Source organism: Polypterus senegalus, chromosome 4 (assembly GCF_016835505.1).
Source record: "Polypterus senegalus isolate Bchr_013 chromosome 4, ASM1683550v1, whole genome shotgun sequence".
Classification (NCBI taxonomy): Eukaryota; Metazoa; Chordata; class Cladistia; order Polypteriformes; family Polypteridae; genus Polypterus; species Polypterus senegalus.
In genome coordinates this window covers 86,236,573-86,380,751 of record NC_053157.1, presented here as the reverse complement: position 1 = coordinate 86,380,751, position 144,179 = coordinate 86,236,573, and the positions used below count along the sequence as shown (strand labels likewise).

The following is a 144,179-nucleotide window of genomic DNA, read 5'->3' as shown; positions in this document are numbered from 1 at the left end:
ATAGCTTGTTAACTAGCAAATAGGAGTGGCATCATGTACCAACACAAAGTATAATTCTTTCAAGCAATATAAAATCTTCTGTACAAACATTGTTTTAGCTGTAGTCTCTAAGCCATGTACTATAAAGTGCAAATAATTAAATAACTGCATCTTGTCTGTGACACTGCAGAAATACAGTTTAGAGCAGAAATTTGTTTTGTATAGCGTGTAGTATGTATCTTCAATGAGAACCTACTAAGAACACTGTAACAAGATTTTGGCTAAAAATCAACCCCAAATTTAACAAATTACATAATAAAATGAAGAGCTCGAACATATTTAGAAATAAACTCTTGCATGCCTTCCACATGTCAGTACCAGTGGAAAACATATTGCTTAAAATCCTTAAAGACTCTGAAACTAGCCTGGAAAAGGGTCCAAAATAAAATCTAATTTGTAGAACTCACAAGGTCTTCCTTAATTCACCTCATCTTATTGGTTTAAGCATGAACATTGCCCTAAACCAGATAGCTCTCAACAAGCACATAACAAAATAAACCACACCAGATTAAAGCAAATATACAGGAGGTATGAAAAATATATTGCAAACATCCTAAATTGTTTCCATTGGATGAAAAGCAGCAGGTAAATTCAACTCTGCATCAATCACCATTTTATCCACCAATACAGTAATCCCTCGCTACTTCACGGTTCACTTTTCGCGAATTCACGACTTTGCGGGTTTTTAAATATAGTAGTAGTACTTCCTAGTCTAAGAACAACAAAGCAAGTTCGGTGACTAAGTGCGTTGTAACACGGGCTGTGATTGGTACATGGGAGGGAGACGACAAATCACAGCTTCCCGCTTTCTAATCGGGCTCGTGATTGGTGCTTTGACTGATGTCCAGATCCCACAGCACCTCCCCTTGTCTCTCTGTCACGACCATTTCGCTTCAAGCTTTCTCGCCGAGCGGTTTACTTTACACTGTACTGTGTGATTTTTTTGTGGTTTCTTTGTGTTGAACTTCACTTCAGTTTTCACCCCCTGCAATGGCTCCAAAACGTGCTCCTTCTTCCAAGGCTGGTGCTGAGCCTATACGCCAACGAAGAATGATGACGATTGCTGAGAAGGTGAAACTTCTGGATATGTTGAAGGAAGGGAGAACGTTCAAGGATCTGCAAGAGCGGTCACAGGAATGGGACGACGATATGGTTTGATCGGTCCAATTTTGCAACAAGGTCGACGATGTCATGACCGCCTACAAGCTGCTCTTTGACCGGAAAAAGAAGCAGCGGCAGCAGCTGCCGATTACAATGTTTTTGCAGCCTGGCAAAAAAGAGCCAGTTCCGGAGTTTGGTCTCGTCCGATGCGAGAGATGGACGTCTGAAGTGGAGCTCCGCTAGCAGTGGTGCTATTTTTCATATTATTTGCTTATTATTCTGAGATATCCTGTATTTATTCAACCCGAGAGGGACTGCTACAGTATATGTAAGCACATATAAACATGGCCAACAAGAAAGGGGGTCCGAAAGAATCGAAGACTAAAGCTACATCCAAGCTGCGATCAGCAAGCCCTAGTTCGAGATACGGCCTCTCAGAGACAGACCTGGATCAGATGGGCGAAAGTACAGACTCCTCGGGACCACGGTCCGCTACATCGCCGGCTGAGAGTGAAAAGGGGAGCGAAGGTGCGATCGTGAGTGCAGATGTGGATAGCTCGCCGATTGGAGAGGATTACCTGAAACTGGAAAAGGCCGGGAGGTCCGCGGCTTCAGTTACGCAATTACGCTGGACTGGAGCAGCGGGGACACCGGCTTCAGTAGAATCTGCTGCTTCATCTACGGTACAAGAAGGCACATTTGAGCTATCTGAACTGAAAGTGTTGCTCGCTGAGCTCACGCAAGATATAAAGAAAAGCGAGAAGGCTAATGAGAAAGCAACGGCAAAGGCACATGAGAGACTGAAACAGGAGATGAAACAGGCCAATGAATGGCTGCGACAGGAAATCCAACAGGCAAATGAAAGGCTGCGACAGGAATTCCAACAGGCAAATGAAAGGCTGCGTCAAGAGGTACAACTTGAACTTCGACAGGTGCTGGGTAAAATTGATGATCAATTGGAGCATCTTAATGAGACATTCACGAATCCGAACCAAATGGAGCATCTTAATGAGACATTCACGAATCGGATCGAAATGGCGAACATTCAGCTGCCAGTGCCGAGGAAAGAGCAGTAAATGTCAGTTCGGAATGTAAAAAACTCGGAGAAAAACTTGGAGACAGACTGGCTGCTTTAGAAGATGGGAGTAGAAGGTATAATGTCAGAATTGAAGGCCTGCCGGAGAATCGAGAAAGTTCAAACCCTGTGAAATTCGCAACTGAACTTTTTTCTAAAATAATCGGGGGCGACTTTAAAGCAGAATCTGAGATAGCAGCGGCTTACCGCGACGCTGATCAAACACCGTCACACCCCGACCAAGATCTTTTATAATTCGTTTTGAACGATTATCATTTAAGTTAGAGGTGATGGCACTCCTCAGAAAAAAGGAAGATATTATATATGAAAATAGCCACATTCGTGTCTTCCTGACTTCTCTCCAGCAACAGCTATTAAACGCGCAGCCTTCTATAATATTAAACAGCGGCTACGGCAAGCCAGTGTCAAATACGGCCTCCTGTATCCGGCAAAACTGAAAGTGGAATGGCAGGGTCATTTCTATGTTTTCGCTAGCAAGGAGGAAGCAGAAAATGAATTAAGAAAGCTGATCCCGGGACTATTCTGATACATAATTGTGAGTCATGGCGGTAAATGATAAAGCTAGGATTAATAATCTACTGTCTGATCTATTTGTTTTAAAATACGGGTTTTTTGTCAGCATATATTTTCATATTTTTATTATTACTTACTTATTACTTATTATTACTTAGTATTACTAGGGCGCTAAATGTTTATGTTTTATTGTGCTTAATGACGTTTTCCTCCTATTTTTTTCTTTTTCTTTTCTAATTATTTCATGTGTACCCTAAATGAGACTGTTCAATATCATACCCTTGGTTTACTGTTATTGCTATTACTGCATTAAGACTTGTTATGCTTATTTTGGACACATCTTTAACACCATCACCTGGGTTTATTATCTGGGGGTATCATCTTAATGCACTAAAATTGCTGAAGATATATATATATATGCAAAATTCTTTTTTTTTTTTCTTTTTCCTCTTTTAAAGACTATATTGGTAACAGATATCTCTATCTTTTAACCTTAAAGCGCCACTGCATGGGGGCTTGATGTGCTTTGGACGTGCTCTGTCTCTGGGTATGTCAGAGGACTGGGACTGCGTGAAGTGGGTTTTAGCCTCACCTGGGGAGGCAAAAAGGGAGGGTGGGGGTTAAGGGGGGAAGAGAAAGAGAGCAGGCTTGATCTATACCTAATCTATCATCTCAATCTTTATAATTATAACTATCAACGTAATAATAAGCTGCATGGCAACAACTCTTGGGGAATAGGAAATTAAGACCTAAACTATTTCACTTCCAGTTAAGACTATAAAATGACATCAAAAACTCAGAATCAGTGTCTCCATGATGGGACAGTTAACCGTAAGCTGGAATGTTAAAGGCCTGAATCACGAATTAAAGAGAAAGAAAGTACTTTCTCACCTAACAGGTCTAAATGCTAAAATAGTATTTTTACAGGAAACCCACTTACTAAGTAAGGATCAGTTCCGCTGCAAAAGACTGGACTGGCCAAATGTTCCATTCTAGTTTTACAAAGAAAACTAGAGGGTGGGAATTCTCATACATAGAACAGTACCATTTGTAGCATCAGATGTAGTATTGGATCCTGAAGGGAGATATGTGATGGTCATGGGAGACTTATCTAACTGTAAAATGATTTTGATAAATGTTTATGCACCTAATGTTGATGATAAGGAATTTATACAAAATTTATTTGCATCCATTCCCAATCTGAACACTCATAAACTTATAATGGCTGGGGACTTTAATTGTGTTTAAATCCACTTTTAGATAAGACTTCCTCCACAGGGGGAACGGCAACTAACACCGCAAAGATAATTACAAAGTTTATAACTGATCACAACTTATCAGATCCCTGGAGGTTTTTAAACCCAAATTCAAGAACATATTCTTTCTACTCACCAGTACATCATTGCTACTCAAGGATTGATTACTTCTTTATAGATAATAACTTCTTGCCTAAGATTAAATCTTGTAAATACGATGCTATTGTTATTTCAGACCATGCTCCATGATCTTGGAGCTGAAATTACTAAGCCCCATACACTCACCCGCAGATGGGCTCAACCGCTTCTATTAGCTGACGAGAATTGTACTGAATTTATATCCAAACAAATCAATTCTTTCTAGAGACAAATACATCCCCTGAGATCTCTGCAGGAATACTCTGGGAAACTCTTAAGGCCTTCTTAAGAGGACAGATTATCTCATATCTTTCCCACAGAAATAAATCCGAAGCGAAGAAAGTAGCAGAGATAAAAGCGAAATTACTAAAATAGATGAAGAACATGCCAGACTACCAAGCGAGACTCTACATAAGAGGAGGCAGGCTCTACATTCAGAATTAAACCTCTTGACAACTAAAGAAACTGAACAACTAATTTACAAATCCAGACATCATTATTATGAACATGGAGAGAAAGCTAATAAGCTTTTAGCGCAACAAATTCACAAGCAAGATGTACGCAACGCAATCTCGTAATTACTAACACGAACGGAGATAAAATCATCGAACACAAAAATATAATGTACACTTTTAGAGACTACTATAAATCCCTATATACTACTGAGTTTAAAGAAGACAATATACAATCTAATGCATTTCTGGATACATTACAGATACCACAAATTGACGCTTTTAGTGTGGAGGAACTCGATAAACCTCTGTCATTATCAGAATTACTGGATGCTATAAAGTCACTCCAAGGTGGAAAAGCAGCAGGCCCTGACGGCTACCCTGCAGAGTTTTACAAGAAATTCTCCGCTCAGCTAGCTCCCTCCTATTAGCAACATTTACAGAAGCCAGAGATAACCAATCTCTTCCACAAACCTTTACCAAGCACTAATCACTGTCTTTCCAAAACAAAATAAGGACTTATTACAATGTGCATCATACAGACCAATTTCACTTCTGAATAACAACGTTAAAATACTCTCTAAAATCATAGCTAGAAGGATGGAGAAAGTGCTCCCTCAGTAATATCACAAGACCAAACTGGATTTATTAGGGGCCGACACTTATCTTCAAATCTTCGACGCCTGTTTAATGTAATATACTCACCAACTAAATCAAACACCCCAGAAATATTATTATCATTGGATGCAGAAAAAGCATTCGACATGATTGAATGGAAATACCTTTTTACTATTTTGGAGAAGTTTGGGTTTGGCCCAACATTTGTGCATGGATTAAATTACTGTATACTAACCCAGAAGCTTCAGTTTGCATCAATAACATTTGCTCAGACTACTTTAAACTAGAACGTGGCACAAGACAAGGATGCCCTTTGTCACCACTGCTGTTTGCAATTGCCATTGAACCACTGGCAATACATTGTCGAAATACTGATCAGATAAAGGGGATTAGCAGAGAAGGACTGGAACAGAAAATCTCATTATATGCAGATGACATGGTACTGTATATATCGGACCCAGAAAATTCTGTGCCTGCAGTCTTAGCAGCACTCACAGAATTTCAAAAGCTCTCTGGTCTCAGAATTAATCTGAATAAAAGTGTACTCTTTCCGTGAATTCTCAAGCATATAATATTAGATTAGACACCCTACCTTTTATCATTGCAGAACAGTTTAAATACCTCGGGGTAAACATCACAAGTAAACATAAAGCTCTATATCAACAAAATTTCGTCGTCTGCATGGAAAAAATTAAACAAGACTTGCATAGATGGTCAACCCTTCATCTCACACTAGCTGGAAGAATTAACACTGTTAAGATGAATATTCTTCCTAAGCTCCTTTTTTTATTTCAAAACATACCAATATACATTAATAAATCGTTCTTTAAGCAATTAGATTCAACAATAACCTCATTTATTTGGAATTCTAAACATCCACGCATCAAAAGAGCGACCCTACAAAGACAAAAGGCAGAAGGCGGCATGGCTCTACCTAACTTCCAGTTTTATTACTGGGCGCAAATATACAGTCGATAAGAACCTGGACACAAATAGAAGAACATACACAGGCATGGACCGCAATAGAAGTAAAATCCTGCAGTACTTCTTTGTATTCCTTGCTCTGTGCTCCAATAAACACACGTTATCGGCAATACACTAATAACCCAATTGTGCTCCACTCACTTAGAATCTGGAACCAATGTAGAAAGCATTTTAAGACGGAGAAGCTTCTTTCTGTGGCACCCTGCAAGAGAACCACCTCTTTCAACCTTCACAAACATATGCAGTTTTAATATCTGGAAAAATTTGGAATTAACTTGCTTAGAGATCTTTATATAGACAACGTCTTTGCATCCTATGAACAATTACATTCCAAATTTAACATTCCAGCTACAAATTTCTTTCACTATCTTCAAATCAGGAACTTTGTTAAACAGAACCTTCCAGATTTTCCTCATCTTGCACCCTCATCCACGCTGGAAAAATATTGCTCAATTTCAAGGAATTAGACTCCATCTCTACAATATATAAAATCATTTTACAATCCCTTCCTTTCAAAGATCCAAGAGGACACTGGGAAAATGACCTCTCAATTAATATATCAGAAAAGGAGTGGAAAGTAGCAATGCAGAGAATTCACTCAAGCTCCATATGCAAAGCATACAATTATACAACTCAAAATTATATATCGAGCACATCTGTCTCGACTAAAACTCTCAAAATGTTTCCAGGGCATGATCCAACCTGTGAACGCTGCAACCAAGCCCCAGCCTCACTGGGTCACATGTTCTGGGCCTGCACCAAATTAACATTATTCTGGACAAAAATTTTTAATTACCTCTCAGACAGCCTTGGACTCACAATCCCTCCTAACCCATTAACAGCTGTGTTTGGGGTTCTTCCAGAGGGCTTAAAGTGGAGAAAGACAAACAAATTGTGATTGCATTCACTACACTCTTGGCACGCAGACTTATTCTGATAAACTGGAAGAACCCAAACTCTCCTCTTTAAGTCAGTGGGAAACTGATGTGTTATATTATTTAAAATTGGAAAAATCAAATACTCAGTTAGAGGATCTGTACAGACTTTTTCAAAACATGGCAGGATCTAATCAGTAATATTTTAAAATAAGTTTATAAAGCACAGAGAATTTATTAATTTAGGTATTTTAATTTTACACCGTTTGGCTTGCTCTCTCTCTCAGGGGTGGGGATCGATCTGTTCTTAACATAATTCTTTTTTTGTAAAAACTTGATTGCTATGTATTGATTGTAATAAAATCAATAAATAAATAATTAAAAAAAAAAAGAGCCAGTTCCTACTACTACTACGGATACACCTTCGGAAACCGTGGAAGAGGTGCCCCAGGAAATGGCACCGCTCTCTGAAAAGACGTAAAATACAGTCATCGGCTGCGCTTTAAAAGTCATCATCACCTTCATCATCATCATTTTTACTGCACGGCATATTCATCACCATCATCACGTCATATATAGGTACGTGTACTTCGCTATACAGTAACTGTAAACTTATCTACCGATTTCATATTGCTTAACAGTTGTCCCTGTTATTAATAGAGTAAAGGGTGGGTTGTAAACGTCCAAATACACGTTAAATTATTAAATAAATATGGTGTCCCTACTTCACGGAAATTCAGTTATTGCGGCCGGCCTTGGAACCTATTTCCCGCGATAAACGAGGGATTACTGTACTTATTACTATATACATTCAGAAAAAACACAAGAGCAGTGCAATAATTACAAGTAACCTAATGAAGCAGATGGCACAGACAAGTGAATAATCACTATCTAAATCCAGAAGACCAGTGAAGAAAAGCCTGCGTTCGCCATCCCTTGTGGTGGAATTTTAGATGTAGCCATCATTGTAACTGCCCTAAAAACACAATGACGGGAATCAAATCACACTATTCAGTCTAGACTGATTTAAATATTGAATTAAAGGCATTAAGGAATGAACAGATGAACATTGCCAATGAAGTACTGTATCTACCATCAAAAACTGAAATATCCCAGTATGACAGTGAAATTGCTGAATTTTGGACATAGACTAGATCATTAAAGGACTGTGTTACACCACAAAACATGATAATCATCTTTATTATTGACAATTGAGAAGACTTTTTGATATGATTAATATTCTATGGAAAATTGTTCTCAATTAACTACTGGTTCAAGATAGAAAAAGCACAGAATATGGAATGTCAAATCCTGGTTTAGTCCTGAGGGACAAATGAGTGTTCTGGATTTCATATTTTGTCATTTCCCTCATGTTGCATTCCTTCGAGAAATTTATTTACTAAAATAGGGTGTACATTGTGTTGCCTGCAGAAACTATAATGCCATGACTTTATATTCTGCTCAAGATAAAAACTACGGTGTTGCCTTTTTCATTTGGTATTCTCTCCAGCTTAGAATCCTTGACTTGGATTATGACTCTGAAGGCAGGTGGTTGTCTTTATCTTTTGTTCAAGGTTGAATACTTTTATATCTACCTGAGCCCCAAGACACTCTAGCGAATCATTTTGTTGAAACCTTACTAATGAAATTCTTAAACATCAAGCATACAAAATCAAAACTGATATGCATTCACTGACCCATTGTTGGATAAAACCCCTCTGCTTAATCGCTGATGCGTTCCCACCTTTAGTCACTGGTTATGTAATTTTGTGAATGATTTGGGATTAATTGATTCATTTCACCTTATCAACCCCTCAGCTGAGCAATATTCCTTTTTCCCCTCTGGTTTCAAGACTCCGTCACTTATTTGTTATATCTTTATTTCCCATCCTGTGGCTCCAACTGCAATAAATGCTTACCCTCTCTTCCTCATTCTCTGATCACAAATGTGGTTCATTACATCTGTTTCTTCTCTTTCAGCTAGGTCTTCACACTGGTGGTTCAATATTTTCCTCTTTCAGTGTCCCAATTTTAAAAAAATATTTGTATCAGATACACTACAGGTGAGATAATTTTTAATTTTTTAATTTCAAAGAAATATCTTTTTATTCTTTGAATGTTGCTATAGTACAAACTGAAATACTACTGAGATTTCTTGTTTTTCCTCTTTGAACCCAGGTGAGCTTTTTGTTCTTTTTATACTTCCAGCTCCAAACACACCAAATAAGAAGGAAACACGTCTTTTAAAAGATAGACCGGGAGTACTTCAAGTACATCAGAAGTGTAGTCCAGAAGAACTTCCCGGTCAAATGGATGAAAGTAGAGAAACAGCTCTACAAGTGCACTCTGCAAGTGTATCCTCCAACAGCCCAGATAGGGCTGTCTGCTCCAATGCCCTGTGGGAATCCAAACCAGAACATAATATGCATAATATGGGTGCATTACAAAAACAAGAAAATGAAATGATAACAAAAAAAAAAAAACAAAACAATATCAAAACAATAAACAAACCCTAAAATTAAGTTCACCAAAGTAAAAATCTATAATATTCATATATATGTATATGAACTAAAGTACCTTTCCACTTCCAGTATGGTCTTTCTCTGCTGAAGGAGCTGAGAAATCTCTACATGAACAGTGCTGTAAGGCCAGATGGGATCAGCCTCAGGGTACATAAAACATGTCCCAGCCAGCTTTGTGGGGTCCTTTAGCATCTGTTCTCCCTTTCCCTGAGTTTGTATAGGGTTCCCCAGCTATGGAAAACATCATATGTCATCCCAATGCCAAAAAAATGGCATTCCAGAGATCCCAATGACTTCAAACCAGTTGCTTTTTACTTCATACACCATGAAGACCTTTGAGAGGCTGGTCATGAAACAGCTTTACCATTTGGTTTCAGAACATTTTGATCCTCTGCAATGTGTCTATCTGGCACATGTGAAGGATTCTCTGATCTCCATGCTCCACAGAGCCTACTCCAATTTGGACAAAGCTGGCACCACAGCCAGGATAATGTTCTTTGATTTTTCCAGTGTTGTTAACAACATTCTGCCTCATTGACTGGCTATACATCTTGATTCCCTAACAATCATGGACTACCTGGCTGACAGACTGCAGTTTGTGAGGGTGATGGACTGTGTGTCAGAAATGGTGGTGTGTAATACTGGAGCACTTCAGGAAACTGTCCTGCCACCTTTCCTGTTTATCCTCTGCATAATGGGTCTCCAGTACAATACCAGTACTTTCCATTTAACTCTCCAAAGACTCCTCCATCATAGGCTGCACTAAAAATGGAGACAAGCTGGAGTACAGGAGGCTTGTCGAAGATTTTATTTTGTGGTGCAGGTAGAACCACTTGCAGCTCAAAATCAGCAAGATAAGAGTTGGAGGTGGACATATGGTATGCTTGCAAGCCTCTGAGACCAGTCACTATACAGGAAGTGGAAACAGTGCAGAGCTACAAGTACCCGAGGGTGAATATAAACAGCAAACTGGACTGGAGTGGTCTGACAACACAGTGGTGCTGTACAAGAAGGACAAGAGCAACAAGCTGCTGAAAATGTTGTACCAGTCCATAGTAGCCAGTGTTTTGTGCTATGCTGCGGTCTCCTGGGGAAGCCACTTGAGTTCAAAACATGCACAATGTCTGACAAACTTATCAGGAACGCCCGCTCCAACACAGGGCTAACCCTGGACAGAAAACTGGAAGGTACCATGAAAAAGAGGATTGTGGCAAAACTGGATGCCATCATTAAAGAAAATCTCCATTGATCCCTTCCAGAAGGCACTCTGTTGGAGCACTTTTAGCCACAGGGTCATTCTGCCATGGTGTGCTAAGAAGCACCTTTGGGCATCTTTTCTGCCAGTTTCTATCATGCAATTCAATGCTTCCTCCGGATATCCCAAACTTAATACTATTACTCTTTAACTTAATTTTGCTATTTCTGCACAATATGCATTTATTTATGTATGTATGTATGTGTGTATTTGTGTATTGATTGGCTGCATTATTTGTCCTTTGAGTCTGTATCTTAGTTTTTTTATGTTTCTGTTGCGATATGCATGCACGTTTCCCCTTGAGATAAATAAAGTTTCTCTAATCTAGTTCAGTCTAATCTAATAAAACAAAGTAATTAATACACATGTCAGGTTATAATTTCTTATTGAAAATATACATAATTTGAATTTACTGTAAATGGAATCAAATATATCTCCTTTAAGAGAAGATCTGCATTTGTATCTAATGGATTAATTTTAGGTTCAATATGCAATGTAGGATTACAATTTTTCCAGATTTAAAAAATCTCTTCTTCCACAGCAACAGTGCATGTTGGGTATATGTGGTTGTTTCTTGTTTATTTATTTGGGATGGATTGCTTTGTTAATGCTTTGATGAGAAAAGTGGAGCTCAGTATCTGTAATGAGAAGAATTTGGAGAAGGCACAGACTTTCAAATACCTGGGGGTTTACCTGAACAGTAACCTGGATTGGATGGTCAAGATACATCTGACATAAATAATTGGCTAGAGTATGCTGTTCTGGACTCTCAGGTCCTAAAATGCATGAGACAGGTTGGTGTAATATTCTATGAGTCCCTAGCTGCCACTGTGCTGCACGTCATTGTGATTTGCTCAGGGAATAACACCAGCACAGAGGATTGCAAGGGTGGCTAAATAAGCTGATCAGGAATGCAAGGTGCCTGACAGAACTGACCTAGACCCTCTGGAGACAGTGGCAGAAAAGAAGCTGATGGAAAAATTAAAGTCAATCATGTCAATAAAAAGTAATTCTGTAACATCTTTAGTCACTAGGTTAATCCATCAAGATGTGCTAAGAGACATTATTCTGGCATTTTTGCCCCAAAGCCTTTAAAATGTATAATTCCTTCTCCCATTGTGCCAGTAATCACAGATGTGAGGAAAGCCAATGTACTTTGCATATACAGTTCCTACTCTTGCTTTTATGCTGCAGTTTCCTCTTTTGTTTTTTCTGTTTTTTACACTGATTTTATATTCACCAGTGAAGTTTTTCAACTGTAAAAATAAAAAATAAAAAAAAAGTTCAGAGGAAAATTCTTTTTTAGAAAAGTCTGGAGATGGAAGAGAAAGCCAAAGTCGAGAAATAGCATGATTAAGTCAAACTCCCTCACTCCCCAAAAACTGACAAAACAAAATCGCTAAACCCAAAACGTTAAACAATCACAAAGCTGAAATACTCTGAAGTTCTTAAAGACACTCCGACACAGCGAAAGATTTAAGTTTCTTTGAGAAATCAAAATTTTGGACATGGGAAGATTGTGTTGTCACCTTAAATAATTTCCACACAGTGAGGTCCTGACACAAAATGTCCTAATGTCTGGTGAGAGCAATCAGGATGTGTTGCTAAACACAAGACACCAAAACAAGTTACTAAATGGTGATAAACAAAATGGTGACCAAAATTGTAAACAAAATAAAATGAAAAAAATCAGAGAGTATTTAAATAAGAACAAAAATAATAATGAAACAACAGAACACCCCCAAAACCATTACAACATTATGTTCCTATCAGTCTGTAAATAAATGAAATACCATAAGACAATGATGTAGTTGTTTCATTTGGCATAATCTTACTAAATCTTTCTCTCACCTTTCTCACATACTTTATATACCATATATTCTCGCATATGAGTCGTGTCTTGAAACCTGAAAAATTGATCATAAAATCAGACCCCAACTTATACGGCCATTCAAAAATACGACACTTAATTTTTTTTGTTTTTACATCTTCTTGCTTCCTCCAATCGTGCACTATTATCTCAGACACATCGAATTTTGTTGCAGCAGTGTAGTTACCAATTTCTTTCGCCACAACTTTTAATTTAAAACCAGCTTCATATTATCTTTTGAACGAACACTCCATTGTAAATAAGGGATACTCTTATGATAAAGGTGTATGAGGGTGTGGGATACAAAAAACACAAATCAGCGCAAACATCTCTTTGGAATAGTTTTGGTATTACCGTGTGGTCATGTAGGTACAATACATAGAAAAGAAAGGCAGTGTGCTCCATTGTTACTCTCTCAGGTGGGCGTTAGCATATCATAATCTCGGACCAATAGCGTGAGTTTTCTGCATTCGACTTATATGACCGACATTATAAAATGACGGAAATTATACGGTAAAATCAAGTCCCGACTTATCCGCAGGAGAAATTAAATGTGAGTATATATGGTAAATAAGTTTTTAAATACTATTAAGATACAATTTATTGAATATAGTTGATCTTCTTCGAAACAAAAATGAAATAACTGGATGGGGTAAACATTTATAACACAATCTTATTTAAATCCTTAATATGAAAGTTCTAAGTGAACAATCTTTTTTAAAATAGGAAAGAAACTACTTCTAACTGGGAAATGTGGTGGGTGAATTAAGAGATTTTTTTCTCCATTTACTGTGACACCATATCACTGTTAACTCACAGCTCCCAAATCCTGAGTTTTTATTCAGGGCTAAGCACTGCCTGTGCGGAGTTTTCATATTTTCTCCTATGTCTTTGTTGGTCTTTCCTTGGGTACTCCATCTTTTCAAACATTAGCAGTGAGCAGTTTATTATAATTGGTAATCTCAAGCTGGTCTGCATTGTTCTGGTATCCCATTCAGTGCTGGCTCCTGCCTTGTGCAAAATCCCAGGATAGACAACCCTGAAACCCTGAGTTAGAAAATGGATCTATTAATAATTCAATATTCACAATCATACATCTTACGAAGTAACAGAGCCACATTTAGCTTGCTAAAAACAAAATAAAATCAAAGTAATAAAATCAAACATCAGTTTAAATGACTATGTCAGAAATTGACAAATAAACATTTCTTATGGCTATCGTGTTATTAAACAGTGTCTCTTATGAAATTAATCTGGGCCCTTATTGATCAACACAGGGCACCACCATCAAAAGAGGAGGTCATAATATAAGTTTGAGTTTTCCCTGGCCGCTAGAGGACGATGTAATGTAGCCTTACAAGTGTGCTGTAGAGGACAACCATTCTGGCTGTCTCCAATACACCTCTGTAGTGGGGTTAATGTGCTGGAATCACTGGTGCTGCCAGGGAGAGTCCTTATCCATATGACAGCAGACATTGATAATATCATCTGGGACCCCAGAAGAGCACTGGGGGCACAAAATGCAACTGACTTACTTTTTTTACTTAGAGAGCTTTGTGTTTTGAAGCAGCGGATGACAAGAGCTCAAATGGTCAGAGGGAGGAAAGAGAGCCAAAGTTATGGAAGGTGAGCAATGGAAATATGCAACTGATTAGTCAGGTTTTTTTTTTACTGTTGTTAGGATTAGGGGCAGAGGCCTTTACCATTTTCTCTTTTATTTGTTGCACTTTGCTGTTCCACTGTATCAGCTATATGGGTGTTGTTATTAATGCTTTTATTTTTTTGTCATTTTGTACTTTTGTATTGGTGTTCAAGGTTGTGAGATGCCCCTGATAAGCCACAATCTATTAGAGTTGTCTTTTATTTGGTTTTGCTGTTTTCATCACTGAAATCACTAAATTCATGTACCAAGAATTTCAACACCTTAAAATATATAAAAAACAGCAACAGTAAACTTAGACGGGTATACTTAATGTATGCTTAATAACTAATTCATTCCCATTGAGAACCCCAAACAATTGCTTCTATTGTATTTTCTTCCTATTTCTAACCAATCCAATGTTATATTTTCATTTCTACTCAACTCCACTTTTATTGTTATTTATCCACATACATAGTGTATGGTTGAGCAAAATTTCGTTCCTCTGGTGCATAGGCAAAACAACATACATTTAATATACACCATAACATACCAAAGCCAGTGCAACAGTACAATGTAACAAAACAAAAGAAACAGAACCATACAGCTCTAGCAATGCTCAATATCTGTAGTAAAGGGTAGAGTATATAGTGACAGTACATAATTGGGGGAATGTAATAGGGATTTGGTACTGGGTGGTACTGGGTGACAATTAGGAGTTCAGAAGTCAGACCGCTTGGGAAAAGAAGTTGTTATAGGATCTGGCTGTGCTGGTCCTAATGCTGCAGTATATTCTACCTGATGGCAGGAGGTCAAACACTATGTTTGACGGGTGAGAAATGTCTTCCATAGTGGTGGAGGCTCTATGCAGACAGTATGTCTGAAAAATGTCTTGGGTTAAGGAGAGGGAGACCCCTATCATCCTCTTATATGGGGTTTGCAGTTCCAAAACCAAACTGTGATTGGTCAGGATGCTCTCCACAGTTCCTGTGTAAAAGGTGGTAAGAATGGGTTCTAGCAAGCTGATTCACTTCAGTCTCCACAGACAAAAAGGTGTTGTTATGCCTTCTTGACAACAGAGTTGGTGTTGGTTGTCCAGGAAAGGTCATCAGAAATATCTATGCCAAGAAACTTGTTGCTACTGACTCTCTCCACAACAGAGCCATTGATGAGCAGTTGGGAATAGTCAGCCAGTGTTCTCTTGAAATTAACAAGCATTTCTTTTGTCTTATCAACATAGATTATTTTTTACTACACCACCTCATCAGATGTTCAACCACCTCTCTGTAGGATGTGTCATCATTGTTGCTGATGAGGCTCACTATGGTTGTATCATCAGCAAACTTGACGTGACTTTGGAGTTGGACCAATAGTGGGCTCAGCACACAGCCTCGAGGGACTGCCATGCTCAGTCTGATGGTGTTTGATGTTCTGCTGTCAATGCCCACTGACTGTGTCTCTCTATCAAAAAGTCTAGAATCCAATCATACAGTGGAGTGTCAAGGCCCAGGAGAGTTTTCTCACCAACTGCTAGGAAATGATTGTGTTGAACGTTGAGCTGAAATCAACAAACAGAATTCTGACATACTTATCCCTGGTGTTCAGGTGAAATACTATAAAGTGCATCTTTCTCTGTCTGATAATCAATTTATATCTCCAAAACACTTGAAATCAGCATATATTCTAGTAGTTCAGTATGCATAATACTGAAATAAGTCAACAAATCCAATAGTAATTCAGTCAAGGGAAGGATGTAACTGTTCATTCATATTTCTGCATGTGTTTTCAGTTGTCCTACATTTACATGCAGCAGTACATGGCAGCTTCTTCGCTTTGCAATTGCAGTTGCTTCTTTTGCACTGTGTGGTACAATTGCATGTGATTATCTTGATGCATGACTCAGTCACTGCAGGCAGAGAGGTCAGGATAGGAACAAGAGCAACACTCTCGAATCTTCATCCCATAGTCTCTGGTGGAAGTACACATTGCTTGTGTGTCTGTAGTCATACTGATGTTTGGTAGTGTGCCCTCTTGGTATAGAATGACAGGGCATTGTGTGTTGGGGACAAAGTTTTCAACAGGTAAGCTTGAGCAAAGAGGGTTGACCTAATGTATATTGCAAAGTTTCTAAACTCTTTTGGGGCTCCCCCCAATGGGACAACATGCCAAAGAGTGTCCCGAAGTCTGTGGAAGACAGCATCTTGGTCGCCGGGGCAACCGTAGGCTCACATCGCTGTAGCAGTTCACCGCAAAAACAAATCTTAAAAGATTGCGGTCACGCTATGAGCACCTGTCATTGATGGGTGATGCAAGGAATGTTGTAAATACAGTGAACGGTATTACTTGGCCATTAATCTCGTCACAACCCTACCTGATTGCTGTGTCAGTGTATAGGAGAGTGATAGATCCCGCTACAATAAATAACTGTGCTGTTCCTGTTTCAAGTTGAATAAAGCTGGTTATGCTAAAGTACTGAGACTCAGCCTCGTGTTTTGGGGTGCAAGACAGGGACTCATATGTCACATGTTACAGGAGTGGGGTCCTTACACCAATGGATCCCCAAAAAATACAGCAAAACCCAGAGCAAGATGAGGCTCCGGTGGCCGCTGCTGCCTTGGTGTGGCCATGAGATGTGCTGCCGAACATAGCTCCTTAAGACAACTCTGAATGTTTCCTATTCTGCTTTGAACGTATGGCAACATTAATGCGATGGGACAGAGGAGCCTGGACAGCTTTTTTAGCCCCGTTTTTAACTGGAGCTTCCAAGCCATACAGAAAGGCTCAATGATTATGACTACCTGAAGCAACAGATCCTCCTCTGCACATTTGTGAGTCCGGTGGTCAAGGGGTGCCAGTTTTGGCCTTGGCACATTATTCCAGATTGCCCTGTACGAGGACAGATCCAAAATGTAGTTGACCTGATTCAAAGCTGGATATGTGTAGACCATGAAGAAGCTTGCTGTTGATGCAGTTCTGTCAGGGATAGAAGAGAGTCTTTGTGATAAAATGCTACAGGACGATGTGTAGTGGAGCTACAGTAATAGGTACAGTGATCCATCGCTATATCGCGCTTCGACTTTCGTGGCTTCACTCCATCGCGAATTTTAAATGTAAGCATATCTAAATATATATCACAGATTTTTCGCTGGATTGCGGATTTCTGCGGACAATGGTTTTTTTAAATTATGGTACATGTTTCCTCAGTCCCATTTCATACAAGGGATGCTATTGGCGGATGGCTGAGAAGTTACTTAATCAGAGCACGTATTACGTATTAAATAAAACTCCTCAATGATATACAATATGCTTCGCATACTTAAAAGCTCTAACAGCACGTATTGATTTTTGATTGTTTGCTTTTCTGTGTCTCTCTCACTCTCTCTGTCATTCTCTGCTCCTGCCGGAGGGGGTGTGAGCAGAAGGGCTGTTTGCACAGAGGTTGTTTGCCTAGAGGATACGGACGCTCCTCTCAAAAATGCTGAAAGACTACCTTCACATTGCTCCCTTCCTTGTGGCCGCTTTATCGCTGTGCTTTGCATACTTAAAAGCCCAACAGCACATATTGATTTTTGATTGTTTGCTTTTCTCTCTCTCTCTGACATTCTCTGCTCCTGATGTGCACTCCTATGAAAAGGAAGATATGTTTGCATTCTTTTAATTATGAGAAAGAACTGTCATCTCTGTCTTGTCATTGAGCAGAGTTTAAACTTTTGACTAAAGGGTGTTATTTCATGTCTAGAGGGCTCTAATAATGTTAAAAAACATATTTAGAAGGTTGTAAATAGGTTTTCTGTGCTCTAACTGCGAAAATATTAGATTTATAAATAAAGAATCGTACTTCACGGAAATTCATTTATCGCTGTAGAGTCTGGAACGGATTAACCGCGATAAACGAGGGTTTACTGTCTTCTGTATTTGTGCTGAATGCGTTTCGTTTCATCCCAGCCATTGCCAGGACTTTCACGGTGAGGTCATTTTGTTTTCGGGAAGGAGCACAATAACATTGCAGCTAGTATCAATACTGCCGGACTTTATTAACATTGGACTCATTTATCACCACATTTCAATTACTGTGTTTGTATTTGTGTTCCGTGTTTCTATTTATTGTTTTGGGGCAAGGGAGGGTTTGTGTAAACACTTGTATATTTGTGTTTTTATATAGTAATTAGTCACTGGTGTCATTGGGATAGTGGTGTTTTGCATGCACTTATCTACGTTATTGAATATTTGTCCTTGTCATTTACAATATATCTGTGGTTGATTTTACATTCCTGTCTACTGTTTGCTGGTTATTTCATCGTGTGGGAAGTGCAACTTGTAAAGAGTACGGCTTGTTACTAGATCAAGAAGCCTCAGGTTATCCAAGGAATAGTCTTGGTAGTGTAGTGGCTGGTCTGGGTAAGTGGTCGGCTGTTACATAAGTCCACTCACTGCTGGATCTGGCCCGCAGACTAGATGGTGCACAAGCCAGCTGGAAACAACTGGGCTACTCAGGCTTGACCACAATGTTGATCCAGCAAGCACAGACCTTCAGGGTCACCAGTAAAGCCAGAATGTGAACACCATAGTGCAGACTAAGCACAGCTGTTTTTGCTGTGATCAACTGGGACACCTGGCTAAAGAGTGTCACCACCTACCTGCACAAACAATGGCTATCATTCTGGGCCCAGGTATGTGGCTTGCAAGTTCCCCCAAGGATGTTAAAGGAGAACAATTTTAAGGTCTCTATTATGTTGGTCATATGGGAATTCTCTGCACTATTGGACTCTGGTAGCTACCTCTGCGTAGTCCACCGTGACTTGCTCCAGCAGACTTCTTATAAGGCCACAGACAAAGTGAACATCCGCTGCGTTCATGGGGACATTAAAACATATGAGACTATATTACTCCCTATTAAATTTAAAGAAAAGAACTTTAAGGTTTGGACTGCCATATCAGACTCCTCATCATGGCCATTCCTAATAGGAAAAATGAATACCCTCTACCCACGGGTCTTGGCCACCTTCCGAACACCTATCCCCATAGTGGATAGAGAGGGGCTCGATGCAGACAATGCCAGTCAAGGAAACAGATTTGAAATTGAACTGGAGTTGCTCAGCAAGTGGGGGGACAAATCCTCAAGTGAAGTCCTGGGCCAGCTGGCAAACTTAAATTATAAATGCCTTCCTCATTTTATTCAAAGAAAAGAAGGAAAGCCACACTACAAAACATTAAATAACATTGATTGAAAAAATACTACTAGTATATAGATAAAAATGTAATATTTCATGTAGGAAAGGTATGATTCTTTATTCCTTCCAGGCAGTAGCCACTTTGTTAGCCTACTTGATTATTTTCTTGTGATATTTTACTTGCGGTTACGTACGTTGTTACTGGATTCCTAAGACATTTATTCTATAATTTTTTTGTTTCATGCTGCATTGAGAAGACACCTTTGTTCAATGTACATTACAAAATCAAGAAATGTATTTACTGATACTCTGTATTTTACAGTTAGAAAAAAAAAAAACAGATGAATCAACTTGCTCTTGCATTATACAGGGAGGAACAAATGGAACTTTAGAATTTAAAGTCTCACAGCTTCATAACCTCTCATTTGAGCTCCTGTAGTGTTTGGGAAAGTCCTTCATTTACTAATTTATCAAGCCTTGTAAAGAGAGCTTGGTTCCTTCTCCTGATGGCACTGGGCATTAGACAAGAAGCAGCCCTGGACAATGTGCCAGTCCATCACTCGGCCACTTGTACATACAGTATTGACAAATTGATTCTAAGGGTTTCCTCAGGGCTTTCAGTAACATAACATACAGTATGTGCAGTACATAGCTATAGTATGATTTACAAAATGGCCCTCATTATGTAATTTTTAAACCATGCCCATGCAAGGTAATCTTGTTTAGAAAAACAAAATCTAATAAGACAACACTATAAATAATATGCATATTTTTATGAAGATTGATTATTTGTTGTAAAGTTTAATTTGAAAATTTGGACACTTTATCATGTGCCCTAAATGAGACCTCTTCAAATTCTTTATATTATGTGTCTGCAACAAACATGACACAACATGAAATAGAAACAAGCATTACATTTAATACTTAAAATAACAAGCCCATTTCTGACATGTCTATAAATGAGCCCCTAACTGCACCAAACCTTGACAGTGATATTATGAAGATCAAATACCCCTATTATTGGATTTTCTTGCATTAGTGGTGCATGGAGTTTCAAGTTCTAAGTATGTGATGCACATAGTACAATGAAATTCTTACTCCTCAGAACAGTAACAGAATAGTCTCCTCAGGACAATGCAGCCACAGCTTGAAGTATGTCTGTTTTACATTTCTAACATTATGTTATAATATTAATGATTACTGCATGTCAGAGAGGAGCAGCTACCCAAAGTTGGATATTTTAAATTTGTTGTAAAAAGGCAGTGGTTTGATGAAGACTCCAAATGAAACTCATTCTTAATTTATCAATGTGCACTCTCAAGTTTAGCTGTGTTCTATTAAGTTTGAGGAATGGCTGAAAGAATGGAGACTGCAGAAATAAATGACCAAGTTGACGCTTCTTCACAAGGCTGCTGGACATGCTTTCTGGGACAGATTGATGAAATTGACTCTCTTGGTGGCTCTTAGAACTAAGCTGATTCTGCTCTGTACAACAGACCGTCGGAGGGGGGCTCTAGAGTTTGAAATGGGTGAATTTAGAATTTTCAGTTTGCATAACCAGGAGTTCCTGATGATTCTGGAGGCTGCTGTTTAAGAAATTAATTTTTTGTCTGCCCTTTGTAGCTTATTCAGACCAAAATACTCACCACCAATATTCGTAATTTGATTCTAGCAGTAAATATGTAGAACACAGTACACAGGAATCTCATATTACAAAGGCTCCTTTCTGTTATCTCCTGTTCAGCTATTTTCCGCTGGGCGATTTCATTTTAGATTATTCAAGCAAGCCATTTCAAATACACAAATCTGAATGCTTTGGTGACCTATGCCTGTATGTAGAATTTCCCAGAGTAGCCTGAAGGTGACTTTAATTCTCCTTTGGCTACTGTAAATAAAGTTTCCATGGCAATTAAATACTTTGTAAATTCAAGCTCTTTAGTGAAGAAATTATTTGCCTTTAAAAGAAGCACAGACTTTAAACAATTCCTTTTCCATGCCCCTTCTTTTAAAAACCTATTTTGGGTCCTGCATGTCTTACATGGAAGCAATGCGTTTTGTGAAACACATCAATATATGCCAATATATATATTGGCATTTGCTGTTTACTGTTTACGGTGTCTGCTTCTCAAACCACAGACTGTGATGTATTTACAGCATTCCTTTGTGCCATCATGTATCTGGAGGCTTTTCAGTCATAAATTATAAATCAGTCATGTCAAGCAGTAATAGCCAATTGACACATTAGTAATGTCTTAGATTTTTTTAATGCAATATATTAGCACCTTAATAAAAAAATAATAAACTTCTACCCATATATATCCGTATATATATATATATCTCTGTATCTGTATATATATATATATATATATATATATATACTAGCAGAATACCAAGCGCTTCGCAGAGGAGAAGTAGTGCGTTAAAGAAGGTACGAAAAAGAAAAGGAAAATTTTAAAAATAACGTAACATGGTTGTTAATGTAATTGTTTTGTCATTGATATGAGTGTTGTTCTCATATCTATCTATATATATATATATATATCTATGTATCTATATATATATATGTTGTTCTCATATCTATCTATATATATATATCTCTATCTATCTATATATATATATATACCCGAGCTTGGCAGCGGAGAAGTAGTGTGTTAAAGAAGAAAAGAGAAAGAAAAGGAAACATTTTGAAAATAATGTAACATGATTGTCAATGTAATTGTTTTGTCACTGTTATGAGTGTCACTGTGATATATATATATATATAGCAAAATACCCGTGCTTCACAGCGATGTCATGTGTTAAAGAAGTTATGAAAAAGAAAAGGAAACATTCAAAAAATAATGTAACATGATTGTCAAAGTAATTGTTTTGTGTATTTGGCGGCAGCGTCACGAAGTTGTTTTCGGCAGCTGCATCAGAAAATGTACCACGACGTCTGACACGCCTCCTTTTTACTGTTTTCTCACAGCTTGGATTGCTGCTGTCATATATATACACACACACACACACACACACACACACACACACACACACACACACATACATACATACACATACATATCTTCATATCTACATATCTATATACATATCTACATATACACATATATATATATACATACATACATACCTATCTACATCATATATACACACACATACATACATACACACACACAAATTATATATATATGTATGTATGTATGTATGTATGTATGTATGTATGTATGTGTGTGTGTATATATATACACATACATATACTTGTGTGTATGTTTGTATGTGTCTATATGTGTGTGTATAGGTTTGGTCACTGAGTACAAGGGAAAAATAATAAATTATAGTCTATAAGTTATTAAACAGTGTCAACGGCACCCGAGCACAGACAGGCAGACATCTTGTTTTTCACAACCACTCCACGTTTATTTACACTATTTACAGTTCTTTGGTCACAAAGACCCCCAAATAATGGTCACAAAGACCCAGTTCAGTGCACAAACCCCAAATCACACAAAGTCCTGGCCACAATGCCTTCTTCGGCCGCCTCCACTCTCCACTGCTTCGCCCTCCTTCCACCCACTCCAGCCCTGAATGAAGGGAGACGCACCCTTTATAGCTGACCCGACGAGCACCTGGTGTTCCCGGCAGTCCTTCGGCCACGCCCAGCGTGGCGGAAGTGCCGCTGTCCTCCCGCTGCTCTCCGGCGGCGTTATAAATCTTCCCCCAGCACTTCCTGGTGTGGCAGGAGTGCTGGGGAAACAAGTCCCCAAGGCATTGGGGCGCCTCCTGGCGGTGACCACGGGCTCCTACAGGGAAAGGCTTCCATGCCCTTGACCCGTGGTCCCCAAAGCAACCCGGAAGGCGAACCCCACGTGATCCAGGCAGGGCTCTGACCCTCTTCCGGTCCCTCCTGGCGGCCCGGCTGGGTCATGGCCCCTGACACCCCTGACAGTGCCCCACAGCCAGCGAAGACCACTCGTGGGAAAGAGCGACCCGTCCCGCGAGGGCAGCAGAGTCCCGAAACGGGTCCTACCTGAGGATAGCCGGGTCCGCCCCCCGACTCTCGCAGGGACAGGGGCGGAGACACAATCTGAGCACCAACCCATGGTGCATCCCTGTGCCTTGCACAGGTTGTGCTCCCCCCTTTTACCGGCACCTCGGGCCTCCTCGATCGGCACCCCTCCGAGACCTCCGCCTTTGTTCCGAGCCACTCGCTCCCCGTAGGCTCCTCCAGCTGTGAGCGCAGCTGCGACCGCAAAGAGATCATTCCGCTGACGGCCCGACATCAGAGGGCTGTTCCGCCACGGGTTCCTTCAGCCTCCCGGGTCCGCCCCTACAAAGAGAACACAGGGGCAGAACCGCTGCCAGCACCCAGCTCGTGCCATGCACGGGCAGCGTTCCCCTCCAATCACCCCGCACTTGCCTGATCGGCACCCTCTCCGCGCTTCCGTGTCCCTCTCGATGATGGAGTCGACGGCACCGCCTGCTCTCTCTCTGCCTGCCTCAGAGATTCCCTCTGCTCCCCAGAGGGCAGCCAGCCATACGCTGCACCCAGCAACGCTGCCTCACCATATTGGAGGAAGCAGCACCCAGCCGCTTAATCCTCCTTCACTTTGGACGCCTTTGACGGTACGCGACTTTGTATTAACAAACACAAGCCCCTTTCCCGTCTGCGTCCCTACAGTACAGCGCGAGGCCGCAGCCAACTCGGGGCGGAGGGCGCTAGGACCCGGGGCACTAAGCAGCCCGTGTCCATTCTGCGTCCTTCCTCGACTCGGCCCTGGCCGCGCGATACAGCCATTAGCGCCAAGACTATTTGTCGGAGGGCTGCTTACTCAAACTGCTCATCGTTATCACAGCCATTTTCGCAGACCCTCCCAGTTGCTGTAACGGAGTCGGCTGTACTCACCAAATCCGCCCACCTCTCCGCTGGAGATTCCAGCGCCCGCCGCCCCGCTGTCAGTCGAACTTCCGTAAGGTCGCGAGCGCCTTCTTCTCCAGATCCCGCACTGCAGCCCGGAGGGCACGTAGCAACTGTAACACACTCTGCTCTGCAGGCTGAAGGCACGCCCCCAGCTCCGTCAGAGCAGCCGGCAAGGACAGAAAGTCAACCGATGCGGAGCCTACCTGTACGTCAGCCTCCGGACGCCGGCCACTTCCTGTGGGCCCTCTCCTCTGGCCCAATCGGTCTCCCCGCCCGTGATCTAACGCTCCTTGGTCCCGCTCTCTTCGTCATTGGCGGGCACCCAAGACACACCGCCCAACCGCGTGCCTGTCAGGGGAGGGACATCCGGTCCGCGCCATCTTGCCTCCCTTTTCTCGGCGTCGATATGCCTGCCGGCAGCTCTGTTGTTGCCAGCACTCTTCGAGACGCAGCGTCTCCTTCTCCGCAGCCTTCGCTGCCGCCCGCTGCCAGCGCCTGCAGACCGGCATGCGCCGCCACCGACGCGGAATCCGGAAGTCCCTGCCTGAGAAAGAAAGAACACGCCCGCCCTCCCGGCCGCTGCCACTAGGCAGGGGACTCACCTTCCCGGACCCGTCCAACCGAGGACACCTCCTCGGCGAGGCTTCTTCCGACGCCATGCCGTCTCGGCCTGCAGCAATGGCACGATCCCTGGAGACCGCTGCTCTCCAGCTAGGCATACCGCCCGCCCGTGTCAGGGAAGTATGGCCATCAAACGGACCCCTGGCGGTCCGTGGGGTTTCTTCTCTCCGCGGGGCTGTGTGCACGCAGCACCCGCGGAACGTGGGTGGTGTCCCCTGCTGCGCCCGGCCGTCCACAACAAATTTATTTGTTGCAGGTCCCCGCCTTGCAACAGGCGGAGCATCCTGCCGACTACGCCAGATGTCAACGGCACCCGAGCACAGACAGGCAGACATCTTGTTTTTCACAACCACTCCACGTTTATTTACACTATTTACAGTTCTTTGGTCACAAAGACCCCCAAATAATTGCCACAAAGACCCAGTTCAGTGCACAAACCCCAAATCACACAAAGTCCTGGCCACAATGCCTTTCTTCGGGCCGCCTCCACTCTCCACTGCTTCGTCCTCCTTCCACCCGACTCCAGCCCTGAATGAAGGGAGACGGCCCCTTTTATAGCTGACCCGGACGAGCACCTGGTGTTCCCGGCAGTCCTTCGTTGGCCACGCCCCAGCGTGGCGGAAGTGCCGGCTGTCCTCCCGGCTGCTCTCCGGGCGGCGTTATAAATCTTCCCCCCAGCACTTCCTGGTGTGGCAGGAGTGCTGGGGAAACAAGTCCCCAAGGCATTGGGGCGCCTCCTGGCGGTGACCACGGGCTCCTACAGGGAAAGGCTTCCATGGTCCCCAAAGCAACCCGGAAGGCGAACCCCACGTGATCCAGGCAGGGCTCTGACCCTCTTCCGGTCCCTCCTGGCGTCCCGGCCGGGTCATGGCCCCTGGCATCCCTGACAACAGTAAAACATTAACATTTTAAGAAGTACAGGTACATTGAAATTACATTTTCTATGTGAACGTTCAAATTTGTGCCTCTGGTAATGTGCCTTACCGGCATTTAAAGAAAATTAGTTTTGTGTCCTCTGCAGTGTTAAGAGAGAAAGGCTTTGGTTTGGGATAAAAGGAAAAAAGGTGTACAGAAAGGAAAGTTACCTTTTCTTTTATATAGTATAGAGAGATGTGTTCGCTGACGTTATGATCGCCTTTTGGGGACAGTCGCGGTGGGTCTTGTGTAGACTGGTGAGACGTCCCCGCGATTAATCGGCTGTGATGGCACTGTCAGTCCTCCACTCGTGTGCGTGTCTTCATAATTCGAGGTGAGGACCTGATAATCATATACGTGCAAAAGAAAGTGTGAATCGCCTTAATATTATTTTGCCGTGGTGTAGAAAAGGGGTCCCGTGTTTGCACTTGTCTGGGCTATAGCGCAGGGGAGGATGAAAAAATTAAAAGTGCTCACTTTGACTTAAGGCAGAAACGCAGTCAGCGCCTCAAAGGCCGGCACAGCTATGCGCTGGCTGCTCGACTTTTGCTGGGCAGGAGACCCCAGTTTGCAGACACGTTCATGATATCAAAAGTCTCAGCGCTCTTTGGAGGTCATTCATATATATATATACTGTATATATAGCAAAATACCCACACCTCGCACCGGAGTAGTGTGTTAAAGAAGTAATGAAAAAGAAAAGGAAACATTTTAATAATAACGTAACATGATTGACATTGTCATGAGTGTTGCTGTCATATATATGCCTGCCTAAATAAGTCACCCTCGCTTTGCTCTTACTTTTTACCGCTCATTTAATCATGGCTAGTGGCGGAAAAATTATAAAATGGAAGGAGGATGGCTTTACCAAAACAATTATTGATGGCGAATCGATTATTCATAAAGCTTGAATTGGTGATCTGTTTTTCTGTGTTAACCTCATATTTTTCATACTTCTTCTCAAACTAAGGTGGTGCGAGGGTAAAATGAATCGTGATGCGCTGATCAATGTAATCGGTGTACCAGGAAATCATGCATTGACAAAAGCTCCCTTGCTTGTAATGCAAAGTGTGATTAAATGCATTATTTTTAACGCTGCTATGGAGCACATGCATCAAGCTTCTCAGCTGTGCTTGTGCTAAGAAAAGGAAAGATTTTAAAAATAACGTAACACGATTGTCAATGTGACCTTTTGTAAGTAGTGCCTGGAGGATTCAGTGTGTAGAAACTCTAGAGACAGCGTGTGTATTAACTTGTGGATTTTTCTGTGAGTATTTGGTGGCAGTCTGACGAAGTTGCTTCGGAAGACAGCGTTAGCTGCGGAGCTCAGCTCAGAGCAAAATGAGGTGGGAGGGAGATGATGACATGACTCCCCACCCTTTAACTGTCAATCCCCACAAACACAGTCTCTCGGAATTTGCATAAGCACACCCCTTCACCTACAATTTTAACTTAGTTACAAAGTGATCAAAACTCTCGTTTATATCCTGCGTCCTCTCATTAAACTTGTATCCCGTGATTACCTGTGGGTATGTGAAACGCCAGCGTAGCCTGTCTATGAACTTAATTTAAAGTTTAGGTTTACACCTTGCTTTCTTTCCGAGCTGGCAACACTCATGAATATGGTAGTATATGTCACTCGCTCACTTCTTATTGTTTCGCTGCCTTCCCAATTATAAAATGCATGTTTTCTTAAGCGCTTTTGGAGGTCTTCCTGGTTTTCTACGCACTGCGTTGACAGTCAGTTCACGTGATTACGTGGGAGGCGTGATGATGTCACACAAAACTCCCCCCACGTCATTCCAGCTCAACTCCATTACAGTTAATGGAGAAAAATACCTTCCAGTTATGACCATTAGGCGTAGAATTTCGAAATGAAACCTGCCCAACTTTTGTAAGTAAGCTGTAAGGAATGAGCCTGCCAAATTTCAGCCTTCTACCTACACGGGAAGTTGGAGAATTAGTGATGAGTGAGTGAGTGAGTGTTTTGCCTTTTATTAGTATATATATATATATATATATATATATATATATATATATATATATCTGTATATATATATATATATATGTATATATATAAAAAATCCAGCGTCTGTCTTTCTGTCCACTTTTCATGAGAGAACTACTTAACGGATTTAGATTGGGTTTTTTGTATAATTTGCTTCAACATTCTGGTTGATTTTGTGACTTCTCTTATCACGCTAAGAATCATAGTTTGCTTAAAGGAGCGATATATTTGCGCTAATCCAAGACAGAGGCTGTGGGCCAAGGGGAGGGGGAAGCGTAACATCAGGAGTGGAGAGCCGGGCAGGGCCCTCCTCACTGTCCGTTTTCACTAAAACACAGTTGGAGCTGCACTATATATATAGTATATATAGTGGGATTTTTTTTAGACCGCAACAACCCCCAACTACATGCGCACTCAGTTTACGCAGTTTTTATTCGCTGCTGGTGCAACTGCAAGTTTGCAGACTACCTGTGTAATCAGTCTACTGTATACCGCACCAGTGCAAGCACACACGTTTTTATTTTCTTTCTTTTTACAGCATACAGTGCACAATCCCCAGCAATCACTGCTCAGTCCTTTCTTTTTTTCTCTCTTCTTTCTCTGTTTCTTTATCTCTATTATTCTGCCTCCTCCACTCCTCCTCCAGGGGGTCGCCCTCAAGTTTTCCATGGTAGGTATTGGTATATATATATATCTTCCACACACAATATACTTTTTTTTTCTACAACACAATCATGACATTACAACAGCTACTTCTGTTACCTCCTCCACTTTTCTTTAGGTGGACTTCATCCCATTTCACACCCAATTCTAACTCACCTGTGGCACAGGGGCTTCTTTTAAGTCAGATATGGGAGTACTTCCAGTACAATAATGTTGCATCCAAGAAGCCCTACTGGGTCAGATTGAGACTCTTGAGGACAGGGAAACAGAATCCTGGCAACTCCATCTAGCAGCATCCAGGGTCCCCAAACACTGCTGTTTGTTGGAACTACGGCTCCCATCCAGACCAGCAGATGTCCAAATAGGAGTTTCATGAGAACTCAATGGAATTTATGTTCCTGGAGACAGACCCCCACTGTCCATCTATTATGATGGTTGGCTAAGGGAACCATCCATCCTGGCCAAAATTTCATATTTGATATACAGTATATACATATATCAAAAACATTTCCAAATAAAATGTAGTAACATGCTATTGTTGCATCTAAATTGTATATATATATATATATAAACTGCTCAAAAAAATTAAAGGAACACTTTGAAAACACATCAGATCTCAATGGGAAAAAGAAATCCTCCTGGATATCTATACTGATATAGACTGGGTAATGTGTTAGGAACAAAAGGATGCCACATCGTTTGATGGAAATGAAAATGATCAACCTACAGAGCCCTGAATTCAAAGACGCCCCAAAAATCAGAGTGAAAAATTATGTGGCAGGCTAGTCCATTTTGCCAAAATTTAATTGCAGCAACTCAAAATTGTACGCAGCACTTTGTATGGCCCCTGTGTTCTTGTATACATGCCTGACAACATCGGTGCATGCTTCTAATGAGATGACAGAGGGTGTTGTGGGGGATCTCCTCCCAGATCTGGACCAGGGCATCACTGAGCTCCTGGACAGTCTGAGGTGCAACCTGGTGGCATTGGATGGACCAAAACATAATGTCCCAGAAGTGTTCTATTGGATTTAGGTCAGGAAAGTGTGGTGGCCAGTCAATGGTATCAATTCCTTCAGCCTCCAGGAACTGCCTGCATACTCTCACCACATGAGGCCAGGAATTGTCGTGCACCAGGAGCCACTGTACCAGCATAGGGTCTGACAATGGGTCCAAGGATTTCATCCTGATACCTAATGGCAGCCAAGGTGCCTTTGTCAAGCCTGTAGCGGTCTGTGTGACCCTCCATGGATATGCCTCTCCAGACAATCATTAACCCACCACCAAACTGCTCATGCTGAATGATGTTACATGCAGCATAATGTTCTCCATGGCTTCTCCAGACCCTTTCACTTCTGTCACGTGCTCAGGGTGAACCTGTTCTCATCTGTAAAAAGCACAGGGCACCAGTGGTGCATCTGCCAATTCTGGTATTCTATGGTGAATGCCAATCGAGCTGCATGCTGCTGGGCAGTGAGCTCAGGGCCCATTAGAGGACATGGAGCCCTTGGGTCACCCTCATGAAGTCTTTCTGGTTGTTTGGTCAGAGACATTCACACCAGTGGCCTGCTGGAGGTCATTTTGTAAGGCTCTGGCAGTGCTCATCCTGTTCCTCCTTGCCCAAAGGAGCAGATACTGGTCCTGCTGATGGGTTATGGACCTTCTATGGCCCTCTCCAGCTCTCCTAGAGTAACTGCTTGTCTCCTAGAATCTCCTCCATGCCCTTGAGACTGTGCAGGGACACACAGCAAACCTTCTGGCAATGACACGTATTGATGTGCCATCCTGGAGAAGTTGGGCTACCTGTGCAACCTCTGTAGGGTCCAGGTATCGCCTCATGCTACCAGTAGTGACACTGACTGTAGCCAAATGCAAAACTAGTGAAGAAACAGTCAGAAAAGATGAGGAGGGAAAAATGTCAGTGGCCTCCACCTATTAAACCATTCCTGTTTTGGGGGTCATCTCATTGTTGCCCATCTAGTGCATCTGTTGTTAATTTCATTAACACCACAGCAGCTGAAACTGATTAACAACCCCCTCTGCTACTTAACTGACCAGATTAATATCCCATAAGTTTCATTGACATTATGCTATACTCTGATTAAAAAGTGTTCCTTTAATTCTTTTGAGCAGTATATTTTTGTTTTTTAATAAATCAAAATGCCAACATAAAAGGTAAAATAATAACATAATTTATAAAACAATTTTCATGCTTATTTATGTAAATATATTTTAGTTTCTTCACAAGCTACAGTAGTGCCAAATCTCTATATGAAAACTAATAAAAAGGCTGTAATTATTATTTTGCAGGACATAGCAAATGGATATAGCACACTGCTATATGTGTCATTCTGCAAAAACTGATGCCCACATCATGAAATGTTTACTTATCAATAGCACCTGATGACCCCGATTCTCTTGATTCACTAACACAATGTCTGACTTGTATCTCAGAATGAATGAATATTACCTTTCTCAAGTTAAATGAAGAGAAAAATTAAATATTAGTGATTGGCAATAATGGATACAATGAGGCTATTAGAAATAAACTGGATACATTAGGATTAAAAGTCAAGACGGAGGTAAAAAGCTTACGGGTAATTGTTGACTGTAATCTGAATTTTAAATCGCATATTAATCAGATCACTAGGACAGCATTTTTTCACCTAAGAAACATAGCAAAAGTTAGACCTCTTATATCTTTGAAAGATGCTGAGAAATTAGTTCACGCATTTGTTTTCAGTCGACTAGATTACTGTAACACACTCCTCTTAGGACTACCCAAAAAAGACATAAATCGTTTGCAACGAGTGCAGAATGCAGCTGCTAGAATCCTAACTAGGAAAAGAAAATCCGAACACATTTCTCCAGTTTTAATGTCACTACACTGGTTACCTGTGTCATTCAGGATTGACTTTAAAATTCTGCTTATGGTTTATAAAGCCTTAAATAATCTCGCCCCATCTTATATATCGGAATGTCTGACACCTTATATTCTAAATCGTAACCTTAGATCCTCAAATGAATGTCTCCTTAGAATTCCAAGAAGAAAGCTTAAAAGAAGTGGTGAGGTGGCCTTCTGCTGCTATGCACCTAAAATCTGGAATAGCCTGCCAATAGGAATTCGCCAAGCTGATACAGCAGAGCACTTTAAAACACTGCTGAAAACACATTACTTTAACATGGCCTTTTTATAACTTCAATTTAACTTAATCCTGATACTCTTATTAATTAATTCTTCATAATAACTATTCATGGTGGCTCTAAAATCTGTACTGACCCCTACTCTCTCTTCTGGTTTTTTTTCCGGTTACTTTGTGGTGGTGGCCTGTGCCTCCACCACCTACTCAAAGCATCATGATGCTCCAACAATGATGGATGGATTAAAAGGCAGATGTCTACGTGACCATCATCATCAAGTCCTTCCGTGAGAACTCTAAATCCAAAGAGGACTGTTTCATTTATGTTAGGTAGAATGCCCAGACTGGGGACTGGGCGGTCTCATGGTCTGGAATCCCTACAGATTAAATTTTTTTCTCCAGCCATCTGGAGTTTTTTTTTCTGTCCCCCCTGGCCATTGGACTCTTATTCTATGTTAATTAATGTTGACTTATTTTGTTTTCTTATTGTGTCTTTTATTTTTCTACTAGCAGAATACCCGCGGTTCGCAGCGGAGAAGTAGTGTGTTAAAGAAGTTATGAAAAAGAAAAGCAAACATTTTAAAAATAACGTAAGATGATTGTTAATGTAATTGTTTTGTCATTGATATTAGTGTTGTTGTCATATCTATCTATTTATATATATATATTTATATATATCTATATATATATATATATATCTATATATATATATATATATATTTATATATCAAAATACCTGCGATTGGCAGCGGAGAAGTAAAAAGAAAAGGAAACATTTTAATAATAACGTAACATGATTGACAATGTAATTGTTTTGTCATTTTCATAAGTGTTGCTGGATATACATATATATATATATATATATATATATATATATACATACACACACACAGACACATATATATAAATATATATATATATATACACATATAATATATACACAGTTATATATATACATATATACACATACTGTATATATATACACACACATATATACATACTGTATATACACATATACATATCTACATATATACTGTATATACACATATATATACAAATCTACATATATATATCCACATATATATATATTAGGGGTGGGACTTGATTAAAAAAATTAATCCAATTAATTAGAGGCTGTGTAAGAATTAATCTTGATTAATCGTATGTAATCGCACACGTAAATTTGCCCCAAATCGCAAATGTTTTTTTTTTTATTTAAAAGGGTTTTAGTGGGCGACAGAATCAAATAATAGACATGGACATGAATATTGTAAACTGAAGCTGTTTTAATTTCTGAAAAAAAGCCTTTAAACTGCATTTGAATTCAAAACAGAAACAAAAATATCATCCCTGGTTAAAATTGGGCAGACTTAAAATAAAGTGGTAGTTTAAGTACTTTAAGTACATTTTCAGAATGGTATTGTCATTAAATAATAATAACCAAAATTTCACCATAAAGTGCAGTTTTTCTTCTTAAAAAAATAAGTCAGAAACATAAAAGGTAATTTGACCAGCTTAATCTTTAAACTCTGAGTAACCTTAGCCAAAATTATTTTGTACATTAGGCTAAAACAGTGTGATCATTGAACATTTTGTAATTAGATGTAATTAGAATTACTAACGGTCACGGAAGTCCAATGATCCCCAGTAAGAGCCACAAAGTCCGCTTTCTGTAATGCATCTAATTTTGCTTGCTTTTCAGTGTGCACAAAACCATGCTTTTATCAAGGCTTCGCCGGGTAGTCGAAATGATCAGTCGAGGAACGCGCTTTATTCCGACTCTAACATTTTTGTAGCTGTGATGTGTGCATCAGTGTAATGGATGTACCAGGAAATCATGCATTGACAAAAGTTCCCGTTTGCTTGGAATTGAAAGTGTGATTAAATGCGTTATTTTTAACACGTTATGGAGTACATGCATCGAAGCTTCTCAGCTGTGCTTGTGCTAATAAAGGGAAACATTTTAAAAATAACGTAACATGATTTTGCGTTAACCGAATATTTTTCATACGCCCCAAACCAAGGAGATGCGAAGGTAAAATGAATCGGTAGCGTACATACTCAGTGCATCCCTCTCAGGAATCAACCTCAATGTCGGCATTAGAGGCGAAGACTCTACAATTAGCCACAGCGTGTGGCTTGTCTATGCTAGAGTATGTACTGTAGATCGGGTATATATATACATTTATATATATACCCGTATCGAGTGGAGAAGTAGAAGTTATGAAAAAGAAAAGGGAACATTTTAAAAATAACGTAACATGATTGTCAATATACAGTAATTGTTTTGTGAGTGTTATTGAATGATGCTGTCATCAAGGATTTGATTATCATTATTTCTTTCAATCAGGTTCGTATTTGTAGGATGTGTTGTGTTCAAGTTACATTCCGTGTTTGTCAATCGTTGTAAAGATAAGAGGTTTCATTCATCGATTAGTTTCTTACTGCATCAATAAACAGCTCGTCTTCCTCTTTATCTGAGATGTGACAAACTGCATGCACGGGTTTTTTTTTACACTGTCTTCCTTTAGCGGGACATTCACTTTTTCCACCGTGTGCTTTGTTTCGCAGTAGCTGCACTTATGAATATGATTGTATGTATCAGACGCCATATTTTTTGCTGCCTTCTCAATTGTGTAATTCGGTTTTGTTCAGCACTCTTTGGAACTGTTGCTTTTGTCTGTGCACTGCGCCAGTTCACGCGGAGCCGCTTGGTGTTCTTGCATCGAAGGTTCCCAGCTGTACTGGTGCCATCTCGTAATGTCAGCTAAGACCCGGCACTTAAAAGTTTCTCTCGCAGTTTCAATGAGTCTGTGCCAAACACCACCCTGACCATCTCATCTTCCTCTGCATAAGCACAGTCCTTCACACGTAAGTAAGCTGTAAGGAATAAGCCTGCCAAATTTCAGCCTTCTACCTACACAGGAAGTTGGAGAATTAGTGATGAGTCAGTGAGTGAGTGAGTGAGTGAGTGAGGGCTTTGCCTTTTATTAGTATAGATTCTTTATTATGTAAAGCACTTTGAGCTACTGTTTGTATGAAAATGTGCTATATAAATAAATGTTGTTGTTGTTGTTGTTATTTTGTGGATGAACACAGGTTTTGTCGTTCTGTTAATTTGTGCTATCAAAGGAGTTTGGATCATTTCTCCAGAAAATTCCTTTTTCTTCATGGGTAACCTGTGCCTATGTCTATAAGAACATGGGCAAAGTACCAGTCATGCATGGAAGACATGCTTATAATAGGATAAGGTATAATATAACAATCTCTTACAATATGTCTTACAATATACCTTCAGTTATTTGCAAAATGTATGCTTCATTAATATACTATATAAGAAGAAGCCTTAAGGATCACATATTTTCCCCACCTGAACACAGTAGTAGTAATAATAAATAGTCTAGAAAAAATTGACAATGAAGTGAGATCACAAACCACAGAGGACTTTATATTCGTAAGGGTAACATTTCTTCTTTCATAAAATCAGTTGTTATGTTGAATACAGGAACAAGGGATTTTTTAAAGGATAAGTCCAGTATTATTCAAATCAAAGTTACTTCTTCCCAGTCAGGGTATATATTGATTTGCCACAGTAAATTACATTCTAATGTGAAGCATATTTTATATATTTTAAAAAATATCTAGCCTGCTTTTGTGTTTTATAATGAAACTATGGATATTGGGATGCCCTTATAAAGAAAAGCCTAAAAACTCAATTAATGCATTAGTTTTTCAAGCTAAAAATATTATAGAGTATTAATCTGTTTCTTGTGATTACACACATACTGCAAAACAGCACATCAATATTGTTTTAAGAATTTAAAAAAGCAAAAGCAAACCATTGTTGTTACTTTCACTAATTTTAAAAGGAGGCCAGCTTTGTGCTGCACATCACTAACAAAACTGTTCCTTTCTCTGATATATTAAAAACCCATTTATCTCAAATGTCAAAGTAGGGACTAAAAATCTCATAAGCCAGTGCACTGCTCGAGACAATATCATGTACCAAGTATGGTGGCTGTCAGCATAGTCAATTTCATGCAACTGATTCAGTAAGGAAGATGTTTAATATATATTATCACATAAACCCCTTTATCTCATTTGTAACTTTGTGCAAATGTAGAAGTGGGGACTAAAATTCCTGTCATCCAAGCCACGACTGAACAGAATGAAGCACAATTTTTTCTATAGGTTAAGAAGACACTGTTTTTCAGAATAGGATAAGTACAGGACAGTGCTTTTGAGTGAGTAAAAGTAATTTTACATTTTCATGAACAGGGCTGTTGGTGACGTGAAGCACACAGCTGGTCTCCTTTTAAAATACAAAGCAAAGTTAACAATAAAAATGGATAGAAGAATTTAATTCAGTACCCTGAAAAACCACTAAGGGCAACCTGAGAAGTGTGAATAACAGTAAGAAGGATAGCAAGAAAAAAATGAAAGCAAAAACAGATAATAAAAGGCACTTTTTGTTGTCTATGCATGATAAAGCAATTGTCTTATTTATGGTTAAGCCACATGTTAAAATGCGCCCTACCTTTGTTTTTGAAAATGTCATCTGATCACATAACAAAATGTAATTAATGTGCTCAGCAGCTGATTGTTTTATGAGGTATTAAATTGCTTGCTGTGAAGTGATGTTTGTGTTTACTGTACTGTTTAATGTAACTTAATACAAATCAGCAAATCAGGACTTCTAAGAAGACATAAGATTGCAAATAACATACTTTATATCCTTTATTTTTTTTATTTATATCCTTGTTATAAAGAATTGCTATAAAGAAAACAAATTTCATACAGAAATCAGTTAAATAAACATATGTGTATTTTACAGTACAGCACAGTTATTCTATATTGACTTATTTATTACAGCCAACAGTTTTAAAGAAAAGAAAGCTTGCTAAAACAAATATTCAAAGTAAAATCACTTTTTTTTTTTGCAAATGACATTACCTCTTTGTTGTTTAAAACTTCTGTATAACAGATATCATACAAGAGCACATGCATCAAAAACAGTCAGTCGTGTAAAAGCATGTAGTGCACACACATCCTGTGCTCTCAACACATATAAAGCGTATAAGGACAATGCAGAGAATAGACACCCAAAGGCGTTGGAGAGAAAAAAGGCAGATAGATTATGAAACCAGTAAAATTCTAGAGTATTGTAGTGTCCCAACTAGGTTAAGGCCTTTTTGGTTTTAAGTGACTGTTCGGTCCGATTGAGGGAGGGCAGAGTACAGCACGGAAGACTGATAGCAGGGTATTGATTGATGTGGTAAGTGGGGGGGCGAGACGTGAGGGATGAGGAATTGGAGAGGGTGCTAAAAAGTTGTGTTTGGGGTTACGAAGTCAGTGATTGTTCAAGTAAAACTTTTGTGACACTTTATCATGTCAGTTGCTACAGTATCAAAAAAAAGATGGAAAAGATCGCATTACCGCAAAACAAAAGGTGATTAACCATCAGAACCAGGTGTAACTGAAAAAAGAGCAGGACAAATCGAGGTTAAAATAAAAGGCAAAGAGTAGAGTCTTTTTGCATTTGCATCATTCTTATGCACAAAACGTGGATTTACACAATATTAGACAATACGCTATGAGAATCTGTGGTCCTGCAACAGTTAAAGCAACGACAAGTTGAATTTCAAAGAATACACAATTTGGTCAGGTGTATATTAATGATCACGGACAAACGATGCAAATTTTAACAGGCAAAAAAAAGGTAATGTATATATTCCGTGAATAACATTACACACCAAAGGAGATCGTGATTATTTATTAGAGAAACAAACAATATTTACTCACGGGCAATTATATGTTGCATTGTCACAATGTGTCTCCAAAAAATATTGTTTTTAATGAAGTTTTAAAGTAAAAGTGCAAATAATGAAATTGAAACAATTCCAAAGAAAAAAAAAATAAAATTGTATATCCGTATATCCGATTAACCAAACACAGGGGTTGGTGAGCGAAGCGAGCAGGGGGTGAATCCCCCGAGTATATATATATATACAGTAATCCCCCCTCGATCGCGGGGGTTGCGTTCCAGACCCCCCCCACGATAGGTGAAAATCCGTGAAGTAGAAACCATATGTTTGTGTAGTTATTTTTATATATTTTAAGCCCTTATAAACTCTCCCACACTGTTAACATTATTAGAGCCCTCTAGACATGAAATAACACCCTTTAGTCAAAAGTTTAAACTGTGCTCCATGACAAGACAGTTCTTTCTCACAATTAAAAGAATGCAAATAGATCTTCTTCTCTTCAGGAGCAGAGAATTTCAGACAGAGAGAGAGAGAGAGCTGGCAAAGTAAAGTAAGCAATCAAAAAATCAATACGTGTGCTTTTAAGTTTTCAGCGGCATTTTTTAGAGGAGCGTCAGTATCTTCTAAGCAAACAGCCTCTGTGCAAACAGCCCCTCTGCTCACATCTCCTCCGTCAGGCAGAGAACGCAGAGAGAGAGAGAGAGAGCGAGATTAAAGCAAACCATCAAAAATCAATAAGTGTGCTTTTGGAAGCACCGCGATAAAGCGCATTTCTTAGAGGTGCGTCCGTATCCACTAGGCAAACAGCTTCTGTGCAAACAGCACCTCTGCTCACAGCCCCTCCGTCAGGCGCAGAGAATGTCAGAGAGGGTGAGATAGAGGCAGAGACAAGCAAATAATCAAGCTCCGCGCGGGATGTATATCATATAGCATTGAGGAGTTTTAGTTAATATGTAATACATGCTCTGATTGGGTAGCTTCTAAGCCATCCACCAATAGCGTCCCTTGTATGAAATCAACAGGGCAAACAAACTGAGGAAGCGTGTAGCATAAATTAAAAGACCCATTGTCCGCAGAAATCCGTGAACCAGCGAAAAATCCGTGATATATATTTAGATGTGCTTACATTTAAAATCCGCGATAGAGTGAAGCCGCAAAAGTTGAAGCGCGATATAGCGAGGGATTACTATACATATATATATTCTGTATAAAAACAGAACCTGGTTGGAACAAAAACCTGCAGCCACAGTGTGCCCCCAGGACCGAGGTTGGGAAACGCTGCTCTAATGCACTGCTCTGGGCGAGAGGGGGCTTAGCTGCTATGTTGAAATTGAAGACTTTATTCCCCAAATTACTTAAAAGCTTCTAAAAATTATACTTTTACTGTGCCCAGTTAATTATGAGCTTGTCACACAGTAACCTTCAAATATAAAAACAGATCCTTAGCTGTCTATTAGCTGTTTATAACTTCAAATTTATTTTAGCACAGATAAACAGTTTGTATAATACCAAGCCTTAAAGGATTATGTTTGATGTTGTGTGGTGTTGTGTGTCATTGCTCAGGGTTTGAGTGAAGAACTTTGCTCATGATAAGAGTACACTCTTTGTCTTTGCCAGATGGTTCTTTGAGCCTGTGAATGCAGTCTTGTCCGCCATAGCTTGTTGTACACATCTACCATCTCATAAGGAAAAGCATGACTTTTTCTGCCACAAAAGTGTAGGTGCTGAAATTCCTCTGTTGAAGTATGGTCTCTTCTCCTAGAGTGTAGCTTCTGTCGATAAGATCAAGGTCACTTTTAGTTACAGATCTGATTCTTACTTAAGAATTGCTGTTCTATCTATCAGAATTAGCCAGTCACGCTTGCAGTTACAATCTCTAAAGCAACAGACTTTTAGGCCTTTTTGTTTGCAGGAGCCTCTGTAGACATGTCATCTTGTTATGTGATGAAATTCAGAAAGCATGGTGTCCAAATGTCAATAGAACTGCAGTTTATCCAGTCGGTTTAGTGTTCATTCTAGAATGCAGGTAGGGGGTATTCAGCTAGCTTTCTGTATCCCTGATCCAATGGGCCATTGAAAGCCTAGAAAAACTGTGCAATGCTCACTTCTGAACTTGGCATGAGTATTTAAGAATGAATTGGGAGTATAGGCATAGTCAAAATTCCTAGGAAAAATCTGGAATGCAAGATCCATCCTATCTTTCACCAAAAGCAAAACAGGAAAATAAAAATCAGTCTAAAGTTCAAAGCAATGAGTCTGTGATTAACTAGCTAAGCAAATGTACGCTAACATCAAGGATTGGTTTGGATTTTATACAGAAACTCTTGAGGGTTGATTTGTTATTTTAGGAGTACCTGCTTTGCTTTCTCATAAAGTTAAGAATCAATCACATAAAATAGCAAAGGATAAAAAGCAATAAAATATTAATAGATGATACAAAAATAGGAGCAAGTTTGGGATATAATTCTTTGACCCATAAGACAGTGGTTAACATATGGCTATATTATGCCATCTTAAGTAATTGTTTTAGTCTTTAATTTTAACCATGCGCTTTTCCAAATTAAGTTAATATGACTTCCTAAAATATGTATATTTCCTTGTAAGCTGTATGTTTCTCAAAATAATATCTAAACAAAATCTATGCATATTTCAAACTTTAAAAAAGATTTCTTTTTTTAATTAGACGTATATAATATTAATACACTTGAACATAAGCAATTGAACATACAGTACCTTGAAATGTTTGACAGAATCAGGCGATAGGCCCCACATAACTATTCACTCAGTCTCCAATAAAAAATATCAAAATATATTGTATTCAAATTAATTTTGATATAATCAATTGACTCCATCAAGTTTTTCCTTCTAAATGTATAAAAATGATAACATTTAAAATAGACCTTTCAGAATGACATTGAAATCGTATAGTGAATAATTTATAACACTTTTTCATTGAGCCCATTTGTGCATCAACATTTCATTTTCGCAAAGGTGTACATTTTCTGTCAGGAACTAGGGTCTATAAAATCACTAAGTTCTATATGGGCACACCATAAATGTGAATAGGTATATAAAAAAAACAAATTCTATTTAAAGGTGGCAGATAACCAAATCTTCTGGATATAAGGCAGAGGTTAGCTCTGGGCAAAATTACCACATTAAAACAATTTTGAAGACAGCCCAAAAAGCTTATCAATCCTATTCATCTAGACTCTCCTTAGTGCCATCAAGTTAAGATAAGAAGGTACCCAATATCTTACTCTCTACCACACTCTTAGCATTGTGTGACATTTAATCTTGACAAGTTTCCAACTGTGTTCCATGTTCTTCTTGTCATCCTAGTAATTCTCCTCTGGAGTTTCCCAAGTGTTGCTAAATTAGTTTTGTAATATGGAATACAAAGCTGTACACAGTATTCCAAATTAAACCTTATTAGTGTGTTATATGGCTTATCTCTCATGACTTGTACTCTACAGTACACACTGTGTTACATAATCTAACATACTATTAGCATTCTTGATCGCTTTGATCGCTACATCACTGTTTAGATGTAGATATTGACAAGTTGACTATAACTCCTAGGACTTTCTCATGAGGTGTACTTTCAGGTTTCAAACATCCCATTGCAAATTCAAATTTAACATTTTTACTCCCTATATGTAACTCCTTACATCTACTTAATTCAATTTTATCTGCCACAAATCTTCCCAAACCTGTATGCTGTCAAACTCCCTCTTTTGATGATTCAGCTAATTCTATATGATCTGCCTTCCTCCTAGTTTAGTATCATCTGCAAACTTGACAATCTAGTTGTTCATATTTTTATCCAGATCAAAGTGTAAATTAAAAAGACCAACAGTTCTAGCTCTGATCCTTAAAGGACATCACTTCTAATATCACCTTACTCTGAAACGATTAATCTCACCATAAATCTCTGTTCCTGATGTTTAAGCCAATTTTGCTTTTTATACAGAGGCTGAAGAAAAAGTTCCCTTTCTGTGGCGCCATTTGACACTTCAACTTTTGACATTAGGATGATCACACATAGCTGGTTGTGAACCTAAAGCTGTCACCACCTACTACAGTTTTGGATCTTCTTTACTTCATTATCACATGCCCTTTAAATAGTTATGAATATTTTTGAGTACTATTCCAAATCTGTAGCATGGCACATAGTAAATGTAAATATGCATTTGTCAAAGTTAATTTTAATATTACTAATTAGTTCCTCTCACATGCTTTATAAAATGCGGAAATCATATACAAGAAGAAAATTGATTAAGTAAAATGAACATACATTAGAAGAGCAAAATATTTTTAAATAAACTTTATTCTTTTGAAACACAATCTTTTAAACGTGTTTATTTATAAATTAGAACACACAATAAATGAAATTTAGTGTATAAACTTTGTACATATACAACAATAATCTCATTCTATATAGAAAAATTATGTGACTATGTAATAGATAAGTAAGCATAAAAAAGACAATGGCACTAAATCAGTTTAGTATTTGTTCTTCTTTTTAGGGGTTGATGTTTTTGTTAATCTCTTTTTAATTATCATTTACAAAGAAGGGAAATGATTAATTTTGTAGAAAAAAGATTGTCAGATAATCATTTATTGCAAAGAATGTTCAAAAACCTTTTCTATTTTAATTAAAAATCTGTGCTGTATTATTATTAAACATCATATAATAAAATACTATGCAAGCCAACAAAATTAATAATTTGTACATTTGTAACTTTATAAACATAATGACCATATGTTATATATTTCATATATTATAATGATCATATACTTTTTGTATTCAATAGGTCAAAGTGCATATATTTGGTAAGAGCCTAAAATAAAGTATAAACTGATAAGTAAAAGTTCTTTGTGAGGTGTAGAACTGCTTGAAGTATGTGATTAAGAACATTGTATGATATTTCAGAGAATGGGACTTTCATTTACCAAATTTACTTGTTCTGATCTGAAGTCACTAATTCATCACGGACTTGAAATGTATACTGCAGTACAAGAAATATGACTTGATGTGAAAAGCAAGAATATATTGTACTTTTTCTTCAGCATACAAATGTTTAAAACCATACGGTTACCATCTGTTTATATGTTTTAAAGTCCTGTAATGAATCGGTGCCCCTTGTAAGGTTGGTTCCCACCTTATACCTGATGTGGCTGGATAAACACCAATTTGATGTCAAAATGATCTGCATAAGCAGCTTAGAAAATGAATGGATGAATATATGCTTTAACTGACACACTAAAAAATGACCAATAAATTAAGGTAAATTAATTTAAGCAAAATATAAGCACTGTTGGTTTGTCATAAATATGCATGTTTTATTATTAACAGAATGTATTAATAAATACCATTTTATATTTGTTGTCACCAAAAATTAGACTTTTGTCATATTCCAACAAAATGAAATATTATATCAATAAACCATATTGTGATGACTTTTGATTCTTCATTTAGGTTTAACCTGGATTCAGCGGCCATGATTCTGCTGTGTCTGAGCTGAAACATTTTTTTTCTTTTTCATTATGTGTTACATGATGAATGGTATCATTTACTTTACAAAGCCTTAGACATACCTTAATTGAATATCTAATATTTTAAAAGTCACACTATAAAAACTTTCAACTTTACAACCAAACAATACTATTAACTAGTTTATCGCTCTTATTATATTTTTATGGCATAGGCTCATTTCATTAAATATTTTTCTCCTTTTCCTTCTTTACACCTCATTGTGAAACTTTTTTTTAAGTATTATTCTAAAGAAGCTACAGTATTCATGTATTTCCCATTTCAAAGTCATACAGAAATGAAGCCTATTCCAGCAATCTGGGATGCAAGGTTGGACTCCACCTGTTTTACACAGCACTGTGTCACTCACACCTGGCCAATTTAAAGACCCTACTTAACATACATGACTTTGGGATGTGGGAGGGTATCAGAATAATATCCACACAGACAAGTGTGGAATGTGCAAACTCTATACAGACATTCCTTTGACCAGAAATAGAACCTGGAGGCTCAGAGATATGAGGTAATAATTGTAATTATTGCACCAAAATGCCACCCTTCAAGAACCTACAATGTGTTCAGCTACATAAAGAAAATCAGTTGACAAATCATTATAGAAAAGAATATTGTAAAGATCATTTCCAATATAATTATGGTGAAATTGACCTTATGTGTTAAACTTTTAATTTAGAATTTCAAATTTAAATCCATACATCCAGTATACGACTCATTATTTTGATCAGTGTTATGCTGCAACACAACTAACAATATTTGATCAGATTTTAAAATAGTACATTATTGGTTATTTTTCCAAAAAACTGAGAAAAACAGAATTATCCCTTGTCTATCTCGGATGTTGCTTGGACTTTAAAATGTGAAATTTGCAGGTTCAGATCTGACAGCTAACAACTAGTTTCTGCCATGTGATCTGATTGCATTGAAAATGGCAAATATATTTAAGTTGTAGTCTTTATGTAAAGATGTAAAGTGTGTACGTAAAATTTTACTCTATTCAATGCTTTAAATGAACCAAAAAATTTAAAGTGTATTAAAGTAATTATAGCAAATGCAGCACTGGAACTAAAAAACCAATCACTGGTGAATCCCAGAACAAATTGTAGATTTGACAAAAACCTTGGCATCCAAGTACCTACAGGTAATTATTTAAGACGTTTATGTATTTTTTCACTTTGTATATTTACATACACATATTCTAATTTTCAGTATGAAAATACACACTTCAGGAAAGAGAAAGAAATAATCTCAGATTAAAATGTACATTTTATACCAAATATAGAAAAAATAGGAAAACAACTGCATTAAATAAAAACAAATCTGCCATATATCAACATAAAAGTAGAAATAGTAAACATTAAGTAAAAGTTAAGCTTTTATTACACTAGTAACATCAGTACATTTTTTGGCATTTTTTCACAGCACTTAAATGTCTTAGTCAAACAGAATCCACTTTCACCTGATTGTTGTTAGTCATTACATTTGATGGCTTGCTTTTGATTCTTTCACCTGCTTCATTAGAACTATCAATAAAGAAAATCCGTGCTGTACAAACTGAGATGATAATCCTCTTGTACTCTCTTCTGAAGTTCTGGTTCAGTAGTCCATAAATGATGGCATTAAGGCAGCTGTTGAAATAGGCCATGAAATAGCTAGCAACAAAAAGCCATTCTGGAATTCTGGGTGCTTTCTTCCCTGAATTTACAGCAACTGCAAGGCCAATAAAATTAAGTGGTGCCCAACAGACTGCAAAAAGAACAAACACCACAAACATGGTGACAAAATTCCTGACATCGTGAGAACTAAGTTTAGGCCTCATTTCAGGCTTCACTCTTTTTCTTACCTGGATTACCAAAATCCATATTCTCATATAACAGTAGGTAACAATCATTATAGGAAGAATAAAGTGGAAGAACACAATAGCAATGGTATAAACTGAGCTGACAGATTGCATATAAGTGCAAGAATAAACTCGTGCATCATATTGTAATGATCCCACAAACAGGTTGGGCACAATGGCAATGACAGTCAGAACCCATATCAAAATAACATAGCAGAGTGAGTTTTTGTCACTGTAGAGCTTATCATATTTTAAACTGTGGCAAATATAGCAATAACGGTTTATGGCAATGCCCGTTATGTTAAAAATAGAGCCAATCACACTAATTCCCATTAGAAATCCACTAATCTGGCAGTGAGCATATCCCAGATTCCACCCATTGTGAAAGATAGACGTAAGGACCAATGGATAAGGATAAATTGCCACTACCAGGTCTGCGATGGCCAGACTAACGACAAATATGTTTCCTGTGGAGAGAAAAAGAAAAAAGCATTTAATGTGTGAACTGGATTGACAATCAATGCCCACATTCACATTTAATAACATGAAATATGTAAATACATTAAATCCATATATCAGTGAGCTCCATAAGTATTTGGACATTAGCACAATTTTTATAATTTTAGCTCTCTATGCCATCACAATGGATCTGAAATAAAGCAATCATTATGTGACTGAAGTGTAAACTTTCAATTTTAATTTAAGGGGTTTAACAAAAATATCGTATGAGCCATTTAGGAATGATGGCGATTTTTCTGCATAGCCCCCTTCTCCCATTTCCAGGGGCTCAAAAGTTTATGGACATTTGTCTGCCAAGCTGTTCCATAGCCAGGTTGGAGCAGTTCCATCATTATTTAATTAATTATTTAGCAGGTAAAGTCTGGAATTTGCATTTGGAATCACATCTTGATTTGTTTAAAATCCCCTGTGGTGGAGTAAACAGCCAAAACTATGGTGTCACTGTCCAGATACTTATGGACTTGACAGTACAGTGGAACCTCGGTTCACAACCATAATTCATTCCAAAACTCTGGTCGTAAACCGATTTGGTCGTGAACTGAAGCAATTTCCTCCCATATGACTGTATGTAAATACAATAAATCTGTTCCAGACCATACAAACTGTATGTAAATATATATATTTTTAAAGTTTTTAAGCACAAATATAGTTGATTAAACCATAGAATGTACAGCGTAATAGTAAAATAAATGTAAAAACATTGAATAACACTGAGAAAACCTTGAACAACAGTGAAAACTAACACTGCAATAGTTCACGCTATAGCGCTACCAACCGCTGGCTAAAAGCACTTTTTTAATGAGTTTTAAGCACATAAAAAAAAATGAACATTTGAAAAAACCCGTAATTTAATAAACCACCAAGAAAAATAACATTGCAACAATGCACGCTACAAACCGATCGCTGGAAACAGAAGTGAAAACAAAATCAAGCCCAGTGCATTCTTTTACTGCCTTCCTACCTTAATGTGTCCAGCTGTCGCTGCCTGTGTGTCTGCGTCTCTCTCTCTCGCGCTGCCTCTGTGTGTGTGCGTCTCTTTCGCGCTGTCTGTGTGTGTGCTCGTGCTGCCTGTGTGTGTGTGCGTCTGTCTCTCTCTTGCACTGCCTGTGTGTGTGTGTGTGTCACGCTCTCTCGCTCTTGCTCGCTGCACAGGAAATGCACAGGGAGAGACTGAACATGTACAAACCGAAAGGGAAACTGGCTTGTTCGTATACCAAGTGTGTGGTCGTGAACCGAGGCAAAAGTTTGGCGAACTTTTTAGTCGTAAACCGAGTTGTACGTGTACCGAGACATTCGTGAACCAAGGTTTCACTATATATATATATATATATATATATATATATATATGATACAGTATTTCCATAACCTTAGCCCAGCATTATCAGGTGCAAGGAGGATATCAGCCCTTGCAAAGGCTCCAGTTCATAACAAGGTCCAGTCTCATGTGGCCTACTCATCAACCTCATGAACCTAACATTCATGTTTTTGGGATGTTTGAGGAAACCCAGAAGAAACCATGGAGTACCTAATGGGAAAAATCCAATCCAAGAACATATAAACTCCACACAGACAACAAAAGAGCACAGAATTAGACCCAGAATGCTAAACAAGTGAAGAGGCTGTGCCAAGTAATGCAAACCCATTTATATGCAGTAGCCCCCCTTCTTCATTTTCTTCACCTTATCTATTTACTTAACTTATATCAGCCATTCTGCAAAATGATTTACACATTCTCTCCTTTTCTAACTTATGCTTTTTCTCCACATTCCTCTTTTAGACATACTCTTTACATCCTGCCCTACATTGCTTAATCTTTCTCATTTTCCTGCTTTTCTATCGTGGCCTCCTAGACATTGCAGGTGATCTGGATCAAAGGTTTTAAAATACAACACAGCAGGGAGTACAGAGCTACAGCAAAAAGAGACTGGCATTTACCCATTCTGGAAAGGCTTGTACAGGTCCTTTATTTCCCTGACTCCCCAGTCACCACATAGAATGGACAGAAAATCCTGTCTTAGCTTATCCAGCACCATGGGTGAATGGCAGAGGCAGCACCAACTGTCAAAGTCAAATTTATGGAGCCATTCCAGGATGAGAATATCTTTATTATTGACACATGCGTGGAGTTACCACAGTACCAACATGTAAATGGCTGAATTACAGCTGTTATTTACACTTCTTAAATACACTGTTAACTATCAAAGTGCACGATCAGTGGACTTTTTTCATGTCATTGCAAGTTAAGTTCTGTTATAATAGCTTATACTGACTCTCTTATAAATACTTAACCTTGTGCAAAAAACTGTACTGGGTCAAAATTCAAAATTCAAGAGGCTTTAGATAAAATGCTTTCTAATAGTTCAAAGTGCGAAAGCTAACAGTTAAACAAGAATATAAGTTATTCACTATAATCAATATATAATCAAAGAGTGAAAATCCTATTTAACAGTAGAAATCAACTCTGGAATAAAACTACTCAATTCCATTGAAGAAAATATTAAGTCTCTCCCTAAATAAGTGGCAGCTGAGAGTCTCAGTAGCATGTTTGCGATCCTGACACTGTCTATGATGGACACATGATCTGTGGTTAACTTCCCCCTTTAAAAGTGATCTAGGGCCTCATGTATAAACAGTGTGTAATCACAAAAATGCTGTGTATGCCTGTTTCCAGGCTTACATCGCGATGTATAAAACTAAACTTGGTGTAAAACCATGCACATTTTCACTCCAGCTCATTCCCTTGCAAACACAATTTCTCCGCTAAGTTTAGCAAACTGGCAGAGCCCAGCATTCTTTTTTAGATCCACATCCCTGACACGGCTTTATCAAATACACTGAAATTAACCATATATCGTTCGTTAGTTTAAGGCATCTGATTGTAATCAACCCGTAACCATATGGTGACCGAACTATTCCAAATACCATTGCTGCTGTAGCGTTGTCACTCTCAGTGCACAACTCAGAGTATTTAACTCACTGTATCTGAGTGTGGAATCACAGCTCTACAGCAGTTGATCGGAAAGAGGATTATCAGGATACAGCATCTAGAAAACGCTGCCTCAGCTATGTGCATAGTCAATTTAAACGTTCCCTATATGGTAAAGGCTTCAGAGCCTTTCCTGTAGTGACCTTGCGGTTCAGAAACAGTTTCATCCAAATTGCTCTAAACGCACTCAATCACTCCATCAAGAGCTCCTGGTAGAACTGTTTGTACTTATAAGTACAATCACATCCCTGTAAACTTGCACTACAATTACTGTATAATATTGCACAACCTGAGCCATTTTATAAAGCGTTTATTTACATATGATGATGACTGGCTTCTAAGTCGATTTAGATTTCCAAGTGCTATCTTCTTGGAGCTCCTGATATAATTTTTAAGATGAAATGCAGTAATATATATTTATTACATTATACAAATACATTTTTAACTTCCTTTAAATAATGTATAATGTTAACAATTAAACATGTGAGGACACGGTGGTTCAATGGTAGAGATGAGCTGATGCATCGTTTAGGAAGTGTTCCTGCCTCGCGCTGTATGCTTGCTGGGATTGGCATGACCCTGGATAGATAGATGGATGGAATCATTAAACATGTACAAGGAAGATATTTCAATGTTCCATAAAAGTTTTGGAAAATCGGAGTTCTAAGTTTACAGATGGTTTGACATTTATTAAAGAACTGATTGTGTGAAGATTGGTTGAAAGAAAAGGAGAAAGAAAAGGAAGGACAGGAATTGGGGGCTAGTATGTTTGAAAGAGACAGTACTGCTGCAATAAATGATTTTATTGAGGATCACGCACTCCGCACCAAACATCTTGCGGGAGGCAGGAACAGTCTCTGGACAGGGTGCCAGCTCTGCGCCACCATATCCCATGTTTAATATATGCTTTAATACCTATCATTATGAAAATAATATCAAGTATACATCTTAGTATTTAAATTGTTCAGAGAGCTGTAATATCACGAATGTAATGTATTCTGTGTCCTGTTGGAGGAAGAGAAAGCCTGCTTAAGAAGAACGTAGTGATTCACACACATAGAGTACATAGAAGAACATAGAATACAAAGCATTTAACGTGCTACTTTAGTTACGATGGGTTTTGAGAAACTAGTAATTTAAACGATTTTATGATGAATTTTATGACGTTCTACTTTAATGACAAAATAAACTACGTGATTAAAGTGGAAATATTTAGATTAAAGTTAACATTTGGACATTCGTTTCCACAGTGTCCCTGTTTTATTTTTATTTTCTCTGTACCCTAATATACTTACAATGTATGACACTCATATGGTGGGCTATGTCTCGCCTTTTTATTGTGACTTTGATATCTGACCACTTCTTATTTATTTTGGGCACTATGCGACTTTCTGAACTTTAACTTTCGAGTTTCTCCATCACTCTGTCTTTCGAGCAACTTCCTTTTGTTGTTTATATCACTGCTTAAACCAACAAATAGTTGGTATTTGTTGAAATTTTTATACTGATTTGCTTATTCAAAGCGGTGTAATTCTGGGAGGAGTCAGGTTGGGGCTACAGGCATGTGCACATGCTTTACTTTTCACACTGACCGGGATTTATGGAGTGGAAGAACGTGGAAGTTGGCATACACACAGATTTGTGCATCTGGATTTTTTTTCTGCGTATGCACATTTCCGCCTTTGGCTGTGAGCTATGTTTTATTGTGAATTATATGCATGGCGTTATACATGAGGCTGGAAATCAGAGCTGCACAACACCAGAGGCAACTGTGGGGAGTGTGGGCAGAACAGCCCAGCGGTACCCTGGACACCTTTGACTCTTTAAGTAGTTCTGGGACCTACCCTGTTTTGTTTTGTCTTTTTGATATTTCCCTTGGTTTCCAGCATTTCTGCACCCTTGTTTACCTTACTATTTATGGGAAAAAAACTATTTTATCAAATTTGGCCTTTTTCCAATATTTGGGTTCAGGGTCTGTTCACAAGCATGGATACTGAGGGTGGTACCCAGCCGGGATGCCCAGGAGGACTGGAGGAGGGCTTGTGCCTCCTCCAGACCACGAGGGGGCGACCGCCCTGGTTGCTTTGGGGAGCACGGGTAAAGAGAGCTTTGAAGCTCAGCCCTGTAGGGGCCCGTGGTCACCGCCAGGGGGCGCCCCATGCCTATGGAGCCCTGGACCTCAGCACTTCTGCCACTTAGAGCACATCCAAGTGATTATAAATGGGGCCGCCTCCGTTCATTCAAGGCTGGAGTCGGGTGGAAGAGAACAGAGCTTGGAGGGGAGGAGAGGAGTGGAGGTGGACCAGAGACAGAGAAAGGCATTCTGAAAAGGCCAGGACTTGAGGGGTGATTGGCGCTGCGGCACTGGGGTGTGCATGGTCACATTTGTAAATATTCTGTAAAATAAATGTTGGTGGTGCTTTTAAACATGTCTACCTGTCTGTGTTCAGAGCTTCTTCCACAGGTTAAAAATAATTTGACCTTTTTGTTTAAGATTCTGATCGTATTTCTACATAATATATTATTCTGTGAAATGCATGGCTAAATAATATTTATTGCTGCTATCTAATAGCTCTAAACTGCCTGCATGAAGTTTGCATGTTCTCTCTGTCTCTGTGTGGGATTTTCAGAGGGTCCTTCACTTTGTCTCCTACATTTCAAAGACATGCATATTAAGGTATTCTTGACCTTTTAACTGCTTTCAGATGGAGGTGTGCATGAGAGTGCTCTGTGATTGCCTAGAGCCATGGAAAGGATTTTTCCTGTCCTGCTCACAAGACTCGAAAAAAATGCCTTGATAACGGCATTCCCTTTTTACTTTTTATTTTATTATAGATTCTGTTGTTTAATCTAGATATGATTGCCATGAATATAAACTAAAAAGCAGTACTGCTGTTCTCATAGAACGTTTACATTTTGCTTTGAATCTCAAAAGTACATTCTATATTTATTTTTAAGTGTTTGCTTACTTTGACTCTTATCTCTTCAAGAAATTACATTAACATTTATCATAAAACAAAGGTCTCTTCCATTAGACTCTTTCAAAGAGCAAAGGAGTTGCAGTGGTTTCTAGGTATCCTCTGGAGAAGAGTGGTGACCAAAGATCACGGTGTGCCGTGACCTGGCATACATTATATGCCAAGCAAGGACTACAGAAGTTTTAAATGCCAGAAGCTATGGATTTTATATCAAATACATGATTATCAAAGAATATTTGAGAAGTCACATGCAAAAAGGAACAACTATTTTTTACTGCAGACCCCAAAAAAGGTCAGTCTTGACAATTAACTGATAATATAGCAGATTATAATTTTAGAGTTTCTTAATTCACCCTTTATTCATCTTTACATAAAAATAAAATTAAAATAGTATGGATAATGTCATTGCATTGTTTTATTTAATTGGTTTTCAATAAACACATTATTACAAAAAAACAATAAAATAAATACAATACAATTATCCCCTCAACTAACTAACAAGATTTTCATATCAATAGCTTTCAAACAAGTTGGATTCTTATATTCAATGTTATTTTTTAGTCAATGTTAAACCAATTTTATGTCCTTTCTACTTTAGTTTAAGGGCTCGTTTATACTGTACATCACGCTCAAAACGTGTAAGCACATGCATCATGACTATCACGTGTTCCCAGTGTTCATTTGAAGCGTCATCTGAGCAGGTCCTCAGAAATTAACGTGACGCATATGCGAGTTGCAGTACCAGCAAAAAGTGAGGGGGCACAGTGTGATAAAAGTTGGAATGTAATGTCAGAGTCTCTGTTTACTATCTACATGTGACAGAAAGTTGCTATGCTGATCCTACAGGATCGATGTGCACGCTTCGATATTTGATGAATGGTTCGATGTGGTGAAGCAAAATGCTGACATTGCAAATTTACAACAGCAACATATTGTACAGCCACAGAGAAAAAAAATTAAGGACATGGTGAAAAGGTGTATTTTGTGATTAAAGTGGAAATTTCGGCTTTAATCTCGAAATGTCCACTTTAACCTTGTAGTTTACTTTATTATTAAAGCAGACCATTGTAAACGTTATCCCAGTTTTTAATTGCTATGAGCTTCTGGGACTTCCTCCTGACCTGAAAGCAGCAGCAAGCATCAATAAATCACCACACAGAACACATTAAATGTATGATATTCCAACTCTCTGCACATTTACAATCCTTAGATTTATACTTGATACCACTTTCATGATCAAATGCATTAAAGTATGTATGTTACATTTTACAGATAAATCGTTAATTTCGTTTAAGTAATGAATACTGTTAATAATTACACACATAGGAGTGACACGGTGCAAAGTGGTAGCACTGCTGTCTCTTTCCTGCTAGGTTCCAACAGTGTGCTCCGGCTTCCTTCCAAAGATAAAATTGACGCTAGTGTGTGTGAGTGCTTGCATTCACGTTGTGATGAGCTGATGCCCTGTGTAGGGATTGTTTCTGCCTTGAAACCCAGTGCTAGCTGGAATGGGCACATCCCTGGATTGATGGATTTAATAATTAAATATCCTTTTCAGAGATATTGCGGCAATGTGTCATCGGAATTTAATAGGTGTTCCAGGCAATTCACAACACAGCGAAGCCGAACCTGTTCACACTGTGATAATATCTCGCACTGCCACTGGGTGGATTCTTCCAGAGTATGCGCGCAAGTATAAACAGTAAAATGCTTGCGTAGCAGGAGCGTCCGCTGCAGTATACGTCGCGTGAAGTTTAAACCCGGCCTAGTTTAACACTACAGCACTAACAACTCTTCTGTTATAAACCACAATTATTTAAATTATGGTGAATTAGCTCCTATTCCTTTCACAATTCCTAGCCCAACATTGAATCTCAGTTTTTTCAGTTTTTTATACTTTTCAAGTGTCTGTGCAAGACTACATCATTAATATTAAAATGTGGCAGCCCTGATGTTGTGGCAGCCCATTCTCCTAAAATAATGGGCCAATTGGAGCTTTGGGAAATTTAATTGAGTACCACCCAATTAGTACCTTAGGGAAACTGTTGTTTTAACTTATTCTGCCATTACTGTTTGCAGCATTGAATTCCTCAAGTTTGCAACTAGAGCATAACTAAATGCAGTGCAGTCCTGTGGTCTGTAAGTTATGATGCAAATGGGGGAAAGGTTTTTATCTTACTCTTTTTTTCTTTTATACATTTTACTCCCCCCACTACAACATTCTTTCTCAACCAAAGCAACCAAACCAAATCAGTCTGGCTTGGCTAATAGTACTTACTGTAATGTGTTCATCTTTAATGGACTTTGTTTTGCTATTGCTACTAATGGTGCACTTTAATTTTTGCATCGACTATTTTGATGGACTATACATTATTCTTTGGAGCACAGTTTCAACATTTATTTAGTCATTTGTGCACACTTATATTTTCTTTCATTTATCAACTTTGTATTTTTTTCATCATTTCTGTTTTTTTCTTACCTATTTTCATATTAAATTGTTCAGACTTTTTTCCTCATTTGCTTTCTCTTTTTTTTCTATAATTTTTCTGTCACATATATATTTTAAGATTTTTTTTATTATTAATTGTTGTTGCTCACTTATTTTCACAAATGGAATGTCATAGGGGCAAAATCATTTATCTCCTATATTTGGGGGAAATAGGCTCTATTCATTATAAGGTTTGTATTCCAGATGACATTGTGTTTATTGATTCAGTAAACATAGATGGATTAATGTAGCATTCAAGCACTGATGGTAATAGTGTACGTATACCAGTTTGGGAACAGAAAAAAAGAAGAGAAGAATTATATACTATGCATCGCAAGAGTGCAAAACATCACAGTACAATGTGTAAAATCAGGAAAGATTCCAATACTCTGAATCCTAAAGAGGCCAATGTTACCACTGAGGTTTCTACTGCTGGTACTGAGTTTGAGTTCAAGAGTAGACAATGCAATCCCTTTAATGTTTATAAAGTGCAGAGACAATACATACAGTAGGTATGCTTTCATTTAAATGTCCTCATTGTTCAGCTCTTTATTTTTATTTAGAACACATAAGAGGTGGGAATTTTTCGTCTTGCTCTCGGGATGGTAAAGATTCTCTGCCTGAAATGATAATGCCAAAAAATGCCAAGATAACGATAATAATAAAGACATTGCCATTTTGAAAATTATGAAAAAAATTCAAGCATTAGGCTCTACAATAATGTGTTGTGTTTTTTCACATTTGGAACCAAGTGACCTCTAAGTCACGGCACATGTATACATAAATAAATACATACAAACTTCCAGTTAGGACATTTTTCCAACAGATACCACTGGTGTGCACCAAACAAATTGACCATTTTTCACTCACTATCTATTATCCACAAGGAGTTTTGAATAAAGATTTTGTTGTTCAGTACATTTAAAATTTAGACTTGTACATCACTCCTTGATATACAAGAAAGTTAGCACCTCATCATAATTGACATCAGATGACATGTGCAAGACTTTTAGGTTAATTCACAATTACTTCTTACATGCTGTTTTTCAAGAACACATTGGAATTCTGTAAGGGAACCTTGTTCATTTATTGTTATTATTATTTATTCATTTATTGTTCATTTATGTGTCTTGCATCCTGGAGATCAGTGAAAGGCATTTTTGAAGTTGCCCAGCACTCCTGTTATATGACACACTTTAAGAAGTAGCATTAATGTTTATTCAGAATCACCACTATTACTATAACTAGATTCTATCAAGCTGTCACGGTTATTACTGTAACACAACAAATTGCTTTCTTCTTCACCCACTTCATGTTCTGACAGCCTGTGTTTGGCCCTCCAGTTTAGGCAAACTCTTAGTCACTGACTGTATTTCACTGGAGATGAGAAAATTTGGGGATGACAAGATATACGCGATTAATGGTGGAGAAATTACATCAAGATTAACTATTGAGCGGACTCGATTGGCCAATCTACTGTCAAGAATATTTCTTTGCAAACAAAACAACACTTTTTTTTTGGGATTTTGTGACGCTTGAGTCTTTACTATAGTGAGACGAGTCAACTTCTGTTCACTTTTTGTTTGGTCATTACGAGCAGCCCTTACCTATTTTAATTACAAATTAGTACTATAGTTGCTGTATATATGAAATAAACATTAAAGGGGATCTTTTGAGAAAACTAATAGTCATTGCATGCCATATGCAACATCTTGTACAGATCCAGCACTTGGTTTGGAAATAATGCACAACAAACCAAGGAAGTGGTTTGGTTCCACTGCATAGTAAACAATGATCATGCTACTCTTTTCCCTGTAGACTGCACACAATTTTAATATGGTTATAAAAAAATGCTGTAATTGCCTCACATTTTTATGCAATCTTTTTGTTCAACCCACTGAATTAAAGTCTGCACTTCAACTGCATCTGAGTTGTTTCATTTAAAATTCATTGTGGTAATGTACAGAACCAAAATTAGAAAAAAGTTGTCTCTGTCCAAATATTTATGGACCTAACTGTAAGTGCCCAATAGCCACTACACTGTACACTGGCTGAGATGCTACAGTATTATGAATATAGATTAAATGGTGCTCTTTAAAAAGAATGATACTCCTGCTGTAGCTTGAGTTTTATTGATTTCAGTATTTTAGATTAGACTGCCAATGTTTTATATTTTTTTTCATTTATCTTGTAGCCCCCTGAGGAAGACAAATTGTTTGCTTTAATTGTACTGATTATCTTTTGCAGACTGTTGGAACCATAGTAGAACTGCTGGGATTCTGTATACATTTGTAAATGCTTAATTTTTGTAGTTTTCGTTTTCATTTTGATTTTTGAGTATCCTTGTCATGCATTGCTTGTTCAGAGAGTGCAAGGCATTGATTTTGATGTGATAATTTGATTAAGTTTAATTCAGTTTATTTTTGTTTACTTATGTTTGGGAACTGTTTTGCTTCAATAAAAGACAGCATGTGTTTTAACATCTTTTTGGATGTATGTCTCACTATTACTGGTCCTGTTGGGTCACGAACTACTAGATACCCAGGGCAACGCCTGAGTAAGGTGCACTGCCTAGTACATGCAATATCACAGGGGTGCTTAATAATTTACAACTAATGAGGATTTTTCAGCTAGCTTAACTGAAACCCTCTATAATGATTTAATAACTGGTGATACATTGTCATATTTCATGGTTCAAGTTTTGATAATTGTGAAATATTTTTGTAATTCCAGAGTAGTAATCAAATGATTATAATAGCTTGATGTTATGCACCTATGTCTTAAGAAGCCTCCTTCAATGTGCAATATTTCCAAGTATGAGAAAATAACTTTTAGATACTGCAGAAATTTGATAACCAGATGTTTGATCACTTTAAAAAAAATGATATTTGGTTTAAAATGAGCCAAAATAAAGTTCAACCACTTCGAATGCAGAATTATCAATATTGTTTTGCAAAATTAAATCCACAGCTTCACTTTGTGAAAGCCGCAAATTAATAAAATATCTAAAAGAGCATTACTCAGTTTTATTAATGTTCTAATGTTAGTAAATGTAAAGTATTACAAATAGGAAGTAAAAATGTTAGGTTTGAATATACAATGGAAGGTCTGAATATCAAAAGTACACCTCATGAGACGGATTTAGATTTTGTGGTTGACTCTACACTATTAACTTCAAGACAATGTTTAGAAGCCATTAAGAATGCTAACTGAATGTTAGGTTATATAGCACAATGTGTACAGTATAAGTCCTAGGAGGTTATGCTCAGGCTTTACAACGCACTGGTTAGGCTTACTCTGGAGTACTGTGTGCGGATATTGTCCTCAGGCTACAAAAAGGATATAGCAGTGCCATAAAAGTCCAGAGAAGAGGCGACTAGGCTAATTCTTGGGCTACAGGGGATGAAATATGAAGAAAGATTATAAGAGCCGAGTCTTTTTAGTTTAAATAAAAAAAGACTAAGAGGTGACATGACGGAAGTGTTTATAATTATGAAGAGAATTAGTATAGTACATTGAGATTGTTATTTTAAAATGAGTTAATCGAGAACATGGTGACACAGTTGGAAACTTAAGGGGAAATTTTTTTACAAATATTAGTTGGTTTTTCTTTACACAAAGAACCATAGACACTTGGAATACGCTACAAAGTAGTGTTGTAGACACTAGGACTTTAGGGACTTTCAAAAAGAGGCTTGATGTTTTTTTAGAAGAATTAGGTGGATATGACTGGTGAGCTTTATTGGACTGAATGGCCTATTGTCATCTAGATTGTTCTAATTAATAAATGGAGTTAAGTGTGATCAGGAAATGAATAAATGATAATATGACTCTACATAACATCTTTGAAATGTAGGGTAAGGAGGAAATAAAGGGTCCAATGGATATGTGGATGGAAGGGGTTTGGAGATGGATGGATGGGTATTTAAAACCATATTAACACTCTAAAGCATCACTTTTAAATTGCAAGCTTAATAGCCAGGTAAAAATATTGCGTTTCCTCACATCTTAAGGTGACTAGGTTTGTAACTGTGTGGATTTTTCTTGGGATATTCACGTTCTCTCAAAACGTTTTAAACATGTTAGGTGTAATAGACAACTTCTAAAGGAGGTTGGCATGACTGAGTAATAATGTTTATGAATAATGAGTGAGCAATCCATGCACTCGATTCATCCACGATTAGGGAATCCTGATTATGTTACAATAGACTAAATGCAGCCCTCACATTTAACCAAAACTCTACACAAAATCTGAGATGCTGTCTTACTAGCCCGATATATAATATGAGCATAATATCTCTTAACTTCAATAGATTTTACAATATACAGTAACATTAGCCTATTAAGTAGTTTCTGTGCATTATATGGTGGGTGAGAATGTTGGGTCAGTGTAATTGCGCACATCCTTTTTGTAACTTGAATCCTCAAATGTCGGTGTCATCCATCTTGTTTTCATAATTAATGTTTAATGCATAATTAATATTCTGCTCATTAGAGTTCTAAATTAATGTCTTCTGACAAAGAAATTTGACAAACTAATACTGTCTAACATGTACAGAACTACCCTTTTCCAGTTACATGTAATAAAGGTGTTTTAAAGTAATATAAAAAATGATGATTTTATGTGACAAAAAATTAAATTGATATAAATATTAATGCCAGGTGACATGCTATGGGCTGCTCAAGCTGTTTCTAAGATTTTAACTTCATGAGCTAAATCCCTTTTCCAAGCAATTATGCTCCAGAATATTTTGCAAAAGATTTTCCTGCCAAATAAATTTTAGAAATATTATTCTTTAACAGACATCCATTCTTTATAAACTTATGACAACAGTTATTACTGCAGGCAGTTGCTCAAAATGTACTACACACAATTTAGTGACTCTGTAGTGACTCATTATCTGCTTGACTTTCTCTTTTTACTGTTAAAACCATCTACTAATAATTTTTCTTTTAAATTATCTGCAGAACGGATCTATATTTACAAAATTACATGCTGAAAATTATAGAAAATTTGCATATTCATCTTATTTGCTCTTCAGCAAGCAACATATCTTAATTTACATTTTTCGGGGATTTAATTAACATTAACTCTGTATTTAAAATATATCTAGCACATAATTTAAAACAAAGTAATAAAATGTCAGATTTATTATAACATTTTTAATAGTGTTGATAAAACTGAAAGAAATTAGAACATGAAATAAAAGATACAAAAGCAGTTATATGTTACGATTACAGTGGTTAACTCAATTTTATCTAATATAATAAGAGAAAATAGCTTGAAAAAATATGAATGTAAAAAATATATAAAGCAAATCATAGCCTAAGGGAATGCATTCAGACAGAATGAATACAAATACTTATTTTAGGCAAAAATTAACAATTGAGAACGTCAGTAAATGCTAAAGATGGGAGAAACAGCATATCATTTTCCTATTTTTAATTTCCTAAAGGCACTTTTCCCAAAAGCTATTTCTTCCCCAAAAATGACTCTTGCATGTAATGATCAATTTTGTTTATTTCACTTTTAAAAATAACAACAGAAAATTATTTCATGGTAAATTTTATATCAACTTAGAAACAAACAAATAGATATGACTTTGGCACACAGTATATAATCTCATTAGTCAGTAATGAGTGACAAACGCTTGCCCAAAATTTTTACACACCAATTAGTTTAGTGGATTATTTTAAGCAGCTATAGAATGATCAGTAGACGGATTTATAAACTTTTCCTTTAAACACTTAAAACACTTTACCACACTATTCAAATGATGCTGTAAATGTATAATTTTAATGAATATTAGAAGCTTGAAAATGGCATTGTATCCGAAGTATAATGCAATGTTTCTTTAAAATGTATTATCTCTTCCTTATCTCTACAGCTTTTAGGCATAATCTATTCATTTACAATTTTGTTTTTCAAGCCTAGAAACCTGAAATTTGGCACACATTAGTCAGGGATAGTCCAGGTTAAACTATACACTATACGATGACTGAACTAACTTTCATGATGACTGGCTGATGGTAAATGTCAATATACTGTACAGTAACTGGGGTGACTCAGGGACAGTACAAGTCAACAAAATCTTAATGGTATTTGATTAAGAAGAAGTGGTGATCCTCTCATCCCCTCAAATTACTCCTTACATTCCAAACAGCTGTAGTCTCCAGAGAAAAATTTGCAGCAATGTTTTGTAATAAAACACAAGCAATACCGGGAAACGCAGCCAGTGCAACGGAATGTCAGGAGCCAAAATGTTGCAAATGTTACAATAGTACTTTTGCCTGAGACAAAACCTAACAATGAAATGGAGATATATTTACAACTCAGCCCTTCATTTTGAAGATAAATATGAATAAAAGGCAAACAGATGTCTTTGGATATATGAAATACAAGTGTTTAAATGAAATTAATCGAACACATGTTGTACATACAGTACAAGAATGTCTCCAACTCTAACACATACATTAATATTTTAAAACATAGTTACAATGATTAATCTCACATTTGCAGAATTTAATGTAAAAACTAGGCTTAATTATAAAAAGATTAATATTATTACTTAATTCTTGACAACTACTTTGTGACAGCTGACAATCACAATGTAAAATTTACTTGATTAACTACAATGGTCTATGGCTGGCCAGTCATCCCGGCCAATACCCCAGGCCGCTAGGTGGAGCCCTCCCTGCAGCATGGAGGTGCCCCGAATACCAGCAGGGAATTATGGACAATGGAGTTTTCATCCACAGCCCTGCTGGATACCACAGGGGCCACTAGAAGGAGATGCACAGAGGAGCAACGAGTATTTTTCCTACAACCCAGAAGTGTGTCCTAGTCACATGGACAAAGGGAATGACATGCTTCCGGGTTAAAGAAGAGGAGTTTTCATCTGACCCGGAAGTACTAGGAAGTCACATGGACTGCGGGTTCAGAAGCACTTCCGGGTCACAGACTATTAAAGGACTGTGGGAGATCCCAGACATGGAACTGAGCTGGGTGGCAGGGTGGCAACGCGTCCGGGAGTGGAGGATTTATTGATTATTGTATTGTGGAGTATTTAATGAGTATTGTGGAGAGGAGGGTGCTTTGTGCACATTATAGTATTAATAAAGTCAATTATTATAGCAAGACTTGAATAGATGGTCAACCCTTCATCTCACTCTAGCTGGAAAAATTAACACTGTTAAGATGAATATTCTTCCTAAGCTCCTTTTTTATTTCAAAACATTCCAATATACATCAATAAATAATTTTCTATGCAATTAGATTCAACAATAACCTCATTTATTTGGAACTCAAAACATCCACGTATCCAAAGAGCGACCCTACAAAGACAAAAGGCAGAAGGTGGCATGGCTCTACCTAACTTCCAGTTTTATTACTGGGCAGCAAACATACAAGCTATAAAAACCTGGACACAAATAGATGAACATACACAGGCTTGATCCGCAACAGAAGTAAAATCCTGCAGTACTTCTTTTTATTTCCTTTCAACCTTCGCAAACATATGCAGTTTTTAATATCTGGAAAAAATTTGGGATTAACTTGCTTAGAGATCTTAATATAGACAACGTCTTTGCATTCTATGAACAATTACATTCCAAATGTAACATTCCAGCTACACATTTCTTTCACTATCTTCAAATTAGGAACTTTGTTAAACAGAACCTTGCACCCTCATCCATGCTGGAAAAAATATTGCTCAATTTCAAGGACTCAGACACCATCTCTGCAATATATAAAATTATTTTACAGTCCCTCCCTTTCAAGGATCCAAGAGGACACTGGGAAAAAGATCTCTCAATTAATACAGTATATCAGAAAAGGAGTGGAAAATAGCAATGTAGAGAATTCACTTGAGCTCCATATGCGCAAAGCATACAATTATTCAACTCAAAATTATATATTGAGCACATCTGTCTTGCCTAAAACTCTCCAAAATGTTTCCAGGGCAAGATCCAACCTGCGAACGCTGCAATCAAGTCCCAGCCTCACTGGGTCACATGTTTTAGGCCTGCACCAAATTAACATCATTCTGGACCAAAATTTTTAATTACCTTTCAGACAGCCTTGGTCTCACAATCTCTCCTAACCCATTAACAGCTGTGTTTAGGGTTCTTCAAGATGGGTTTAAAGTGGAGAAGGACAAACAAACTGTGATTGCATTCACTACACTTTTGGCACGCAGACTTATTTTGCTAAACAGGAAGAATCCTAACTCTCCTCTTTTAAGTCAGTGGGAAACCGATGTTTTAATACTATTTTAAATTGGAAAAAATCAAATACTCAGTTAGAGGATCTGTACAGATTGTTTTCAAAACATGGCAAGATCTAATCAGTAATATTTTAGAATAAGCTCTTAAAGCACAGAGGAAGCAATTATTTCTGTATTTCTTTTTCTTCTCCATTTATCTTTATTGGCTTATCAAACTTATCAATTTAGGTATGTTTACAAGCCTTAAGTTTTACTCCGTTGGCCTTGCTCTCTCTCTCTGGGTGGGGGTCGACTTGTTCTCAATCCTAGATCCAATTGATTGATTTGTATGGAATGATTGCAATAAAATTAATAAAATTAAAAAAAATAAATAAAAAATAAAAAAATAAAGTCAATTATTGGACTTTTACCTGGTGTCTGGCGTCTAGTCTGAGGTTTCAAGGGGACGACAGCACCCCCTATCTGTCACACTACATAACTGCCTTTGTATGCATCTACTGTGAGATTTTTGAGACCCTGACAATCCCCCATATGTGCTGTGTGCCAACACAGTCAACAGAGGCAGGGACTGAATGTCCACTGCTGGTGCAACTGCAAGTTTGCAGGCTTCCCACGTAATGCTTCTATTGCCTGCTGGTTAATGCAGGGAACATTTAAACTAGCCACTGACCTGACCGTGTGCCCACTTTCAGTTTTCTCTCCTAGAAGGCTCTCTGTTGTTTTAATCAGAAGAAAGGAACTTGTGCAGGGTGACATTAACGCCACTGCGCGCTTGCAGTGTTTGTGTGTGCTGAAGTAATAGCTCCTGTTTGGAAAGTGCTTTGACTGTATTCCTGTCTTGACAACAATAAAGCTGCTTTTTTTGGAAACTTAGACTCGCCTACTCCTTTTTTCTTACTATGCTAAGAGGTCCATTTATATATGACAATTGCTATCCAACAGCATTAGAGGACTATTATTTTTATAGCAATAGACGCAGATAAAAAAAATTTAAATTCCAAGGCAAAGCTCAGTTAAATCTTAAAAACAAAACACTTTGACGCTAAAGGGAATAAGGCAGGGAAAAATAAATTAGTAGCAAAATTTGCATAATTCATGAAGATTTAGCTCATCTTAGATAATTTTTCTATGATCACAATGTGCATTTTACAGAATTAGTTCATCAGTGTACCAATGAGACACAATGAGACAAAAGCTTATTCCATTTATGTGTGAAGAGAGAACTAAACCTCAAATTCAACCCCATCCCCAGCACCAGGGTCTATCCAGCCTGACAGATTCAATGCTGTTTTACATAGCCAACAGATAAGCAGCTCATATCACAAACCAAGGGACTGAGGACTACCAGGGCTTAGGAGCACTTTGGCTTATTATATTCAGTGTTGTTATGTTTTACATAACCAACGCTTCAAGAGTCACTGTGTCAGAGAATGGTGTGTATAGAGTATTGGTCAGGTATGGAAGGAATTTCAATATACTCAATATGTAACATTAAATCTGAACTAAACAGATTATACTACATGACAGTTTTAGCTAAGAACTAAGGAGACAGATTAAAATGCCACATGCCAGTTACCTATTGAGGAAGGTGTGCTTCTGTGAGGAAAAGTAACTAGTAAATTTACTGTTTCTTGTCAAGTGACATTTATTAATTTATTTTGCTTTTTATTCATTCTGATTTTAGATTTTGATGCCAATATAGAGTTATGTAGCAATTTTAAATCAGTTTTGGTTTATCTTTTATTTATTTTTATAACATTACCAAATACTGATCATAAGCTCCTGGTGCTGCCTTCTGAAGTATGCTTTCTGAAGTAAATGGCTCAAATATTATGTAACATTCTCAGAGCAAGACACCAGCAAGTAATATTTCACGGTAACTATTCCAAGGTTTTATAGCTTTAGTAGCTGTTAGACTAATGAGGGTAAGGTTAAAAACTGTTTTTTCTTTTTTATTTTTGCAAAGCAGAAAATTGCAGCTTATTACAATGAGTCATCTACACATACCAAACTTTTAAATGCAGTTAATCTGAACAGCTATTTAATATGACACCTGTGAATCATGGCATCTCAGTTGATTCTTTTAATTAAAGACAGTCTTGCATGCCCCTCTTGTCACTGTGATTTCTGAATTAACCACCAATCAATTAGTTTTCTCTATATGCTTTATCCAGCACAGGGCAAGTGTGAAGCCCATTTCAGGTCAAGCTAAATCACATATTTGTACTTGTATTTTTCAGACAAGTTAAGAGTTGTCTCCTACCCTGGTTTTATGTTGTCACACTATTGACAAAACATGTTGAAAAACATGTAATTTTTTGCTCTTTTGTGTGAATTCTTTTGATTGAAAGCATACTGTCATGTTGAATGTCCCCTTTTTGCAACTCTCTTCTAGTAGGCTAATACAGTACAGCAAAATATCACAAAGAACAAAAGGAATTTTATAGGACTATAATTTAAAGTATTTTATTTGAACACAGTTTATTGCAATAAGGTTACAAATGCAGTGTTGTTTCCCAAATCATTGGGAAGCAGGTAGTGATATGGAGTAAAGGAATTAAGCTTGAAATCCATTCACAGCATTTTACTAAGCAATACACATTTAAGAGTTTCAACTTGATACCTATATGAATGCCTCAAAACTACCGTTTGCGCTTTGCCAAAGCTAGATTTGAGGATACCAACTTAGATACTCCTCATATGCAAAAGTATCCTTTTACAATGTACATTGCTTTCTGTGCATCAGTTGTAAAGGAGGACAAAACTAAAAAGCTGTATGTAACAGCATGCTCTCCAGGACAATGAGGCAGAGAAAATGCAGTAGTTCAAGGTCAACAAAAAGATCAACCATACATTAAACAGAATTAAATGAACTATGGGGAGAAAATAAAGAAGTGATTTGATGATAGTAATCCAAACCAGGCATGGAAAGATTTGAAAACAATCACAGGAATGTGTGTTAAATCATAATTAGCAGTAATTCTACCAGGTATCAACCAAGTTAAGAATTACTGGATTATATTCAAAATTTAAAACCAGTTGCTTCAGTATCTAAAATGAATATGAATTGAGCTGCAAGAAATTTTTCATGTTATAACTCTTGTAAGGGACGGCCGGCAGTTTATCCCGGCCGGGACATCCCAGTAATGGAAGTATGAGGGAAGGCAGCTTATCAAGGACACTGCCTCACCCAAGATGATCGATGGCAGCTTCCCTGGACTGCAGTGGTGCCCCGGATGCCCGCAAGGCACTAAGGGACTTTGAGTTCAGCAGCACAACCCTGCTGGGTACCGTGGGTGCCACCAGGGGATGCTGTGGGAAGTTGGTGGGAGAAAAAATTCTCACCTAGCCCGGAAGTACTAATGGACTATGACAATGGAAGCCCCAAAGTACTTCTGGGCTGATTAAAACCTGAATTCTCCAGCTGACCCAGAAGTGCTGGCAAGCCATGTGGGATGAAGAATTGAAGTACTTCTAGTTCAAGGACTATTTAAAGGACTGGTGGAAACCCAGCAAGCAAGGCGGAGTCGGGAGGAGTGTGACAGAGGTTGCCGGGAGGTGTGGAAGAGAGATTATTGTGGTTTATTGGTGTGTTTATTGTGGCTGTGGTGATTTGGAGGCACTGTTTTGGAAAAAGAAAAGATATTACAAGTCTTTTAACCTTTGTCCAGTGTGTCTGTCTGTTGGGGAAAAGGTGGGCAATAGTGCCACCAAGAGATCACTCTCTTACACTCTGCATACATAAAGTCAAGGAATTTCTGTCAAGTTCAAAACTAACAGTGCACTAGAGCCAGACAGTACTGTATATCTGGCAGCTCCTGAAGTCTGGTTCTATGCTTCTAGTTATAGCTCTCTCCAGTTTGTCACTTACTATGTAATGTATCCCACCTTCTAATGTGCATTGTACCTGAGTTCTTGGAACAGTTAATAACAACCCTAGTTCCTTTGATTTTGGTATCTGAGGCTTTCCAAAGATAAACAGTCACTATGACTATTGCACTTGCTTCAGTTCCAATGAGACACTTTGACTGTTTGGTGAAAACAGCACACCAGACTAAGAAGCCCTTTCAAGATAACCAAATAGAGATGCAAACACAAGTGTAGAAGACAAATGACTGGATATGTTAAGCAATATCCACTCTTTCCTTAATAAACTTACCACTTAAACACAGCTCCCATTCTTCATATTTTACTGCTATACAGACACACATATTGATTTGTCAGTCAAAACTCATTCAGTCTCCAGGCATTGCTTAATAACGGAAGAGTCTAAGCTTTTCAGGAAAGATTACAGAAATCTAAGCACTTTAAAACAGTGTTAAAACAAACAAATCAATAAACACATTAATAGAAGGTTGCAAACAACTTGTCAAGTGACCATTCAGTTTAATTAAATACAGATGGATGAGTAATTTCCAGAAATGGATGGAATAAATTCTATAGATGTAAATAATAATATTTATCAGTTTATCTTACAGAGAATGAATCCATATTAAAAATAAAATTCTCCTTTCTTGAGCTCCTGCTTTAATATATTGTATTTTTAAGAGGACTGACTATTCAGAATTGTAATTGCCATTTCTTGCACTTCACGTGTCTAAACATTCATGTGCAGCCACAAAATATTTGTGTTTATTCTTATTATCTGAATCATTTTTAAATATTTTGATTGAATTACTGTAGCTTCATGGTAAAATAATACTATATTTCTATTTGCCATCCACTGACTGTGTTGTATTACAAAAAAGATTTTGTTCACTGGCTTGTATTTATTTTCAATTTATTATTGTTTGTTGGTTTTATTTATTACTTTTCATATTTTATGTTCTTATGTTATTTATGTGAAAACTGTTTAATATTTATCATGCTGTTTCTTTAAAGCGACGTCCATTCTGTGCATCCTGTAAGTGGAAACTCAAGAGGTGGGGCCACTATGACTATACTGCTGTTTGATCCTCCCTCTGATTAGTTAGGTCAGTCAGAATTAGAGATCTATCAGTGGGCCATCAAGTGTTGTGTTGGGGTAAGCCTCTTTTGGGGAGATCAGTGAAATTCCTGGCCTGCTTAATGGGTCTTTTAGATGCCTCAAACATCCTTTTTGTCATGATTCTCAGTTCTCCATTAAGAATGGTTACCCCATTGGTCGAGGCTTCAGGAAGGACTGCAAATACTCAGTTAGAATGTGTTCCAGTTGATGAAAGGATCAACTCAAACAGACAAAATGTTTGACTGTATTATGTTTAAGAGTCCCAAAAATAGCAAAATGGAAGTTGGACCCCCTAAAAGGACCATAGACGTTAGTCTGAATTATAACAGAGGGTTATTTATCAATTCTTTTCTGTTGCAATAAAATTTTTCTAATACTAGACTTAAATATCCATGCAATCCTTGTACAGTGATGACTATTATAAATTTGTTTTACTAATTAATTATGTATCAAACCTATACTATTTAATTGTTTGTTATTTATCATCCTGCTGCGATACCAGTCTTTGTTTTGGTATGAATTATGTCACTGAAAGTTGTGGTCACCATAATGCAACTACTCGTTGCTAAGGAGCAGATTCAGGAAGTTGTGCTAATTGAGCTTATCAGACTGGATGGTATAAAAAAAAGCAAGCCTGCTTTACTGTCATCCTTACTTCAATTTCCAAATGAAAGTACAGCAAAAATGTTGTCTTTAAACAAGAAAGCAATATCTTTGTGATTTTTGGCTTGCGTTTAGATTTGGGTGCCTGTTTTTTTTTTGATCTCCTAATTTTGACTGAATCTGTCTTTGACTTTGTTTCTGTTAACATTAATTTCTCAGTCCTTTTTTTCTTTTTTGTGTTGCCTGTCCTTTAATGTAGTACATATAAAAGCAGGACCAACCTAAGCAGCCTATTCGAGAGGACTCACCCCACATCCACCTGGCCTTAAATCTGCTAATGGCAGACTTCAGTAGTAGCAGGCACCAAACAAGGCAAGCTGGCAAAATAATAACAACTGTTCCAAAATATAGCAAAAGCCCCAAAAAACAGAAAGAGAGACCATAAAACCTTAGCTTATATACATAAAGGGAAACCAAAGAATCTTTATAAATAAAGGATTTACAGTATTAGAAACAATAGAAAAATACAAGCAAAATGCTCAAAAGAGCAAAAATAGGTAAAAAGAAGTTACATAAAAAGCAATCCTAAAAAAATAAGCAAGTCCAAATTCATAATCCAGAAGTGAAAAAGTATACATGTAAAATAAATCAGGAACATTCTTCAGAAACAATGATCTCCAGCTCCTGAGCCTTTTTTGCTCTGGTTAAACAACCAGTGGGTGGTCCCAGGTGTGGTGACATCAGGGAGGCCCTGCCTCCTGGGTCTCCACACACAAAGCACAAGAAATATCAGGACATTTGAATGAATGGCAGATAACAAGATAACAAAATAACAGAAAATACATAATAATATGAAAAGTAATAATTCAAAATAAAAACACACATGCATAACAGACTTTTTCCATGTATGCATATGTATACTTTTATGTATTCAGCCTTTTTAGACAGGGCTTGGACATTAAAACTTTGAGCTGCCATTTGGTTTAGTAGAAGGACTATTAACATTGCAGTCCTACAGGGAGACTTCATTGCTCAAATGAAAAATTAAGAAAATACTTGGAGGGATATGACTGAAAGAAGCAGCTTGATGCTACAGTAATAATCACTTTTGTACTCATTTAACAATACATACAGTGGATTTAGAAAGTATTCAGATCCCTTTCATTTTTTCACATTTAGGTTTCGTTCAAACTTGTGGTAAAATCATTTGTTGTCTTTTTCCCACATCAAGCAATACTTTGGTTCTAATTGAACAGAAATTTATATGAACTTGTAAGAGCTGTGTAGAACATGAATCAGTCTGTGTCAGATTCTGAATTTGAAATTTCCACTGAAGTCACGGATGAGAAAATGCCACTCGACGTTGAGGGCATAGCATCTCCTTCATCAGCTTTCTCTTCCTGTGCATCGGTCTCCATTTCACTGCTCTTTGTTCTTGTCGGGGTCTTGAACCTTTTCCAGGAAACATCCAGAAACGAATTGACTCTTCAGGGCAAAAAGATTCAACTGTTTCCCCATTAATGGAGAGTTGCATGCAGTCATTCAGTGTTTCAGGGTGTAGAGAGGTACGATGTGTTGTCTTCACTTGGTTCATGCAAGAAAATCCTCTCTCACAGATGGCTGTTGATGGACTAAGTGTCAGCATTAATTTCACCAGCAACAAGATATGAGAGAGATGTTCTGGATTCTCTGAGAGGAGATCTCCCTACAAGCAATCATCTACCTTGCTACCCTGGTGTTCTGCAAGCCAAATTTTTAGATCCATTCATTCTTGTGGAATTTTCTCTTTCTCTTCCTCATCTAGCAAACTGGCAAAATGTGTGACAAGATAATCCACCTCTTCATCCCCATAATTTGCCAGCTCTTCTCTGGGGTAGGGAAGAGTGGAAGGGTCAAAAACCTTGAAACAAGAGAGAGGCTTTTCACGCAGATTTTTAAATCTGTTCTCCATGTACTTGACTGTGTTGTCAATAATCTTCTGAATCTCTGCACCAAAGGTGTCTTTGTCTGTGCCCTCACCTCTTCTAGCAGGTCGCTGACTTCTTGTGAGCTGAGTTCCACAGTAGCAAATGCTACCATCCTCGTTCGCTGTGAACTTTGTGACCAAGGTTTTCTGGTATTCTCCTAGTTTTGTTGTAAGTGAGTAAGCATGATGTGGTGCTCTCAACTAACAGATTTGTTTGTGTGATGTTTAGGTTGTCATGCTGAAAATCAGTACAGCACTTGGATAAGATGGTACTGTAGTCCAACATGAAATGCAGGAAGCGAACAGATTTCTCAGTCTTCATCTCCTGCACCACCCCCTTAGCCTTGGCTGCATCCTTGGACTTGACATCACTTCCTCCTGCCATGTTCTCCATATGAACAACAGTGGGAGTGTAATTTTTTTCCACAGCCTTCAGACATCTCAGCTGGCTTGGAAGCCACCGTGTGCTCTTCAGGCCACTGAAATGTGCCAGTTTCTCATTTAGCAGTTCACTTATTTCTGTCAGTTCTCTTCGCTTCTTTGGGGAATAGTAGTACATCTTAAAGATGGTTTAAATTTCACAAGTTACTCACAGCCTTTCACGCTGTCCAGCACGGCTAGCTCTAATTTGTGTGCCACACAGTGGATTGTTATGATTTGGGGTATCCTCTGTTTCAGTCTCCCAGCTACTCCTGTTTTCTCACCCATCATCACTGTAGCACCATCAAAATTTGCACACACTACTTTCTTTTTCCATGTGTCTTCTCTGATACCCATGGTGTTCACTGCTTCATCAATAGCCTCTTAAATGCCTGCAGCATTTGCACTCTTGACTTGCTGACATTTGATCATGTATGTGGATATGTCACTATTATCTCTCACATACCTGACATGAACCAACTCCTGTACTATTATACCAGTGTCTGTACTGCCATCTGCAAGAATGGATAAGAACCTGCTTTCTTGAATTTCCTCTCTTGAAGTTTGTGCTATTGCTCCAATAAACTCTCTGCAAGCATGGTCATTGAAGTAAGTGGAACCAAGATCTAGGCCATTTGCTTTTTGAAGTTTGCAAAGACTGCTAAATTTTGCCAATGGTAGTTCACTCTTTGCAACATAGTACTCTGTTCTAAACAGCTTTTTCAGGACTTCTTGTTGTGCTTGGTTTATTTTTAGTATGTTTTTTGCAATTTGTGTTTGTTCTGGGAAAGATGCTGCAGACTGAGCACCAATGCATTTCTTGTGATGCAGAGATTTCTCATGGGTTCTTTCCTAAAATTACTGGTCCCAGTAACAAAGGCGCTTGTCGAGTCAGAAATCGAGGGAAACTAATGAAACACCCGGCAGAACATTATGTTATTTAGCTTGTCATATTCCAGCCACAGAAATTCTTTTGTCCATGAAACCAAAAATTTGCGCTTTCTTTTTGCCTCATAGTCTGATTTGTCATAACTTTTCCGCTTTGTGGTAGGCTTTTCTTTGGCTGTCCCTTCTTCACCCTGACCTGTCTTATTTGGCTCAGCAGAACTAAAATGCCTGTGTAAATCCATCTATTTTTACACATGCACACGCAATCAGCGATTTTTTAAATTCTCTGCGCAATCAACCTCTATCACATGTTTAAGCTTGCTGCGGGAGATTTCACTTGTCACGTTTGAATAGTAAGCTAATGAGTTATAAGACGATGTCAGAGAAATTGGTGCGCAATTAATCCGTCACTGACCAATCAGTACTGCCGCTCTTTATACACAGTTCATGCGATCGCAAAGTGAAAGTGAAAGTAAAAAACAAGCGCAAATTCAAACGCGATTTCAAAATTTCACATATTGACATGTGGCTTATCGATGCCCGAAAATGACATAATTACCCAGCTACATTTGTGAAAGAATGCAAAAGCATTGACATATATTTTTCCTTCCTATGATAGCCCGATGGGCAGGGCTGAGATAGATTTTGGTAGCCCGGCTGGAAGACACAATAGCCCCAGGACGTCGGGCTAGCAATTTTGCGAGCCATGAAAAGAGAGAGAATGTTTGGGTTTGTGCATATTTATTTGCCTGTTTATCTGTGGCTGTGGTGTTTGGAAGGCACTGTAGTAGAAAGAAAAAAAAATATAAATACAGTACTTCTTGGTGCTTTTACCTTGTGTCTTGCATGTCTGTTTGTTGGGTTTAAGGGGCAACAATGACCCTTAGCATCCACACCAGGTAATGTTCCTCTTTCGGGACTCCATGAGCAACCACTCGTTCGACACAAATTCAAACCAACAATACCCAGTCCAGTCTTCATATCAACTCACTGGATAGCATCCATGTCTTGTAACCACATAGTAAAACAGGAAGCACCAGGACTCGAAAGACTTGGACCTTTGTTCTTTTGCAAAGATATTGATAGCACCACACACCTCTTTCCAGTGACCTTATGACTCCCCCATGCTCTCCCAATCCATCTACTGACTACATAGGATGAGTCACCAAAGACATGAATGTTGCTGCCAAAGTAAATAAACCTCTTTATGGGGTTGACATTCTCTCCTTAGACAGACATGCTGCTGATGGCTATGCCGAAGAGGTCATTAAAGGTTCTGAACCTTGTTTTTCATCCAGGATACTGTCAAGTCCTGACATTGAGACTCCTCTCAGTCTCTCAAGAAACCTGATCAGAAATTCCATTGATTCCACAAAGATCACAGCATTGTCAGCAAAGTCAAGACATATCAAGACACATCAAACTTTGCAATATTTCTTCTTTTATCTGATTAAAAGAAACATGTTACCTAGTATGCACAAACTAGTTCAGTTTTATAGAGACCTTAAGATGTCAATTAATTTTCTCACATGAATTTTAATAATTATGGAAGCAAATTATGTTCACTTGAAAAAGGCCAGAAATAAAGTTCATTTAAGCTTAATTTTCTCATATAAATTGCCTAAATTAAAATGCATTTCATAAAGCATCTTACATCCATTTCTAATATTCTCCCGAAGTACCACATAATATTGTCTACATTCAGAAGCATAAACATATAGTACATTACATAAGACACGAAAAAAACACAGTGGACATACTGTAGTGTAGATACAGCCTGCTTAATGCTTCCTCTGAAATGCACTAAGCAAGTGTGAGCTCCAGGGGGAACAGAGCTCCCCACACACCCGGCACAACAGACACCAGGGGCCTCATGTATAAACGGTGCATAAGCACAAAAATGTTATGTAAGCCTGTTTCCACGTTTAAATCACAATGTATAAGACCTAAACTTAGCGTAAAGCCACACACATCTCCACAGTAGCTCATACCCTGTCGTACGCAAGTTCTGCGCTCGGTTTTGCAGACTGGCGGCACCCAACGTCAAAGCAGTGCTACTGTTCCAATGTGGTTACTCTTTCTTTTTTAGATCCACATCCCTGGCGCGGCTTTATAAATACACTGAAATTAACTGCATATTGTTTATTAGTTTAATGCATCTGATTGTAATTAACCTGTAACAATATAATGGTCCACAGAATGGCCAAACTACTCCAAATACCATAGCTGCTTTAGCGTTGTTACTCTCACTGCACCTTATTTTTCTTCTTCCAGCTGCTCCTGTTAGGGGTTGCCACAGCGGATCATCTTTTTCCATATTACTCTCACTGCACCACTCGGAGAGAGAATTATCGGTATACAGCATCAAGCACACGGCATGCTGTCTATTGAACCGCTCTCACACGGCAAACGCTTCAAAACCTTTCCTGTATGGACCTCGGGGTTCAGAAACAGTTTCATCCCAAGAACTATAAACGCACTCAATCAGTCCATCAATTGCTCCTTGTAGAACTGTTTGTACTTATTAGTACAATGACCTCACTGTAAACTTACACTACAGTTATAATATTGCACAACCTGAGCCACTTTATAAAGCGTGTATTTACATACTGTATGATGACAATATCATTTTTAAGATGAAATGCAGCAAAATATTTTTATTATATTATACAGATCAAACTTTAACTTCATTTAAATAATCTATATTGTTAATAATTAAACATGTGAGGACACGGTGCCACTGCGCTAGCAAGGATCTGACGCTCCATTCACGGATTGTTCCTGCCTCGCGCTGTATGCTTGCTGGGACTGGTGTGACACTGGAAGGATAGAATAATTAAACATGTAGTACGAAGATATTTCAATGTTCCTTAAACGTTTTGAAGAATTGGCGTTCTAAGGTTACAGATGGCTTAACGTCTATTACAGAGCTGATTGTGTGGCAATTGGGTATTTAGAGAAAGAAAAACAAGGACAGGAATTGGGGGTTAGTACGTTTGAAAGAGACAGTACTGCTGCAATAAATAATTTCATCAAAGGTCGCACACAATCACTGCGCTACCGTGTTCCCATGTTTAATACATGCTTTAACTCCTATCATCATGAAAATGATATCACGTATACATCTCAGTATTTTAATTATTCAGAGAGCTGTAATATTACAAATGTAATGGATTCTGTGTCCCGTCGGAGGAAGAGAAAGCCTGGAAGCATGTAGTGATTCACACAAATAGAGCACATAGAAGATCAAATACAAAACAAAGCATTTAATGTGCTACTTTAGTTTTGATGGGATTTGAGATACTAGTAAATTAAACAATTTTAGGATGAAGTTTATGATGTTCTACTTTAATGACAAAATTAACTACGTGATTAAAGTGGAAATTTCAAGATTAAAGTTGACATTTCTTGCTTTTTTTTCCCCACTGTGTGCCTATTTTTTTTTTTTCTCTGTACCCTAATAAGCTTTCATATGAAACTCAGACGGTGTGTTACGACTCGCCTTTTCACGGCGACTTTGATATCTGACAACTTCTTTTTTATATCGGGCACTGTGCGAGTTTGTGAACTTGAGCTGCTGAGTTTCTCTGACACTCTATGTCACTTGATCAACTTCCTTTTCTTGTTTATACCACTGTTTAAACCAACAAATAGTACGTTTTTCTTTGTCTCCACTCGGTATTCGCTGAACTTCTTCTATTTCCCCCGTGCTTTTGACATTGCCTTTTCACAGAATGCTGAGCTTAAGGGCTAATTATATTGATTTGCATATTCAAAGAGGAGTAATTCTGGGAGGAGACGGGGCAGGACAGCAGACGCATGCACGTGCGTTTCTTTTCACGCTGACTGGGATTTATTTAGTGGAAGAACGTGGAATTGGGTGAACGCTCAGATTTGTGCATCTGGAGTTTTTTGTGCGTAAGCGCATTTCCGCCTTTGTGCTTACACCATGTAATAGTGTGAATTCTATGCACAGCGTTATGCATGAGGCCCCAGGACACAAGTTCAATGCAACACACTTTTACTTAGCTTTGGGAAACACTTTGTCTTGCTTCCCACATATGCAGCACAGTACAACAAGCACAATAACCACAAGCAGTCTCTTCCTCTCTCTCTCTTGTCCGCCTCCACTCCTCTCGCAAGCTTTGTCCTCCACCTCCTGACAGGCTCCCCAATGGAGTGAAGTGGCCCCCTTTTATAGAGCACCCGGTGTTCCATAATCTCCTTCCGGCCGCATTTCTGGGTGTGGCGGCAGCCCAGCCTGCAGAGGAAGGCTCAGCTGTTCTTCATGTGCCCCCTGGTAGTGGCCACAGCACTGTAGCAAGCCTCGGGGCTGCTCTCTATTGGCTCGGGGGTGGTACTGCCCTGTGCAAGTTCCTTCCCCCTGGTCCTAGCCAGGTAGGAGTCAGGCTGAAATTAATCATGCAAACCAATCTGAAGATTCAGAAAAAAGGTGAAAAATGTTCTTATCTGGTTTTCATTCTTCTAGGTAATTAAACCTTACAAACAGACTGTTTTACAAGAATCATCAGGAGGTAGGATGCTATTCTAAATTCAAAAAGATTACTTGAGTTAAAAAATAAATAGATTTACTACTCCTCTAATTAATTTTGTTCATAAATAAGTAAAAGCAATTGCAGAAACATATAATGATTGCATGTTATTCACAGCTTTTGAGTCAAATCCCTTGGTGCTGTGTGACATCCCTCAGCTTGATTTAGAGGTTAAGTTGTTCATTAACCCCACAAATGTTTATGGTTTACTTATCTGCATATTAAATAAAAAGAAAATGGAAATTCAGCTGAACTAATTGCTGTTCATCTTAAAAAGGTGCCTGAGAAATTAACTTGACCAAGGGGCTTTTATTCCTAGAAAACTTAATTTAATTAAAAAATATTATTTGACATTTGGCACTACAAAGATTATAGTAAACTTTAAAACATTTAGCCTTCTCTTAGATTAGTATACAGTATACAGTATATCCATCCATGATTCAACCCGCTATATCCCAACTACAGGGTCATGGGGGTCTTCTGGAGCCAATCCCAGTCAAAATACAGCGCAAAGCAGGAAACAAACTCCGGGCAGGGCGCTAGCCCACCGCAGGGCGCGCACACACACACACACACACACACACACACTTGGGACAATTTAGAATTGCCAATGCACCTCACTTGCCTGTCTTTGGGAGGAAACAGTAGTACCCCGAGGAAACCCATGCAGACACGGGGAGGACAAACTCCATGCAGGAAGGACCTGGGAAGCGAACCCGGGTCTCCTAACTGCGAGACAGCAGCACTACCCACTGCGCCACCGTGCCACCCATACAGTATATAATTAACAAAAATTATCACATTTATTTTTCAGAGACAACAGCAAAGATTAAATTTCTTGTATTTTAAAGAGCTGTACAAGAGACAAAAACAAATGAGTGCATTTATGCTATTGTAATAATTATAGTGATTATATTTATAAATATTTAACAGGTTGAGATTCATGACAGAATTATTATATATAATGATATCAGACTCTATTATTGACTTTTTCACCTAATAATCTCTCAAAAAAAAATTAAGTATCACTGTATATTCCTGCCAACAATTCTACAATCTCTAGTGTCTTTGAAATCCTTTTGATAAATGAACAGTGTTATCTAGAAATAATTATTTGCATTGTATTTTACATTTTATTTACAATTAGTTGTCTCCCGTGAAACAGGACAAATTTTAAAAATCAATAAGCAAACAGGTATCTCTAGCTAAGTGAAGGCAAAGTACGCTCCAAAACGTGGCCAGAGGTAGACTGACTGACTGGTGCATGAATGAGGAGGACCCTGCCTGGTTCTCCACTCCTGACATCACACTTCCCCTTGGCCCGCAGCCTCTGTCTCAGATTAGAGCAATAATATGCTGCTCAGTTAGCGCGAATAAATCACTCCTGCAAGTTAACTGTAGCCTCTGTCAGAACGTCTCAAATTTCACAGATTTACCACTGTTTATAAGGTACTAGCAAAATACCCGAGCTTCACAGCGGAGAAGTAGTGTGTTAAAGAAATTATGAAAAAGAAAAGGAAACATTTTAAAAATAACGTAACATGATTGTCACTGTAATTGTTTTGTGACTGTTATGAGTGTTGCTGTCATCAAAGATTTGATTATCATTATTTCTTTCAATCAGGTTCGTATTTGAAGGATGTGTTGTGTTCAAGTTACATTCCGTGTTTGTCAACCGTTGTAAAGATAACAGGTTTCATTCATCGAAGTGTCCACTACCCAAATTGGTACTTGTGAATCTAAGATGTTTAACAGGCATTCCCTGTATTAAGTTGTGGATTTGCCTGCTAAAATTTAGCAGCAGCGTGTATATGAACTTCATTTAAACTTGAGCTTTACACCTTGCATTCCTATTAATATGTCTACAAAGGCTTGTTCAGCTTCAGAGAGTTCCTTTCTTACTGCATTAATAAACAGCTCGTCTTCCTCTTTATCTGAGACATCACACACTGCATGCACGGGTTAACCTTTCCCAGTCCTGCAAACTTTAACGAAGTGGTTCAATTTACCACATTTTTTACACGGTCTTCCTTTAGCTGGACATTGACTTTTTCCACCGTGTGCTTTGTTTCCGCAGTAGCAGCACTTATGAATATGCTTGTATGTGTCACTCACTTCATATTCTTTTGCTGCCTTCTCAATTGTGTAATGCGTTTTTTGTTCAGTGCTCTTTGGAGCTCTTGCTTGTTGTCTGCATACTGCGTTCACAGTCAGTCCATGTGAGCCACTCGGAGTACATGCATCGAAGGTTCTCAGCTGTGCTTGTGCTATCTCGTGCGATTTTGCGATGTCCATGGCTTTATTTAATGTTAGCTCAGACCCGGCACTTAAAAGTTTCTCTCGCACTTTTGCTGAGTTTGTGCCAAACACTATTCTATCCCTGACCATCTCATCTTCGTTTGCATAAGCACAGTGCTTCACCAGCTATTTTAACTCCGTTACAAAGTGATCAAAAGTCTCATTTATACCCTGCGTCTTTTCATTAAACTTGTATCTCGCGAATATCATATTCGTCTTAGGCATGACAAATGCCTCAAAACGGTTATAATAAGTTTTCAGTACCTTGGCTTCCTCCTGGGTGAGAGTCCATGTGTTAAAAATGTCTCTTCCTTTTTCCCCAGTCCACAGGAGGAGGTAGCTGCTTTTCTCACTCTCATCTTTACCTTTTAGCGGGCCAGAAAACACAAGCTCCACGTGCTGTCGGAACTTTTTCCATTCTCCCGGCAGGTTAAGAGAATCCCAGTCAATTCGTGGCGTGGGAACTCCAACATAATCCATGACTGTCCTCTATTCTGACACCATGTCTTGTTTTCACAAATTGTGAAAAATGAAATGATGGCGAGACTTTCTTTTAAAGTATGCAGGGGAACTTTATTTATTACAGCTCTTACATTCACGGCATCCGTGCTCTAAATTAACTTCCATAATAGTAACCTTGAGGTCCCTTTTTCTGGTGCCTTCCTGATGACATAGGTGCCTAAACCATGCCTGATAATAATACATTTCAATGACATATAAATATTACAGTGATCACCTCAATAGACATCTCACCACCCAAATCGCTACTCGTGAATCTAAGATGTTTAACAGGCATTCCCGGTATTAACTTTTTGATTTTTCTGTGAATATTTAGCGGCAGCGTGTCTATTGGACTGCTGCTGACGGACGGCCTTATATGGGCAGGCAGTCAATTACGCGGGAGGTGTGGGTATGGGGGACGCAATATAGGCAGGCAGCCAACTACGTGAGAGGCGTGGTGATTGGGGACGCAACTCCACCTCACACGGTGACCGAGCTGCAGGCTATGGCCGTATATATGTACATAAATAGGATTCAGTTATGACTGTTACGCGTAGAATTTCTAAATGCCTTTAATTAGTATAGATTATAGTAAATAACCTCTCCCCACCCTACCTTCTACATCCATAACCTTAGGCAATCAGGTGGAGTAAAAGACAAGCAGGAGTTAAATTACAATTTAAACAATGTGTTATTGATAATATTCATAAACAATAACAATATGCAAAGTTTTCTCTTTTGTTAAAATTAATCTACTACTGTCATGGCCAATAAACGTGTGGTGTTGGAATTCTCACAAAAATTGAAACTATTAAACATTTACGAAATGGTGAGTGTTTCAAGTATTGCTTTAATTTAATAGGAAGATCAGTGAACGTGAAGTGTAAAGCCAACAAAATTCAAAACTATGTTGAAAATGTAAACCACTGACTGTAATGTTATTTTGTATTAATTTTAATGCTCTTCAGTATTGTATTGTAATTTTCTCTTTAAAATTTTGTTATATTATGTTTTGTTAATATATTGTGACATGCAGACAGCTTGTGATGCGCTGTATATGAGCAGAAAGGGTGGAATGAATACTGTAAGTGATGGGACTGGGTGAAAAGCTTCTGTTCTGTAAGGGCTGGACACATCTGTTAGGAGATGAGTGACAGGAGAAAGAAGTTTTGAGTAAGGAGTCAAGAGACAATAAGCAGGAGTGTTTGTGATATAAAGAAACAAAGAATGTAAGTGGCAGGAGATAAACTGATTGGTAGGGAAAGCTTTTTTTTTTTATTGTTTTGGAAGTGTGCTCCATAACCCAGATAACAGAGTATAAGGCAGGGAACTATTTGTTATGGAATGAAGACTCTAAGTAAAACATAGAAAACTCCTGTACCACTGAGTTGTGTTTGCTTATTACACTGATTGTTACAATACTATATGAACTAATTAATTTTGTTAAAACTATATTAGATTTTGTTAATACAGTTTTGCTTTGTCAATATATACGACTATTCGCTAAAGTTTTTTTTTCCATTTCCGCGCGCATCCGAAAGTGGCAGCCTTTCCAGCAGCTCCATATGACTTTATCTTTTTACCTTTTTATCTCTATTTTTCTCTATCTCACTGATCACTTCTACCACTTTCTTTTATGTGGAATTGCTCCCTGGACACTTTTACACATTTTACTATTTTACTATTTGACATGGATTTTACACTCCGAGAATGCCTATTCAAGAAGTCAGCTTAAAGCACTGAGAAGAAATGCTTATGCCGGTGTGGTTCCTTATTTACCTGACGAGGTAAGAAGACGATATCGGGCAGCCGCGGCAAAGATAAAAAATAAGATTAAATCGAGAAAATGGCGTTATAAACCGTCAGTGCCTTCTGTGATCCTGGGAAATGTAAACTCACTACAAAATAAGATCGACGAACTGGCTGTGCTGGTGAAAAATGTCAGAACCTACAGAGAATGCAGCTTGCTGTGTTTTAGTGAAACATGGCTAACGTCTATCATCCCAGATGCTAACGTGGAGCTACCCGGGTTTAGCACAGTTAGAGCGGACAGAGAAGCAAGTACCTGTGGAAAGAAAAAAGGAGGACTCTCTCTCTATGTCAATACAAAGTGGTGCAACTCAGGACATGTAAACGTTAAAATCTCCACTTGCTGCAGGGACATTGAACTGTTGGCCGTAAGTCTGCGCCCCTATTACTTGCCCAGAGAGTTTGGACACGTGATTGCTGTTATTGTTTACATCCCCTCAAGCGACAGAGATGGCGTGTGACATCATCCATTCCGCAGTTGCTAAGTTACAAACGCAGCACCCTGAGGCACTTGTGCTAATCGCTGGAGACTTTAACCATGTAACGCTGGATAAAACATTACCTGCCTTCTCCCAGTATGTGGATTGTAACACTCGGGGAAACAGGACTATTGACCTACTATATGCAAGCGTTAAAGGCATACAGCGCCACCCCACTGCGCCACCCCACTGCGCTTGGGAAAGCAGATCATAACCTGGTTCTGCTTCAGCCTCAATACAAACCAAGAGTGAGGGCTACCTACAACCACACGCTCATTCAGGAAGTGGTCCCTGAGGCAGAGCAGGCTCTGAGAGACTGCTTTGGAACTACAGACTGGGATATATTGCTGGGTCACATAGTGAGAACATTGAAGAGGCTGTTGAATGCACAACTGATTACATCAACTTCTGTATGGACATTGTAGTTCCAGTAAGAACAGTATGCTGCTATGCTAACAACAAGCCATGGATTACAAGTGACATCAAGGGCCTTTTGAACCAGAAGAAAAGGGCTTTTAAAGGTGGTGATAAGCATGAGCTGAAGTGCGTGCAGAAGGAACTCGAGTCCAGCTCAGGGCGAAAGAGCAGTACAGGAGAAAGCTGGAGCAGAAGTTGCAGAACAACAGTATGAAGGAAGTGTGGGATGGGATGAAGATTATCACTGGCTGCAGCTCAAGCGGGTGCCATCGAGACAGGCGTGGAGAGAGCAAACCAAATGAACAACTTCTTTAATAGGTTTGATCACAGTAACCCACTCTCACCTCGAGTACTGCATCCTCCAACCATCCTTCTGCTGATACCAGCATAGGTGAGACACCCCCACCCACAATTACAGCAGCCCAGGTGAGCAGAGAGCTGAAAGGACTTTGTGCCAGCAAAGCAGCGGGTCCAGATGGTGTATCGCCACGATTGCTGAAGGCCTGTGCGTTGGAACTGGGGAGTACTCTACAGCGCATCTTCAACCTGAGCCTGGAACAGGGAGAGTCCCAGGCTTTGGAAAACATCTTGTATCACCCTGTCCCAAAGGTATCACGTCCTAGTGAGCTGAATGACTTCCGGCCTGTTGCTCTGACGTCACATCTGATGAAGACCATGGAGCGGCTGCTGCTTCACCACCTGAGGCCACAGGTCCGTCACGCCCTCGACCCTCTGCAGTTCGCATACCAGGAGAAGGTGGGGCGGAGGATGCCATCATCTATATGCTTCATCGATCCCTCTCCCACCTGGACAGAGGCAGTGGTGCTGTAAGAATTATGTTTTGGACTTCTCTAGCGCCTTCAACACCATCCAACCTCTGCTCCTTAGGGATAAGCTGACTGAGATGGGAGTAGATTCACACCTGTGGCATGGATTGTGGACTATCTTACAGACAGACCTCAATATGTGCGTCTTGGGAACTGCAGGTCTGACATTGTGTGCAGCAATACAGGGCGCCAGAGGGACTGTACTTTCTCCGGTCCTGTTCAATCTATATACATCAGACTTCCAATATGACTCGAGTCCTGCCATGTGCAAAAGTTCGCTGATGACACTGCTATTGTGGGCTGCATCAGGAGTGGGCAGGAGGAGGAGTACAGAAAGTTAATCAAAGACTTTGTTAAATGGTGCGACTCAAACCACTTACACCTTAACACCAGCAAGACCAAGGAGCTGGTGGTGGATTTTAGGAGGCCCAGGCCCCTCATAGACCCTGTGATCATCAGAGGTGACTGTGTGCAGAGGGTGCAGACCTATAAATATCTAGGAGTGCAGCTGGATGACAAATTGGACTGGACTGCCAATACTGATGCTCTATGTAAGAAAGCTCAGAGCAGAATATACTTTCTGAGAAGGTTGGCATCCTTCAACATCTGCAGTAAGATGCTGCAGATGTTCTACCAGGCGGTTGTGGCGAGTGCCCTCTTTTACGCGGTGGTGTGCTGGGGTGGCAGCATAAAGATGAAAGACGCCTCACGCCTGGACAAACTTGTTAAGAAGGCAGGCTCCATTGTAGGATTAAAGTTGGACAGTTTAACATCTGTGGCAGAGCGACGGGCACTAAGCAAACTCCTGTCAATCATGAAGAATCCACTGCATCCACTTAACAGTGTCATCTCCAGACAGAGGAGTAGCTTCAGTGACAGACTTTTGTCACTGTCCTGCTCCACTGACAGACTGAGAGATCGTTCCTCCCCACACTATGCGACTCTTCAATTCTACCCGGGGGAGTAAATGCGAACATTAATTTTATTTTAATTCTTTTCATTTTAATTACTATTTAATTTAATATTGTTTCTTTGTATCAGTATATTGCTGCTGGATTATGTGAATTTCCCCTTGGGATTAATAAAGTATCTATCTATCTATCTATCTAAAGTAATCTACTGTATATAGTTTTTAAAGTAGGTGTTCTGTTATCTGTCTTTTCTCTTATCCATCACAGCCTCGGTCCCAACCACTGACAGATAATTGACAATCAATTATGTTCTTAACAATTGGGCTTGCTACAAATAAATTCTTAAATATACAGAGGTAATAGATGAGTTTAGGGTTCAACAATTAAAAGACTGTCTATAAGACAGTACAAAAACTGATCAAATTCAAAGAGAATCACACTGTTAAACAGTGGGTGGTACATTACAACACTGTTTGCATATCACTGAGTACATACTGACTTATGAGGACTTTTTTTCCATATAATCCACAAGGTTTTTGGCGTATTGCTCATAGAACCAGTAAAATGGCATTTTTTAGCCAATTGCCAAATTGTTTATTTAACACAAACCCTGTCAATGAGCTATTGCTCCATAAATTCCTAATGTGTCTACCTGAACAAACATTTTGCTCCAAAATCAAAATACACTATTTCAGTTAACATGTTATGTCTTCTCTCCACCACACACACACAGATAATGGAATTAACAAAACAAAACATAATGTACATAAGGACCATTTGCTCACTTCACCTGACTACATTCTTCTTCTAAAATTTTGGACACCAAAATAACAAACCTAAAATATACAACTATATGTAAGTCAGATGTTCTAAATCAGAAGAATGCCAAACAGATGTTCATAAAATTCCACATTAATGTAGTGCCTGAGTGGGGCTAAGTTGTTTTTGATATCATCATGCTTGTATGCAATAATTTTTTAATTAATGCATGTTCAATTGCAAATGCAGTGGTGCCCATCAGTAACAGGCACACAAGTTCTTTGCTTGGTGTGTATTTACTTGCACCCATGAACAACTTAGTCAGCCTATCCTTACCCATGGTCTTTTGTTCTAATTCTAATTTAATATTCTAGCTTGATGTAAATAGATTTATGCAAAGCTAAGAAATGCTTTTTGTAAAGTCATTTACTCAGTGTAACATTAATATGCACTGTCATTCCTGTACTTTCAAAATTGGGTATTGTTTTATTGTCTTTATAATCTTAAAATGATTCAGTTCAAAAATGAAAATTTAAAACTGTCACTTTAAGCTCTCTCTTTTCTCCAAACAATTTTTACAGCAATGTTTTTAAAGTTTTTTGTTATCTCAACCCAGCTTGGTATTCCAAATACTGTACTGTAAAAACAGTGTTAATTAATTTAACTCATTGTAACTTCAGCAAGCTAAAATGGAGAGAGCCCACGGCAAATAAAAGAAACCTTTGTAGTCAGGTGCCTGAACTGAAGTAAGAAGGCTGTAATCTGAATACAGTGGCCTGAGTTGAAGTCCAGCAACTATGAGTGAGGAGTGCCACATAAGCAAATTTCTTGCCATTAACAGTGATATAGCAATGTAACATACTCAAACCCACTTAATCAAACTCAGGGTTCCTGAGCCTATATCAAAGTATCAGGCATAAGGTAAGGCTCTGGATAGGGTAACATTTGACTGCAGACAACAAAATGAGAAATTTAAAAACAATAGAGTAATTTTGAGGTGTGGTGACCATCCTGCCGCCTCAGACCTTTAGAATCCAGATCCACATACATTTTGTGTACTTTGTATGTTTCCAATGTGTCTGCATGGGTTTTCCTCCTAGCAGTTTGACTTCCCAACAAAAGAAATGAATGTTAGGTTGACTATTGACTTTAAATTAGTCCAGTGTGGTTAATTGGGGCATCTATGCTTTGTAATTGACTGGCTCTTTATCTGTCTACTCTGTGTTCAGTGCTACCAACACAGGCTTCCATGGAAAAGAACTGGATTAGGTGTTAAATAAATGGTTATAGAGACATACTTATATAAAAGAACTTTTCTTGATGCTGATATCTATACATTTTCATTCTTTTTGTAGTCCCCTATATTTGATCCTGAGGGGAGAACTAATTTCCTTTGCAGGATCATATCTTTAAACAGTATTCATGAATGTCAAATGTTTCTTTTACATCAAATATATCATTATTGGCATTATTACCATTTTTGATATTCTGTTTGCATTGAGCACCAATTTATGTAAATAACTGAATTTCCTTTCCACATTAGACTTTCTTAGTGCCATGTATACATTTCCAAATTTGCTTTAAGTATGAAATATCTCTTTAAAAAAATTAGACAAGCAATGAAAGGGAAATTAAAAAAGAACAGACTGATAATGGTAGCGTAAAACTTAAATAAATGAAGAGCTAGCAAAAACGCACTATAGAGCACAAAGGCATTTGAGCATGTTTCATCCAAAAAACATGCATGTTCCATCCAAAAAACATGCATGTTCTGTATGAACAGAATTATACTGTGGATAAGAAAGCAAGAAATGTTTAATACTTCAGGATAGCTAGCATTTCAAATCACGATAACATGAAGACAAAACAGAGTTATTAATAATAAATGATGCATAGGCAAATGTTCATTATCAACTAGCCATAACCTAAATTTGAGACATGTTAAGAACTTAATTAGGCACAAGAACAGAAGAAGTAGTGTTTTATTATTTAAAACCTAATTCTCTAAAGTGGTATGCACAAGGAACACTATGCTGTCATCCACTATTAGATTAGATTATTTATTTAAAAAAGCGCATTTAAAACAACAGAGGTTGCGCCAAAGTGCTGTACAAAAAATCATTAAAATAAACACAATACAAACAATCATGCAAAAGCAGATTAATAAAACAACCAATTGTAACATCCACCACAAACTCATCATACACAATGAAAGACAGAAGAAAACAACTAGGTCTTAAGCCGACTTTTAAAAATCTTGATCAAGGATGAAGACCTGATGTGCAAAGGCAAGTCATATCGAAGCTTAGGAGCAACAACCGAAAAAGCTCTGTCTCTTCTAGACTTCAGCTGAGATCTTGGCACTACAAGGAGCAGTCATCCAGATGACCTCAGTGCTCTTGATGGCACATAGGGGTGAAGGAGGTCAAAGATATATTTTGGAGCGAGACCATGCAAGGCTTTAAAAACAAACAGCAAGATTTCAAAATCAATGCGACACCTCACCGGTAGCCAATGGAGTGAGGCTAAAATGGACTTTACTACCATGGAGATTTGTTTTTCAAAACTTAGTGATGACTCAAAGATGATACCTACGTTTCTGACATCATTATGAATCATTGCTGCCAAAGTTCCTAACTGCATGTAGTACTACATCTTTGAAACTGGCAGACCTTTACAAAGGTTATACACACTTGATTGACAGTGCTAAACTTTTTCTAACTATAGCAGTCACAGTACCTCAGAATGATTACTATATATTAACTTGTTTCCATCTACCCTCTCTTTGAGGAGTACAGGAAGGGGTATTTATCTCTAGTCATTAAATAGAACCTTATAGTTGACTTGACTTGCTTTACTTATTATGTGCATTGTAGTTCAATTTTTGAAATTAGCACCAATGCATTACGGATGCAGTATTTGGTGTTCAAATAAAGCTTTTCGGTAATGAAAACTGTAACTATAATAACTAAAAAAACACTATTGTAATTAAATGCTCTGTGCAAAACTAAAACTAAACTGAAATTAAACTGCATAATCAATAAATAACTGAAACAAAATCAACATGGTTTGTAACAAAAATGTTTTGTTTCTATTTTTATTAAATAAAATAATAGATAGTAGCCTACTGTTCATTGCCCCTCCTTTCTCACTAACTGGATGTGCACTACATGACTACATATAATTATAAGCATAACGATTGTCTGCTAACTAAAAATAATATTGTTTTGAACATGGGCATACAGCATAGAATTAGTGTAATATAGGACTGTTTGGAAGAACCTATGCATCTGGTTAACAAGACCAAGTAGGCAATTAGATTTGTGGAGTTTAGCTAAAGGGAAAAAATTAAATTGATAAATTTAAAAACATGCTTTCACAAAAATATTTGTAAAGTGTGCACGAACTATGACAGGGTGAAAAAACATAAACTTAAGAAAGAAAGAAAAACCCTTAAACCGCCGAAACCGGCTATAGTCGGTTACCAATGCAATTTGCCAGCACACCGGAGCTGAGTATATTCAGCAACGTACATTCGTTGAACGCTGCCACCAGCTAAACTTGCTTCCCAGTGCAATTTGCCAGCACGCCGGAGCCAAGTATATTCAGCGATGTACATTCATTGAACACCGCAACCGGTTATAGTCACTTCCCAGTGCAATATGCCAGCACGCAGGGCTCAAGTATATTTGGCAACATTCATTCATTGAACGCCGTACCGGCTATAGTTGCTTCCCAGTACAATTTGCCAGCATACCGGAGCTGATCATTTAGTGCTGTTTATTCGTTGAGCAGCCTGCTCATGACCACTGCAGCATCACTGTCCATGGGATTCAGCCTCTGCACTAGACTAGCCCGCAAGCATCAGCGTTTACCTCTGTGTGCTTGGGTGTAGCCAGTTCAAACGCAGTTGGCTCAGAGATTTACTGAATTTCATCAATGGCGTCAGTTGCCCCTTGTACATCCCTATATCATAATAGATTATTAAAGTAGTTTTTTAAATAGTTTTTACAGTTCATTGGCAGTGTGTAAAATGACTAGTGTTGCAGTAATTGTGATGCTCTTTGCATGAAAAAAAATATGTTCCATTAAAATTTCACATTTTCTTTGTGAACTGTGACATTTACTTTATAAGTGCAGCAAAAAAGTATTTGGCATCCAGGATTGCATTAACTCCCAAGTATGTGGCAGTTTAAGGTTTAATGATGATGAAACTTTAACCTTAAACTCAGTCAGAAAGTGTGCTTGTATATCTATTTAATGAATCAGGAATGTTTATCCATTTGTATGAATCACCTTCCTTTATAAGATATTGTGAACTACTTGACCCAAAATTTAAAATACCTAGTGCTTCCAGAGTAAACACTCTGCTTATTGAACAGATGTACATTGCAATGCAACTGACACACATTTTAGAAAAGAAAGAATAGTTGGCTGGAGTAAACTGGGCATATCTGATTGTATCTATAATCCCTGTGTGACTGAGGTGCAACATGCATCAAATGGTCCTTTTTTAAGCTAAAACAAAAACTATATAGAAATTATTCTCAGCATAAAAACTAATCAAGTTAAAGTAACAAATAATAAAAACTAAAACTGAAATGATCAAACATTCATTGAACTAAACTGAAAAGTAACCAATAGGTGAAAACAGTTTAGAGATAAAAAGTTCTTAAAAACTGAACCAAAATAACCTGGATTTAAATCTTATACCCGGTAAATGTCATTTATGGAGCTTACATGTTCTCCCTATATGTGCATCATTCTCCGGGAACTGTAATTCTACCTTCCACCATCTCAGACATGTGTATGTTAATATGCTAATTGCCATTTCCTAAATTAGCCCTCCTGTAGGTGTGTGTATTAGTGGGCCCTGTGATGTTCTTACAAGGTAAGTTCCTGCTTTCTATCAAGTGGTGTTGGGTTTGACTCCCATGAAATGTATTTAAATGTTTTTTTTCTTTTGTTAATTAATTTATTAAAAGCAAGTAACAGTTCCATAAAATCAAGTCAAACTTAACAAAAATAAATTCAATGCAATCCCCACCCATGAGAAAGATGGGAAGACCAACAGCCAGAGTAAAACTTTTAGAGTAGAAGAGTACATGTTAAAAAAGTTTTGAACAGATGCTCTAAATAAGAATTTGATTTTTTTCCAATTTCAAATTGTATATAACATCAATTACCTAGGGGTGGCGCAGTGGGTAGCGCTGCTGCCTCGCAGTTAGGAGATCCGGGTTCACTTCCTGGGTCCTCCCTGTGTGGAGTTTGCATGTTCTCCCCGTGTCTGCGTGGGTTTCCTCCGGGTACTCCTCCCACAGTCCAAAGACATGCAGGTTAGGTGCATTGGCAATTCTAAATTGTCCCTAGTGTGTGCTTGGTGTGTGTGTGTGTGTGCTCTGCGGTGGGCTGGCGCCCTGCCCGGGGTTTGTTTCCTGCCTTGCGCCCTGTGTTGGCTGGGATTGGCTCCAGTGACCCTGTAGTTAGGATATAGTGGGTTGGATAATGGATGGATCAGTTACCTACTGACTTAAAAGAGATGGGATGGATTCTTCCAGTTGAGCAAGATAAGACTACATGCTAATAGTGAAGTAAAGGTGTCCTTCTTCACTTTAAGCCCATCTGGGAGTACACCAAACACAGTTTTCAATGGATTAGGGGTGACTGTGACACCAAGGCTATCTGACATATTTAAAGATTTTTGTCTAGAATACTGTAACTTTAATTTGATGCATGCCCAAAACATGTTTTGGGCGTATATGTTATTATTAAAAAGAGATCTGATCATTCCCACATGTTCTGCTTTCGAGTTCATCATTTAAGTAATTCATAAGTAACTTGTCACCTAGGACACTCAGGTAACTAAGTATGCAGGCATGGAAAGGGAGGCTTTATAAGTGAAGCAGTCAGGGTTATTATCTGGGAAAGACGTTCACACTGATGCCATCCCAGAAGTGTAACCAGAAGTTCCAATGAACCATCTCAATCCAGAAAGGTATTAGGCAAAGATTGCTGCTTCTAGTCACAAGACCTACAAGGTGTTTTATAAAAATAAAAAATAACAGAGAGAAGGAAGGGAAGTTCACCTATCATTCTCACCATGAGCAGACATTCATTTGAGACTTACACTTTTTTAATCACGTACCGAACCTACATGTTTTTTTCTACCTACTAGGCACTTCCTTGTTTCACAACCCCAAAAACAGGATTCTTTCTATCAACTTTTGACCAAGAGGAAACATAAAATGCAACCTAAAATACTGACTTGAAGAAAATCTGTTCAGAAATGTTGCATCTTGGCTTCGCAAGCATCACCTAGTAGTCATGCAATTAAAGTGCAAATTCAATGAAAATTTTGAAGCTGAAGGTTTGGAAGCTGAGTGAGGAGAGAGTAGGAATTAAATTGTTTAATATATTTATAGAAAAGCATGGTGAGTTTGCAAATAGCATCAGGGATCGCTGATAAGTAAAAAGAATGCATGATAGAAATTTATTTAAGTTTGTGCTTGGAAAAAAGTAGCTTAGACATAATAAAAAGATGAAAGAAAATATCAAAAGAGGTGATCTGTGAGCAAGTAAAGTGAAATGTAGATTACTATTAGCAAAATTACAAGAAACCTTAAGACATGAGTTTTCCAGTGACTTGGAAAAACAGGGAAGCAATATAGAATATGTTGAAATTTTTTATGGAAATTCAAAAGAAAAACATGACATAGTGAATGTGATTGACAAGAACAAAGTAGACAATGATGTTGAAGAAAACAAGAGGTACTAAGTATATGTTCTAAAAAAAAAAGTGTTGAAAAAATGCTACTTCTTCTGGCTCTGATTCTGTGCACTGAGTCAGCATGGTACCTTATATAGTAGCATATACATCAGCAGTTCAAGAATTACCTTGCAACGCAAAAAGAGACTGAGGTGCAATGCAAGTTCTGTTTGTTTTGGTATTGTTGTTTCATTTTCAAGAGCACTTTCCAGGGGCATAAATGTATGAGTAATACAGGCACTTAAATTAAGGAGGTGCTTTCTGATAAACAGCCCTTTTCAGACTAACTTACCATTGGATTTTGTGTGCCAATTCTTCTCCTTTGCAAATAATTTTCACATAAGGACATGTACAAAAATGTGATAACTGTTACACACAGAATTCATGGTAATGAATGAATGATGTCCATAGGTGGTCCTCCATATCTTTGAATTTGACAAAGTGGTCCTTGGTCCAAAACACTTTGAGAACTATTGCTCTAGAAGACTGGGAAAAAGGGGAACAATTCTAGTGAATTGTAAAGAATGTGGAAGAGATAGGGCCAAGAGAGACACCAAGAAAATATGGGTGGAATTTGCAATAGATGACAGAATGGATGAAAATATAGTGTTCACCACAGTTTAATTGTTTTAATGAAGTTATATCTTGAATGCTCAAGAGTATGAGAGGAACAGTATTATACGGAAACAATTGGGGACGGGGTCGCTTATGATTAATTGGTTTCATTGAGTGTCATTTATTTAGTTAGTTATTAAAGTATTAGAGATCCTGAAATAGATTACCACTATTTGTGACTCCATGTGGAATATGAGATACACACTTGTAGTACATTTCACATGATTAACTTGAAAGAAAACAATGCATTGTGAAATATAAAATGTAAGCAAAAAAATTTACCAAAGCACAACTAAAAATTTCTTTAGTTGTGCTGTGCCTATCATAGCTCCTTCGATAAAAACCATGAGAAAAGCCACAAAATTCTAGGTAAAGGCCTGACCTAGTATAAATACTTTGTGAGAATGTACAAAACAGAAAAATTATGAAAATAGATATGTAATGATACATAGACACAAATATGATTTTCCTATTTTTAAAATTATATTAAGATTTATAATCTTTAAATATCAGTTCTGCTTACTAGTTCTACTGTTACTGTATTTCTAATCTCATATTTGATGCTGCTGTATGTTTCGTTCTTGGTTAACATTAAGTAAATGGTAAATGTTAACAAGTACTCTTTATCTTTTGATACCAAAAATAACTTTTTTGATATGTACTAAGTGGCTGCCTTTATTAACTTGACTCTTGATAATAAATTAGATTCTTTTTGATTTACATTTTCTATTTGTGTTGAGATCTTTATGACTTTTAGACAAACTACATTCTTCTAAATTTAGATACAATTATTTAAGTGGATACACTATAAAGATGCTTAAGTTACCCAGCCTTCATAAAGAGAGTCAGGCTTGCTTTGAAAATGACACAATTCAGTATAAGTAGGGCAATACTCTTCTAGTGCAAATGCATATTGTACCTTTTTAATGTGAAGTACATGTTCTTATTTTGATATGGTTCAGTTTCACTAATATATAGTATACCTCCACTTACAAGCACAAATTTATGTTTACACTTACAAAGCTAGTTTAAGATAATTAAAATAAAATTTAAAATAAAGGCAAAAGCTTTCAGGAGCAGCATATTTTTTGGAATGTTACTATCAAACAAACCATTAAGACATTCTTAAACTGTAATAGATAATTAAAAAATTAATGAATTTATTCAGAAATTATTAAATACTCTATCAGACTCAATGTTTGATGATAATTCTTGCAGATTAGATTGCAATGAATAAGAAATTACTGGCACAACCATAGCATACAAATACAATATGTACTGCAAATCTCATTATGAAATGAATGCCAGACTATATAATATACCAGAATATTGTTTTTCAGATTTGCAGATGACTACATAAAATGAAAACTATTAAAAAATAAGTATACTTATATACTTATCGTATCAGAAAAATACAAATTAAAACAGAAAAAAGAGACAAAAAGAAAAAAGACAAAAGTAAAATACACATTATAAAATGTAAACTTGAAGTAATTTAGGATCAGTGATTTAGTTACCTGTTTTGAAAGCTGAAACATTCAACTGAAGCATACACATATAAAATACATATAAAAGGCTTATTACATAAATGGTGAAAGGGAAACATGAGAACAGGGAGTAAAAACATAAAATACACCAAAAGAAAACAATAACAATGTTTCTCTGGGCCTACCTCAAAGGGTCTTCAATCAAACACTCCCAATATCTTTTCAACTCAGCAAAAGTGCGACAGAAACTTTTAAGTGCTGGGTCTGACCTAACATTAAATAATTGCTGGTGAAGGACTGTGCTTATGCAAACGAATAGAAAGCAAATGTTACATTATTTTTAAAATGTTTCCTTTTCTTTTTCATAACTTCTTTAACACAGGTATTTTGCTATCTATACTAATAAAAGGCAAAGCCCTCACTGACTCACTCACTCACTGACTCACTCATCACTAATTCTCCAACTTCCTGTGTAGGTAGAAGGCTGAAATTTGGCAGGCTCATTCCTTACAGCTTACTTACAAAAGTTGGGCAGGTTTCATTTCGAAATTTCCCCCCCGCGAGGGGGCGTCCGCCCTGGTTGTGTTGGGGGCCTCGGGTAAAGGGCCTGGAAGCCCAGCCCTGTAGGTACACGTGGCCACCGCCAGGCGGCGCCCTGGTGCCTGAATATTCCTGGAGCCCAGCACTTCCGCCACACCAGGAAGTGCTGGGGGGAAGACAACAGGGGACACCCGGACGGCTTCCAGGTGCGCAGCCGGCACTTCCGCCACACTGGGGCGTGTCTACAGAGGAGTGCCGGGAAGCAGCTGGAGCCCATCCGGGTTCCTATTTAAGAGGCCACCTCCCTTCAGTCGAAAGCGGAAGTCTGGTGGAAGTGGACAGAGCTGGAGAGAGGATTGGAGGTGGCCAGGAGTAAGGAACAAGGACGTTGAGGCCTGGACATTTGGGGGAACGGTGCTGGAGGCACTGGGAAGTGCACTGAAGTAAATATTTGTAACTATTGTATAATAAACGTGTGTTGGGTGAACATAAGATGTCTGTCTGTGTGTGTCCAGGTTCGAGTCCACAACATATATATATATATGTGGATATGTATATATATATATATATATGTGTGTATATATGTAGATATGTATATATATGTAGATCTGTATATATATTGTCAGGGATGCCAGGGGCAACGACCCAGCCAGGGCACCGTGAGGGACCGGATGTGGGTCTGCGCCCACACTGGATCACGTGTGGGCCGCCGCCCTGGTTGCTTTGGGGGCCGTGGGTTGAGGGCATGTAAACCCCACCCTGCAGGGGCCCGTAGTCACCACCAGGAGGCGCCCCAATGCCTTGGGGACCTGTTACCTCAGCACTTCCGCCACACCCGGAAGTGCTGGGGGGAAGATTAAAAGGGACACCCGGTGAGCTGCCGGGAGAACAGCCGCCACTTCCACAACGCTGGGGCGTGGCCAACGGGGTTGTGTCGGGAACACCTGGAGCTCATCTGGGACATGGATAAAAGCGGCCGTCTGCCGTCAGTCAGGACTGGAGTCGGGTGGAAGAAGGACGAGGCACGAGAGGAGTGTGGAGGCGGCCGAAGAAAGGCATTTAGTGTTGGCCAGGACTGTGTATTGGGGTTTGTGGTGCACGTGACTGTGTGTGAGTGACACTTATAATTGTAAATATTGTTGAAAATAAACGTGTGGTGGTGAAAATCAACATGTCTGCCTGTCTGTGTGCGGGCCGGGTCCACAATATGTATATATGTGTCTGTGTATATATATATATATATATATATATATATATATATATATATATATATATGTGTGTGAGTGTGTATGTATGTATGTATGTATGTATGAATGTGTATATATATATATATATATATATGTATGTGTGTATATATATGTATATTTATATGTATCTATACTAATAAAAGGCAAAGCCCTCACTCACTCACTCACTGACTCACTCACTGACTCATCACTAATTCTCCAACTTCCCGTGTAGGTAGAAGGCTGAAATTTGGCAGGCTTATTCCTTACAGCTTACTTACAAAAGTTGGGCAGGTTTCATTTCGAAATTCTACGCGTAAGGGTCATAACTGGAACCTATTTTTCCATATAATGTAATGGAGTTGAGTTAGAGATGGCGTGGGGGAGTTTCGTGTGACATCATCACGCCTCCTGCGTAAGTACGTAGAGAACAAGGAAGAACTCCAAACAGCGATGAGCACAAAACGCCATTTCACAATTGAGAAGGCAGAAAAACATTATGAAGCAAATGATGCATACAAGCATATTCATAAGTACAGCTACTGCGGAAACAAAGCACGGCGTGAACCGTAAGTTTATATTAAATTAAGTTCATAGACAGGCTGCCACTAGCGTTTGTAATTTAGTGCCTGCCCATATAAGGCCGTCCATCAGCGGCAATCCAATACAAACACTGCCGGTAAATATTCACGTGTGAAGGACTGTGCTTATGCAGAGGAAGATGAGATGGTCAGGGTGGTGTTTGGCACAGACTCATTGAAACTGCGAGAGAAACTTTTAAGTGCGGGTCTTAGCTGACATTACGAGATGGCACCAGCACAGCTGGGAACCTTCGATGCAAGAACACCAAGCGGCTCACGTGAACTGGCGCAGTGCACAGACAAAAGCAACAGTTCCAAAGAGTGCTGAACAAAACCGAATTACACAATTGAGAAGGCAGCAAAAAATATGGCGTCTGATACATACAATCATATTCATAAGTGCAGCTACTGCGAAACAAAGCACACGGTGGAAAAAGTGAATGTCCCGCTAAAGGAAGACAGTGTAAAAAAAAACCCGTGCATGCAGTGTGTCACAGCTCAGATAAAGAAGAAGACGAGCTGTTTATTGGTGCAGTAAGAAACTAATCGATGAATGAAACCTCTTATCTTTACAACGATTGACAAACACGGAATGTAACTTGAACACAACACATCGTACAAATCGACCTGATTGAAACAAATAATGATAATCAAATCCTTGATGACAGCAACATTCAATAACACTCACAAAACAATTACTGTATATTGACAATCATGTTACGTTATTTTTAAAATGTTCCCTTTTCTTTTCATAACTTCTACTTCTCCACTGCGATACGGGTATATATATATATAAATGTATATATATACCCGATCTACAATACATACTCTGCATAGACAAGCCACACGCTGTGGCTAATTGTAGAGTCTTAAGCCTCTAATGCCGAATTCGAGGTTCGATTCCGAGAGGGATGCACTGAGTATGTACGAGCGCTACCCGATTCATTTTACCTTAGCATCTCCTTGGTTTTGGGACGTATGAAAAAATATTAGGTTAACTCAGAATCATGTTACGTTATTTTTAAAATGTTTCCCTTTATTAGCACAAGCACAGCTGAGAAGCTTCATGCATGTACTCCATAGCGCGTTAAAAAGCATTTAATCACACTTTCAATTCCAAGCAAACGGGAACTTTTGTCAATGCATGATTTCCTGGTACATCCATTACACTGATGCACACATCACAGCTACAAAAATGTTAGAGTCGGAATAAAGCGCGTTCCTACGACTGATCATTTCGACTACCGGCGAAGCCTTGATAAAAGCATGGTTTTGTGCACACTGAAAAGCAAGCAAAATTAGATGCATTACAGAAAGCGGACTTTGTGGCTCTTACTGGGGATCATTGGACTTCCGTGACCGTTAGTAATTCTAATTACATCTAATTACAAAATGTTCAATGATCACACTGTTTTAGCCTAATGTACAAAATAATTTTGGCTAATGTTACTCAGAGTTTAAAGATTAAGTTGGTCAAATTACCTTTTATGTTTCTGACTTATTTTTTTAAGAAGAAAAACTGCACTTTATGTTGAAATTTTGGTTATTATTATTTAAAGACAATACCATTCTGAAAATGTACTTAAAGTACTTAAACTACCACTTTATTTTAAGTCTGCCCAATTTTAACCAGGGATGATATTTTTGTTTCTGTTTTGAATTCAAATGCAGTTTAAAGGCTTTTTTTCAGAAATTAAAACAGCTTCAGTTTACAATATTCATGTCCATGTCTATTATTTGATTCTGTCGCCCACTAAAACCCTTTTAAATAAAAAAAAAACATTTGCGATTTGGGGCAAATTTACGTGTGCGATTACATACGATTAATCAAGATTAATTCTTACACAGCCTCTAATTAATTGGATTAATTTTTTAATAGAGTCCCACCTAATATATATATATATGTGGATATATATATGTAGATTTGTATATATATGTGTATATACAGTATATATGTAGATATGTACTGTATATGTGTATATGTGTGTGTGTATATATACAGTATGTGTATATATGTATATATATAACTGTGTGTATATATATATATATATATATATACATATACAGTAATCCCTCCTCGATCGCGGGGGTTGCGTTCCAGAACCCCCGATAGGTGAAAACCCGCGAAGTAGAAACCATATGTTTGTATGATTATTTTTATATATTTTAAGCCCATAGAAACTCTCCCACACTGTTTATAAATGTTCTCCGCACAGTTATACAGTAAACCCTTGTTTATCGCGGTTAATCCGCTCCAGACAGATAAATGAATTTCCACGAAGTAGGATTCTTTATTTATAAATCTAATATTTTCGCAGTTAGAGCATAGAAAACCTGTTTACGACCTTCTAAATACGTTTTTTAACATTATTAGAGCCCTCTAGACATGAAATAACACCCTTTAGTCAAAAGTTTAAACTGTGCTCCATGACAAGACAGAGATGACAGTTCTTTCTCACAATTAAAAGAATGCAAACATATCTTCCTCTTCAAAGTGCGCGTAAGGAGCGGAGAATGTCAGAGAGAGAGTAAAGTAAACAATGAAAAATCAATAGGGCTGTTGCGCTTTTAAGTATGCAAGCACCGCGATAAATCAGCGGCAATGAAGGGATCAATGCGAAGGTAGCCTTTCAGAATTTTTTACAGGAGCGTCCGTATCTTCTAACAAACAGCCTCTGTGCAAAAAGCCCCTCTGCTCACATCTCCTCCGTCAAGCGCAGAGAACGTCAGAGAGAGAGAGAGAGAGCGCGAGATTAAAGCAAACAATCAAAAAATCAATAAGTGTGCTTTTGGACGCACCTCGATAAAGCGGCATTTCTTAGAGGAGCGTCTGTATCCACTAGGCAAACAGCTTCTGTGCAAACAGCACCTCTGCTCACACCCCCTCCGTCAGGCGCAGAGAATTTCAACACTTAAATATATACAACAATGATCATCCACTGTTTACTTGTCATAAAATTCTGTATTGTTTACTCCTCTATCTAAATTTTTACTTTTTGGGCATTCTAACTGTAGTCTTCTTTTTGATGAAGGGTAGTAAATAAGTTGTATTTTTCTCTTTCTCTGTATTGTAGCTATCATATAATTTGTACACTGGAAATAATGCATGCATTTAATATCCAACAATTAGCATGGGTTTGTTTGAATGCAGCATTATCATCTAAATTGTTCATACACTTCTTTAATTTTGCCTGTTACTGGATAAGAAATACATTATAAACTATATAATTGTATATGTATGGCAAGGTGGCACAGTGCTAAGTGTTGTTGTCTTACTAAATTCTGTATCCTGACTTTGAATCCCATATCCATTCTATGTCTATGTCTGTCTAGAGCAGGCCTATTCAAATGGTTGCCCGTAGGCCACATGTGGCCCATAAGCAACCTTCTAGTGGCCCAGCCCGTTGTCCCGCCATGTCTCCAGACTGCAACTAAAATGATCGCAAATGCCACCAAAAAGAGGTTTAGTGATTATCATTTCTACTTAGTTCACAAGTGGCAAAAGAAATCATTGAAACTTTAAACTATTATATTGTAACAAATGCAAAAGGCCACTTTTTTATTTTTGAGCATATGCGGCATTAACATATGTGTCGGTACATACTCCCCCTTGCATATCCCTGAGCCGCATAAAGACTAGTTTATATCCCATGCTGGGTGCGAGTGACTCGCAATTAAAAGGACATTGGAGGTGGAGACGCACATGGGAGAATATTTCTAAGTACAAGCCTCGGCTGAGGGGATGGCCGTGAATTTCAATGAGAGGCTGGTTACGCTTATGCCGAAATAATGACTGAATGACTAAATATAATGCAACTGGTCATCAAAACAAATGGTAGACATGCAAAACATTTGAAATTCCTCTGCCTATCATATACCGTAGGATATGAAGGTATCTTTGCCCTGTGGAATTCAGTTGTCCCTTCTGATTTCACACAGCCATACTAAGGTGTGATTGTCACCAATCTACTTATGTTCTCGCATCTTTGCATACCATTTCTCTTTTGATCTAATGCATACCTCATGCAAAATGCCGGCCCGTCTGTCAGTAAACATGTACGAGTTGTCACCTGCCTACTGTTTTGTCATACACAGAGATGTGATACAACAACAACAACATTTATTTATATAGCACATTTTCATACAAAAAATGCAGCTCAAAGTGCTTTACATAATGAAGAATAGAAATATAAAAGACACAGTAAGAAAATAAAATAAGTCAACATTAATTAAAATAGAATAAGAGTAAGGTCAGATGGCCAGGGAGGACAGAAAAAACAAAAAAAAACTCCAGACGGCTGGAGAAAAAAATACAATCTGCAGGGATTCCAGACCATGAGACCACCCAGTCTCATCTGAAGTCTGAGCTTTAAGGCTGCAGGTCTATTACTGTGGCTTTACTGGCCTACTCTGTGATTGAAGGCGCACAGTAAACTTTGTTAAAATGGTATCAAAGATTGTACTTAATTAGTTGTTATTTCAGTCATTTTGGGGTACGCACAATATGTTCTGTTACCAATAAATTCTTCAATAGGAGCTCATCAGCAAAGAAACATGGAAAATGACTTAGTAAAAATAATAACTGTAATAATTATAATTAACTAGCTGTCCCCCGTGGCTCTGCCCACGTAGTAGTGAAATGGGACAAAGTTTAAAAATCAATAAAAAATGTAAAAGAAATGTAATTCTGGCAAAGCAGAAGGTAGGTAAGCTCCAATGTCAAACGTCGGCACTGATCATGTTCAGCTCTGATGGGAGAGCATCCCCCATGTGGTGAGTAAAGCACGTGACTGTGGTATCTCTGGCAATCAGCAGCTACCCTCTAAAACACACATGTCAAATGTTAATTCTTAACAATCTGTAGATGATAATGTCTGTTGAACAAACAGGTATCCCTAGCTAAGTGCGGGCAAGGTATGCTCCAAGACATGGCGACAAGTAGGCCAACTCGAACGGAGGCTGGTACGTGAGTGAGGAAGGCATAGCCCCCACACCTCAGCCCGCAACCTCTCTCTCAGATTCGCATAAATCAATCGGTACTGCATGCAAAGTATGATACTTAGTGCGATGAGAGCAGTTGCAAAATCTAGCGGAATGTTCAAGAAAATTATAGAAAAAACCCTGATCTAAATCCGTTAAGTAGTTCTCTTGTGAGAAGTGGGCAGACATACATAAATACAGACAGACAAACGCTGGATTTTATATATATATATTGTGAACCCGGCCCGGACACAGACAGGCGGACATGTTGATTTCCACCACCACACGTTTATTTTCCACAAATATTTACAGGACACAGTCCGTGCACAAACACAAACCCTACACATAGTCCTGGCCACTCAATGCCTTCTTCTCCGGGCCGCCTCCCAATCTCCTCTCGTGCCTCATCCTTCTTCCACCCGACTCTAGCCTCAACTGATGGGAGACGGCCCCTTTTATTCATGTCCCGGATGAGCTCCAGGTGTTCCCGACACTCCCCCGTTGGCCATGCCCCAGTGTGCTGGAAGTGCCGGCTGTTCTCCCGGCAGCTCACCTGGTGTCCTTTTTAATCTTCCCCCCAGCACTTCCGGGTGTGGCGGAAGTGCTGAGATAACAGGTCCCCAAGGCATTGGGGCTCCTCCTGGCGGTGACTACGGGCCCCTGCAGGGTGGGGTTTACAAGCCCTCAACCCGTGGCTCCCAAAGCAACCAGGGTGGCAGCCCCACGTGATCCAGGGTGAGCACAGACCCACATCTGGTCCCTCAGGCCGACATACAAATGATCATGTTGCTTTGATATTCAAGCGTCACATATTCCACAAAGTAATGACATGATACATTTTACATTACAAGTCTCACATACTTTCTTCTGTGCTGTCTTTTTTTTTGCACCTTCACAATTGTAATGGAAAGATTTTCTTTGTAAAGAGAGGAAGGGAATCAGGAGAGCAGATGGGCGTTGGTCGCTTCAGTGCAAAACCAGCTGCAAGGATTTGTTTTTCGAAAACAGTCAGGAATGTTCTAAAGATACAGCCAAGGCTATGTAAGTTGTTTTTCACTTCGAGGGGCTTCATTGCACGCAACGCTTATTATTGTGTGTCTTCTGGTACTAGGCACCGTCTCAGTCAAGGCCAAGTAGAGGAAAAACAACACCGTGTCCCGTGGAAGGGTGTGTACTGAAACTGATCACTTCTGTATACACTGCTTGCACGTAAGCCGCTTTTGGGCAAGGACACTCAATTAGTATATGAGGGAAGGTTCCACCCTCAGTTTCTTTGGAAGCTTAACCGTGGGGAACGTGCAAACCACCCGGTATTGGACCAGGCTCACGAGTTGATCCTCTGACGAGACTGACAAGTAGGCTCCCTCAGTCTACTGGTCTAGGATGATGGCTCTGGGTCTTTTGATATTACTGTAAGCATAATCTTGTTTCTGTATGTCTATTGTCACTGCATTATATGTATTTGAATGCTGCTATAATTGAATAAGTATTTGAATGTTGCTATAACTGAATAAGTAAATTTTACTAAAATATCGGACCTTCCCTCTCTGATTCTTGCCTACTTACTCTTTAACCCCTTGAACCATTTTCCCAATTAAAACAACAATACCATCAGAATGTACGGCAGCGTATTTCTGCCACAGAGAAAAAAAATAAGGACATAATGAAAATGTCTGTTTTGTGATTAAAGTGGAAATTTAACCTCATAGTTTACTTTATCATTAAAGTAGACCGTCGTAAACATCATCTTAAAACCAACTGAGCTGTTAAATTGCTACGTGCTCCTGGAGCTTCCTCCTGACCTAACAGCAGCGGCAAGCAGCATCGCCACACAGAACACATTAAATTTATAATATTCCAGCTCACTGTACATTTAGAATTCTTAGATTTATACTTGATATCACTTTCATGATGAAATGCATTAAAATATGTATGTTACATTTTAGAGACAAATCGTTAACTTTGTTTAAATAATGAATACTGTTAATAGTTATGCATATGGGGTGGCATGGTGGCAGAGCAGTAGCGCTGCTGTCTCGCAGGGAGTCACGTCCCTTGTGATCCCTGCCTGGAATTTGTATGATTTCCTGGTGAGTATCCACAGTGTGCTCAGTTTTCCATCCAACGACATGAAGGTTTGGGGATTTAGTGAAGCTACAATGACGTTAGTGTATGTGTTTGCTTCTGTTCACCTTGCGATGAGCAGATGCCATGTCCAGGGATTTTGTTTCTGTATTGAGCCGATGCTTGTTGGAATGGACCATCCCCAAAGTGATGGATGTAATCATTAAACATCCTTTTCAGAGATAGTGTGGCAAGTTGTCCTCTGAATTTAATGAATGTTTCGGGCACATACGCCTCACTTTTTAGCCCTACGATCTTGACTAGGGCTTATTTTTGGGGTAGGGCTTATATTACAGATATACAGTGCATCCGGAAAGCATTCACACATTCTCACATTGAGATTTTTGCAAATGTATTAAAAATAAAAAAATTGAGAAAGCACATGTACATAAACATTCACAGCCTTTGCCATGAAGCTCCAAATCAAGCTCAGGTGCATCCTGTTTCCCCTGATCATCCTTGAGATGTTTCTGCAGCTTAATTGGAGTCCACCTGTGGTAAATTCAGTTGATTGGACATGATTTGGAAAGGCACACACCTGTCTATATAAGGCCCCACAGTTGACAGTTCATGTCAGAGCACAAACTAAGCATGAAGTCAAAGGAATTGTCTGTAGACCTCAGAGACAGGATTGTCTCAAGGCACAAATCTGGGGAAGGTTACAGAAAATTTTTTGCTGCTTTGGAGGTTCCAATGAGCACAGTGGCCTCCATCATCCGTAAGTGGAAGAAGTTTGAAACCACCAGGACTCTTCCTAGAGCTGGCCAGCCATCTAAACTGAGCAATCGGGGGCGAAGGGCCTTAGTCAGGGAGGTGACCAAGAACCCGATGGTCACTCTGTCAGAGCTCCAGAGGTCCTCTGTGTAGAGAGGAGAACCTTCCAGAAGGACAACCATCTCTGCAGCAATCCACCAATTAGGCCTGTATGGTAGAGTGTCCAGACAGAAGCCACTCCTTAGTAAAAGGCACCTGGAGTTTGCCAAAAGGCACCTGAAGGACTCTCAGACCATGAGAAACAAAATTCTCTGGTCTGATGAGACAAAGATTGAACTCATTGGTGTGAATGCCAGGCGTCACGTTTGGAAGAAACCAGGCACTGCTCATCACCAGGCCAATACCATCCCTACAGTGAAGCATGGTGGTGGCAGCATCATGCTGTGGGGATGTTTTTCAGCAGCAGGAACTGAAAGACTAGTCAGGATAAAGGGAAAGATGACTGCAGCAATGTACAGAGACATCCTGGATGAAAACCTGCTCCAGAGCGCTCTTGACCTCAGACTGGGGCGACGGTTCATCTTTCAGCAGGACAACAACCCTAAGCACACAGCCAAGATATCAAAGGAGTGGCTTCAGGACAACTCTGTGAATGTCCTTGAGTGGCCCAGCCAGAGCCCAGGCTTGAACATCTCTGAAGAGATCTTAAAATGGCTGTGCACCGACGCTTCTCATCCAACCTGATGGAGCTTGAGAGGTGCTGCAAAGAGGAAGGGGCGAAACTGGCCAAGGATAGGTGTGCCAAGCTTGTGGCATCATATTCAAAAAGACTCGAGGCTGTAATTGCAGCCAAAGGTGCATCAACAAAGTATTGAGCAAAGTCTGTGAATACTTATGTACATGTGATTTTATTTTTAATAAATTTGCAAAAACCTCAAGTAAACTTTTTTCACATTGTCATTATGGGGTGTTGTGTGTAGAATTCTGAGGAAAAAAATGAATTTAATACATTTTGGAATAAGGCTGTAACATAACAAAATGTGGAAAAAGTGATGCGCTGTGAATACTTTCTGGATGCACTGTATATACTGTGGCCAGGAGGACGTGAGGAGGGCTTGTGCCTCCTCCAGACCGAGGCGTCCGTCCTGGTTCTGTTGGGGCCACGGGTTGAGGGCATGGAAGCCCTTCCCTGTAGGGGCCCGTGGTCACCGCCAGGCGGCGCCCCGATGCCGGTTTATCCCGTGCGGTTACCGGTCGGGGCAGGAGCCCGGCCGGGACGCCTTGGAGGACCGGAGGAGGGGAGTGCCTCCTCCAGACAGAGTGGGGGCGTCCGTCCTGGTTAGGCAAGGGGCCTCGGGTACAGGGCTTTGAAGCCCAGCCCTGTAGGGACCCGTGGCCACCGCCAGGCGGCGCCCCGGTGCCTAACTATCCCGGGAGCCCGGCACTTCCCCCACACCAGGAAGTGCCGGGGAAGACTTTGTGTGGCGCCCGGAGAGCTGCCAGGAAGGCAGCCGACACTTCCGCCACGCTGGGGCGTGGCCAAGGAGCAGATGGCGGAAGCACCTGGGGCTCATCCGGGAGCCTTATTTAAGGGGCCGCCTCCCTCCAGTCATTGGTGGAAGTCGGGAGGCAGAAGGACTGAGCTGGAGAGCGGACAGGAGGCGGCCAGGACAAAGGCACAGAGACTGTGGGCCCTGGACTTGGGGGAATCAGTGCAGAAGGCACTGGGGTTTTGTGAGTGTGCACTGGACTTTTATAGTGTAAATAAAGTGTGTTGGGCAAAAATATGCTGTCCGTCTGTCTGTGCCGGGGCCAGGTGCCACAATACATATATACAGTATATATATATATATATATATATATATATTGTGGAAGCTGGCCCAGATACAGACAGGCAGACACGTTCATGTCACACACAAACACGTTTATTTACACTATTTACAAAGTCCAATTGCACCACAAACCCCTGTGTGGCGGAAGTTCCGGCTGCATCCTCGGAAGAACTCCGGGTGTCCCTGCTCTTCTTCCCCCCAGCACTTCCTGGTGTGGTGGAAGTGCTGAGGTCCAGGGCTCCAAAGGCATGGGGGTGCCCCCTGGCGGTGACCACGGGCCCCTACAGGGTGGAGCTTCAAAGCTCTGTACCCGTGGCCCCCAAAAGAACCAGGGCGGTTGCCCCCAGATGGTCTGGGGAAGACGTAAGCCCTCTCTGGTCCTCCTGGGCGTCACGGCTGGGTTGCCACCCCAGCCACCTCTGACAATATATATATATATATATATAGAGAGAGATGATTCATTACTTAACACCAAAGAACTCTATACAAAGACATTTTAAAATAAATGTACTGATCCACTTTCATGTGATATGTGCAACCTTGCTCTTAAACATTTACTCAGGCAGTTTTTTATTTGGTAATAACTGAAAGTAACTGGTCCAGCTAAATTTCCTGTTATGAAAATCTGGCCAAATCAATCTGTCATTGAATAGCCCTGGTCTAGAGTTTATCTCTGAATGTTTTTCTCACACTTCCAAAGCACAGTCAGGTTGACAGCAATTCCAGACTAATTTTACATGAGTGTGACTGTTTCCTTCCTTGTGCTAAATGTAGGATAGGCTCTAGCCCTCAGTGGATTAAGTAAATTCGGTGATGTTATTTTATGCTACTTCTGTATAGTGTGAATATGTCATTGACCTTGTAGCATGGCGCCAATGTTAATGGCTTGCCTTCTGTTTGGTCTGTGTTTTGGTTTTAGCCAGCTGTTTTTATTATTATGTTCTTTTAAATTTTATTTTATTTTTTCCATGTTAACCTATGATCAGCAGACACTTCTAGACATTCGAACTGCTGTCCTGGAATTTAATTTGGCAAGAGCCTGTTGTTTTTATTTACCATCTCCGGTGGCTTCCAGCAATGTAGCAAGAGGTTTGGTTGACCCTCTTGCTCTGGTTGAGACGACAATGTTTCTCTGCTGTCGCAAGAGGAGGTGTAGAAGGGGTTGCCGGGCTAGAGTTTTGGTCAAGCTTCGAAGGCTGGTGACTGTTCGATCGTTGACCTGATTATCGGGGATAGATTATGATTGACAGCTTCAACCTCGAAGCCTGAAACTGGTTTTTGATCCGGATTATTTCCCCGTCTGGCTGGGACTTGACAGGTCAACATCCGTGGCTCCTGTTAGATCTTCTGGGTTAATTCGGCATTCTCACCAGTTGTAAACATTTCTAATCTTCGGCAACTGGATCGGCATACTTTATTGTTGGAAGAATTACCCCCCTGTAAGATGGTATCTATCAGGTCTGTGATAAATAAAACTTTTGTATTAAATGACATTTTCACAAACAATAACCTGGGCTTTTTATTCATTACAACCTTAGTGCATTTTCAGAGATGGTATCTCCGTGTTGTAAGTTCTTAAATTCACCCAGGACTACTGGTCGAGGAGGAGGTATTGCTAGTATTTTTAAAAATGGTTTTATTTGTAAAATTCTAGATGTTGAGCTATATTCAAATTTTGAAGCTCAACTATATAAAATTAATGATGAATTACTTATTTGTGCGGTTGTGTACAGACCTCTGAAGGTAAATACGGTTTTATTTCAGAATTTTCTGAATTTTTAGTTGCCTTTATTTCAAATTATGATAAATGTTTGATTGTTGGGGATTTTAATAGTCATGTTTGCTGCCCTGGCAAGCCTCTTGTAAATGATTTTCTGGTTCTTATTGATTCATTTGATTTTAAACAGGCTGTTAATGCGCCCACACATGAAAAGGGGCATACCTTGGACCTTGTATAAATCCATGATATTGATTTAAGGAATATAGAGATTCGGGATGTCTCTTTTTCTAACCACTATCCTACTTGATGTGTCTCTAGCTCTGCATGCCTCACCCACTCGTACCATCTTACAGAAACGTTGCACTCGAATTATAAATGATGAGGCTGTGAATAATTTTGCATCACTTTTCAGTGTTGCATCAACTCACCTTTTTGGGGTAGACGTTGACGGTGGTGTTGATGTCATTGTGTCCATTTTTAATTATATCTGTTTAACTACCCTGGAAACTGTTGCTCCTTTAAGAGATTGTTATGCTAAATCCAAGTGTGCACCCTGTCTTAACAATAATGTTAAATCATTGAGACACTCGTGTAGGCAGGCTGAGCATAAAAGGAAGAAGGAGAAATTGCAGGTACCGTATATATTTGAGGATAAGTTCCCCCGCGGATAAGTCGGGAGTTGATTTTACAGTAAAATTTCTGGTGTTTTATAATGTCGGTTGTATAAGTCGAATGCAGAAAACTATTGGTACAAGGGATTATGTTATGCTAATGCCCACCTGAGAGAGTAACCACAGAGCACACTGCCTTTTTTTCTATGTGGATGCTCCTAACCTCTCTCTCTCTCTCACTCTCTATTGTGCCTATTTAAACATTAAGTGGTTAAGCCCTTACTGAAAAAACTTAACCTTAATAAGGATGACTTAAATAATTTTATACCGATTTCACAACTACCTTTTTTATCTAAAATACTTGAGAAAGTTGTTTTGCAGCAGCTTTAGATCTTTTTGGATTGTAATGGTGGTCAAGTAATTTTTCAGTCCGGTTTTAAAACTTATCACAGCACTGAAACAGCTTTACTCAGGGTTAATGATATTATACTGTACTTTCAGCTGACTCTGGGGTTTCGACAGTTTTAGTACTTTTGGATTTAGCTGTGGCCTTTGATACCATTGAGCACAACATATTGTTGTCAAGGCTGGATAAGTGCCTAGGAATCCGAGGGAGTGCACTAGATTTGTTCAAATCTTATTTCACTAATAGGACTTTTTCAGTTGGTAACAAGTCTGTATTTTCCTCTAATGTTCATTTGAAATATGGTGTTCCATGAGCTCTGTAAGCCATGCTGCTTCATTGAAGGACAGGTGTGGGGCAGTCTGACTGGCACGATGATGCCGGACCTCTTCCTGCATCCAAATGGTGCCATTTTTTGCCTTTATGCCTGTTGCAGCTGCATTGTTCTAATATGTGAGTGGACGTTTCTTGTGGGAAGGGCTTCTGTTCTCTTTACCCTCATCCTCATCAGAGTTCACCTCTCTTATAGCACGTCTTTATTTGAAAACTAACACTGTCAAATCGGGGCGAGCATGAATGCGACTGAGAGAACAAAACTGAATAAAAAAAAAAAGTACCATACATTTACACCATCTGTTACAGACTCAAATCAAATGTATGTTTTTATTGTATAATAGTAACAATAAGAGCAGCTCACTACTCAAAGTATTTATTTTGAGACACAGGAAGGCTCGATCCCGTGACTTTTGAATAGATCGGTTATAGTCTTGAAAAGAACCGCACTTGTTCTGTTATATTTGTACCTTTTGTGAAAGTGCTTATTTGATATTTGGTCAAATTTTGTTTTTAGTACTAAAACATGAAAAAGGTTTGTCTTTTAGGTATGTGTTCAACATTTCTTGCATTTCCTGTCATCCTACACTTACATAGATCTTTGTAGACACAGAACACACATGAAATGCATGTGTTCCAAATTTTTAATAAATTTTAACTTGATAAACGAGCGAGGTCTTACAATACGAGTAGTACGTATACACTTTGTCCGCCGAGCGACATGTGGGGATTGTGGGTAATCGTCTCCCATGCTCGTTCTCAGTTGGCATGCCTCACTCATATAGTCAACATCCGTACAAGAGTATATTGTTTACTATAGCATGGTGACCACATGTGTGTGCTGTAATGAGGCTGAGTCTCAGTACTTCAGGAAAACCCGTTTTATTCAGCGTGAAACAGGAACAGCATGGTTATTTATTGTAGCAGGATCTACCGCTCTTCTATACAGAGACACAGTAATCAGGCCGGGTTGTAACCAGGTTAGTGGCTAAGTAATACTGTGCTTTTGCATTTATAATGTCCCTTGCATCACCCATCGACGGCAGGTGCTTATAGCTTGACCGCGATCTTTTCTGATTCACTTTTAAGGCGGACTGCTACAGCGCTGGGAGCCTACAACTGGGTTGCTTGCTTGTTATCCCGTTAGGGGGTAATCCCAAAAGAGCTAAAGCATTTTTTTTATTTTGTGTCCAAGTGTAGTGCCTCTTCAGGCAAAAGCAACTGTCATTGGATAGGTTTCCTTGTTAAAGTCGCAAATAAAGAAAACGATTACAGTCAGCCAACAGATAGCACTGATTCTGTTAGTTAGAGTGAAGATTTTGTATTAATCATTTTTATATGAATATTTTTGGGTTGTAGAATGAATCATCTGAGTTTCCATTATTTCTTATGGGGAAATTCACTTTGATATATGAGTGCTTTGGATTACAAACACGTTTCTGGAACAAATTATGCTCGAAAACCGAGATTTCACTGTATTTTTTAGCCTATACAGCTCTAGGTACCTGACTCTCTAATAAACAAGGCTTGAGCTGGGAGAGGTTTTTGCCGTTTCTGCGGCAGTGGAAGGATGGGATAGCAGGCTGCTTACTGCTTTGGCTTATTGATACATTTACAAGACAAAAAACGCTGATAAAGAGCGGATTTAAGGTGGGCTGGGATTATGAGTTTTTTTGTGAGGTTTGGTAATTCTAGTTTTAAGAGAGATATTGTGCACCCCTAAGGTGGCATGGGAGGAGATTCAAGACCAGGCAGTTAGAGATAGGTGGGTCACGGTCACAAGGTTCAAGGTAAAGGGTGCACACTGACTGGGGGCATCAACCCCAGAATTGGAAGTGTGAAACAATTTTCAGGTCCTTGTGGAGGTGGACAGCGTCTCTGATGATTCTGTGCTAGTAAGCAGGGATGAGGAGCCCCAAAGAGAGAGTTAGTGATATTTCAGGACTTATTCATTAGAGGAACTGAAGCACAGGTTTGCCTTCTGTGTGCACAGGTGGGAGACTTCCCCGGAAGGGTGGATAGGCTCTTGGCCAGAGTTGGGGTGGATGCAATTGTCATTGTTCATGTTGGAACAAATGAAATACATAGTCTGGTTAGTCTGTCAGTTCTGTGATCCAAATTCAGAGTTAGGTGCCAGGCTGAAGAACAGAACTAACAAGGTAGTTTTCTCTGAAGTTATGTCTGTGCCAGTCCAGATAAGATTGAGGAGATCAGAAGGCTTAACACATGGCTCAAATCCTGGTGCAGAGAAGTAGGATATAGATTTATGGGGCATTGGGACAAGCTTTGGAACAGATGGGACCTGTTCTGCTGCAACAGGTTACATCTGAACCAGAGGGGCACCAATGTATTGGGGAGGCATGTGCGTTGGTTAGTCAAGGATTATTTAAACTAGGGAATGGGGAGATAGGGAGTTTAGGACAGGCCAGGTTTACAGCTATACATGGAGAAACAGACAATTATTTAAAAATAAAGCTGCATAGTAATGTAAATTCTAACCCAGTGCTTAAATGTAAAAGGAGTAACATGTTAAAATTAGCTTGCCTTAATGCTAGAAGTATCAAAATAAGGCAATTGAGTTGGAGTTGAATGTAGCAGAGCATAATTATGATATTATAGCAATAACGGAAACCTGACTAAATAAAAAGATGGAAATGAGTAAAATATAGAAGGATGCACATTTTTTGGAAGGATAGACAGACCAGGAGGTGGGGTTGTTGTTTATGTCAAACAGAATTTAAATGCAAGGTGTCGTCAGTTGGATGATTAGCCCCATCTTAGTGTGGCTTTGCCTGGAAAGCATTATGAAACAGGCCTTATTTTAGGAATGTGTTATAGACCACCCAATGCAGACAGTAATTTCAACATACATGTTTTTAGTAATATTAAAAAGGCAAGTTTACAAAAGGATATTACAGTCATGGGGGACTTTTAACTATCTGAATATTAACTCGGGTAAACCTGGCAAATGGCAGAACACAATTGGAATTTTTAGAAGTAATCTGTGACTGTAATAATCAGAAAAAAATTGAGGGTGTAGAGCTGATTGAACCACTTGGATCAACTGACCATATTATACAATTCTCAGTGTTTTGTAAAAGTGCTGATACAAAAACCAAAGTTGTTATGTTTAACTTTGGTAGTCCAAATTTTGAGCAGATGTGACAAAGTCTAAGGTGGATAGACTGGGAAAAAGAAGCTTCAAAAGAAAAAAACAGATGTATAAGGCGTACAACCCCAAAGTCTTAGGGCATTTGAGAACATGCCGGCAACCATTAAGAAGGATATTAGGCTAGTGAGTACACATATAAACGCTTGATACATATTTTTAGGTAGTAACTGTGGACTGGTATGATTCCGAAGGACTGGAAAATGGGAATTGTTATCCCGTTATATAAAAAAGGTGACTTGGCAGATCCAAGCAACTATAGGACAGTAAGCTAAACGTGCATCACGGGAAAATCAATGGAAGGAATTATTAAGTATAAGATTGAACAGCACATGGCAAGTACAGGAGTTTTTTCTGAACAGTCAGCATGGGTTCAGAAGAGGGAGGTCATGTTTTGCTAGCATACTGGAATTCTATGAGGAAGCAACAAAAGCATATGATCAAAGAGGAGCATATGATATTATTTATCTTGACTTTCAGAAAGCATTTGATAAGGTGCCACACGAAAGGTTGGACATCAAACTAAAAGAAGTGGGAGTTCAGGATGATGTTTGTAGATATGTCGAGAACTGGCTCAGACACAGGAAGCAGAGGGTTATGGTGCAAGGAACTTTATCAGAATTGGCTGATGTTAAGAGTGGTGCTCTACAGGGGTCAGTGCCAGGGTCGCTGCTGTTTTTAATATATATATATAAATGATTTGCATAGTAATATTAGTAACAAGCTGGTTAAGCTTCCAGATGATACCAAGATAGGTGTATTAGCAGGCAATTTGGAATCCGTTAAATCATTACAGAAGGACTTGGGCAGCATGCAGGCTTGGGCAGATTTATGGAAGATGAAATTTAATAAAAGTATTTAATTTAAAGTGTTACACAAAGGAAGTAAAATGTTAGGTTTGAATACACAATATGAGGTCTGAAATCGAGGGTACACCTTATGAGAAGGATTTAGGAGTTATAGTGGACTCTGCACTATCAAGGTCCAGACAGTGTTCAGAAGCCATTAAGAAGGCAAACATAATGTTAGGTTATACAGCATGATGTGTGGTGTACAAGTCCAAGGAGGTTATGCTCATGTTACGCACTGGTGAGGCATCATCTGGAGTACTGTGTTCAGTTTTGGTCTCCAGGCTACAAAAAGGACATTGCAACACTAGAAAAGGTCCAAAGAAGCGCTACTAGGCCCATTCCAGGGGTACAGTGGAAGAGTTATAAAAAAAGATTAAAAGAGCTGAGCCTTTTCACTTTAAGCAAAATAAGATTTTGAGGTGACATGATTGAAGTGTTTAAAATTATGAAGGGAATTATTACAGTAGATTGAGACTGTTATTTTAAAATGAGTTCATCAAGAACCCAGGACATAGTCGGAAACTTGTTAAGGGTAAATTTTGCAAAAACATTAGGAAGTTTGTCTTTACACAGAGAATCATAGACACTTAGAAAAAGCTACCAAGTAGCATGGTAGACAGTAAGGCTTTAGGGGCTTTCAAAACTAGACTTGCAGTTTTTAGAAAAATTAAGTGGATAGGACTGGCAAGCTTTGTTGGGCTGAATGTTCTGTTCCTCTCTGGATTGTTCTAATATTCTAATATTTCCATGGTCAGCTCATAAAGGTTTGAAGCACAAGGCAAATCCCTAATGATACAAAATAAACAGTATTGTGTTAAAGTAAGGCATAATCACGGAAGCAAACAGTTAGTAAGGCTACTTAAACAGAATATCAAACGGTACACTGCTTGTTGTGCTTTTGAAATCAAACTAATGTTCATTATGATAACAAATAAAATGTGCCAAACATGGTGAAAGCAGAAACAACACATATTTGAATATTTCAGGAGGAAATGAACCCCAGCCTCCAATTATAAGCTAATGCCACTGTCCAATTCAGTGGTAAATTCTAGATTAGTACACAGGTATAAGTAATAGAAATGTGTGATCAGTTATATGAGGTAGCTTGAAAACAACAGGCTGTTTGACAGAAATTTTGAAAAATTAATAATCTTAAACTGTCATCTTCAGTACACATTTTATTCACAAACACAGCCTTAAAGTAGTGACAAATCTAAAAAAAGAGGAAATGATTTGAAAAATTAAAGCATCAGGAATTTCAAAATTTAGAAATTTGATTAAATATTACTCTTCCCTAAGTGTTATCAACCAATTATTGTTTCTTCCATACACTGATGTAATGGACACACATTTTCTGACAAACCTGATTTGAAAACTGTGATATTATAAAAGCTGCTTTAAATAGTCTGTGTAAATATAATATCTTGAAGATATGGAAGAAGATGATCCGCTGTGGCTACCCCTAATAGGAGCAGCCGAAAGAAGAAGAAATATGATATCCTGAATTATTTTCAATATTCACCAATTCCTGTGACAATGCAATAATAATGTTTGAATTTTTAATATTGGTTTTAAGCATTGTTTATTTTTCACTTAACAGATGAAACTGTATGTGTATAAATTTAGTATGTGTTAAGATAATTAGGTTAGTCTACGTTAATCATATTATTATTTATATCCCTACACTGAAATCCCCCAAAGCTAATGAAATCCCTCCCCCATTTGTTGTTACCCTGGGTAGAAATCCCACATCGCTGCCAAAAACATAAAATTCGACCTCTGAAATGCATGTTTTTGTAATTTGAAGGAATGGAAATTTTGGACTTTTAATTTTCATTCCTTATCAAACCACAATATTGCATAATTCATTAAAAGAAGTGTGCAAAAACTATATATAATACTTCATTATCATGAAGGAGAGGGGGATTAAAATAAAGAAATATCACCTTGTTTTTACCTAATAAGAATTTGGTACTTAGTTTAAGCCTTAAAAAAATAATGGCACTTGGAGGTGGTATGCCAAGAAAAAAAGGCATACCAGATTATCTAAGCCATACACTGATAGCTCATACACCATAGGCAGGCACATAAATTGGAACCACATATACAAATATACAACCAAAAGTGTGCTGTAACATATAATCTACATTTTAACTTGAATTTACATTTTTGCATTTATTACTTGAAAACTGTAATATTCATTAAAAAAACTCTCTTTATGTTTAACATAGTTGAACCTATAGAACAACAAATGCATTCTCTGAATTATTGCCTAGTAACTATAGGGATGTAAACGCATTCATAGTCATTTACAGTTTGATGCTCATTTTCCATACTTTTAGTGATTGATGATATGTGTTTTATTTTTTGATTATTTATAATCACAGATGTCAAAATGTATTACAATATCTATATTACACTTGATACAGGCTATGTCAATGTCAACGTTAATTTATTCATATAGCACATTTAAAACATCATAGTAATGCTGCTGCCAAAGTGCTTTACAATAATAGAATAAAAGAAAAAAACAAAAACAACAAACAATAAAACAATACTGGGAAGCCAGAGGCTGATGCCAATTCAAGTAACACTGGTTGCAGAACTAGAACCAAAAACAAGCCATGATGCTAGTGTATGAAGAGCTCAGCCACACAAAAACTAACCATATACTAAGCTGACTTGTAAGCTTCTGTTCTGCTAACCTGCATGTCTTTGACAAGAGAAGAAAACAGATGTAATCAGAAGAAAACCCACTCAGAAAGTTAAAGTTCCAAACAGATTGAAACTAGTCGCTGGATTAGTAAAGTGGAGATTCTAGCCAATTCTTGATTGAGCTGCCCTCTTTTCTATTAGTTTGCTTACAGAAAATATTGAAATTTACTTTCCTTCTCAATCTATCAACTTCATGTGAGGGCATACTTTTCTAAAAGAAATATACCTTTGAACCTATTGGAAGGCTTTCCCTAAAACAACGGAGAAAATCCACACCAGAAGTAACAATCCTAATCTGCTTTTCAACAGTTTTGTTGACTATTCATAGCCTATTACTTGCATTGTCTGCCCTGCCAATTATGCTTTGAATATAATTTTAACATTTACAATTTACAACTTTTTTATTTATGTTTAGTAATCTGTCTGTTGTCTATATTCTTTTATGTACCTTGACAGAAAGAGATTCAATTCTATGAAAGCAGAACTCTCAAATGCAGAATTTTATCTCAGGTCATTTCCTTACTTTGTGCTCTCCTCAGCAGATTTTTTTTTACACACAGTAGTCCAGACACTGCCTAAATAAAACATAATATATTTTAAGCAAAATGTCAATTGACTCAAGTTGGATAATTTTTATAATATAACCTAAAATAGTTTTTCTACTGCTTTCTTGAATTACCTAGGGAATTTTAATGTAAATGTCAAAGCCTTTTGTAAGTTTATTTGTACAGGTACAGTAAATGTCACCTATCTTGTACTTTTTACTTTATTTTGCACTTCACTACATTAAACTCCAAGTATTTGTTGATTTCTAGTCATGCTCTGATCGACTGGCTACTGATTGAGATTTCCTGATTTTCACCTCAAATAACATGATCAGTGATCAATAAATTAGTCAATCTAAAAAGATTATTTTTTTTAAAACTACTTTCTATTCTTTAGGGTAACCTAGTTGTACTTAAGTAATCACATTTGTTATTTTGCTGCCGAACTTCCTGTAAACTGAGAGCTGACAATCAGACGTGTGGAGAGTGTGAAGGCAGGAATGTTTGACTTTTACATTAAAGAAAGTGTGATAATAAATTAAGAAAAGTAAATCTAAGGAGCTGTGCTGTGCATAAAGAGGAAAGGTAGAGTGTAAGAAAAGGGACGCATGTCTTTGGCAGAAATTAAAATAGAATGAATCAAGACCATTTCTTCTCTGAGTGTGGGTAGTAAGCAAGCTTGTGCTTGGTACAGCACCTATTTAATGAAGAGTAGAATGGATACATATTTTTTTACATCTTTTATTAATAAAAAAGTATGTTTTAGGGGGATTTTCATTATTTTAATATTTTTTACAGTTACTCAAAAATAATTGTACTAAATTTAATTTTGTTAATACAAAATAAACAGGTAACACCTGTGGTCTGCAGATTAATTATAAAAATAGCACTTACATAAAACATTAGGTTTCTGTATACTGCATGTTGGTTATACAGGGGCTTAGCGGAAAGAATTAAAAGGATAAAGAAAACAGATTGGTATCAGAATAGGCCAATTCTAGTATGTCAGTGATTAATATCTGCCCTAATAAACTTGATCAGATCATCCTTCCTAATTTCTGAATAGTTTTGCATTCTTCTCATTGCATTCCCTTCATTTTTAATGCTGTCACATCTTGCATAATCAACAGTGATCAGCACAATATGAAGAATTTAATGTTTAGCAAAGGAATTTTAAGGGCAACTGAAAAGTAGTAGTAAGGTAGGCAGGGACTATAACACTTAAGACTGTTACACTTGTGCAAACGATTGGAAAATGTAATTATTTAGGCTTTGAAGTTGCAATCCAAAAGTGAAGTCAGACAGTCTGAATCAAAAAATAAATTAACAGAGGCAAACAAAGCCAAAGGAGTAAACAGATATTGCAAAACTAGAAACAGACAAGTTTAATAAACAACATAAAACCTGAAAAAAAATTAACTGGCCAAGAAGCGGCTCTTTTTCTAAAGGGTCTTTTTTTATTAAAAGAAAATCATTGATGCCATGCAAAATGCAGCTTAGTCTCAAACAGATTGTCGCTGTAATGCCACAAACCATTATGGGATAAAAGTGTCAATAATGGAAGCCTGTGTGTGCATGTGTATACTTTTTGACTTCTTTTTTTTAATAATAATAAGTATGATTCCCACAATTGCATGCTGAAATTTTTGTGCCTCAAACACAAACAATTTCCAGACATGACTTCTTCGGGCGACATGGTGGCGCAGTGGAGTTTGCATGTTCTCCCCGTGTCTGCGTGGGTTTCCTCTGGGTGCTCCGTTTTCCTCCCATAGTCCAAAGACATGCCAGTTAGGTGCACTGGCGATTCTAAATTTTCCCGTGTGTGTGTGTGTCCTGCGTTGGGCTGGTACCCTGCCTGGAAATTGTTCCTGCCTTGCGCCATGTGTTGGCTGGGATTGACTCCAGCAGACCCCATGACCCTGTGTTAGGATATAGCGGGTTGGATAATGGATGACTTCTTCTGTTTTTTGATTGCCACACTCGGGGGACATAAATGTTAAAAAGAAATATATAAAGAAGGACAATAGGGATATAAGGAATATAAAGAAAGAAATAAAGGGCCTAAATGAGAAAAATGAGTAACAGCTTCAGGATATAAAAGACCTGGGGCCTCATGTATAACGCCGTGCGTAGAACTCGCACTATAACATGGCGTAAGCACAAAAGCCGAAATGTGCTTACGCACACAAAAATCCAGATGCAGGAATCTGTGCATACTCCAACTTCCACGTTCTTCCGCTACATAAATCCCGATCAGCGTGAAAACTAACGCTCGTGCACGCGCATTATGTAACGCCCCAAATCCTCCCAGAATTACGCCTATTTGAATATGCAAATCAATATAAATCGCCCTTAAGCGCAGCCTTCTGTGAAAAGACAATGGGAAAAGCACGGGGAAACATAAGAATTTCTGCGAATACCAAGTGGAGGCAAAGGAAAAACATACTATTTGTTCAAATAAGCCGTGGTATAATCAACAAAAGGAAGTTGATCGAGTGGCATAGCGTGTTGGAGAAACATGAAAGCTCACATCCACAAAATCACACAGTGCCGGAAATAAAAAAGAAGTCACATATCAAAGTCGCCGTGGAAAGCCGAGTTGTAAGCCCACTGTCTGAGTGTCATATGAAAGCTTATTAGGGTACAGAGAAAAAGGGCACACGGTGGGGAAAAAGCACGAAATGTCCACTTCAATCTCGACATTTCCACTTTAATCACGTAGTTTATTTTGTCATTAAAGTAGAACATAATAAAATTCATCTTAAAATTGTTTAATTAACCAGTTTCTAAAATCACATCGTAATTAAAGTAGCACGTTAAATGCTTTGTTTTGTATTTGATTTTCTATGTGCTCTATGTGTGTGAATCACTACTTGCTTCTTAAACCGGCTCTCTTCCTCCAACTGGACACAGAGTCCATTACATTTGTGATATTACAGCTCTCTGAATAACTAAAATACTGAGATGTATACATGATATCATTTTCATGATGATAGAAGTTAAAGCACGTTATTAAACATGTTTCACTTCGATGAAATAATTTATTGCAGCAGTATCAGGGGCGGCTCTAAGCTTGTGGTGGCACTGGGCAGAGGAAGAATCGGTGGCTCCTTCGCCCGCCAATGTCATGCACGGTGGATGTCCACGTATGTTGCAGACAATAGCCACCTCTTTGCTGATGACACAAGCATTTAACTTTTGCCGAAATTTGTCGCTGCGGTTTTAAGCCGTCACTGCAGTCAGTGCTTTTCTTTCCCCAAGTAACCGATTGCCATACAATCAGCTCTGTAATAGACGTTAAGCCATCTGTAAGCTTAGCGCCGATTCTTCAAAACGTTTAAAGAACATTGAAATATCTTCGTAGTACATGTTTAATTATTCTATCCTTAAAGACACTCCCAGTGAAGAATATAGATTATTTAAATGAAGTTAAAGTTTTATCTGTATAATTTAACAAACATATTTTGCTGCATTTCACCTTAAAAATTATATCGTCATCATATGTAAATCGCGCTTTATAAAGTGGCTCAGGTTGTGCGATATTATAACTATAGTGCAAGTTTACAGTGGGGTGATTGTACTTATAAGTACAAACAGTTCTACAAGGAGCACTTGATTGACTGCATTTAAAGTTCTTGGGATTAAACTGTTTTGAACCGCGAGGTCCGTACAGGAAAGGCTTTGAAATGTTTTGCCATGGCAGAGACAGCGTGTGCTTAATGCCGTATACCGATAATTCTCTTTCCGATCAGCTGCTGCTGTGATTCACACTCAGATACAGTGATATAAATACTCCGAGTGGTGCAGTGAGAGAAATATGGAAAAAGATGATCCACTGTGGCAACTCCTAACGGGAGGAGCTGAAAGAAGAAGAAGAAGAAGAAGAAGAAGAAGAAGGAGAAGTGAGAGTAACAACGCTAAAGCAGTTATGGCATTTGGAATACTATGGCTGTTCCCTGGACCATTATATTGTTACGAGTTAATTACAATCAGATGCATTACACTAATAAACAATATGCGGTTAGTTTCTGTGTATTTATAAAGCCACGTCATGAAAATAATGAGTAATCACACAAGAACAGTAGCACTGCTTTGACGCTGGGTGCCGCCAGTTTGCAAAACCGAGCGGAGAACTTGCGTACGACAAGGCATGAGGTACCGTGGAAAAGAGGCGTGGCTTTACGCCAAGTGTAGGTTTTATACATTGCGATTTGAACGTGGAAAAGTTCTTACGCAACATTTCTGTGCATACGCACCATTTATACATGAGGCCCCTGGAGATATGTTTAAGTACTAAGTTTACTATAGCCTTTACAGAAATGCTATTAAAATTGATAAAAAAATATAGGAAAATACAAGTAAGGTACAGAATAAAATTAAAGTACTTGCTGCTCAGCTTGAAGATGTTAAGCAACCATTTACAACTTGTAATGAAATAATTAAACAATTGATTTCTGCCATGGATGAACAAGTAACGGCTGCAAAACCAGAATGAAAACTGCTTGCTTACCATCTGGCTGCTCTGAAAGATAGGTATAGAAGGAACAACATCAGAATTGAAGGTCTTCCTGAAAAATGGGAAAGTCTAAACCCAGTGAAATCCATAGCTAAACTATTCTCTAAAATAATTGGAAAGGACTTTAAATCGAACATCAAGATCTCAGCGGCCTACCGTAAACGTGGATCGAATACTTCCAACCCGAAAAGCCTAATTGTCCATTTCGACAAACTAGAGGCCCAAGAAAACTTGATGTCTCTTCTCAGATTAAAGGAGAAGATTATATCTGAAAATAATCGCATTCATATTTTCCCAGATTTCTCCCCTGCAACAGCTGGTGTTCTACAGCATTAAACAGTGCCTAAGTAGATCTGAAATTAGATATAGCCACTTGTAAACTGCCAAACTAAGAGTGGTTATTGAAGATCAGTTTTACATTTTTAGTTCTCTGGACGAAGAAGTTAAAGAGCTAAGAGATCCTGACATTCTTTTGAAACACACCATCATGAGTCACACAACAAGGCAAAGAAGATTCTACTTGAAGCTTTCAACCTGGACTGTTTCTAATGTGACATTTGCCATAACTACTGTATGTATTATATTTTTCAGCCATCCCTTTCCTTTTTTATATTATACCAGTAATGGCACACTGCGTGATAACGTGCAGTGAATACACTTGACTTGAGCATTCATAGTTTTCATACTGTTTCTCTGTATGTTTAGCATTCATTTGCTAAGAGTTTGATGCACTTGCTGCTTCCTGAGCAGCTCTTCTTTTCTCCACCATAGCGGCCCACTTCTTCTCTACTTTCATGGGCATCTTTTCACATTAAAACTGATTAAGTCAATGTTTGTGTTGTAATTACTTAGTATGTTTTCCTTAATTTTTCACTTAAGCTGGCATTTAAGTCTCCAATCTGACTCAAGAATGATTTAAGATATGAAGAGTTAGGGGAACTGACGGTGAAGGTGGTAGGGATGAGAACAGCACACGTAAGCATGTGCTGCATGATTCTACAAAATAAAACAAAATAAAAATAAAAAGAGATCCTTGGAGGTCAATCATCACCCTGAAAGCAGATAGTAGACGTCATGTAGTATATGCATACCAAATTTCGGGACATGCGAGCTACAGGTGATTTAAACTCCTGGACAGACAAATGGACAGCCACGGTAGCATATTATATAAGAAGATTGATATCTGTTTCATTAATTATATGTACATTTTGGCTACTTATGGCTACATACAACAAAGTAACCAGCTATTAAGATTTTTTTTTGTTTGTTTACGCTTCAGTTATTATATTGACATTTCTTCCATTAATTACATGCACACTTTGGCTACAATAAAGTAACTAGCTATTGACTTTTTTTTTTAACATCATACCCTTAGATAATTATATTGGGACTATTAAAGATCATATCCTTGGTTTACTGCATTTGGACTGTACCTTCACAAGATCTCTTGGCATGTCAGAGAAGCAAGACTTTGCAAAGTGTGGTTTGCCTCACTTGCAGAGGCAAAATGGGGGGAGAGAAAGACAGCAATGCTATGTCTTTTTTATCCCTTCTACCCCAATAACTGTAAGTGGCAACATAACAACAGACTCACTTTTTAAGCAAGGACCAGTTTAGGTTGCAAAGAGAGTGGTCTGCTCAAATGTCTCACTCTAGCTATACAATGGAAAATAAGGGTCTGGGAATTTTTCTCATTACAATAAAGTATTACCAAACTCAGTTTTGTGATTTATGAATTGACACCAAAACAAAGCAACTGGAAAATAATAGCTCATTTAATTCCGGTAGGAGTCCAATTAATAATGGAATTTGTGCGGGAAGAAAACTTGCAGTGGGTCCCTCGTCCAAACCTGAGAAACACTGCATTAAATTATGAAATGCTGGTTCCTGTGCCATTTCTATCTCATTTTTAATAGGCACTTGGCTAATAAATTAAAGAAACAATTAAAAAAAAGTTTATGTAACTGTTTAAGACTACAAGAAGCAATTAGAGGTTTAAGAATCTTAACATGTGAGTACAAATGCACAAAAAAAATTTGCTTAAGCAGTATTTACTTCAGCAGCAATAAATATGTTTGAATTAAGAAACTGTGTTAGAACAAAATCTGCTGGCACTGCAACCCATCAGTATCACACCTTAGGACCCCTTGATGAATGTGGCATGTGGGTAAACTACCAGTAACGGTAGTGTACAACTTAATAAAAGAATTATAGTAAAGCAGAATGTTGCTGTGCATAAAAAAGCAGATGAAGCACACATCAAGTTTCCTTTTCTTATCAATAAAGTTAGCACTTGTCCTTGCTCATTAAATGTGTTGGCTAATCATGAATCTCAAAGCACCAAGCCCCCATACAACACACACACAGCAAAATTAATAAAGTAATGGTTATCATTGGCAAGCAAGTTGAATGATGTGCTCCATGGTGGCAGTTTTAGATCCACACATTGCATAGTGCAGCTGTTGGGCAGTGGCTTTATTATTATAAATACATTAACACCTAGATAATGGACTGAGCGATTTAAAAATCACCTTGCACACTTTTTGACTCTTGCTTTTGTATCAGAGGTGATCCATGGCCCACAATGTTGAAAACTACTGATTACTTTTCCAACTTGGCTTGATAACATAAATTAACTGATTCATAAATCACTATCAGAGAGATTAACCATCACTCACCATCTGTGTTGCCTGGTCAATTAGGGTAAGATAGACACATTTTATTGTTGCCCTTGCAGAATTCAGTTTTTGAAAAAAGATTAAAAAACATGGAAAGTGTCATTGTATTATTGACAGCAACACATGTTAAATCATTAGTTATATTATGTGCAATGTTGTGGGCATTTTTTAAAACTGTCGTTATGTTTTAAAGGGCAAAATTGTTCAATTTGGGGGCATTTTGTCCCAATTAATTCTGACTCTGAGGTTTCTCCCAAGATGATACATTGCACCAGAAAAACTATTCATGGTCCACAGTTTTCAGTTTCAGTGTATACTCTACATAAATAGGCAGGAAATGCAAATATAAAGACATTTTCACACCCGTGTTCAACTATTTCTTTTAATATTGCATCAAAATGAGGTGTAAATATGCTTTGGATCTCCAACATCCTACCAGAAAATGATGAATGTTTACAAGTGACGTGCGACATTATTCAGTGAAAGGCTAAAAGTGATACAAAACTGATTGCTTAGTTTGATATTACTATGTATTTTCATGAAGATGTAGTATTTTTCATAGTTTTCCAGGCTTGTATTTTTTTTTACTTATTCCACCATGTTGTGCTGTTTTTCCCAGGGACAAGGTCACGTTGTTTACTGCTGCCATACTGGTTGTCATCATATAGTTTGGTACATGCTACATGTTATGTAACTACTGCAGCAGCTATTTAAGACGGTGATATACAGTTGATGCTATCCTAGTTTTGGAATAAAATATGAAAAAGGTTAACATTCACCTTGTGATTCTTTTCATTTTTTAGGAACAATTTATTGCAAGATTATATTAGGATTTCATTCCAATGCCATTTTGATGACATGACTTGTTTTACAGATTGGTTTTGGTTGCTAGTCTATTTGAATTCCAGGTAACAAATTTTGCCCTATTATATGACTATTCATTTGAAAAATTCCATTGCCCTTTTCTTCTCTGATCATTAACTTTACTCTATAGCGAGCCAGTTTTACCATATTGGCTCTGACATTTACTGTTCCATAGTGCTACTTGATTGATAAAGATTGTTTTTATTGAGGTGGGTCTTTCATATATTTAAATTTTTAGGTAAAATTTTTTAGCAGCATTTTTATTTTTATATAGTACCCTTTAAAGTGTGCACTAGTTTAGCACTGGAAAAAGGTCATAACACATAATGTAAAAAGACACAGGTAATGAATATATATATATAGCTTTAGTGCACTTGATGTTATGCTGAAGTATTATACCTGCTGCTTAATGTACTCATTTCTCATTATTAATTTCAATATTTACAGTATGCAGTATAGTTACTGAAGACCAAAACAGCAAAGTTGAACTTAAGATACAGTTTTGCGAAGTTGCCCCAAATATTCATTTTGCTAATGATTTTGTAAGTGCCATATGCAAAACTAACTTGGGTTTTAAAGTTTTTTGGAGCAAAAAGCAAAGACTGATGTTCCCAAAGAGTTATTTCACAGCCCAGCACACCACACAGCCTGATCTTCCACATCTCCTTCCATGTGGCTCTAAATGCTGCCAGCACATTCGCTCTGCTGGTTTCACCTCAGAGATGATATCACCTGCGTACACATCATAAGAAAATTCAAACCAGGATCCTTCCTGAAGCTCGGCCACAAACACAGGCTACTACATTTTGGAAGAGAAGAGTAAGAACTCTCCTCTCCCATACTTTTCAATATGATGCAGTAAATGTCTCTAATGCTTTTGCACATGGAGAAAAAGACTGTGGATGAGATGAAAAATATATGTGGAAATTTTTAGATGCTGTAATGGTATTGTGCAAGCCACAGTCTAAAAGGAGTTCTACCAAAATATCATCATTGAAGAGGATGAGAGACCACGCTGCAACAATCTCACATGGTTCTGAGAAAAATTCAAGATTAAATTAATTATTTTTAACAATAAACACACCCAAGATTCATGACACTCTTATTTGTTTGCAGTTACATGTGTTTGTTAATATCTATGCATGTAAAAAAGTAGGAATAACAAGTAATCATAAGCAATTTCCTAAATTAATTTTTTATAATACTTCATATTTCAAAATACAGTATTAATAACCTTCTGTACAATAATTTAATTGTGGACAAAATTACACTTTGTTTAAACTGGGTATTATCATGTGTGTTTGACTTGGTTTCTACTTACAGGATACTGAGAAATAATTCATACATTTATTTTTAGTAGGATTAACTACTGCAATGGGTTATTCACTAGCTGTTCAAGCCGTTCTACACTGTATATGCAGATTTCAGGTAATTCAAAATGCTACAGCAAGAATCACTATAAGAGCTAGACAGTATGACCACATAACTCCTGTTCTTAAGTATTTACACTGCCTTCCAATTAAGCTAAGGACAGACTTAAAAAATGCTCCTTGTTGATTATAAAGTCTTAAATGGGCAAGGTAATGCTTACTCTGAACTTATCATTACTTAAAAACTGGAACATGTACTAAGATCTCAAGATACTGAGCTACTAAAGATTCTAAGGAAAAACAAAATAATAGAAGGAGGTTAAGCTTTTCATTACATGGCCACAAAGGTGTGAAGAGACTTGCCTGCTTATATAATAGATGTTCCTTCTATCTCTGTTTTAAAATCCATGATAAAAACTATTACTTTAGTCCTGCATAACCTGATTAGAGCTGCTGATTAGATGTCCATTTTTCATCTGTTTTAGTCATTTGTATAAAAATGTAAGTAATACAATAATTATGAAGATTTACTAACTCTCAGTCCCCAGCAATAACATTGTAGGTAGGTTTCAATTTATAAAGTTTCTTTCCTGCTGATGTCCAGTTTAGTCAGAACTTGCCATTAAAAATATCTGTCAATGCTTTATTGCTTATTTAACAGAAAAACACTTCAAACTTATTAATAAAAAGACAATTAAATAATAGTATTGAACTTGGAATCACAAAACAGAAAATGTAAACATATTTAAACTCTATATTTATAAAGTATTTAGAGTGGGGGCGGCACAGTGGCGCTGTTGCCTCACAGTTAGGAGACCCAGGTTCGCTTCCCTGGTCCTCCCTGCGTGGAGCTTGCATGTTCTCCCTGTGTCTGCGTGGGTATCCTCCGGGTACTCCAGTTTCCTCCCACAGTCCAAAGACGTGCAGGTTAGGTGCATTGACGATTCTAAATTCTCCCTAGTGTGTGCTTGGTGTGCGTGTGCACGCCCTGTGGTGGGCTGGTGCCCTGCCCGGGGTTTGTTTCCTGCCTTGTGCCTTGTGTTGGCTGGAATTGGCTCCAGCAGACCCCTGTGACCCTGTAGTTTTGATATAGTGGGATGGATGGAAGTATTTATAGTAGTTTGACCTTATTTTTAAACATCCTACAACTCATGGTGTTGGAAAAGGCATAACGAAGGTACAAAATTAAACCACTTATTATTGCGAAATACATGCAGTCTTTGTTAAGAAATTTTTTATATGTGTCACATTCCCTCTTAATGGATACACTCCCCAAGATTGGCATGGCTGGGGCACGTGCCTAGGACACTGGGAATTACAAGCCGCAAGCTCCATAGCTCAGCTAAATGGCCAGCTGTTAATCTAGCTGCTTACCTATGGCAGAGCTTATTGCTGCAAGTGCTGCCGGTTATATTTAGTGATACGTGCAACCTAGCCGCAAATTTTTTTACATTTATTAAAAATACTTTTCCTGCAGCAAATTAATGCTTGTCATTGTTGTAAAAACATAAATTTGACTACCAAATGCATCCTTTAAAATTCTATCTATTTACTTTAATGAAACCTTCTTACAATATCTCTACTTATTAAAATGCAAATAACTGGTTTCACATTTATGATAAATATTTAAATGATGCTCTTATTTTCAGGAACATACTCTATTGCCTCGAGAATTCTGTCAACTCACAAGGGTGAGGTACAATTATACTGGACACTCTGAAAACTATTTATAATGGGTTGGTCCCAAAGTCTCCCATATGTTCTAGTTTCTTATATGCACATTTTTACTCCCTTTATATCAGTTAAAAAAAAAGCCTCCAAAATTTTCTCTATTCCCTTTCTGCAACAATGTCATCTTACCGACAGTCCTTTGTTGATAAATGTTCTGTCTCCAACAAAATTTCCGTTATGAAGTTAATGCTTTTTAAAGTCTCTAAATTAACAAAAACTCTCCCAATTTATTGAATTAAACCTGTTTGGTCTCCTGCAGAGAAGACTGCTTGGGGACATAATTCAGGTCTTCAGATTTCTCAAAGACAATGAAAAAGTAAATTCAGCAGAATTCTTTCAACTTAACAGTGAATCAAGTTCTTAAGAACATGAGTTTAAATTAAAAGAAGGGATTTTAGGACTGAAGCCCGAAAGTACTTCTTTACGTAAAGGGTTGTGGGAATCTGGAGCAAACTAAGCAGCCATGTAGTTGAAGCAGAAACTTCGGCAGTCTTTTAAGAAGTATCTTGATGAGATATTGGCAAAGATTATCTAAACAAACAAGCCTGATTTACTGAATGGTCTCCCCTCGTTTGTTAAATTTCATCTGTTCTTAAATTTTTGAATTATAGGAAAAGGCATCCAAAGTCAAATTGTTGTTTATGTTTTCAAAGTTATTTTTTTGGGATTCAGGATTCTTTTAATGTTCACAGTGTACATATTCTACAGCTTGTTATCCACCAGTTTTCTTTACTATGTAAAGTTCTGTTTTCTTGGAATGCTGCAGTGTTCTTTTCTAATAAAATAGAAAAATATTAAATAGTTTCTACATCAAACTTGTCTGCTAAATTCTTCATCTTTGCTTCCGCTAATGGGGTATGGTTTTCCAGAGCTGGTGGCTAACTTAATATCAACAGTTTGCAAAGAATGATTCATATTTGTAACTTTTATTTTCCTGGCAATTATTCCAGTATTTATTTGTAAGTTTTCAGTATTTTTAGGTATTTTATATGCAATATATTAAAAGACATTTTACTTCATTTATCATTTTTATTTGACTATTTCCCATCATATGTAGTACATAAAAGGTATCCAGGAGTTATGCTCCCTTTATAAGCAGTAAGTGACTACCCTACACAGCACCTTTGCTGTATTTACTAATTAATCCAAAATACAGTTTAAGAGAGGTCACTATGCAAGATGTGCAGAAGGTGCATTACTTCTACACAGCTGAAAATATGGAAGACAGTCTATCATGTGGAATGTCAGAAAGAGAAATAGCAGCAAAATTAAAATAGTAAACAGACTTTATTTGGTTTCCTGTGCATACCAGTAATTGTCATTGGAATTATGCAGTATTTGTTGGACCAGTGCATTGGTGTGGTAACTGCTGCCTTAGCTTACAACAACATCTAAAGGGATTTAATATCTGTAAAGAATAGCCACATAGTGACAATAATGGTAACTCCACACTATCAATAAATCATCTCTTTATTAGACAAAGGTTAGGCTTTATTAGGTTCCTCCTTTGCTGTGCATTCAATACTTTTTTAATCATTATTCCAGTATGGTTGACTTCTGCTCAGCATGTCTCACACAAAGTTTCCCTTTAGAGGAAATTAGTTTTTTAACTGTTTCTTCAGGACGGGATTAAGAACAATAAAGTCTATCTGAATACTGCTTTTTTGATTGGTTGAGCGTTAAAGTCAAGTGTTTCTTATGCTCTAGTAGATCAAATTCAACTCACTACAGCCTAAGTTAATCTGCCCAATAGTGCTATCTTTGGTCAACAGTTCCAGCTGATTTGCATTACCAAACCAAAGATCAATATGTCAGCTTGATTTTACTGTACACACACAGTTCTCAAAGTTGCTATCAACCTTTTACAGTCATGACAGAGAATGAATAAAAAATGATAACAATTATGGTAAATGCCATAAAATCTTAATCATTTTCTGACCAGTTAGAAGTTTTATAGTGGGGACCCATCTTGAAGAATCTTTAAATATACAAACAAAATTAAAGTACAGTATATATCACAATGTAAGGCATAGTACCAGTAATTTAAATAACATTCGAAAAACCTAATAATTAAAATATAAATAAAAAAAGTGTTTGAAACCTCCATTCTAACATGCAATGGCAAGAAGGTTGATCTTCATTCTAGATTTGAACTTCATGATTGAGGAACAAAATACAAATACATGACACTTTTACTATAACAGTAACATCTTCCATCTATACACTTCTAAAATTACTACCAGCCTTAGATCTGTGTTTGCTTTGTGATCAGTACGATCATTCATCCTTATACAGTATTGCTCAGAAAGATAAGTCATTTACATTCAATGTAGTTTGATGAAACGGATATGAACATATGAATATTTTCAAATGAAATCTGCTGTATCAGTTATTTGGCAGAATTGTTGCAAGAATGCCACTTATCTCTTTGAAATCTCATCTTTATATTTGTTTTTGCACAAGGTTGACACCCCTTTTTGGCTTTTAAATAAGGATGGTTATCTTGCCCTGTTCCTGCCATGCACTGGATGCTTACTAGGATAGGTTCCAGCTAAACTAGTTAACCAGTTTAATAAGATAGATGGAAAGACTGGTTACTTTTTAATGTTGAAGAATTAGTTTAGAAAAAATATAAGTATGTATATTTCCAAACTTTTACTTTCTGCATAATATATTGATCATCCATCCATCCATCCATTATCCAACCCACTATATCCTATACTAATCATTTGTATTTAATTTGTTGTGATATTTTTAAGGGCAAAGTACTAACATCTTTAATTAAAAGCCAAAACAAAAAAAAAATTACAAATAATTATTTATGTATTTATTGAAAATAATAGATAGATAGATAGATAGATAGATAGATAGATAGATAGATAGATAGATAGATAGATAGATAGATAGATAATAGTATGAACACAAAACAATTTTTACACATGATCACGTGAAAACTTCTGCTTGGTTGTACTAATTAATCAGATATTTAAACTATACTTATTATGTTACAAAAAACATTGTTTTTAATAACACATAAAAATAATGTTAAAGTTAATAGCACTGGTCCAATCTCAGTTTCTGCCTTCCATTGGCCTCTGTTGACCCTGATTTGGATTAAGCCATTTGATGCTTTTTTTTTTCTTTTTAATCATTGAATAAGAATACATACTGTACATTTGGGTTTAAGTGAAGTATCAAAACAGATTTATCTCAATAATTCACATATAGTTTGTAAATTTTAATGCTAAATATGTTTAACTATTTGTTAAAAAAATTTAAAATATGCACATAAGTCAGTGGATATAGTGTGAAACAATTCACATGAAATGTTTTTCAAACATGTCAATGGATAAAACAAGATATCATAACTAAATGACATGCTGCACCAAATGTTTAATATTTCTTATTTTCGGTCAGTTCAGACATAGATTTCAATAATTGCACTCAAAAACAAATTTCCGAAGTATATATCCATAAGATAAATATCTCTATGTGAAAATCAGGGCTTGAATTTGCCTTGCATTTCACAAAGTGTTTCATCTCACAGACTGAACTAGGCAAAGTTGATACAGAAACAATAAATGAATGACTGTATACTTTTTTTTAATTAAAACAATTCTGAACATTTTTCATTTGGTTTTCTAAATACCAAAAAGGTACTTGCATGACACTCATGAAAGGATTAGTTTGTTTGTGCTGTTTAATCTGACAGTTAAAACTTTATTAGTCATAAAATATGATACTAAAAGCATTGTTTCTAATAACATGTAAAACTAATTTAAAAGTTACTAACACCAGTCCAGTATCAATTCCTGCCTTGCAACAGATGCTTCTGGTGTTGGCTCCAGCCCCTGTTAGCCCATTCATTTTATAAGCCTGCTTAACGATTTTGAAGTATAGGTATGCAATATCTAACACATTAATGGCTCAGAAAGAATTAAAACCTTGGTAATTATCTAAGGATATTCAATTATATACAGTATATATACATGTATACATACATATACTGTACATACACATATATAAAGAGAGTGAGAGAGAGATGTCCATAAAAATTTGACCCATCCTTCAAATGTCAGAGTTCCATTTTTAAATGTGTCACATTAATAAATCTTTTAAGTTTAAATACATTCTCTATCAGTGTATTTACCAAAACCTGAAGAAGAATGCTGGGTTTGAGTCAAACAGTGCTTATTTTGCTACCTACTACTGCACCTAGAGTTCTTTTAAAACATGTTATTGTTAGCCATTTCACTGGAGCGCTCAGTACAACAGTAACTTTATCGACTGGTATTTGACTAGCTTAAAAGTAAACCTTTATGGTCGATAAATAACACTACCTCTTTTTATGCCATATGTTTTATATACAGTGCAGAATGAGGCAGTGCATTTTAACCATTAAATTATTTGACGTTAACCCATTTGACAGTTCCATAAGTTTCGACTCGGACAACTGTTAACGTAGATCCATTGCTTCACGGGCAGGCAAGGCTGTATTATTTCTTCAGCTTTAGGAAAATACTGCTGGCTTAGCGAATACACAGATACCTGTGAAAATTTTCCTGATGTGATCGACGAGATAAAAGACAGTATATGTGCGTATGAAAGGTGGGGGTAATCCTCTGGAAGGAGGGTTCGTTCCAACAAAAAAAAATAAAATACCCTTACATGAGGAGCGTAAACAGAGCACAGAGGATGTGAGTCACTGCCAACTGAATAAGTCGCATAACGGAAAAGATGCCTAACTAATGTAAATATTTCCAGTACTCAGGTCACATAAACATCCACCTGACGTTTTCTACATGGTTCTTTATGATATCGTTACCAAAAAATCTATTTCGTGCCAATTCAGATACTGTACAATATAATGATTAAAATCAGTCCTTTTTAGCGTCAACATAAGGAAGACTCTCTTTCACCTTTTCGACTGTATTTAAGTAAAATTTCACTGGCCTTTTTTCCTATAAAAGCACCTGATGCAGATCATACAGGATTACTTAGTGGAAGGTTGTCCAGAACTATTAACTACGTACTATAAATGTGAATTAAATGTTCAGAGAGCATCCTAAAAGCTAATCCAGGGCTTTCACTATTTTAATAGTGATACTTTCAAACGATGCTTATAAAAATGGTCTCAATATTTTAATAAACTAGAAAAATAATTCCGTCAATAACACGTTTTATTATCCAAAATCAAAAGTGTGCAAAACTGTTAAATTATATAACAATAAAGCAAACTGCAAATAATAATAATAACAGAAAATGCTTTGCCGTCGTCCTTACCTGCATTTCTTAATTTCTTGTTTCTGTAAACTGACACTATCACCAAAAGGTTGCCCAAAATATCAACCACGATCGTAAAAATCAAAAAGCTTCCCAAAGTTGTGGCAACCCACGGTGGCCGATCAGAAATTGGATCTGGTTGTGTCTGCGAATTATTGTTCATAAAGCTCCCATTCGTGTTCATTTTATCTTTTTCACCCTTTGTTGTTGTTGTTTTTTTTTTATCTCAGTCGGCAGAAGACACCTTGGCGTGACGCGCGTGTTTAATATTACCGTAACATTCACGAGCAGCACTCTTAGTTGTTTCCGCGTGCCGAAGCCATAGTGCTGCTCAGAACTCCTTTTTCTGTACGCCAACTTTTTTTAATCCATAATAAACGTGTCAGCCCCTAGAGTTTTGCATCCCCAAGTGTACCCATCACTTTGTTTGTATGTGACATCCAGCACCAACTTCAGCTCTTTCCTTCGCACGTGCTGAACACGAGTACTCCGAGGGACGAGGAAACGCTGCCCCTCTGTGGAAAACGCGGAGAAGGGACCGCCGGAACGAGTCCCATCTGTCTCCTCGCTCGGACTCGTCGTGCTCATCCATCTGCGCTTCATATCTTGTGCTCATTCAGTTATTTTCTTGCACATTCACAATAATAACGTGCTCTCTTTTATAATAAAGCCCAATGTTTTTTTCTTTAATGTCCTTGCAAATCTGCTACACTGTGCATGACTGCTTTTAGCATTATACTACAGTTGTGAAAATACTTAGAACAGATATTTTGTTTCGTATCCTTTTCTGCTGAAGTTTGTTTGGCAACAACTTCGTATTACTGTACAATTAATTAAAGGTTAGAATGATTAATCTAAATTTGAAAGGGGACGTCCATATCTTTATGGAATATGCAGATATACACTACACGGTGAAAGAAAGAAAGAAAGAAAGAAAGAAAGAAAGAAAGAAAGAAAGAAAGAAAGAAAGAAAGAAAGAAAAATAACTATAATAGGAGTTTTAAGGGCTTCCTATAGTGCAAATTTTCACTTAATTGCTTCATTACACACATCAGATCTGTTAAGGACTGTGTCGAGGATGTGATAGATAGATAGACAGATAGATAGATAGATAGATAGATAGATAGATAGATAGATAGATAGACAGATAGATAGATAGATAGATAGATAGATAGATAGATACTTCATTAATCCCAAGGGGAAATTCAAAAACTTATTTTTTTTACTAATATTGAAATACTATAATTCTAAATATTTTTAGTAGGACACTGTATGCAACTGTAAAATTGGTCTTCTGAATAAACCATTGAGAATTGTATCTTTTACAATGTATCTTACCACATTTAAAGAATAACCATTTCAGTGGCTTTAAAAATGTAAAGGTATATTGCAAACCACAGTGGATTTAACATTTTAACATTTTCATTGAATGCAGTGTAAATCCGACTAGTGATATACATTAAAAGCCTAATGTCAAGATTTTTCTCAATCTGGCTGGCAATTCTCTTGGATTTCCTGTTGTGAATCTGGTGAATCCTGATAGAGCATTTCCAAATCCCTAAAGGATTTACTTTTTAACTAGGGCATGCAATATGTACAGTACAGTGCTATTGCCAATCAGAGGCAATATTTTTCATGAGAAAATATATATTTTAAAAACCGAATGAACTCAAAACTGAATGAAAACAGCTTGTGTGTATTTTTCCTCATTTCAATCCCTTATTTCTTTTTTGAATTAGTTGAGCAGACAGTATGGTATAGACTTCAACATTTGTATATGTGGCTTGAAAGTCTACTACTGGCAAGCCATGTCACTTGCTTGTTCTCTAATTAAAAAAAGAAAAAAATAAAGAAATGTAACCAGTTGTACCTGAAATTTTGTAAGATGCCTTAGATAATGATGTCAGCTAAATAACAATACCCAATTACAGTTGAATTTATCAGTTATTGTTAAAGAGTCTAGTTTTATTGGTGTTATAGGCAGTGTCCAATCTATTATTTTGCTACAACCATGAGTATACCACATGTAATTTTTATTTTATACTGAGACATTTTCAAGATATTACTGCAAATTATTAAGAAAACACTTATAATAATTCACATTTATTTAATAAGTACCTGGAGTATGTGTATTTTTTGGAAAGTTTAAAATTGTACTTGTATGGAATGGCACAGTGATCTCACAGTTCCATTAGACTGGGTTTTGTCTCATCCCTATAACTACCTCTATGTAGCCTTCACATTCTCTGTGTATGTGTTTTTCCCCAGTCATTCCTTTCTACCCAAATATATACAGGCTAGCTTAACTGTTGCCTATAAATTTACCCAATATGAGTGCATGAGTGTGTCTGTGAGAGCATGTGAGTGTGGTCTGCAATCAGGTTTGTATCTATCTTGCCCTTGATGCTGGGATACTCTTTGGATCCCATCAACCAGAATTAATGACTTTTGGGATAGAAATTGATGCACTTCAATAACTATCTTATGTCCTGTTTAAACCAAATAGTATTTTTGTGTAGGAAAATATGTACTAGTACAATTTAGTAGTACTGGGGCATTATCTGTCTGTCCCTAAAAATAATACTTTTATTTTAATATAATATTGGACAAGTGAAGCGGTTTTCCTAAAAATTCTATGAAAATACCTTTATATCTTATACAGGATAATTATTAAGTTATATGACTGGTGCATATCTGAAGTGCTACTTAATAATCATTCCTTCTTTGATCTTATGGTATTATTATTCCTCCATGCATTCTCATTTAAGAGTGTTCTAATTTATTGTTTCAGTATATTAAATAAGATAAGTAGAGGTCCATCATGGAAAGCACACAGTGTAGTTACAGTTTTCCCCTAACTGTTGAATTTGGCAGTGTACTGAAAAAAGTTCAAACTGTTTTTATTTATGCTATTTTTAGAACAAGTTTTGAAATTAGTGTCGCACAGCAGTCCCAACTTTACCTCGATGCCTAGTCGCACACATCTGTGTGGAGTTTACACATTCTCAGAGTTGTTTTCTCCCACATTCTAAATATTTTCATGTTTAAGAAACTGGTTTCTCTAAGTTTTTCCATTGCTGTGTACATTTGACTTGTGATGGACTGGCATCTCATCCATGGCTTGATCCTGCCTTGTGCCTAACCTTACTGGGATAGGCTTCGATTCCATGTAACCCCATAATGGACTAACTAGCAAGTTCAGAACATATATGGGCAACCACATTATTTTAATATAGATACATTTTAATTAAGGAATATTATATTTAAGTTGGGTGGCACAGTGGTGCAGTCGTAGCCTGCTGCCTCTCAGTAAGTAGATCAGGGTTCATGTCACGGGTCCTCCCTACATGAAGTTTACATGTTCTCCCCATGTCTGCATTTTTTCCAGATGCTCCAGTCGAAAGACATGCAGGATGGGTGAATTGGCCCTAGTGTGTGATTGGGGTATATGTGTAGGTGTGTGTGTATTTGCCCTGTGATGGTTTCGCACCCTGTCCAGGGTTTGTTCCTGCCTTGCGCCCTATTCTAGCTAGGATAGACTTCAGCAGACCCCTGCAACCCTGTTCAGGACTAAGCAGGCTAGAAAATGACTGATTGACTATATTTACATAACTTACGATTTTTAAAATATTTCACTACTCCTTATAATAGATGTCTTTTAAAGTTTCGATGAATTTATATCCTTTTTACTATTCAGACTTTTACTTTTTGATCATAAAGTTTTTCTGTTGCTCTATTTAAAGAATGCTTTCCTTTTAAATTTGTAGCTGTTCCAAAAAGCCTGCAAGCTATTTGCTGTTTGTTCTTGTTAACAAGATGCTTATTAAATATTCCTGGCAAAAATGTGATTGTAGGCTTTTTAATTATTATGAATAATATATTATAGAAGCATATGGACAAAAAATCACAGTTTTTATCTCAAAAACTTAAATATGTTTTAATTGATTAAACTTAAAACCACATATTTTTTTTATTATTTAGAGAACGCTGTATTACTTACTACCTATTTTAACCATTATTTTTTGTCAATCTCTTTAGGATGAAAAATGTTTTTAATACAGCATATACTGTAGCTCTACAGAAGAAATATGACTTTGCTCCCATGTCCTCCAAGATGTGTGCATGTGTTAAGTCATGGAACCTTTAAATTCATCATTACACTATATAGCCAAATGTTTGTGTACAACTGAAATCATACCTATATGAAATTGTTAGACATCCCATTCTAAAACCATGGGTAATAATATGGAGTGGCCCCACCCTTTGCAGCTATAATAGACTCCACTCTTCTTAGAAGGATTTCCACAAGATTCTGGAGTGCGTCTGTGGGAATTTGTGCCCATTCAGCAAAAGTAGCATTTGTATGGCCAGGTACTGATGTTGGGTGAGAAGACTTGACTTTTCAGTCAGCACTTCAGTTCATCCCAAAGGTGTTAAAGAGTGTTGAGTTCAGAGCTCAATTCAGGCCACTTGTGTCCCTCCTCTGTCAATCTCATCAGACCATTCCTTTTATAGGCCTGGCTTTGTGCACAGGGGTATAGTCATGCTGGAACAAATAAGGGCCTTCTCCAAAATGTTGCCACAAAGTTGGAAGCGTGCAGTTGACTAAAATATCTTTGTATGTTTTTGAATTAACATGACCTTGACTGAACCAAGCAGCATAGCCCAAACCTTGAAAAACAGTCCCAGACCATTGTGCATCTTCCGCCAAACAACTATAGTAGACACTATGCAGTCTGGAAGGTAGCATTTGTCAAGTATCCGTATTAGTACAGGAGACTGATAGGCAGTGAAGCATGATTCATCACTCCAAAGAACACATTTTCACTGATCCTGTGTACTTTACACCACTCCAGGCGACACCTGACATTATATATAGTGATCTTAGACTTATGTGCAGCTCCTTGGGAATGGAAACCAAATTTTTAGTGAAGATGAGATTAACAAAACAGTTGGAAGTGATGGTGATGTATCACAACCAGGAGAGGAGGAAGAGGATCAAGAGGGGGATGAAGAGGTGGAGCTTGTTGATGTGTCATCGATTCTGAATGAAGATAATAGTTTCAAGTTCCAATTACCAAAGCACAAGCACTGTGCTTGTCACCTACTCACTGTAATAGCTACAGCTGATGCTTTGGAAGCAACAACTAATAAGACATATTAGAAATTGTACTGTTCAACATTTGGGAAGTGTAATGCACTTTGTAACAAATGTGGAACTTGTTATCAGAACTGTTGAAGATGCTTGCTCCCTCCAGCTGCTCCGGCCAAATGCTTCCAGATTGAACTCCTTGTTCCTGGTGGTAGCAGGACTACTGAGGATAATCAAAAGAAAGGGAGAAGGGGCCATCAAAGTCATCTATACAGACGTAAAGGGTCCAAAGTAAGTAAGAATTGTGTAGGTTTTATGATTATGATTGAACATTTCTCTAGAACTGTTTATATGTTTCACAATGTTTTCTTGGGTGCTAATTACTGTTTCAAATTGTATCCTAACCCAGGCAACCAACACCTTACAAGCAGAAGCAAATACCCCAGTAGGGTGGCTACTTCCAGCAATTAACCTGCTGACTGTCAAACTTGACCGAGTCAAGCTGCCATTGAAGTAATGCAAACCTCTGGTAGATGCCTTGCAGGTGGGGATTAAGAATCACTTTGACCAATATTAGAAGATCCTGATGTGGTGTTGTGGGTCCATGGCTCGCTGAGCAAAGTCCAGTGTTTTTTTTTAAATAAATAATCACTGCGCACGGTGGGGGGGCGTAGTGGTTGTAGCAGACCACGGGGCGATCTGTGGTGTGAGTGTTTCTCACTGAGTGCACAGGTGAGGAACTGCCCACATCCGTGATTGTTCCTGTGGCTAATGCGCTGCAGCTGCTATGGCCCCTCGCTGTATAAAAGAAGTGCGAGTCGGTTGAGGAGAGAGAAAAAAAAAGGACGGAGGTTACAGGAAGCGGGAAGTGTTTGAACAAGTCGGTGCAGGAGAACAAGCAAGTGAGTGGGTGAGCGAGAGTTAGGCTCGCAGGCAGCTGGACAGTGAGTCCTAGTGGGGTGTTTGGCCGACACCCATGAGCTGTAGTTAGTGGTCGCTCCCGCTGAGCATGTTTTAAAGAGCGGAAGTGACGGGAAGAAGGATGGCTGGCCGCGTAAGGCTGAAAAGGCTGCGGGAGTCGGGAGGCTTGGGCGGTAAACTCCCTGGCATGAGCGTCCTGGTTGTCAGGGAAGCCAAGTCTTGGTCTGGAGGGAGCGGAACCGAAGCCAGGGATCGGGACGCCACCAGATCATTAGTGGAGAGAAGGTCAGCAGCAGGTAGAGTGGCTCCCCTGTTGCGGAGCCTGGACAGGGAGAAGCAGGGGAGTCACCCGTTAAAAGAAGGCACTGAACTTGTTGTTTGATTTTTTTAAAGACTGCTTCTGTAAGAACGTTTTAACCTCGTTTTAAAAGGATTGTTTTTTTTTGTGTGTTTTTACCTCCACTTTTTTCTTTTAATGGATTATTTTTTTATTGAACTATTTATTTAATGAAGAATTCGAAGGACTGCACTTTACATGGAACACTGTTTTGTTTTGATTGTTTCTTTTAATAAAAGCACTTTTGCACATCTTTACCATCCCCTTGCTCAAATGTTGTCTCACTGTTTAGCTCACTTGGTGACATTATCGATGGTGTTGGGTTCAAGGGCTTCCAAATATCACATGGGAGCGTGGAGCCAGAACCCACATCGTCACACCTGAGTTAATCACAGCTGCTTTTCTCAATCCAAAATTCCAAACAACTTGGAGAAAGGATGATACCACAATCAGAATGGGTATGACAACATTTGTATATATGTATATTTTGTATGGTGCATGATACTAAATTTCTAAGCCTCAAATTAAAACAAACTATAATGCAATATCTTGGGTTCTCATGCCATATTTGAAAGTTGTATTAATCCAATTGTTTATATTTTCATCCTGATTGTAGGGGTGATCCCACCAGGACCAGTTTATCTGATGAAGATGATTTCTCTTCCCTGCAGTCACCTGCAGTGCAAGACAGCACCAAACAACTGGACAGATACTTAGCCTTTTAAGCAGATCACATAGACTCACTAAATTCCTTCCTAGCCATGTGCAAGCTATCTCTGTAGCTGAATACACCTCTAACTGCCTCAGCAGACTGTTAAAGTTTATGTAGTATTGCAGGACATGTCTTCGCCCCTAGAAGAGTGATACTAAATTCTCAGACTTTTGAAAGCCAACAGCAAATCTTTAAGTTTCAAGTAATGACCATTGTTATTACAGTAGGAACAGAAGGGGAAGAAGGACCTGTTTTTGAAAATAAAGAGCAACTTTTTCAAGGATGCAGAGAAGAAAGGAAGGAGGGACAGATTAAGAGAGGGAGGGAAGAAAGGAGGGGTGGATTAATATATAGAATAAAGGAAGTTATGAACACCTAGTTTTCCCACAAGTGTAAAATTAGCTCCATTTTAAGGTGGTGTACATGCTAAAAATAATAAACTTATTTCTTCAAAATTTGTTTGCCTTTTTATTAACAAAATTTACTTTCACTTTCATTATTTAAGTACATTTCATATCAGAAAATATGAGAAGCATTTAAGACTTTTATTCAAGTAATATACTAATAGGAGACTTTATGTTTTACCAAAGTAATTTTCTGGTAAGATACTTGTACTTCTACTCAAGTGTGGATTTCAGGTAATTTACACAACACTGAAAGCCAGGGACAGACACTCATATTGCCAGCTACAAAGTCTCAGTCTGCATGTTAGGGCCCCTCACTGGAATGCAGCTTTGTGCTTTATCTGATAAGATGATTAATACCAAACCTTTTAACATTGCAGGGATGTGTCTTGGAGGTAAGTGCTGGGTGCCCAAGTTCTGACAACTTTGAGGGACAGAACTTTGCACCAATGGTCAGACAAAATGTTGGACTTATGTGCACCAAACAAGCCAATGACAACACCTATATTAATAAGTTTAAAAACATCGGTCACACCCTAACTAACTTCTCTTCTCAGAAAGCTACATCTCAACTTGGCCAACTCTGGTTGACCATAAGCCAGAGCACATATTAGATAGGGTGTGGCCACAACAAAGGTTGAAACAATGTTTTTACTCCAAGTACTCCAGTACTTGTCTGTTTTGGAGTTTGGACAATGTTGCCATTAGTGCAGCCTTGCTGAGGGACAGTAAGTGCACAGAAAGAGAGACTGAAAGTACAGTCCCCTGTGGTGCTCCTGTGTTGCTGACCACAATGTCAGACCTGCAGTTCCCACGATCCATGCCTCCAGGTATGCATCTATTTAAGTCAAGAGATAGAATTCATATGTTAAGTTATGTGCGGAAACTTTAGTATTTAAGTTACAGTGTACTGATTACCTACAGGCAGTCTTTGTGTTTGTGTCTGAGCCATTTCTAGCCTGCACAGCCTTTTTACTTGCGCACACATATTGATAAACTTACCTAAGTTTAAAGCCAGTGTCCTGGGCAGATGTCTGCAGACTCATGGACAGTCTCACTTTGACTGGCCTGAGGATAGCAACAGCTTAAGAAAGCCCAATTTCATTTTAACTTTTCAGTTAGTGATTGTTTAGTCTTCTTTGGTTGAGTGTCTTTATTTTGAATTGTATAAGTCTTTTGTGTTTTAAGAGCTGTAGTTTTGCATGAAGTGTAAAGATGGAAACTGTTTCCCATCTTGGCAAATGGTAGCACTCAGAAGACAAGGTAGGGTAGGTGAGTGAGATAGTGCTTTCTTTTTATAAAGATGTGGGAAGCCGCCTACCAAATTTCAAGAAGATGGGGCCATAAATAAGAAAGTTCAACATGACGGACGTTGTTGACCGTTATGACCATTACGCGTAGAATTTCGAAATGAAACCTGCTTAACTTTTGTAAGTAAGCTGTAAGGAATGAGCCTGCCAATTTTCAGCCTTCTACCTACACGGGAAGTTGGAGAATTAGTGATGTTGGAAAGTTCAATATGGCGGCTGACATTGGCGTCATATCACCGAAATAAGTACGTACATTGGTTTCGGTTAGCTCATGGACGCCACCTACCAAATTCGTGAAGATGGAGCCGTAAATAAGACAGTTCAACACGGCGGACGTTGTTGACCGTTATGACCGTTACGCGTAGAATTTCGAAATGAAACCTGCTTAACTTTTGTAAGTAATCTGTAAGGAATAAGCCTGCCAAATTTCAGCTTTCTACCTACATGGGAAGTTGGAGAATTAGTGATGAGTCAGTGAGTGAGTGAGTGAGTGAGTGAGTCAGTCAGTCAGTCAGTCAGTCAGTGAGGGCTTTGCCTTTTATTATTATAGATATGAGTGTATATGTTTGACTGAGCTGGTCAGCACTGGATTGGTTTTCTATTCAAAGCTGTTTCCTTAGTTTTCCTGCAATGCTGGTGGCTTAGCCCCTCCTCAAACAATTTAATGAATCTTACATTATTCATGTGATTTAATCTTAATTTTCACATGAGCTATATAATCTGTGATCATATTAATTTCGTAAAATAATATCCATCCATCCGTCCATTATCCAACCCGCTATATCCTAACTACAGGGTCACGGTGCTCCGCTGAGAGCCAATCCCAGCCAACACAGGGCGCAAGGCAGGAAACAAGCCCCAGGCAGGGTGCCAACCCACCGCAGGGCACACACACACACACACCAGGGACAATTTAGAATCACCAATGCACCTAACCTGCATGTTTTTGGACTGTGGGATGAAACCGGAGCACCCGGAGTAACCCAAGCTGACACGACAAGAACATGCAAACTCCATGCAGGGAGGACCCAGAAAGTGAACCCAGGTTTTCTTACTGCGAGGCAATGACCAAATGCCACTGCACCACCGTGCCACCCCTAAAATAATATGTTAAAGGTAAATCTGTGATTTTTATAGTAGGCTAAAGTGAGCACATGATCACAAAACCAAATAATAAAAGACTGGGGAAAAAATCCTGGGTTAATGAAACTCCATTTCTGTAGCAACATGCAGATGGTCAGCTCTGAATTTGGCATAAATGACTTGAATCCATGAATCCATTCTGCCCTTATGTCAATAGTATATGTTGTTGGTAGTATCTTAATACTGTGAAGAATGTTATCTATCTATACAGTATATATAAAATTCTTTTCGCGTTTGAAACAGAAATTACATATGACCACAGAACATATTATAATACAGGAACTAATCACTTCGTTTGTGGACGTCATTTATGAATTGTTATTTGTGTGAGAGTTATTTTACTGATATTGAAAATAAATAAATACAAACATGCCGATCTATCCCATAGAAGTGCGCCCGGCGTCGCCCTCTCCCAGCCCTCCTATCTGGACTCCAGTGCTGAGCTGTCTGCCGCCAGGCGCGTTCTGACAGAGAAGTTTTATTTATTCGCCCACGTCACTGTCGTGGAAACTGCCACATTGTAACTTTTTTTTAATTGCCAGTACTTGATAGCAGAAGAGATGAGGAAAACAGCTTTGCGTCTTTCTACTTTTTAACTGCACCAAGCTGTAAACAATGTGAAGACAAAACCGCCTTCAGCGGCGACGGGTCGTGAGAACAAAGTGGACACTGAAAGGTGTGGAATGTCGGGCTCCTCCAACGGGTCGAGAGCTTTGCAGTTTCAGGCAGCGTCCTCTCTTCTTGTACTGTTTGTGACACTTCGAGTGCCCCATCGGCTCCTGGGAGAGTGGAAATCTTTGTGAATGAGAGTAATCAGTGCCATCGAAGGAAGACTCTCTTTGTAAATTGCGTTGCGCGACTATTTACTGTCCCTTAAGGTGAGTTCAGGTCACTAAAACCCCGCAACATTCAAGGTTGCTTTTGTGATGAATTCTTTTAACAACATGTAGGGTTTACATCTAAGAAGATGTACCGACCTCTTCATGTAAAGTATTGGACTTGGGGATTGTTTGGACCTTCTGCCCGTTAAGCACGGAATGGCAGCATCCACATTTCTCAGAATAATTTCTCTCTTAAATCACAGGCACATAGTGCAACGTTGTCAGGCAGAAATTTGGAGGATCACATACAAAATGTTATTTCTATACCACACTTGTTGTATAGCACCTTTCACAAGGGATCTCCTACCAAGAGATGATCCGAATACATTTAAGCTGCGGTTAGTACTACTTACCTGCTGTGCTAAAGCGCCTTTAAAACGTACTTTACCCTAAAGCACTCCAGTAGTGCTCAATGTATCTTTACTTCTTAAATGTTAATGTTTTACTGTTTAATAATTTATATACTACATTTTATTTTTTTCCCTTGCACTCAGTGAGCGAAGCCACTGGGTAATCAGCTAGTCTTAATATAAATTACAAACTAAGTATTCTTTGAATGCCATAGTGTTCCTAAGTTTTGTTCCTGACCATATGCATCCCTTAATGACCACAGTCTGACATTTAAAGCAGTTTAGAAAGAAGATAAGCTTTGTCTAGTCAGACAATAGCCATCCACTCAATTTGTTTTGCTTATTAATACGTATAACAATTTTTGATGAGCATTCAGTAAGTTATTTCCATTGTCTCTGCCTTGCTGATATTCTATCATGCTTATTTTATTTGATTTAGAGTGAATTTGGCACTGCCAATGATGATCCATTGTCAGAACATTGTATATTCTCCTGGAATCACTAATGTTTGCCTGTGCCATGATGCATTGCAGAGTGCCAGTCACGGTGGCCAGCTATTCATAGAACATTTGGTTACTAGTAATGAAAAATCTGTGGATATACATACATATGTGTACAGTATACATAGGGTGTATGTAATATATGTTTACGTGCAAATGGTGCATAGCATTTTTCTTTTCAATATTTTACTTGCTGTTTTTGTGTAAGATGTTTACAGTTTTTATTTAAATATGCAGTGGTTGCAATAGTTTATAAAAATATGACAAGTGCTTTATAACAATAAGTTAACTTTTGAAACACTTCTATTAGTTTCCATGTTTAGATTCCTTACTGAGACTAAGACTTACTGGTTTAGGATCTAATCTATTTCCAGTACTATTACTGTAGCATTTTAAATAGTAAATCACAAAGATGGTGTGGGCAGGGTTTGTACTTTGATTAACTTTAAATAATAATAGTTTATTGTTAAAATTTATTTTTACAATTCATGGAGAAATATTGTGTGTAATCGAATTATGAAAGTACTGTAGATCATTTTTAATGTTTTGATTTACAAATATATTACTGTATCAGTGCTATAATGTTAAAATAGATAGTTGAAATATCATATTCTTTTTGTTCTTAACATCAGCCTTATCATACATATTGCATACCAGGAATTGTTTTGTGGTAGGCTCCAGGTTTCCTGCAATCCTACAGGTTTAGTTAATGTATATGTTGTTCTTAATCTCAGACACTGTCTCTGTTGTTCTGTGCCTGTCCATACTCTTATTACATGCCCTTGTCTTGCTCATTATGGGTTTACTGTTCTTATGGTGGGCTATTCAAGACTCACCACCCCTAACCTTGAAACTACATGCTTGCTTGTTGTTCTTTGTTTCCCACAATACAGCTAGGTGGCGTCTGCACACTGATTCAAGTCTAAGAGCCCTGTTCTTCCTAAGCCCCTTTGATTTTCATGAGAAAATATTTAAAAAATTATAAAATTGTGTAAAATTGTTTATATTCAGTGTCTAGTTTTGATTATGCTTGTTTTTATCAGACAAAAACAAAACCAGATAGTAAATCAAACAGTGTAGTAAGCTTCCACTAACATTAAACTCATATCTACTTAAATCTGTTAAGTGTACAGTTCTGTCTGATTGTGACACAAAACTACCTCCGCAGGCGCTTCATTCCATAATTACTAAAACTAAAACTGAAACTAATATATATAAAAATAAAAGAGAAATGCCTTTGTGAAATAAAAGCTAAACTAAAACTAAAAATACACGATGAAGGAAAACTAAAAATAAACTGAATTTCCAAGTAAG

At 38.1% G+C, this 144,179-nt stretch overlaps 1 protein-coding gene across 1 annotated transcript; it reads right to left on the bottom strand.

Annotated features, from left to right (window-relative positions):
* Nucleotides 1-44,545: 44,545 nt before the first annotated feature.
* Nucleotides 44,546-131,665, bottom strand: LOC120528583 (melatonin receptor type 1A-A-like). Its single transcript, XM_039752761.1, has 2 exons — nt 131,216-131,665; nt 44,546-45,414 (listed from the first exon to the last, which is right to left on the bottom strand). The coding sequence occupies exons 1-2, from the start codon at nt 131,397-131,399 to the stop codon at nt 44,546-44,548; spliced, it is 1,053 nt and encodes a 350-aa protein (XP_039608695.1). The 5' UTR covers nt 131,400-131,665.
* Nucleotides 131,666-144,179: the final 12,514 nt, after the last annotated feature.

Bases quoted from the DNA above. Each gene is read 5' to 3' on its own strand.
- LOC120528583 (XM_039752761.1), bottom strand. From the start codon at position 131,399: ATGAACACGAATGGGAGCTTTATGAACAATAATTCGCAGACACAACCA. The intron at 45,415-131,215 runs GTAAGGACGACG...TTCTCTCCACAG, and splicing joins CAAGAAATTAAGAAATGCAG to GAAACATATTTGTCGTTAGT.